Consider the following 144,179-nt stretch of genomic DNA (forward strand, 5'->3'; position numbering starts at 1 on the left):
TAGAGGCAGTACAACACAATATGGACATAGAAACAGATACTGTTGGTTAATAGAGAAGAGCAAGGGTCTAGAAGTAAGCCAGGAGGAGACATAAGCTTCCTATGCGGCCTTTGTCAGCACAAAGAACTGACATTTCTGTGAAAGAAACGTGGCTCTGCTTCCTCCCCATGGTGCTACTGCACACCCTCCTCCTTGCCTTGTGTGTCAAGTTCATCTATCTTTATCTGCTTACAGCATGTAATGTACCTCCTGCATTAGCACAATAGCTTCATATAAGCCCTTGTGGTCTTTCTTGCTCTTCTCTAACCTACAATTCCTTTTTCTACCAGTTCACGTACTAGACCTTCCCAAGTGGGACCCTGATGCTGTTGCCATATTCTTCCATTACATACTTCTTGACTATACACAAGGACAGACACTGCCCCTCCGACTACCTTTTATATCACACACGTGTGCTTGTTTATACTGTGGTTGTGGTCTTGTCAGTGCCTAGTCTTTTCATGTTGCTCGGAGAAGGATGTATTGTCCAGGGGCTTTTCGTGGGGACACAGGAAAACTGACTGTGCTGCTTCATAACACTTTCATCTGGTTGGCCTACTGCAGTTTTTGGCAGGTTGTTAAACATAAATTGAAATTAGACTGTTTGGAAGGGCTAGTTACTGGTATTCAAGACTTACCAGCTTCCAAATTTGATCTGTACTAGATTACAAAGATGTGGCATTTTTGAAGAATGTGATTGTAAAATGCCCGGGTAATCTGAACAGCATGTTGCAACTTGTGTGCACTAGTGTTTTTAATAAAATATGTATCTTTTACTTTATTTAAGATTCTGTTTGACTATCACTGAATAGGGATGAAATATACTAACAACAACTGTTGACATTTCAGAACTTTTAGCCAAGTTGCATTAGTGATCCCATTGCAAATTTTAATGAACTTATGGATTTTGCTCTTTTAAGTTATAGATGGAATTAGGAGTAATATCTCTGTTGTCTTAAGTGTTGCTATGTCACTTGCCAGAGTGTGATATATATATTTGTAAAATTTAGATTTTACATTCAAATGATTGTTTTTGCTTATACTTTCCAGTTCCTTCTAGTTTAGCTAGAGTGTGTAAGCTTTTTGTCTTTATTGGTTAGGATTTTAACATACATAGAATGGGCAGAAGAAATATGGTCTCAAGTTGAAGTTGTTTGTTCAGATGTTGGAAACTGGCAGCTAGCTGATAAATCAGAAAAGCTTTCCCTTCTTTTGCTCTCCTTAAATAAAGCAGGGCTGAGCAGCTGAGACCTACTGATATAAGAAGTGCAGGAAAGATTTTTAAGTGGTGTCTAGAGATAAAAAATATGCAAATGTGGGATTTTTAAGAGTATTTTGGTGTTTTTAAAAAATACAGCTGAGTACACATCTGTATGATTTGCACTTAAGTACTTCTTGATAAGGCAATCAATGGAAACCACCAGAAATGGGCATAATACACTCACCATAGATTCTTGGTTTGTCTAAGAAACTTTTAAAATAATAGATGTCTAAGTCAACTTGTCTACCTTGGTTTACCTGAGTAAATAAGTGAGACAAAAATAATTTAACTCTCCTTGATCATCCCTCCATTTTTGAGTGCATAATTCATATTATTATTATTTTATTAGTTATGAAAAATTACATTTGGATAGATCATTCATATGAGTGTGTATACTTAATACAAATAAATATAGTTCCATAAGTACTTTTTATACAGATGTAATGATTCTTTCTAACTTAGAAAAAATTAATAATATAAGTGTAAAGAAGGATTTATTTGTAAATAACTCCTTACATGTGTTTCTACCAAACACTGGGTATAAATATTTTTTGAAAACTAAAAAGATAAACCAGGTAAAAATCATTATTTAAAGTAGGATTTTCTGAGTGCTGATGTAAACTGTTGTTAAACCAGGATCTAATAACTTCACTTAAATTTGTCCATGCTGTTTCGTACAGTAGAGAAAGAAATACGATCTTCTCTCTTAGCAGTTTTAAGTAATGATAGCTTCATATATTTTTGCTATTGCTCTTAAAGTACAAGAACCTTTCAATATGAACTGCTTATATAAAAATTCCAAATTTAGTGTACACTATGAAATGAGGGGGAACTTACAGGTATTTTGGAGTTATCTTTCATATATGTATATATCTGTCTTACTAAAAGACATTTTTTGTTTTTATTATGTATGACTTCCATATAGTTTTCTTTTAAACATTAAGAATTATATCACAGACAGATTTCTCTTTTGAGAAAGCTAACTTATAAGCAGAGAAGGTATTGTATGTTTTCATACACTTTTCCTCCAATGGTTGGCCGGGCAAATAGTACACAGGGGTATGTCTGCTTATATTGGACAGCACTGGGAGTCATCCAGGTCCCTTGGAGAACCTAGCTAATAGGTGGAAGTTATTTTTTAATATGTAGATGTAATTTTTAATAGATGTACATTGCTTGCTGAGAGAGTGTTCTGAAATAATGTGGAGATGACTCCCAGGAAAAATTATGACATTGAGTTTAGTGTTATGTGAATGATTATTCTTTCTTAGTGTATCTGCTACTTTTTTGACGCCATGCAGTTACTGGAATTTTATTATTATTATTATTGTTTCTACTCATACTTGCTGATGAATGTGATGATGAATTTTTATTTTTATTCTTTTACAAATAGATTTTTCAAACAAATGTTTTTTGAAAAAGATTTAGGAAACCACACCTATATGTAGGTGCTTTAGGAAGAATGAACCATGATTAAATGCTTCAGATGAAGATGTAACAGGTATTTTTAAATACATAAAAATAATCGGGTTTTCTGTATGACTAACAATATTTGTGAGAATGGTTACCTGTATGGCAGTCTTGTCTGAACATTTTGTTGGTGTGTTTTTTTTTCTTTTCTTTACGGTTGGGTTGGTGGAGCTCTGCAGAGTTCAAATGGAGCCTGATTATTCCTGTTTGCCTTGGTTAGGGAAGTTCATCCCACCTAAAATTCTGTGACCAGTGGTTTAAATATTGTGGAATGTGTAAGACTGGGAAGATTTGTCTGAAATTATTTTTGCCAGGAGATTCTTGGGGTGGGTTGGGGAAGGGAGAGGATATAATTCTCAGCTGGAAATCAAATATTTTTCAATTTCTGTTTTGTTACATTGAATAGGTTCTTTATCTGTCTGTAGTTTGGTCACTGATTAATACATTGGGAAAACGTCTCACATCTCACTGCAGTATTAAGAATCCTAAGAATTTGTTTTAGGGATGCCCTGGTACTACAGTAATGGCATATTAGAGCAAAATTGACTCAAACAAGAAGTCAAGGAATGTGGTTTTAGTATATATTACTGCAATACGTAGTTTCCTTTTGTAAACCTTTTATGCTTTTTGTGTAGCAGTTCTTTCTTCATCTTTTTTTCCTATTTAAGAAATAGAACAACTGCGTGGATGTCATCTGCATGACAGACCTCTTATTTTTCTGGAGGGTGAGGCAGAAGTAGTAGATCTGTGACTTGATACAACGCTGCTGAGAAGAATCAACTCGTCTGATTTCTTTCCAAGGATTATCTCTTTGTAGGAAAAAATATTAAATGTGATTTACTGTTAATTGGAACTTCCTTCTGGATGCATCAATATTAGTGCTTGAGCAACAGTCTTTGGGCTGTGTTAAGGAGAAGAAAAAACCAAAAGTAATTACAAAACCATTGAAAAGAAACTGCTTCTGAGAAAAACTGTTCTTTAGTTAGCAAATAAAGTCTAGGATGATAGCATCTCTACTTTGTTCAAACATTGGATTTGCAATGTGTGCCTTAGAGTGTAAAATCAAATTCAAGTGTATTTTTGTTGCTTTAACTGAGGTGCTGCTTTTGCCAAATCTACTTGTGTTGAACATATAGAATATTTGAATTTGGAGTAATCCTCCTGAAGAATAAATTGTGACAGTAGAAGAAAAGTGCTGTAGTCAGAAACACTACTTGAATGTTGTCCCGTTTGGTTAACAAAATATAAACAGATTCCTTTGTAAGTGCTGAATAAGGACCCTTGCAGGAGATCAGATGAATGCTTCCAACCGTGGGATGAACAGGTGGGAATTCAGGTTTACAGAACACTAGAGTGAAAGTCATTTGGGTTAGCCAGGTTCCTCTCCTCTTTTAGGATGTATATGTACGTAGCAATTGATTGTACCCTGGAGGCAAGCAACCAGCATATGTGTTCAGTTACTTAGGTTTAACCTTTGTTATTTGAATCTTGGGAACGGTAGCTTGGTTTCAAATTGGTACCTGCAGAAGGAGCAGGAGCTCTCTCTAATCTTCTCTTGTGTGCATGCATGGGTATATACACGCAGGAGGAGGAGGAAGGGGAGTGGGCTCAAGCGCTGATAAGTCCGTTGTTTGAGAGGAGAGGTTTCCATGAAATAAAAGAAGTAGTATGCACTGAGATTTCAAAAACAGGCACCCTGTGGAGGCTATGAGCGCTGGATTACATATAGATTATACGTGCAAAACTGAGTGGTGAACTAGTAAATACCTGGTAAATACTGAGTTTCTGGAGTATTTTTTCGTCTTGTAGATTGATGGCCATACTGTGGGCATTTTTATTTGAGGTAGAGCTCCCTTGTTGTCTTTCATTCCTGGTCTCTGTCTTGGTCCTTTGTCTTTCTCCACCACCCTTGCATTCTCCAAGTAAAAAAAAAAAAGTCCTGATTGATAAGACCTTACCCAGACTAGAGCAATTTAATAGGACTGTGAGCTGGTGTTTAGAATTCAGGGAATTGTAGTGTATGCAGGAAGTAATTGTCTAAAAGATAGCTATAGGCTTGGTGAACTTAGACCTACTTCCAAGATAAACTTCTCGGAATTTTCCTGTTTGATAATCATGCCTGTTAAGCGAGAGGTGTGAAACGACAACAAAGAAATGTTTTTTCTGCTGCAACATTCAGCCAATTCTCATGTAATCAGTCAGTGAGACAACTGATCTCTAACTGGACTCAGAGAGCTGTGAAAGTCTGATTGGAGCTGCGGACCAAGTATTGAATGGGGTTTTTGTGTCTTGGGGGAGAATTTTTATATGAATTTTTTTCTTTTTTTTTTCTTTTTTTAAATAAAAGTTCAGTTTTCTTGTTGATAGCATTCTTTCTGTGTTTTAACTTCCTTTTACCTGTTGCTAGTCCTAGCTCTGGTAGCACTTCTTGCTTTCAGAAATTTTTGAAAGCAGGCTGTATAAATATGGAAACATATGCTTTACAATTAAGTATCTTTCCTGATTGCATGTCAGTACTTCACACATAAACATGAAATTAGTGCATGCAATTGTGTAATTATACATTCAGCTCTATTTCCATGTGAAGGTGTTAGGACCATATTTTTGTTCTTAAAATAAATGTCATTTTTGTTGAACATGAAATGTTTAACATTGGAAAATGTAAGTCAATTTATTTTCTTTCAAAAACTCAGTAGTTAAGTGATTACATTAGCATTTTTTTTGCAGTCCTCAATGGTACTTTTTCTATAATTTCAAAATAATAATTTACATAGATAATATATATTTTAGTCCATTGTAACAATGATACAATTTTTTTTCCCCTCCAGGAATTGTGGTGCTTGGATTGAACAGATCTCATGCCAAGAATGCACTTAACAAAAATCTTATAAAAATGGTAAGTGAAAAGAATAGTTTTTAGTATAAATGTGAAGTGTTGGAATTAAGTACTTTAAAAAGTGTTTGGTTATTGCCTTTCCTCCATTTCTTTGTAGATGTCAAAAGCTATGGATGCTTTGAAATCTGATAAGAAAGTACGAACTGTTATATTCCGGAGTGAAGTCCCAGGGATATTCTGTGCTGGTATGCAAACTTAATTTTCCTCAGAAGCTGGAAATCTGTGTCTTAGGTTGCACAAAAATAGCCCAGATTCCAAGGAACCGTGCCTTTTGTATATATTCATCTCAGTAGCAATCAAAACATTTTTGTATTATTTTCCTCATTTGCTAACAAGAGTTGAATATAATTTGTATTCTATCTGTGTCATAAAGTATTTCGAAATACATAATAGATTATTCATGGCAGTAGAAAATTATTTAATTGAGTTCCTAGAAAGTCTTGCATGTACTTCAGAATGGAGGACCAACAAATGCTAAAGGCGATATTAAAAGGTTGTGTAGAATGCTATTTTAAACACATTAAAATTAACTTTTAATTAAAGAAACATGCTTAAAATTAAAATTCATTGTGAACGTGACTGTTACTGCAGACTGAATGTATTCTCAAATTGAAAGGAAAAGAAAACAAAAAGCATGCACCCCAGCCCATGTATCAGGCAGTACACGTGTCTTGCCAAAGTGCTTAGGGAAATGAATTCTCTGAACTACCAAACACTGGGAAACAGAATTTGTCAACGTAAAAATAAATTGAAGCATAACTGTGTCTTTTGTGGATATCAAGTGGATAGCCTCCTTATTTTCAGATGTCCCATCCGGTTCTTACTTTATCCAAATTTAATTTAAATTCCATTTGAAACTGAAAACAGAAGTCACTTTCTTCTTTCTAATATACAAGTAGAACTGTCAGGAAAGAGGAGGAGATCAGTTCTAAAATCTTGTATTTGCCTGTCATTTATGCAATCCTTAAGGTTGCTAGCCACACATAATGTGAAATTAATTCACTTTTAAATGCAAAACAGTTTTTCTAGTTCTTACATATGTAACATGCCTAAGTACTTTTAGTTGAGTTTAAAATTCTTTTTTGTTCCTTTTAGTCTGTTTTCATCCAGATACGGTTTGTTACTTATAAGACTTGTGAAAAAAATTATCTTGAAAAAAGGGAGTAATCAATTCAGCATTTAGTAATACATAGAAATAAGTTAAATATGCATGTATTAACCAGCATATTTAATTCTAAGGTTGTATCTTGTTTTAAAACAACAAAGTTTAAAGATAAGCTACTATTAATAATCTCCAGGAAAAAGTAGTTTAAAAGCTTTAGTTTTTAATCTGATGAAGAATACAGCATCAGAGTGACACATGCAAATAGGTTCACTTAGGTGTTATGTACTTCGTATAAAAAGGTGGCCATTAGTTGAGATGTGTTATCACCTGGTTAGTTTTGGCGTTTTTTTAAACTAATTTTTTTTATTTAACATCCATTAATTTTATGGTATTGTTATACAGGAAACATGAGATCAGAAATGCTGATTTTGAGAGAAAGGATCCCTGGTATACTATTAATATTGTATTTATGAGCCCCAAGTACTGCTCCAGTATTCATTGTTGGCTGAATTTGCACAGATGCGGAGCTATTTTGGTATTAGACTTTAATGTAGGCATTGTTGCCTGTCTGTCTGGATAAAAAAAGGTGACAGAGTATGTATACACAGCTGACTGTAGACAAGATGCAGTGGCATTTATGTGTGGACGTTAGGAAGGGAAACTAGCCCTGAAAAGATGAGTTTGAAAGACTAGCTGGTTAGCTATATCAGGATCTTAAACGAGGGAGTAGAGATAGGGTGTGGCCTAGGTGTTTGTGATTTTTTAAAAAAGTGACAGGTAAAAGGAGAGTCCTAATAAAGGAAGATTCTGCAGCTGAACCAGTGAAATAAAGGGTGTTCCACAGTGGTAACTGAAATTCAGGGTGAACTAGAACGCTTGAAGCAAGTTTGTCCATGAAAACAGGCAGAAGGAGCTCAGTAAGCTGGATAGATTGCTTCTATAGATGACTTTAAGGGGTGTCTGTAAACAGAATAAAACTAGAGAAAGCAGAGTGGGACATGGAGAAAACAGGTAACAGCTTAGGGAAGTAGGATGAAGGGTGGAACATCGGGTATAACACGGTGTTTTCTGGAGGGGACTTACTCAGGAAATTCAGTAGAAAAGAAGAAAATATTTTCAAACTTAAATGTTAAAGGACAATGTGTTGTTTCAAAAATACTTAATTTCCTTTAAAATGCAAGGATCGTCTTGTGAAATGTCACATTTTCTTATGCATTGTAGTGCAATTCAATCAGGCTAAACTTTGAATGTTTGTTTAATTTTTTGTATTTCCTCAATTATGTTTTCTTGCTTGCATGTGTTGGAATGTATGTTTTTAAAAATAAATTTTTAATTAGGATTTTTTTGGACCACCATCTAATGTTTTACAGACTGCAGGTTGAGCAACTTTGTCCTAGAATGTAATTCCCTTTTATGTGTGGAATGAAATTCAAGATCCTTAAATCTTGCCATTCTTCAGCTATCAACAAAAATCTGTGAAAGCCAGAAGCCAAGTGTCTTGTTTCCTTCTAAGGGCTAGTCCACAAAACATGACATCCAGCTGTTTTTCACAAAATGACAGTGTGAGTGATTAAAACATTTAAACTCTGTTGATGACTAATGTGGATTTGAGTGTGATTCCAAATTACGGAATTTTCATATGGTGAAATGGGAGGAAACAGCAATCTTATCCTTTCTTTTCTGCATAAAAATTCACTTTGAATCTTTACCACTGTTTTCTTTGTATCTTCTTCCTTATGCTGTATACATCTGCAAGTGCAGAAAGTTCCTCATTAACGCTCTAGCAGTGATCAAAAGGGACACCTAGAAGTCAAAGAAGAGCTTGGCTGGGGTTAAGATTGCATTATGTCTATGAGGTTTTCTTGTGCTTCCATCAAAAGTGCTTTGTTTCTGAGTCACTTATTGTCCCTTTCTTTCTGTGTCTAAAACCAAATAAATAAGATTTTGGCCTTTCTGGAGCGAATGTGTATGAACAGCCCTGGCCTGTGTAAGCCTGTGCTGTGTGCTTGCCCAGTTTTGCAGCCAAGGCACTCTGTCTTCGTTTCCTGGCAGTATTCCACCCTTGAAGGAGGCACAGTCTCTGCATAGGGTAGGAGAGGTGTTCCATGCGTAAAAAGTTTGTGATCAAGTAGTTAAGAGCCATGCTGTGTTCACACAAGGGGATGAATTACATTTATATAGGCAGTTTGAATAGCTTAATTTTTCATTATAAATGTGATTTTTAGCATATGCATATTAGTGATACTGCTCAGGTAGATTTGGAAGCAGATTTGCAGGATTTTTCATCTTCACAAAATTTCTTGAAGCGCGTGTGCTGCATAGTACTGTTGGGGCATACAGTACTGTGAGGAAGGGGGGAAGGACTGTCTGCAAGTTGTTGCAATACTTATTTTGAAGTGCCAGTGTATTCTGGAGACAATCTCGCAGCTTCTTCTGCTCTTAACTCTGTAAGGCCTGAAAGAAGATACAAATAGAATATATTCCCCAAGAGCTACTTTCTGAGTTTTCAGATAGTGTTCAATGAAGTTTGTGGTCCAAAGAGTTGAAACACTTCATATTGCACCTTAAAGCTTTTGTTCTTCAGTTTCCTAGGGCTTTGAATAAAAGGGAAAATAATATTTATAGAACTTATTATAGAATTTTGCTGTTGGAAGTTTTGTTTTGGCAAGGTGAAGCCTTCGGCATGATTCCAAGTCTTCTCTTTTCTCCTTGTCTGTGTGTTTGGAGATGCGAAATGGGGGTTATGTTATATTTTGAGATTACAAACTTTGGATATTTCAGATCAGTTAATATTCTTTTCTTTTTAAACAGTTTTATTTATTGATGGTTACAGTCATTAAAGAAACAGATTCCTTTTATATTATTTTCTTTCCCTCTTTCCACCTGGTGTTCACAGAATGATATGGAGTTGGAAGGGACCTCTGGAGGTCATCTAGTCCAACCCCCCTGCCAGAGCAGGTCCACCTAGAGCAGGATGCACAGGAATGTGTCCAGGCGAATTTTGAATGTCTCCAGAGACAGAAAGTCCTCGACCTCTCTGGGCATCCTGTTCCAGTGCTCTGCCACCCTCAAAGTGAAGGAGTTCCTCCTCGTGTTTAGATGGAACTTCTTATGTTCAAGTTTGTGCCCATTTCCTCTTGTCCTGTCACTGGACATTACATAATAGTTCTCAAATACTTGACCTACTCTTATATTTGTATAACTAGCAAGAGTAGTAGGGAAGTATTACTGTGGGTGTAGTCTTCTTTTTCCCCTCAGTCTTTGCTAACCAAGCAAGAAGAGAGAGCGTATTTTCTCAGAGCATATTTTCGTTCTCCAGATTCCAGCTCCTGCACATGAACTGGAAAAAGAGGTCATGTATTATTCCACTGTTCACTTCTGAGAATTCAGAACACACATGAAAATATTTTAGTGTCTTCTGAACATGTTTTGTTGCTGTACGTACATTTCATTTCCCAAAATAAATACCTTCAGAGGTAGATGGTAACTAAGTTCTTCCCTCTTTTTTTTCATTCCAGACTTTTACCAACTTTCAGATGCAGATTGATGCTAGCCGCTTGTAGACTACTAGGCTCAATGATAGTTGCATTTCCCCTAGAGCAACATGACAATGTGAAATCTGACAGGTTGGTCAGCTATATGACAGCTATATCTTGTGAGTGTGTGCATAGTAATCTGTTGAGTTTGGAGTCTACAGCTTGCATTTGTCTTACATTGGTTGTTTTAATTCTTAATTTTGTTTCTGGTGTTGTTTTTTAGAAAAAACTAATAGCTGTCATGATTTTCTAGAGCACATATTGAACAACTGAGGCCCTAAAAAGTACAGTTAGGGGTGTGGTTTGATCTCCTAATGTATACAGAAAAAAATCCCAATAAGAAAAACTGGTTTAAATGGCTTTCTTTTGGAAGTGTCTCAGTCAGATAACTCCAAATGCTCCTCTGCCTTCTACCCTGAGGAGCATACTGAATTTCAGAAGAAATTGGAATAACTCTGGATTTTTGAGAGTGAGGAAAGTTTATCTTAGACGAAAGTGATTGGTCACAGTCAACATAGCTTCACCAATCATGTCATGCCTGACAAATCTGGTGGCCTTCTACAGTGGTGCTACAGCATTGGTAGACAAGGGGAGAGCAACAGACATCATCTACCTGGACTTGTACAGAGCATTTGACATTGTCGCGCATGACATTCTGGTCTCTAAACTGGAGAGACTCAGATTTGATGGATGGACCACTCAGTGGATCAGGAGCTGGCTAGATGGCACTCAAAGGGTTGCGGTCAATAGCTCAATGTCCAAGTGGAAGCTAGTGATGAGTGGTGTTCCTCAGGGGTCAGTACTGGGACCAGTGCTGTGTAACATCTTTACCAGAGACATGGACAGTGGGATAGAGCGCACCCTCAGCAAGTTTGATGATGACACCAAGTTGTGTGGCGCGGTCACCACGTTGGAGGGAAGGGATGCCATCCAGAGGGACCTGGGCAGGCTTGAGAGATGGACCCGTGCAAACCTCATGAAGTTCAGCCAGGCCAAGAGCAAGGTCCAGCCCCTGGGTCACAGTAATCCCAAGCACAAATACAGGTTGGGTGGAGAATGGCTGGAGAGCAACCCTGAGGAGAAGGACTTGGGGGTGTTGGTGAATGAGAAGCTCAACAGGAGTTGGCAATGTGTGCTGGCTTCCCACAAAGCCAGCTGCATCCTGGGCTGCATCAAAAGAAGCATGGCCAGCAGGTTGAGGGAGGTGATTCTACCCCTCTACAGTGCTCTGGTGAGATCCCACCTGGAGTACTGCATCCAGCTCTGGAGTCCTCAACACAGGAAGGACATGGATCTGTTGGAACAGGTCCAGAGGAGGGCTATGTGAAGATGGTCAGAGGGCTGGAGCAATCCCAGCCAGGATTGTTTAACCTAGAGAAAAGGAGCTGAGGGGAGACCTTACTGATCTCCACAACTACGTGAAAGTAGGATGTAGAGGCGGGGGTTGGTCTCTTCTCCCAAGTCACAGGCAATAGAACAAGAGGAAATGGCCTCAAGTTGTGCCAGGGGAGGTTCAGATTGGATATAAGGAAAAATTTTTACACCAAAAGGGTTATTAAGCATTGGAATGGGCTGCCCAGGGAGGTGGTTGAGGTGCCATCCCTGGAGGTATTTGAAAGACAGGTTGATAAGTGCTTAGAGACATGGTTTAGTAACGTGGGTTTTTTGGGGTGGGTTTTTTTTTTTTTTCTTTATCAGAATTAAGTTGATGTTTAGACTAGATGATCTTAAAGGTCCCTTCCAACCTAGACAATTCTATGATTCTGTGATTTATGCTGCAGGTAAGTAGATAAATATAGATAAATAGATAAATATCCCTTTTAGCTGCAGAAAAAATACAAATGGGAGGTTTCCAGGAAGTTTTTCAGTGAGAGTATGAGAAATATTACCATGTTCATTTTCTTTATTTCCAAGTGAATGATCCATTCCTGTTGAGAATGCAGGCACAAGGAACTGGGTAGGAAGTTGGGTGGGACTGTCAACAACAGTGCAGTCTTCAAATCAGCTCTAATCAGCTAAGGGTCACTTATCTGCCTTCTCATTGGTGATTGCAATGCCTGACTAGAAAATTATAGGAAAGTTGGTTTTTTTTCCTCATATATTCAGCTCTCTTAAAGTTATTCTGTAGTTGCCAATGAAGTTTTTAAACCACTGTACTGGGTTTACATGGCAAGGTTTTGATAGCGGGGGGGTAGCCTCTATGGGAAGAGACCAGGAGCTGTTGCTTTATTGGCTAGCTCCAAAACGGACCTCTGGCTGCCCAAAGCTGAGCCCGTGAGCGGTGCTGGTGGCATCTCTGTGATAACATATTTAAGAAATGGTAAAAAAGCATGTGCAGTAGCTCTGAGAGAGACCAGTGAGAAAAATGTGAGAGAAATAGCCCTGTAGAAACCATGGTCAGTAAGAAGGAAGGGGAAGAGGTGCTTCGAGTGCCATGCCCTCGCAGCTCATGGAGGAGAACGTGGTGAAGCAGGTTGTCCCCCTGCGGGTCGTGGATGATGACTCTGGAGCAGATATCCACACTGCAGCCTATGGAGAACCCCATGCTGGAGCAGGTGGATGTGCCCTGAAGGAAGCAGCAGCCCATGAAAGCCCTTCAGAAGCAGGTTCCTGGCAAGAGCTGTGGCCTGTGAAGTGTTGCCTATGCAGGAGCAGATTTTCTAGCAACATGTGGGGGATCCACACTGGAGCAGTGTGTTTTTGAAGGACCATACCCCATGGAAAGGACCCATGCTGAAGCAGTTCTTGAAGAACTGCAGCCCGTGGGAAAGACGCGTGTTAGAGCAGTTTGTGAAGACTGTGTCCCCTGGGAGGGACACTGTACTGAAGCAGCAGAAAACTGTGAGGAAGAAGGAGTGGCAGAGATGAAGTGTTATGGGCTTACTGCAACATCACTCCACATTCCCCCAGTGCTGTTCAGCAGTGGGGAAAGAGGTAGAGGAGTTAGTTAGTAGGGAAGTTGAGCCAGGAAAGAAGGGAGTGTGGGGAAAGGTGTTTTTAGTTTTGTTTTTGTTTCTTGCTAACCAGCTTCATTTTTATCGGCAATAAATTAGATTTATATTGAAAGTTGAGTATGTTTTGCCTATGACGGTAACCAGTGAGTGATCTATTTCCTTGTCCTTATTTCAACCTGTGAGCTTTTCATTGTGTTCTTCCCCATCTTACTGAGGAGGTGAAGAGAGAGAGGGGTTGGTGAGCTCCTGACAGCCAGACAAAGTTAACTCACCACATCCATTCAGTATGGGCTTTCCAAAATAAGACTGAGGCAAGACCTTTATTATTGAGGAGCTATGAAATTGAGGATGGACCAGTCATATAAATTCTCTGAGGAACTTGTGTCAAAATGGGCTAAACAAAGGTAGTAAGGAAGCTTTTTCTCCGGTTGACTGAGTAGTGACCACTGCTGTGTAACTAGGACTGTACAGAAGCTGCAATGGATTATCTTCAACAGAAGAGAATAAATCTGTAGCTGCTGGGTTCTTTCTTCCATCCCTTACTTGAGATGCAAGATTCTTTTCTTCAGGCTTGTGCAGGACATCAGTTCAGATGTTTCTGTCTTCCTACATTGTGTGCTCTAAACACTTGTCTATGAAATGTTGCATCCGTTAGTTTTCAAATTATCTAATGGCAACCTTAGTACTCCTTTAGTGACAGGAGAAATATATTAAAAACATATTTCTAAGAGGGACTCTGTGCTTCCAGTGATTGAAGACTATTTGAATTGAAAGTACTTTCAACCACAGTGTACTTTTCTCTTGTGTCAAAGTTTTTGATAGGTTCTAGTGGAAGTAGAGACAACTTTATTCATATTGCCTCAGCATAAAACTAAAAAAAAATAAATGTTTCTGGTAATTTGTTGTATTCAGCTAGGATGCTAGTTGTTCCATGCAATTTTTCTTCCTTTTTTGGTCTTGAATGAGATGTAAACTGTAGCTTGCTGTGATTTGTGAGAAGAAAGCCCATGAATAACAAATTTAAGATCAGACCATTAGTCAAAGACAAATTATGAAAGGCCGTTAGAAAGCCATCTTTTTAGCAGTGTATTTCCTTGATTGATGTGATTCTGAGATTTGCCTTTTCAGCTGGTGAAACAGAACGTCTAACCGATCCTCCTCTTGTGTGGCTTGATTCAAAAATGGAAATGTAAAAGGTTAATTTATGCTAATAGTATAAACATTCTCCTTTCTCCTTCTCCTTTAGAACTGAAACCATCTTGAAATTCAGATCTATGCTATTACTTAATATTTACTTAAAAAACCAAATCTGCCTGAACTGGTCTTCCAGTTATGTGGTGATTCTTGCCAAGCAGAATCAACATTTTTGGACAGTGACTTAATAGGAACAATCAAGCTAGTGTTTTACTAGTGTAAGACTTACCTAAGGCTGGACTCTGTAATACAATCACATGGAAGTACAAATCAACATCTACTTCAGTGATTTGAAATATGGCTTTATTTTACATGATTGATATCTGTCTTTAGAACTAATTTTGGGCAACAAAGGGCTATACTACTCTTGGTGTCATTCAGCTGGCTTGTGTGTGCTGGGAAGTGTAAAAGCAGAATTAAAGTGTATCTCTGGCTATTGACTAACATAGTGAGGCTGTGGTAAGTTTTAATTGCTAATAAAAAATAATGTGATTTTCTTAATTATTCTGTTTAAATAGTTTAATGAACTGTCTTAGGCTTTTAACCATTAGAACAAATACACACAACAAATGTGATATTTTTTGGAAATAATTTTTTTTCAGTGAAAACTACCTAAAGATACTAAAAATGTTAAATTCTCTGTAAAAGATATATTTCTGAGAAAGTGGAATTTGGTTAGTTCTTCAGCTTAACCAAAGGAGGATAACAGGAAACAGGAATGACTTTCTCAACGCCCTTAAAAAATTGATTGTAATGGGGAAAAATTGATGCCTAAAATTATTAAATTGAAATATTACGTAAAAAATAATTTGTTACGTTCTGGAGAAGTAGTCACAAAGCATAAATATACTGATGAAAAGAGAAATTTATTTGTTTGGATTCTGTGTATGGCAGCCAGAGTTCTTCTCCAGGGTATCCTCTCTTTTGAGTATCTTTACAGAAAACCTAGGGAGACAAACATCTGAAGGATACACTTGACCATTTTGAGTTCCCTTCCTACATCCAGTTTATGCTAAGGAGTGAAAATTTTGGAAGTGCAACTTGCTTTTTTTAATGGAAAATGGAAGGTTTGAGCCTAACTTCAGAGGTAAGGCTTTTATAACCAAGTGATTGAATATAATTTCATTAATGAGAATAAATTTAACCATATAGCTTGTCACATGAGCAAAATAAATAGGATCCTGAACAGCTGGAGAACTTCCTTCTGTACTTTTGTGAGGTGTTTGAAACTGACACAATGCTCAAGCTTTTTTGGATGGTTACAGAAATGATACAAGAGTCTCCTGAGTAGAAATTGGTAGTGACTTGTTGGGCAGACTTCACACAAGCAGGGGCTGTGGAGAAGCATCTTCAAGCATGTTCCAGAATTTAAATGGAAGAGACATCTTGTCAAGATGATTATAAAGCAGTGAAAGTCACCTGTTTGAGTACCTAGAATAGTGAAGACCTTACTTGAAGTGCTATAATGAATTTTCAAATAGTAAAGGTTTTTCTGGGATAGATTTTGTGTGAACAGAAAAAATTAAAATGGAAAAAGGTACCAAATGGATGCGGAACATTTTATACCGGGGAAAACTGTTTTCTGCAGTGGGTGCCCTTAGGTAGTTGGACAATTTGTTTCTCGGTTTCTCTTATAAAGAGAAGTTTTTATTTTAGTGTTTACAGAATAATAATAATAATAATAATAAGTTTTTCTCTGTATTTGTCATCTTTTTTAAACTATGCTTCTCTAAGGTTGATCCACAAATCTCTTTGGTCATGTAACTGGCTAATTTGAGCTTACATTAATTGGAAATTGTCATGGTTTGGCCTCAGCTGGTTCAGGAAGATCCTTAATCATAGAATCATAGAATGGTTTGGGTTGGAAGGGACCTTAAAGATCATCTAGTTCCACCCCCCCTGCCATGGGCAGGGACACCTCCCACTAGACCAGGTTGCTCAAATAGCCGTAATTTGTTGCCTTTAAGGTATAGGCTGTGTAGTTTTCTGCAGGTATATTAGAGCTAGATAACTCTTGATTTAAAATTTGAAGCTACAGGAATATATACACAGTCTTCACTGGTATCTTTAGGCTCTTTGAAGTCATGGGGCTGTTCAGGTGGGTTCTTCTGTATGCTTGTATGTGTCAGCTTTCTGTAGCTCTCTGTAGGTATTCTGAAGTATTTGGATTGTTTCACTTGTGGTTGATCTATGGTGCTAACATGGTGGACTAGTGGTCTGATCTTAAAAACTAGTACTGGGCATGGCTGGGGTGGAGTTAATTCTCGTTATGGCAGCCCTTATAGTGCTGTGTTTTAGATTCGTGACCAGAACAGGTAAGACACCAATGTTTTAGCTGTCACTGAAGAGTGCTTGCACTGCGTCAAGACCCCTTTGCTTCCTACTGTGCCAATGGCGGGCAAAAGGCTGGGAGGGGACACAGTTGGCACAGCTGACTTGAGTTGAGCAAAGGAATATTCCATAACCTGTGAAGTTGTGCTCAGCAGTAAAACTGGGGAGTTGTTTTTCTGAAGTAGACCGTGCTCAGGACTGACAAGGCATTGGTGGCATCATTACCTGGCAGCCAGAGTCAAACCCCGTGCAAAACTATAATTTTGTATGACAACAGCAATGAAATCTGGAGTCATTAGCTGTGGTAGCTCCAAGAATGTCCTGTATGGTAATGAATACCAACATTACCGTAATGTTACCATACTCCTTTTTAATTTTGCTAGTGGGATGCTTGAAGTCACTTTAAGCCTTCTCCAACAGGTGTTGGAGCCCTAGAGGATTATTCTTTTTTCCCATTCTTTTTTCAGACTACGGTGGTGAACTCTTAGCTGAGAACGGAATATTTAGGGAGGTGCTCTTTAGCTATTTTTAATCCAAAAGTATCTTTAGTGCTATTCAGGTAGACACACACGTTTTGGAAAAAGATTCTTTCTGTAATTCTGGCCCTTGATGGTTGCCAGTTTGTGCAGACTTTGAGAGATGCCTTATACGGATTGTTATTCTCACTGCTTTACCTGTGGACAGTTGCAGTTCTTTTTTGGAGTCTGGAATTGCACTGCCTTGGAGTACTGGGTATTAGATTACCAGTTTGAGATATATTCCCAGATTCCAAAATGTTGTTTGTCTGTCTTTATAGGCCTGCATCAGCAATATGCTTTTGCTTTAAGCCTTTCAGTTCAAATCTTGGGATGGAGAAAAAGTTCTCTGTATGTAAGAGTGAAGACATTTAACTTTTATTTTTTTTTTATCTCTTGAAAGCTAGGTTAGTATCCTAACCTGCATTATGACAATTCAGGAACTTCATCTGGCTTTCCCAGCTGCTTGTACATCTCTGTAAAAAGTACATTTTAGATTCCCAAGACAGTGTTGCATATTTTGAAGTGGAATGTTATGTATTGCACAGAAAGCACAGAGGACTTTATTAGACATAAGACTCTCTTTTAGTAATATCAAGTTGTTCATGGTTTGGTGATGGTAACAGGTCTGTAGGAGTGCTGAGCAATTTGGTTGACTCCCAACATGATACCAGACCGACTTGAACATGATTATGATGGAATGTGACTATTTTAGTTCATGTATTTCTCACTCTTTTTCTCATCTTCAAATCCTAGTTAATAGAAAAAGATCAAGTCTTTATTATGTGTATATTCTGTGTCTGTCATAGACTGTCCTACATCTTCTCAAAAGCTGCAGGCTTAGTTTCAGATGTTGCCTAGAGCTTTTGCTATAGTTCCAAGGCATGCATGTGGATCAGTTCTTTGTCAGAAGTTACACTCACTCATCCACGCTCCATATAAAATGGTTAAAAACTGTGTGGTTTTAAAGTGGCTAAAACCAAGTAAAGATCACATTAACAGAAAGATACAGATTATTGATCAGCCCTGTTAATACTAAAATGATAAGGATAACTTTTGGCTAGGCCTCTATTACCCAGGACATCACTGTAAATATGTTTATACTTAGATGAGGAATTTAATTCTTTTTAACTTCTGTTATGTACTTCTGAATATTTGACTTTCCACTGTGGTGTCGAAGGTCCAGTTCTCTTCCGTAAGTTTTAACTCAAATTGAGTAGTCACATCCATTTGAAATACTTGTATCTTGTCTGTGGGCATTTGACATCTTGATTTGTGAAGAAAGGCTGCTGGTTTTCCTTCCAGTTCTCTGAGGCAGGTTATCACAGTGCACTATGAGCTAACTAACACTTTACCCTAGTGTTTTAAGTGCTTATGGCACCTGGTTTCTTTATTGGTGAGGGTACTGAGCCTGCTGTGCCATTTATATCTTTGGCTGAGAAAACCTGCTGGCAAAAATAATATGCTCTCATGTGCTTGGTGGTAATGTGTGCTGGAAATAGAATACATGTGCGCAACACATGGCAAAAATAGTTATTGCATGCTAAAGAATTATTTTCCACTTGCTCCTGAAAAGAATAAAATGATCATGTAGCAGAGGTATTTAAACACATCTGAATCTATGGCATTTTCATCTTAAGACAGTTTGCAACAGTTAATTTCATATCTGCTTCCTTCTATACGTGAAGTAGCACACAAAATCCAACTATGTATATATGTGCTAATTGCCACAAATATGAAGACCTTCAAATAATTAAAAATTTTTACTTTGTTTTGTCTTTGCCTGCTGCTTACACTGGTTTCTTTTAAGGACAGTTGTTATAGGTTTACTGCAGTAAAAGATATTTTTTGCAAGCATGTAGGTTGAATGTGCAGCTCTTGAAAGCTAGAGGAGAACAAAATAACTGAATCCACATAAATGTACCATAGAGTTGCTTATAAATTCAGAGTTATATATTCATGCAGTGATGTAGGAAAAGGTGGAGGCCTGGCCATAGTAAAAATGGTATGAATCTTGTATGTAGTTCAATTCTTTTTTATATGCAGTCTGTGGACATTTGTTTTGTACCTTTCAAAGTGTTTTCCCTTGTAAAAGTAATATAGGTGATATGAAAATTACAATATGAAAATTTCTCTTTAGATTATTTTGTGATACCACATATATATTTTAATAAATAAAAGTGTATGTGTGCTTCTGTTCATACAAATTAGGCAACTCTTTTATTGTCTTACACCAAAAGAAATTTAAAAGATAAGTAAAAGAAATGCTGTGACTCTTAGTCAGATAGGTAGTTGTCTACAATGTCCCTCAGTATTTTCCAACTTAATGTCAGTAGTTTATATTAATAGTGATCATCTTGTTGATAGTCATCTCTTGTTGATACTTTATTTCTTTGTGTGGAGTTCCTGTATTTCTTTGTGTGGAGTTCCTGTCGCCAGCTGGAACTTACTGACTGCATGTGGATGGACATGGTTTTTAACTGATTGAGCACTGGGCTCAAATACCACCAATCTGTATAATTTGTTAAGCCCCTCCAGGTGGCAGGTAACATTCCAGTGTTGGACCTCCTTTAATTTACTTTCTTTCTCTGAAATAGTCTGCTGACAAGTATATTGGGTAGTCTTTTAAAAATAGAAGAGATCAAATATCTCTGAAGTATTTTAAAATAACAAGTCCTTAGAATTGAGTTTGCAACATTGGTGCTGAAAATATATTCAATGCATGAGAAATTCTGCTATTTGCAAACATTTTCATTTCTTTTTCCCGGCCAGTTCACTGGAAATAAGGGGAAGTACTGCTTACGAGCTGCTTAACTTGGTGCTTATGAGAAATAGAATTGCAGCTGCTGGTTTCCTGTCTGACTTCTGTGTGAACAAAGCATAATTAAGATATGTTCCTGCTCCTGGCTCCAATGCTTACTAGTCCTTACTTTCACATAGTACTGTGTGGAATGGCAAGACTTGGGCCTTGAATGCTGTCCCAGTATTAATATGAGCCAGAGATGTTTGTGTAGGAATGCCAGCCATTTTAATGCATCTTTTTTTTTTTTTTTTTTTTTTTTTAAAGTTCAACATTTAAGCTTTCTGAATAGACTTAAAAGTGGCCAAAGCTGAGCTCCATATATTTAACCTTTAAGGCTTCTCTTCTCCTATTTGAGTTTTCCCACAAAAGTACTTGTCTCACCTGCTGTAGCTTGAAAAGATTCCCAGTCAAACTCAATAGTCACCTCATCTAATCTTTCTAAGGCCATTATTTCAAATCTTTCCTCATGTTTGTTTGTGGTCTGCTGTATACAGAGAATTTTCGTGTTAAAATAGGGAGGCAACGAGTCATGATTATTGTTACAGGTATTCTTCACACGGTGTGTTTATTTTCATACACTACAGGTATTATTCACCCGCTTCTTTAAGTGTTCCGATGGAAGTCTCATTTGCTGCATAGCTGCACAGAAACCAGTGTCATTGAATCTTGAGCTGCTGAAATTTTATAGCTAGTGTACCAATATGACTAAAACTTACCACTGGGTTGCAGGGGAGAGCAGGTAAAGAGGTGCTGGGTGATGTCTTTCAAATCAAGGGATGGGACAGAGGGTGATGAAAAAGAAGAAAAAGGCTTTCACTCATGCTTTCATTTACAGTCAGGTAATACAACAGTTCAACCCGTGTTTTTTCTCAGGAAGAACTCTTCCTTTCTTTAATAGGATTTGTGCCTGAATACTGACTCCAGGACTTCTTTAGAAGAGATTCTGACTTTCTCTTTTTTACCACATAACACACTTCCTCCTTTTCTATTTACATCTCATAAAACTGGGTGTGTGCTCTTAGTTAACTATTTTTGTGATTATTACTAATCAAAATAGGTAAACCCAGCAGTATCAATTCCTTTTAACATTAAAAAAACCCCATTGTGTGCGCAGTGGTCAGAGACATGGTATATGTAAAAGATTTGAGTCGCTCATCTGTCATAGTGCAATGAAAAATGTCTGGTTTTTTCTGATTACTTAATTTACTAGAAATCAGTGTGGAACAAACAGCATGTTGCTCAAAATTTCAGGTGAGAAAAATTTCATATTTCTTTGAGTTGAAAGGCTTAGTGCTACTTACTAAAAATGTTCAGTCTGAAAATCACTATTAATTTAAGGCTAAGGAAGAAAGTTGAAGAATCTCACCACTAGCAAGTTTTAGAAATGCCTGCTCATTAATCAGAAGACAAAAAACTGTGTGTCACTTGTCATTATAGGGATTAGACATTAGTGAACTCACTGCAAAACTATTGCAGTCAATGCAAATGAGATGTGGTGCTATGTTAATGCTATTTTTTTTCAGGAGTAGTGGTGTTAAAGTATCCATTGTTCATACTCTGTTGAGTAAATTACTTTTACTCAACTCTGGTGCTGATCTCTTCAGAGGATTTTCTTTTGGATTTTTTTTTTTTAAATAGGAATCAAAAGTAATGATTCTACTGTTAGTTTGCAGCTAAATAGTGGGGTAAAAAAATCCAGCTTTTATGGTTGTCTAATTTGAATTATGTTATTCTGTATAAGAATTCATTTATGTTTCATTACCAGAAAGTAAATGCACATCTTATAGGCATGACATAGAAATTCTCTTAGTGAAGTCTGAATCTGAAAAGGAAAAGTGGTTTGAGGAAGTTGGGTATTCAGACTACCAGAATGACTGGATTAAAGAAGTACTTCTGTAATTCTTATTGTGAAAATAACATAGAAATACAAGTGGTGTAGGAAGTAGCTTCACTCTTTTTGTTGGTAAAAAGAAAAAAGAAAATTTCTGTATTGAAAAATAATTGTAACATACATAGCTTTTTATTAAATGCTGGTATTTGTCATTTCCGTGATGTGAGGTATAAACTTGTAGTCTTGCCGTGTTTAAGTTACTGGGCTGTTGTATGAGGGAACATTTGAAGATTGGGACAATCTCTAGAGGTGGTATTTAAGTTTCCTAGCCACTTACTAGGCGACCTTCACTGCTACCACCACTGTCTTCTCCTCCTCGATCTTCTCCACTGATTGTGTATATATCTGAGAGTCAAGGGTGATGCAGCCTTCTTGCCTGTCTTCTGCTAGTCCTGATTTGTTAGCCTGACAGAGGTCACTAGAAGTGAGGCGTAGCACAGAATCAAACTTAATATTGTCTTAACTTACTGTTTGGAAACAGGTAATTGTCCTATTCTTGTATCTTTCCACCAGCACTGGTCTCTTTCATGTACCATGGAGGAAAGTGTTTTGGTAGTTGTACAGTATCTGTAAGTGCATATTAGGGACTAGGGAGTGACTGAGGCAGTTGTTCAATGATAGAAGTGTCACAAAGAAAACAGGTTGGTGTTTGAGAAAAAAATGGCGTTGCGTTTAATAGGTGAGAGTAGGATTATTATAATGATTCCTTTTTTTTCCCCCTCTGTATGTGAAGATGAATTCAGGAAAGGCATGAGAGATATAAGCTACATTTTGTGGCAGAGAAGTTTAAGAGGAGGAATATTGTTGGGTGCTTCTAAATTTAGAGTTGGACAGAGAGGTTGGAAAAAGAGCCAGCTGATTTTAATCTATATCTGGTCTGAATTTACATAGGCATTGAAAAGGGATTGTAGAACTTTTGCATATGGAGTTAGAGTCGTTTTTATTCAGGATTCCTGGATTTGTGGAAGAAACCTGTGTGAATTAGCACCTTGGCCTTGAAGAAAGGTTTAGGATTGAAAAGCTTAACAGAAAAAAAACCCAAGGTAAGCCCCCCTCCAAAAAGCTGTACTTTCTGAAATATCCCATTTATGGGAACTAATTTAGCAGTTAGTGCTTTAAATATGCTGGTCTGGGTGTAAATTATTGCAAGGTATGAGAGAACCTATAGCAGTGGAGCAACAAGACTGCCATTTTACCAGAGGGAATGCTCAGGACTAACATCCTGCCAAAGGCTCAAGTGTACAGAAATTGTGGACATTTTCTTTGTTCTTCACAGTTTGATGATTCTCAGGAACTTCTCTGTGCCACAGAGGGGATATATGCAAAAAAGTCAGCTATCCAAGTTGTGCTAATAAATTATGACAGAAGATCTTATATGGAAGAATATGAATATCAGTTTTGACTTAAAAATCAAATATCCATGTTTAAAGAACTTCAGGAATATAAAGTCCTGCATAAAAAAAAAATAATATTCATTTAAATTACTTCCTTGTTAAGGAAAAATATAGAGCATCCTTCATGCCAAACTGGTTTTCCCTTGACTAAAATGACTGCAGCCAGCATGCTTCTCATACTGTTTTGAAATTTAGAATACATCTTGCTTTTTATCAAAGGTACAGGTAAATGCATTTTTCTTTGTACTCAGTTCAGGTGGTGTGTGCAAAAATTTGTGTCCACACCTGTGCACAATAGGATTCATGGTTGCTGTCAATAAAGTGAATGATTACTAGAGAAAGTAGGTGGTTACTCTTAAGTTATGAAAGGTGAATTAGGAAGTCTGCTGCTTTAAAAACCTTGTGATAACTATATGTCGTGAACTAGTTTTTTAAATGCAATGTTATTTAACAGGCAATTATGAAAAATGTATTATAACTTCCTAAATATGTTTGTGTAGTCAGTTTGTAAGACTGAGAGACAACCCGGTTAGATAGGCATATGGCCAAGGTCTGTGTTTTTAGCTGACTGTTTGTTTATAGTTCTTTGGGGCTTCAGAGACAGCTTTTAAATATATTCATTTACTCTTGCAATTGGGTCCCATGGTAATGTACTGATTTTACTTTTTTGGTTCCTTATATGTAACATACTAAAATTTCTTCCTAGTAATAATGGGCATATGTAACCTTATGTATATTAATTTCAAATCATTCTGGATCTTTATAGTATGCTGACTGAATTTTGTGCATCTGAAAAATTGAGTCCTGAATACTTTCACATATGACTTTTTGACTTCTCTGTTCCTTTTTATATGTAAAAATTTTTGGCACTTGTGTATTATTTTGTGATTTCTTACTGACTTCTTTACCATTGTGTTTTTTGTTTCCTGCCTGGTTTGTTTAAATTGCTAAATTCTGATATTTTTTTTCTTGTATATCCCAGTATGAAATGAACTAAAATACAGAGCTCCAAGAGATACTTGCCATGTAGAAGTGGTGATGATATCTGTTAAATTTAAAATAAAAAAATAAGTATCAAGGAAAAATTTGGATATGAGAAGATATGAGAGTTTGGATAAAACTGTGTGGACCCTGAGGCTAAATGTCATGGGATTCCTTCCTCATTGAAAAGTTTTGAGATACTCTACAGCATAGGCAAAGTTAATGTGAATCTTGGATTTTTATCTTTCTTTAAGGAATAAGAAAAAAAAAAGGGTTATGCAAAGCCATGTTTTGCCAACAATGCTTGTTCTCTTAGAGATCAATCTTTGAAGTAATGATCTTTAAATTTTACCTTTTACATGCGCATGTTTGATTTAAAGTTTAAAATATGAAAAGTCAACAGAAGAGGCAGACAATAAGTTGTACCGCTTTGTGAGTAAGATCTTTCTTTTCAGTAGTACTCATAAAAGATGATCTTCAGAAGCAAATTGCTAACAGTTCTTTGTTTAATGGGTATTTCAGTAAGATTTTTTCTCTTTATCCTTAACTTTCAGATCTCTCATACCTCGCAGCTAAAACCCATGATTCATGATAAAATGATGTTTCATTTCATAATGTTCTGAATTAGTCACTGAGTTATAAGAATTGATAGAGTCAATTTGAATATAAAATCTTGAAAATATTTAGGAATACAGTGGAGCCTATTCAATATGTTGTAAATTTATTTTGTATGTTCTGTAGCTTTTAAACATTTAAATTTGAATATTCCTTTTTACTCTTAAAACAATAATAATAAGAAAGCCTTCTTCCTGTCTTTTAATCTCTCAAATACTCATTCTGTGTTTTTTGGAGGAGTTGTTTATTCACCCTACCTTTGGAAAATGGGTCAGACTCACAGGACGTAGTACAGAAATATTGCTCAGGTGTGCAGAGATATGTTTAGGGTGGAAGAAGCTCAGCTGGAGCTTGAACTAGGAAAAGGTGTCAAGAATAACAAGCAAACCTCCTGTAGTCATGTTACTAAAAGCAGAAGTTCAAGGAAAATGTAGGTCCATTGCTTTATGGCACTGGCAGCTTAGTTATGAATGACACCAAAAAGGCAGAAGTACTCCATTTTCTCTTTGCCTTGGTCTGCATGGGAGAGCTCAGCTCCCAAGCCTCTGCGCCAAGACGGGACAGCAAAGTAAACAGCAGCCACTGGCAGTAGAGGAGCACTGAGTTAAGGTCCAGCTGTACCAGCTGGAAACATATACATGATGGTCCAGAGTAGTTAATTAATATTTATGAAGCATTCTGTCTGTTCTTAATTGATCAGACTGGACGCACTTTTATCCCAAAATACATTCAGTACTAGCTCTAATGGTAGAGATTGATGATCCAAGTATCCTGGGTCTGCCCGGGCTGGGAGGCTCAAGGGAATTTTTACAGAAATGCAAGCATATTTTGTCTGCAAAGCATAAGATGCTTTCTTTTTCACAGAGGGAAGAAATTTCAGTAGTGGTTGACTTCATTTTGTACTGCGATTTGTCAAATGTGTAGCTTTATTAACAGAAAAATGGTATTTGAAAGCAAAATAAAAATCATTACATGGTGGTATTATTCTCATCAAATTTAAATAATACTTTTGTGATTCTTTTAAGAGATTTTTAAGGATATTTACTTGAATTATATATCTATTGGCAGAATAATATTCATCATTTATTACTGTGGTGTATATATTTAACAAATACTAATTTTATTTAAACAAAGTTTTGCTCACCTTAGACTTTACACTATCTCTAAATAAATACATTTGCTTCATAAGGTATTGCAGTTTCCATTCAAAATTGGAAATTAAGTTGTCCTGAATAGATGTCAGGATGTAAAAGCTTTATTTCTGAAATTATTAGAAATTTGGAGAAGAAATTGTTGGTAAGTCTTTCTTGAACTTGGCAGTTGGCTATAGTGTTGTCCTCAAATACGTATGTACCCTTTTGGGGTATACAAAACCTCATAAAAGTTTATTGGGGTAGTGCTAATGATCTTAGCTAAACTTGGATTTCTTGCAGTGGTTTCTCTAGGAAATGCACACATCTGACTTTGAGGAAAGATATTTGCATGTACTATAATGGGTGGGGTTTTTGTAGTAGTTGTAAGTTAGTCTATAGTATGTGTCAAAGTTGGCCGTTTGCCTCAGTATTTTAGTTCAGCTTAAGTGTCTGTTTGTCTGTGTGAAGAAGGAAGGATATTAATTCACAGTGTGCTTAATTACTTTGTGTGGGAATAAGCTGTGGGTACATAGCAGTTCTTAACCTTTTAGTGGTGAGATAGTACATGTTTTGTACTCCTGGTTGAAAGCATTGTTAAGTTTCCTTCATAAATCCCATAACCTGTTTCATTGGGTTATTAACATCATGCTGCCGCTGTGCTTTGCAGTTTTCAGTGCTCCTAGTTCTTGCCAACAAGATACAGATGAATTGGACAGTGTATGTGAAAGAGTATCTTCTGATCCTCTGGGATATTACTTCCTTATTGAAATTTTGGTGTGCTGACAGAATTGGTCAATCTATGTTTAGCAAGATCAGAGGGCAAGCTCAAAATAACATTGCTATGGTAAGAATTTAATACATTATTCTACCTCAAATGCCTGTGCATGTGTCACTTCCTTTCCTTTTTTCAGAGAAAAAGGCACTTTGGGCACCTTTTGACACTTGGTAGAATAACTTCACTGTTTAATTTTGGTGTGCCAGATTTCTAAAAGACTTATTTTGTAATAAAAATATTTATTGACTAAGGTTAAAATTTTGGCTTATAAAACATTAAATTTTATGCCTTTTTAGCTATAGCTTTTGTGTTGTGTTTTGGAAGTATGTGTTAAAGCATATTATAGCACAGTACTGTACAAGAAAATTTCTAGGCATTTATGGTATTTGGAAAGTGAGGGTTATACAAAGATGTTGGAACAGATGTTTTCAAGCACACCACTTAGGTTTTCAACAGGATATAAATTCTGTTTAGAAAGTGTATGAAAATATCCAAATTGGGCAAGAGGCATGGGGTCAGAATAATCACTGTAAAACTTGCTTTTGTTAGGTGTGTTCTCTAAGTTAAATAGCCATCCTTGTCGTGTAGAAGTGTAAGTGGAAAAATTCTGGTGAATAACAGCAATATGCCTATCTTGCTGGACTGCTGTTGGCATTCTCAAACAAACATTTTCTGTGGCATCATTGTGAAATGCACATCAAGCACATGCTGCAAAAACTCTCTAGACTGACAGTGTACAGCAGCCAATTATTGAGTAGCCAGATGTTTAAAAGACATGCGAAGAAAGTTAATTGATTACATCAGGTTTCTTATGGGTAGTAAGGCTAAAAATTACTAACTTTTCTAGGTATTTCCAGTATTGGAGGGGGGAAATAAGAAATCAGAAAGAAATAGGAAATAAGAAAATCAAACAGATTTTCTTTTGGATTGACAAACCTCAGTAGAAGTGTAGGTAGTATTTAAAACATCATGCATCTTCCTCACAGTAGTTTCAAGTGTTGATCTGTGAATACTAGTTTATGTAATTGCCACTCGCCGGACCTTCAAAAGACTGCTCTTTGTACTGGTATTTTGCAAGCAGGACTGTTCGTTGGAAGCCTACAGGGAAGTATCTCCTACTGGTTTACTTTCTAAGTTTGAAAGTGGTGCTTCTGAGAATTCTGTTGATTCGAGAGGAGATTTTTCACAAGTGGAGAGTACCTGTCTTAATCTTAATATAGCTGTAGGAGGTAGTGACTGATTGCATTGTCAATGTAGTCTTTCACTGTTGCATTTTTGTCCTGTACTAAGAACTGGTAATCTGAAAATGGCACTGCATAGTGCTGGGAGCAGAGAGGTGAGAACTGGGGAGCATGATCCCTAGAATCACAGTTAGTTTTAACTAGCTTTTGCTATATTTCTGAGCAGGTAAGAATCAATTAGTGGGACAAAGCATGGGGGTGCCAGAAAGCCTGATACGGAGAAAACAATGATTCATGCTTTAGCACACACCGGATGTATGTGAGGACATAATTACAGTGTACAATCAAATCTGCAGCTCACTGGTTGCTGAGGTTCCACCTTTCTTACATCTTTGGGTAGAGGGGCTTAGGAACCCCTGCCTTCAGCGTGGCGTGGAGTCACAGATCCAGTTGCTGGAGTCTGTTGGGAGTGGTGGTGGGGAAGCGGATCAGCCAAATCTGTCCACAGAATTCAGCTGTGGCTCATGGGAAAGTTGCAGAGGATAGTTCTGTGAGAGTTTTTGTGGTTTGAAAAGCTTAGCTACTTGCAGTTGAGCAAATACTATTTTCAGATACTTTAAAGAAGTAAACTTGGGGTGAGAGAAGGGATCTTTGATTTCGGTAGCTGAGAGAGCAGAAGTCTCTGGTTGAACCTGAACTCTCCTTTATGACTGTCTTCAGAAACTTGACCTTTCCTTCTTCTGACTAGAGAGCAGATTTCGAAGAAATGCGAATAGTTCTCTGCTATGTGGGTCAAGGTATTATTCAAAAATTCTTTGATCAGTGGTTGAGTCTTATAACAGGAACAAAAGTATTGTCAGTGGCACTTCATCTCCTGTGAACCACAGTGTTGTGTTGGAGTGCAGTGAATGGTTTCTGCCCAAAAGTCTCCTTTCTGAAAAAGCTTCAGTTACTATTATTATGCTATGGAGGGCTAAAATAGGAAAGGGTTAAGAAAAGAACTTTTTCCCTTCCCTTGATAGTTATGAGGGAGAAGTATTTAAAAAAAGAAATGTAAGATTGCAGAAGTTGGTTAAGGCACTAAGATTGGCTATTGTGCTAGAAGTTTTTTTATGGTACTCAAAATCTTTAATTTGGCAGCTACCTTTTAATCCATTCTCACAAAATTTTCCATTGAAAATTTAATAGATTTCTGTAGATATCTTCCAGGAAATGTATATTCTAAATGATGGAAGAAATCCACAGTTTGTGTATTTTTTGTATTAGAAGGGTTGGGGTTTTCTGGGTTGAGTCCATTTTCCAATGAGACTCAGGCATTAGCTGATATCAGAGAAGTGATATTTTTTCATTTGCATATTTGCTGATATAACTTTTAAGGCAGGTTTTGTCATGAAGTTTTATAAAGCTCCTTTTAGCTACAAAATCCTTACATAAATGCTTTTGTGACAGTTGCTTGCATTTTTTTACGATTTAGAGTTCTATCCAGATTTATGAGTGCAAATATTGTTTGCTTTTTAGGTTCCTGGCAAGATTTCTTTATATATTGCTTGTGAATTACAAAGTTAGCAATTGCAATTTTTCTGCAGTGCAGACCTGACCACAGTAATTCCTGGTCTATACTGCCTGCTCAACAGGCCTGTCATACTGTCTTCAGTGGGGGCATATCCTAGAAGGTTGTTTGGAAGCTTTTGGCAAGGTGTCTGACAGTGTAAATTAAACTTGACATTATTTAGTGGGAAACATGCAAATGCTGTCAGGACTGATGCTTCATTGGTTTTATATTGACATGCATAGAAGAACGACAGAAGTCTTAGTGAAATGAGGAGCTTTGCTAAGAAGTAAGTAGGAGAGATGTAGAACTGCTGCTTTATTGGGCATGTTACCTTAAAACAGCAACTGGATATCTATCAGAAAATGTCATATTGAGATACTGATTTTCACAGAGCTGGGCTAAAGTTGTTAATTTCAACTAATGCTGTCAACAAAAGCATATCTAAAACTATGATGAAGAGGGTCACCAGGGTCTAGCATGACTTAAGTCCAGAAAGGTAAATGGGGGAGCCTATGACTGCTTAATTTAAAATCTGGAGTTAAAATTTTAACTTAGTCTGAGTCAGATGCATTTTCCTGAATAAATAGTATTTTGATTCTCAAAGCAGAGAATTATAAAACTTTTTTTTTTTTTTCCATTGGTTGTATGCTTTGTTTAGCCTTTTCAGATATACGCCAAGAGATAACTTAATAGGTTTGTTTTTATCAAATGGAAAAAATACAAAGTTGCGGTGCAAATGTAGCACTTCCGTGGAGAATAAATATGTACGTGCAGGTTTTGTCTTTTTCATGTATTCTTCCTCTATAAGAAAGATGGACTTCTTGTCTTACTCTGTATTTAGCTATTGTTATTACTCTCTCTTTTTCTTTAGACATTCATGAGAGAAAATGTTGGGTTTGCATATCAGTAACACATTTTTGTAACCATCTCTCCTTACAGTGTACCTTTAAAACAGAATTATTTTCATAAATCCATGAAAAAAAGATTAAAATATCAAGTTTTAGCATTTTTAGGAAGAACAAAAGTGTAGTATTTAACTTATTCAAAAATACATTTCAATCAAGTGAGTTGAAAAATGGTACTAGGTCCACTGTAGAATTATTTTTTGAACTAAATAGCGTCTGTTAATCACAGAATCATAGAACCTTTTGGGCTGGAAGAGACCTTCAAGGTCATCAAGTCCAACACTTAACCTAACACTGCCAAGTACACCACTAAACTGTGCCCCTCAGCACCACGTCTGCACATCTTTTAAATACCTCCAGGGACAGCGACTCAACCACTTCCCTGGGCAGCCAGTTCCAATGCTTTCAGTGAACCTTTCAACCCTTTCAGTGAACATGCACCCTAGGTATTTTATGATCTACCAGTAAAAGAATAACAAGAGAACGATATGAAAAACACATACTTTGTGACACAGTTGGGAAAAAAGTAAATGTCAGGTGAAATATTAGCATAAATGCTATTGTTCGTAAACTATTTTAATATGAGAAGAATAAATGTCACTGGGAAGAATATACTTAGTGAAAATCTTGTGATGGATAATTTGGAATTTTTTTGTTGTTGTTTTGTTTTTTTTCCTTGAGAAATAGTCCATGTTTTCCTTGAAATCTGTGCAAAATGAATGTGACCAATTTGAACTGTCCTTGTGTCAAAGTAGATTTCATGTTTTTTGGAATACAGGAATATTTTAATTTTGAAAACAGGATTTACAGTACTATATACTGCTTGTTAACATGTATGTGAAATGTCGCTTACAGGTGCTGACCTTAAAGAAAGAGCGAAAATGCACTCGAGTGAAGTTAGTTCGTTTGTCTCAAAGGCAAGAGCAACTATTAATGAAATGGGTATGTACCCTCTCCCTTGAACAATGTTATTTTAACTTAACCTGGGAAGTGTTAGATCAGAGGAATGGCATAAATGTGCATGGTTAATTGATGACAGGTAGTAGGATATTCACAATTATTTATATTCATAAATAAGAATCGTGATGCATTACTTCTTCTAAAACGTTCCTAATCAAGTTGCACTTTTTTTTTTAGAATACTAGAAAAAGCTGATTTCTAAATGAAATAAAGGTGATTTGCCCTTCTGTTTTAATAAAAAATAGATTGTTCTGTGACACCCAAGTACTTCAGAATTGTGGTTGGTATAATTAATACAGCCTTTAACACATTTTAGAAGCATGTTATATATCAGCTGTTGATAGAAAGTTAGCTGCTAAGGCCTTCTAAAATTTTGTTTTATATGCACTTGTTCTGGTGTAGTAAAACCTACTAATAGTTTGGTATTTTAATTGATTTGTACCGTTTTTTAAGGATGGTAATTTCTCTGTAAATTTTACATTATGAATTCACCACCAAATCATTATGTTCCTACATCTCTGCTGATCAGTTTTAATATAATTTTTTTTCAACAGAGCATTGCCGATACGTTACTTAGGGAATGCTTTTAGATGTGTTTCCTTAAAAACATTGGGTCAGATCTTGGTTTGGCAGAATGTTATGAATGGAAGCCAGTATGTTTTTGCACGGAAATGATGGACTACTGAAGAATGAGTCTCTGATTAGGTGCTTCATGGAGATACTTGTGTCCCTGAATTAATATCTTGTCTTTGAAGTGAAGCAGATCCTCAAGGCTCTTTAAATAAATAAAATTGGTAAAATATCTAGAAGCAAATAGACCATTAATTTCCTTCAGCTGATACTGTATTTCATGCTAGTATTTGTGCTTTTATTGGAACAGGGAGTAAGAGGCAGCAAGGTGTTCTATTTAGCGACTTTGTAAGTTTTGTGAAAGGCTTCCTTAAGCTCTCAGTTTTTCAGGTTTTCTTAGACTGAAGTTACTGGAAATACTTTCTGACCTGTTGACATTTAAATAGGGGCAACTGGTTTTAAGATTTTCCTATGAGCAGAAAATAGGTGTTTTTAAAGTTTTATTATTTTTAACTTTTTAAGTGAGAAATTTCCTAAAATCTAAAGAAGTATTGGATTTGGCATTCTGCAGTGAATGACTGGAAAATACACACAGTGATTTGATGCTTTGTTTTGCTTCAGAATTGAGAAGACTTTAAGACAGATGTTTGATTGCATTCAACTTCATTAAGGTTCCTGTGAGAGTGTTTAACTGCTGAATATGTAAGCAAATTTTCAGTGTTATCTAAAAGGTTTACAGTGGATCATTATGCTAACAGTGAATTACTTGAAGTTGAGCAAACCAGTATGAGTGCTTTCATTGACTGATCTCTAGTCTCTTTCTCAAGAACAAGGCATGAAATTGTAAGTGGAATTAATATTTGAGAACATAGATCACTGAGGTACCTAGATAGGAAGGTTTGTGAGGGGATGTAGTAAAAGCAATTAGACATGCTGCAGGTTGGAAGCAAAATTTTTGCTTATGTTGGCTGAGTATCTCTTTCTTTCCTTCCCTTCCCTCCCTCCCCCACCTCTATTTTGCCACTTCTGCTTTAAAACACTAAACAAAACAGTCACTGGAAGGTTCTTTGATGGGTACATGATAAACGATCATCTGGCAGGTCATTTTTTAAAGGTTTTTTTTACAGAATTAGAGAAGAATGTTGAGATACTGCTTTTAATGTTATTTGCCAATTTTTGTATCATGTATGTTTGAACATGCATACTATGTAAGTAGTTTTTCATTTTCAGTCACATGATGTAGTCCTACTGTATACATATTTGAGGCATTATTGGTTTTGAACAGATTATGACAACAGTAAATTGTAGGATGGATCTAACATTTTTCTGAAGGGTCTTTGCAGAGCAATTTAAATTGTGGTTCCATGCATCAGGAACAAGTAGTATAAATGAAATTAGATTAGATGGGTGCACAAGGCATCATGTTGCATGAGACCTTCATGAGTAGAAGTGAATGCTAATTTTGTATCAAGTCAGAGGTTCTCAGTTCTTCTTTTTTTCTTCTGAAGAAGTGATCTGGCATTACAGAATGCAAATTTTTTAGAACTAGTGGGACATTGTATTTGCGATTTGATTACTGCAGTGAATCTCTGTATTGAACATAATATTTTTCCTGCCCAGCAACAACCATAATGTTGTGAGATGGTTAACTGCAGAATACTGTATAGCCAGGGAACAATATTTCCAGTCTCCCAGTTTGTTCTTTTTCTATCCAAGTTTAATGCTGTAATCTCATTTCAGATTTGTTCTACTTTTCGCTTTTCAAAAAAAGGTCACGTTTTGATAATTGTGTTTGTGTTCAGATGTGTGACCTAGTAAGGAGATGCTTCTTTTTAACAATATTTTCAGAAAGAAACCATAAAGATGCCTCTGTAGACAGAATACACAAAAGGTTAATTAAATCTTGAATAACTGGATAAACGTAGCTTTTTAGAATTGACATGCTTTGGCTTTCTTTAGTTCCTGTCAGGTTCATTACATTTAAAATCTGTAAGTTAGTATTTTTGAGAAAAGCTGTTGTATCATTTTGGAATACAGCTACAGAAGAGCATTTTCTGGAAATTAAAAGCATACAACATTTCTTTTTATGGGATTAATTTGTAACTTCTTGCTAAATTTGGGTGAAGTATTAAGAATGCAGTAAATATCACTTGGTGTAAAAATAAGCACTTAAAAAAAAAAGAGCTGAAAAAATTGTACTGAGCCATTAGTTGCAGTTCTTAGACCTTTAAGTTGAAGGCGGGGGAGAAGTCAAAACAGCCTCTATTTTGTAGCAGTGGTTGCTTTTGCTAAAATTATACCAAAATTGCGGGGTTTTTTGGTTTTGTGTTTTGTTGGGGGTTTTTTGTTGGCTTTTTTTTTTAATAGTAGGAATTGTAAGCCTACTTTTCCATTACTATATTCTGCCTTGAGGCTTTTTGTTACTGATGCAAGGCTGGCTTTGCCCTCAAAAAAATAGAAGAGAAAAGCATTAATAGATCTCTTGCAATCAGGCACAACAAAACGGGCCTGACTAAATGAAAACAAATGTTGCTGACTCCCAGAAACCTTGTTTTATGATGCATTGTTGGGGGAAAAAGCCATCATTGTGGGTCAGATCTTCCACATATATTTTATGGTGTGGCTTCCATTAAGTCCCTGTTGTTCTTGACCCTGGCTGGGGCTCTAGGCTGTGATACTACCATTGGTTATACATTATATGTTGGGATTTCAGTTGCAAAACAAACTGAGGCTGTGTATGGAGCTGAGTGCAATAACCACCCTCCTCCAGAAAAACACCATGTTTAACACACAAAGAAAAGAAGGTGCCAAAAGAATTTCAACTCAGCAAATACTTGTAATTACTCAGAGCAATGTTTGGTGCCAACCTGTAGTAAGCGAGAAACACCGTTGGTTAGCAAAGCTCTTGCAAAGAATACAGGCATAAGTATCTTAAGTCCCACAACTTGGGCGGGGGGGGGGGGAATTACAGACTGACCTTTTGGTTACTTTTTTAAAATGAAAGTTATAGTGTGGCCAACTTACTCATAAACTGGTGGAACCTATAGCTGAACTAAGCTAAGGAAAAGATTTTTAATAAAATACTAATTTTACTTGGTTTCTGTTAGACATCCTCCATTATAACAAACCCTGTAGTGCTTCTTTTAAGACAGCTGATTAGTTTTGATGCATAAGTTGTGATATAACTTTAATATGTAGTGATATTTAGTAGCTTTGTTTAGACATAATTTTTGCTGAGTGGGTTAGTTTTGACATAGTGCAACTTAAATTAGATCATCCTGAATGAAACCACCTTGTAGTCAGTTACTTGGATTTCCTTTTTTCATTGTGTGCTTTTTATTTTATTCAGAGCAGATACAACTCTATATTTGCAGATTATAATTTTTTTCCTCCTCAGCAATTTTTCTGTCATTCTGGCTTCTCTCAGTCATCTCCAAACTTTTAATTTACTTTAAGAAGTGCTTTTGTTCATCCTTCAGGAGAACAGTCTTCTCCGAAAAGTTCCTTTTTTGACTATTGAAGATCATGCATCCTGGGAAATTCTTAGGTTATGCCACATTATAAGTTACAGTTTGGTATTGGATGCACACTCTCAAAACTTGATCTCAGTGGCCCGAAGAGTGGGATTGGGATTATGTAAATTTTGCTTGGTTTCTAGTCTGCTAACTGCCACCCTACCTTCCCATTGTAAAGTCTCAAAAATAGGCAAGAATGATCATTGAAGAGGTCAGTGCAGTGCCTTATTCTATTATTTGAGTTTCTAGGTCTTCTGTAGAGCTTTGGTTAACATTTAAAATCCTGATCTAGTAATGAACGCTCCAAATCTGATTACTACTCTGAGAGGTGACCACTTATTTAACATTGACCAAATCCATTTGTTTGCTGGAGATAAACCTGGAAAGCAAAGTCGGAGTGCTCCAGTTTGGAAATCTAGTGAAAACTGTGGGTTTCTCTCTTTGCAAAGAGCAGATACAGGCTATAACATGAAAAAGCATTCACTGGGAAGCTGAATGAAATGCAGGTAGCTATCAGATTTGTAAAAGGACCAGTTTACAGCTAGTTGTGCCATGCTTAGCAACCATTACTGCTGCCACTGTGAAAGGGAGATTTTGGCACAGTATTTCTGTTACTGTCTTATGTTGTTGCCTGCTCAGGTAAGTGTAGAGCATACCTAATACAGTCCAAGACTGCTAGCATTCTGAATACGTTGCTGAGCTCTTGTTTTTTCCCATTAGATTTACTGCTTCTCTTAACATTGAATTAATTTAAGATACCCTTTGACTAAGTATTGTCTGTTTCCTAAATAGACAGTACTGTCCTTGCAAAGCTGAATTTACGAGCTTTGTCAAATTGCATTGGATTGTTTTTAATTAAAAAACACACTGCTGTACCATTATAGACGCAATGAATGCAATGTTAAACTTTTCTACCAAGATGTTTATTAGCTATTTCTGTGATAGCTTTGCTTCCACAATTGCTAATACACTTTTTTGCCCATAATAATAATTTTCTAAAAACTGTTACAAAAAAAGATGCAGAAACGGAGGACCTCAATATTAGGATGAGCTGGTTGTCCTTCGTTATAGATCTGAATATTAGGGAAGAAGATGGCTTTGCATTGCTCTTTCATTGCTTTGATCCCTGGCACTGCTGTACAGCCTTGACAAAAATTAGCACAGCCTCAGCTATAGTTTAGTTTTCCTTCTGGTAGTAATTCCAAATAGCATTCTGTGAGGAAGAGGCTGTGCTCTGGACATGGCTATTTAATTTTCCTCCCACAAAAAGTAACTGTACCAAAAGGAAGGGTGCTACTTGCTCAAATGATTCAACACAGCAGGTTTGCACGTTGACTGTTAAAGCAGGCCTGCAGTATGACTTGCTGTCCAAGGCTTATGTTCCCTCTCTAGGTAGCCACATTGTCTATGTTTGATGCGTTGGGAAATGCTGCCCTTTCCTCATCCTGTCAGGTTTGAAATTGCATGTTTCAATCCCTGAATGAGAAGGAATAGTTTGTTAGCTCTTTTGTTTGGGCTGTCTCAGTCTCTGGCTCTGTTCCTAGAATAAATCGGTATTCAACGGGCAACAACTCCTGGCATGGCACTGAAAGTATTACGCTCTTCTTCTATCAAAGAAATCCTAATCTCATTGCTTGTGCCCAGCATTAGGCTTTGACTTCAGAATAGCATGTTCAAGTCTTGTATAGAACATGGTTTTTGCCTAGGTATGCACTGCTTACATGATATTACCAAGCTAGTTTATAAAAAAAAAAAATTTAAAAAAAAATGCTTACTGTGAAACATTGCAGAGTTTTTCCTCTGTAGTGTTCAGTGAATGAGTTGACAGAAACTATTACTTAATGCATTAACTTAATTTAGAAATAAAGATATTTTAGCACTAGAATGGGGAATGTAGGTATATTGAATACTGCTGAAATTAGATACAGGAGGAAGATTCTAGAAATGTTCATCTAAAAGGTCACAGTCTGTGGGATTTTTTGTATTGTGTCAAACAAGAATGCTACTGGTGCTAGGGTATGGGTTATCTTCATACTCTAAGTCAAACAAGTAGACGATAAAAAAGTGAAAAACTTGCCTCGTTGGATTCTCTTAACTATTGGACCTTATAGTTTTGCTGTTTGAATTTATTTTGTGTGCTCTTTAAGAAAGAAAAAAGATTTGCATAGAAGTGGAATTTTAAAACATAACTGAAATAATTTATCTTTGGAATTGTCAATTTATTTCATAAATTCAGTGCTTGAATATGTGCTGTGCTATTTGTGTGAGTAGTAAGTTTTTAAATGTACTTAGTAAGGATAAGAAATAAAAGAAATAATTTTCATTTTTCATTTATGTTATCAAGAATATAAAACACACTGTCTCTGTTACTTGTCAATCATAAAATACAAAATAAAAAATTTAGAAATTAAGAACAAAATATTCCTATACTAAGTATTTTTTATTGTAAATTCAAAAATATTTTTTCTATGTCATTTATAGGAGTTTGGCAACCAGGAAATTAATGGGGTTGAGGGACACATCTTAAGAAAACCCTTTAGCTACTGTCATAATAACGGGAAGATAAACTTTACTAATATCTTTCGCTTAATAATCAAATGTAAGCAATGTAAAAATGTAACCATTTTCATTAAAAAGCAAAATTTTTTCACAACTACTAGAAAATAATTTTTAACAGCTCTCTCTTGCTACTGATTGTCTGCCTGAACTTTGAAGGTGCTAAAGCAAAGATAATAATGTTCAAGTAAATCTATTAACGTTAGCAGTCTAATAAGCTTCTTGTCTGAAGCACAGAAAAGCCTTTCACAATTGTAACAAGCAAATGTATGGAAAGGAGTAGTGTGTATCCAAATATACAAGTAGACCTTTCAGATTTAGAAGGGTGGACATGCTTTTGCAGATGACGATATTTTTGAAACGTGTAAATATGTAAGTTACTTTGAATAACCACTTTCTCATTCTTTTTGCAATTGTGACAGGCAAAGCTTTGTAGCGTTTCGTTACTTGCCTTGCACAAAAATGGTGACCAATCATCTTTGCCTTCAAGTTCATATAGTAAGATTTGACAGTCTCTCTTAGCTGCTTTCATACATTGCTACATATATCACTTGGTTTTCATAGTATTACAGAGTGGATGAAAGTGCTTGTTGTAGTATTTTGTTTCTATTAGCTTTTTTCCCCATAAAAGGCCCTTTTTTTTATGGCAGTAGTTGCAATTGAAAATGCAAGCAAACTGTTGCAAACACTGACTTGATAACAGATTTTACAAGGCAAGATGAATGCCTGAAACACAATTGACATTGCTCTCCAAGTGCAAAGTTCATATGCCATCTTAATGTTATTGTTGTTCTTCAGAAAAAGATTGCAAAAGATGAAATCAAGATATGGCATTATGTTGCAATTATTTTTCTTGTTTTCCTGTGACATAAATTATGTGAAAGTATAATTTTGCGATTAAAATGTTCCTAATATAAAGAATATTTCAGTTATCATAATTGTCCAGGGACTGCCTCTACATGCCACTCAAGGTGCATAGTTCATGGGCTTTTTTTTTTTGAAGGGAAAAATCAGAATTTGATGCTCAAGAGCAACATTACCAAGAGAGATCAAAAGTCTGGATAGCGAACAGGTGGAAGAGAAGTCCATTCTGAGTTACAAGACATGAATATATAAGTATAAACATAGTTATTTAAAAATAAAATTAAATATCCACTCCCAGTTATTATAGCAAGCTAGCATGTATTTTAAAATAATCACTAATGCTGATTCAGAATTCCTATTTAGATCTGTGGCCTTTTGAAAACTCTTTCCTAACATGTAACCAGAAAACTTGGAGATTTGGAGTTAGTAAAGAAACTCTGTAAAGTAACAGATCTCAAACCTTTCTTTCAATATTGTTGGTATGGGAATCAGTCCATAGACTTGTGATATCATGTGGGTTTTAGCTACTGCTGAAATCGTCACTAAAGATAAATAGGATGTAAATAAGTACATTGTTATGTGACTTATGTTTCTTCTTACTTGCATTCCTGGTGGCTGACTCATCAATTATGGAATCTACAAATGTATGTTTAGACATTTTTGGGGCATATGACCATTCTTTTTATTAATTTGAAGGCTCCATTATTGTTACTATTTTTAAATAAATGTACTAAGAAACAGAGAGGGAGCTTTCTTATCTATAAATTAAAATTTGTCATTTTGAAGGTACTGGAACAACTAATCCTGGAAACTACTAGGCACATGAAGGACAAGAAAGTCATTAGGTGTAGTCAGCATGGATTCACAAAAGTGAAATCATGCTTAACCAGCTTGATAACCTATGATGAAATGACTATTTTGGTGGATGAGAGAAGAGCAGTGGATATTGTCTACCTTGATTTCAGTAAGACTTTTCACACTATCTCTTATAAGATTATAACAGGGTAACTGATGAGTATGGACTGGATGAACATAGAGTAAACTGGATTGAAAATTGGCTAAGCAGATGGGTCCAGAGGCTGGTCATCAGCAGCATGAAGTCTACTTGGAGGGCACTAGCCAGCGGTGTATACTCCATGGGCCAATACTGGGTTCAGTCCTGTTCAACGTCATTAATGATCTGGATAATGGCAGGAGGAGTGGCTGATGCACCCGAGGGCTGTGCCATCATTTAGGCATTTAGGCACAGACCTCCGTAGACTAGAGGAATAGGCTGACAGTAACCTCATTAAGTAAACAAAGGAAAGGGCAAAGTCTTGCACCTGGGGAGAAACAATCCCGTGCACAAGTACATGCTGAGGGCTAAAGATCTGGAAGGCAGCTTTGCAGAAAAAGCACTCTGGATCTTGGTGAACACCAAGTTGAACATGAAACAGCACTGTGCCCTTGAGGCAGAGAAGGCTAATGGTATTGTGGACTGCATTAGGAGTGTTGCCAGTAAGTAGAGCAAGGTGATCCTTCCCTTCTCCTCAGCACTGGTCAGGCCGCTGCTGCAGTACTGTGCTCAGTTCTGGGCTCCCCAGTATGAGAGAGATGGACCTACTGGAGAGTCCAGTGAAGGGCCATGAAGATGATGAATGGAAAGGGTCATCTCTCCTATGAGGAAATTCTGAGCAAGCTAGGACTGTTCAGCCTGGAGAAGGGAAGGCTCAGGAGGTGATCTCATAATATATAAATACCTAAAAGGGAGATATTATTAAGAAGATGAAGCTAGGTTCTTTCCAGTGCTGTCCAGTGGCATAATCAGAGGCAGTGGGCACAAACTGGAACACGGCAGGTTCCTCTTGAACATCAGGAAACATCTACTGTGAGGGTGACCGAGCACTGGTACAGGTTGCCCAAGGAGGTTGTGGAGTCTCTCTCCTTGGAGATCTTTAAAAACCATCTGGATATGAGTTTGAGCTGCTTGCTACAAGTGACACTGCTTGAGAAGGGGAGAGGGGTTTGACAAGGTGGTCTCTAGAGGTCTCTTCCAGCCTCAACTGTTCTGTGATTTAAAGGTTTCTCATGTGCTGCAGGCATATATACACAGATATTTGCCATGCTTTCTTAGTCTGCTTGAGTTAGATAATGAATTGTGGAACTTTTTATATATCCCACAATTTATAGCATACTTTCCTCCAGTCATCTGTGTAATACTGACAGTATGCAGGATATTTTTAGACAGTTCTCCTCCTTGCTTTACATTTTGTGAAATCCATTATTCAAAAGGAAAAATGAGCTGCTAGAAATGCCCTCTGAAGTTGCCTGTCCTAGTAAGCTGTGCACTAATCAGCATTATTTGTAAAATAATCAAAAATGCACATGTGGATAAATAGCTTGGACAATCTTTTTCTCCATTCTGGGGGAACTCAGTTGTGCTGTTGTGTAAATTTCAGTTTTCTTGCTACTTCTATCTTAGTTGCAAACTCACAGTTTTTGAGGAGAGTACTGTCACTACTTTTTTCAGTCAGTACTAGGAAACGAGAATTCTTCTTAGACCATTGGCTATGTGTTGATACTTACAGACAAGTCAGGCTTATGAATCTGCTTCAGTAGTTGTTAGAGGTAATGACCAGGTTCTGATTTATGTGTGAATAACTGTTCTTTCTGAAGATCAATTGCCCGAGATCACTGAAGTAACAAAAGGGAGGAACAATAGACTTTTTTCAACGTTGTACAGGTATAGGAGGACAACAGAGGAATAGTAATGGGAGTTGATTACTGTCTTTCATTTTAGTGTTTCATATCAAATGCTTGAAAAGGCATGTTTTAACGTGCAGCTTCATTTGAATGTTCCTAAATACCAAATTCTGACTGCTGTGGTTAATTGAAGTGAAAATATTTGTCTTAATCTGTAGAAGAGTACTTCAAAAACAGGAGTTAGTTATATGTAAGGGACCATATGTAATGCATTGTTAGGGATTGAATGGGCTTCCGTGGAGTTTTATGTTCTGATTCATGAACTGCAACTGCTGTTGCATTAACAGTGCAGTCCTTTTACTTTAAGAGAAACCGAGTTCTGAGGGACTTCCAGTTCTTTATCTTAGTTATAGCAACAGCTACAGCTGTTCTTCAGTTTGATTGTTTGAAACTGCTGTCAAGCTACAAATACATGATTCTTATAGAAAGCTCATTGGCACGTGAACAGTCTTGATCTCAAAATCTTGTGCCTAGCTCGAGAACATTTCTTCTTTTTCACAGAATCACAGAATTGTGGTGGTTGGAAGGGACCTCAGAGATCATCGAGTCCAACCACAAAAAAAAAACAAAAAACAAAACAAAAAAAACCCCACACCACCCACCACCTAAACACACAACAACAACCAAACCAAAAAACCATCACCCACCCACTCAGCAGCCCACAACAAACCAATAATCTTGGGCACTAGAGCATGCCCTGAAGAACCATGTCTACACGTTTCTTAAATACCTCCAGGGATGGTGACTCCACCACCTCCCTGGGCAGCCCATTCCAATGCTGGATAACCCTTTCAGTAAAGAAATGTTTCCTAATATCCAACCTGAACTTCCCCTGGCGCAACTTGAAGCCATTACCCCTTGTCCTATCATCTGTAACTTGGGAGAAGAGACCGACCCCCGTCTCTCTACAGCTTCCTTTCAGGTACTTGTACAGAGCGATAAGGTCGCCCCTCAGTCTTCTCTTCCCCAGACTGAACAACCCCAGCTCCCTCAGCCTCTCCTCGTAAGACTTGTGCTCCAGACCCCTCACCAGCTTCGTTGCCCTTCTCTGGACCTGCTCCAGCACCTCAATGTCCCTCTTGTGGTAGGGGGCCCAAAAATGGACACAGTACTCGAGGTGGGGTCTCACCAGTGCCGAGTACAGGGGGACGATCACTTCTCGGGCCCTACTCGCCACCCTGTTCCTGGTACAGGCCAGGATGCTGTTGGCCTTCTTGGCCACCTGGGCACACTGCTGGCTCATGTTCAGCCAACAGTCGACCAACACCTCCAGGTCCTTTTCTGCCCGGCAGCTCTCCAGCCACTCTGCCCCCAGCCTGTAGCGCTGCATGGGGTTGTTGTGACCAAAGTGCAAGACCCTGCACTTGGCCTTATTGAACCTCATCCCGTTGGTCTCAGCCCATCCATCCAGCCTGTCAAGATCCCTCTGCAGAGCCTCTCTACCCTCCAGCAGATCAACACTCCCACCCAATGTATCAAATGCAAAAAGACCAACCTCATAAGAGTGGACTCCTTGCTTGCTAAGCAAATTTGTACCTGTAGTATCTTCTGTTAGCAACTGTACCACATATTCGCTGGTTTGACTAGAGCACTTGCTGGTAAAGACTGAGGCAAAAAGTCATTCAGTACCCTAGCTTTCTCCATATACCAGGTAACCAGGTCTCCTGTTTTCTTCCTTAGAGGGACCATATTTTCCCTAGTCTTCCTTTTATCACTGACAAACCTGTAGAAAATTTTCTTGTTGCCCTTGACATGGCAATCCCTGGCCAGATTTAACTCTGTCTGGTCTTTTGCTTTCTTCTTCCTTCTTCCTCAGTATCTGCAGAAAGTAGATTTTTCCTGGTTGATCAGACCATTTTATCGTCTGTCAATAGTGAAAAAATGGGGTTGTGCAGGAGTGGAAAAAGGCTGGTTGATAGTTACTAAAAAGGTATGAAGTGTAAGTCAGTTTCCTCTCAGATATGATCTTACATATCCGTAATTTTGTAAGAACTTTTAAAATGAATTAGTCAGAGGACTAAGTAGTCACATAAGATTCAGGTCAATGGAATCCAGGCAGCTTCTACTTTCTATTTGGGGAATGTCAGTGTCTGCAATATATGAATCAGCTGTGTGGGCTTTGTGACATACATCTGAGAAACTATTTCTTGGTCGAATCCTGTTGCCTGTATTCATAACCTGATCTTTCATTGATCATATAGTCATCTCTAAGCAGAAAGGAAATCCCTTATTAGTCCCTAGCAGTGAACATCATGTGGAAAGTCACTTAAACATGAAATAACAATTGCCTGCTTCAAAACAGTTGTGATTCTTTGAGATTGCTTCCCACACATTATATGTGTTTTTATATGCTTAAATGCAAAGTCCTCCTCCTGTGACATTCTGTACTGGTGGCAAAATTATGGGAGGGTTTACTCTACATGTCTTTCAATAATGGAGAGTCTCAGGAAAGCAGGAGGCATCCCAAGACTACAGGATGCTGCTGGTCAGTCTAATCTAAAACTACGTATAACATACATATTTACCAGAAATGCATTCCTGAAATTGAGCTGAAGATGTTACTACAGAGTAGGAAACAGACTAATTTGTTTATATTGCTGTATATCGTCTTTCCTTTGTTTGAGCTTTTTATGGTTTATTGGACTTAAATAGCTGTATCGTGGTATTATGTTTAGTTTCTCTTACTGTAGTTTTTTGCATGACATTAATTTCTTAGTTCTTCAGTTTACCTGTTGGTCATTCCACTTGTATCATGTCTTGAATGGCCAATAACATCCTTTTATACAGGTTTTATCACCTTCTGTCCTAACAGATTATTCCTCAAGTAATACATCAAAATTATTTTGATCTTCTTGTTCATGTTTGTCTGCTCTTCAGCTAGTCCAAACTCTGTTTCTACTCTTGAGATCTCAAATATAGAAATGTGGTTTTGTTCTGTGTCTGTCTCTGTTGCTGATTTAGGACTAGCATAGACTGAAATGGGTCATTCTTTTCTGTACTTAAAACCTTCCTTTTCTGTGATATCATTGATGTTATATTAGGACATCAGCTTTTGTGTGGGACACCTGTTTTATATGCAGAATGGAAGTGTATATACAGAATATGAAGCATGTCTTACAATACAATAGACATGTGAAGTAATCTTTTATGAATTCATGGTATGAACTGGCTTATTATTGTGTCCTTCATATTTCACACTTTCTTGTGCTACATTAGTTCAGTGCAATTCTCTCACTGCATTTTAGTACTGCTTATTCCTTAATCATTTTTTTAACGACTTCTAACAACATTACTATATGTATATTCATGGTCTGCTCTTGTTTGTGTGTTGTACACTCTAATTTAGTTTAAATGTTTTGTTTCTTTGGTATGTATTTCCAATTCCTGTTGTGGGTGTTACTATGGACCTCATGATTGTGCATTGATAAACCTGTATCAAATCCAAAATCTAGCACTAATGGTTTGTAGTACAACTGCCTGAAATTTTTATCTGCTATTTATATATGTAGAATCATAGTGGAGATTGACCTATCTATTTACGTCACTTATTGTTCTTAAAATTTGAGTGCATACAACTCAGTTAAGTCTACAGGGCATGATTTGTCAAACATCATTGTTTTCATTATGAGCTGAACAGCTTTTGCAGTTGTATATTAAAATTATGCAGATAAACATGAACAAGTGCCTCTTGTGCAACAGTATATGAATATTCCAAGAGGTTTTACACTTGGTAGTAAGTTGTAGTGATTTAGAAACTCAGATTACGATCCACAGCAATTGTTAATTTATTTGTGTATTGCTTTTTCTGGTGCTTCACAAGAATGTGTTAATGGAGCTAATTTCTTTAGTTCTTTTGATACATATGCACATAGCTATTGTAAAGAATTTATATTTTGCCTTTTGTTCATTGTCAACTTCCATCTCAGATAATCATTTAAATTGAATATCTTCGTGAAGTGACGATTCTAACATATGCTATCAAACTGCTTTTTCTGCCTTTGAATTATGAATTTTAGTATTTCTTGATAGGGATGCTGGCTGTTATTATTGAAACCAAGCTATTTTGTGATACTCTTTCTGTGAATTTAATTTCTCTGTGTAGTAGTCTACGTGAATTGTACGTAGCTAAATCAGGAAGTTACTTATCATAGAGAAAGTATGCCTTAGAGTAGAATCATAGAATGGTTTGGGTTAGAAGGGACATTAAAGATCATCTAGTTCCAACCCTCCCTGTAGATACCTTCCTCTAGACAAGGTTGCTCAAAGCCCCACCCAGCCTGGCCTTGAACATGTCCAGTGATGAGGCATCCACAATTTCTCTGCGCAACCTCTTCCAGCATCTCACCACCCTCACGATAAAGACTTTCTTTCCAGTATTTAATCTAAATCTCCCTTTTTTCAATTTAAAACCATTAACCCTTGTCCTACCACTACATTCCCCCATGAAGAGTCCCTCCCCATCTCTCCTGTAGGCCCTTTTTAGGTACTGGAAGGCTGCTGTAGTGTCTCCCCAGAGCCTTATCTTCTCCAGGCCGAACAACTCTCTCAGCCCGTCTTCATAGGAGAGGTGCTCCAGCCCTCTGATCGTCTTTGTGGCCCTCCTCTGGACTCGCTCCAACAGTTCCATGTCCTTCTTATGGTGGGGGTTCCAGAGTTGGATGCAGTACTTGAGGTGGGGTCTCAGGAGAAGAGAGTAGAGGGGCAGAATCATGTCCCTTGACCTGCTGGCTGCACTTCGTTTGTTGCAGCCCAGGATACAGTTGGCTTTCTGGGCTGTGAGTGCATGTTGCCACGTCATGTTGAGCTTCTCATTCACCAGCCCCCTCAAGACCTTTTCCTCAGGGTTGCTCTCCAGCCACTCTCTGCCCAACCTGTATTTGTGCTTGGGATTGCCTTCAGCCACATGCAGGACCTTGCACTTGGTCTTGTTGAACTTCATGAGGTTTGCACAGGCCCATCTCTCAAGCCTGTCCATGTCCCTCTGGATGGCATCCCGTCCCTCCAGTGTGTTGTCTGCTCCGCACCGTACTGTGAGCGCTCCAAGTGTTATGTAAATAATGCTCCAGATACTGTTAGCTCGTCTCTGAGAAGTGGAACATACATGCAGGCAATAACTGCTGGAAACTACAGTATTAACAATCATGCCTTCCTGTTCAGGCAAATTATTTTTCATTTACCTATGGCAAAGGCAGATTCCTTTTAGAGAAATGCTATCTGTATCAGGCATGAATTTGGATTGCAAGACTGTTTGGCAAAGTAGTTACGGTGATGGGGTGTTGAGTTTTGGTCAGTAACCTGGCCCTGCTAGAAATGAGGGTTGCATCCTTTTCTTGCCTTCCGATGTATCTAAGAAAAAGTAAATAGAGAGAGAACAGATTTTACTTGTAACAGATTTCTCCTATGCCTTCTGTGGTAGATGGCTAATGCAGTGGATACCTTGACTCTTCTACGTGACTGCAAGTGCTCATTGATGATGCAGATGGTAATCAGTAGTCTCTTGACATTGGAGTTGATTCAGATAATCACTTTTAATCATGATCTAAACCAGCAGCCAAGGGACTTTGATACTAAAACATGTTTTAATCTTGAAAAACATTGGTAAATTTTTGTTCTTTTCTCAATGACAATTGGCCTATAATTATTTGTTAATCTTAAACGGATGTCGATTTGCGGCTAAAAATAGCCTTTCATTTAAGTTGTTATTTTGTTTTGTCACCCAGTGGGAAACAACCTGTTTGTATACAGATTTATTCATGCTGCTATACATTAACATTAAGTGATTTTGTTTTAAATTGCAAAGTTATCTGAAGTGTATCTGTCAGAAAGAAAAAAGGTAAGCTAGGTAGCACAACTTCTAAATTTAGAACGAACTCATTCACTAAAGAAAGGAAGTATTATATGTAATTAATTCATTAAATTAATCATTTTTAGTCATATTAACCTTCTGTATTTTGAAAGGAGAGAACCTCCTTTTCACACCTCATTTTCATTTATATTTTGGCAGCAGGTTTTTTCTTTTTCAATTTTCAACTAAGACTGAACGAACTGGTTATTGAATTCAAGTAGCTGAAACATTAAAACAAAGAAAATACTTTTTTAATGTATGCAGCAACATATTGCTGTCAAGAGCAGGTTTAATGTTTCAACAAGCTGTACACCCAAGTGTTCAGCTAATGAATTGCTTTTGACTATCTTTGAAACTTTAGTAGCAAAAATGTACCATTCAAATATTATTTGAGTATAGTTTCAAATTATTGATAGCTTGTGGTAAATGTTACGTTAAAAATAATTAAAGCTGTAATGTGTTAGTTTATATCTCAAGTAAAAAATACGTTTTTTGTCAAACTTTGAGTTTCTCGTGAAGACAGAAGTGATCTTAAACTTGTTGAGGTGAGGAGCAGTACTTTAAGCTGAATGTTTAAATGACTTCCTTGTGTCAGAACACTGATGATAAATTAAATGCAAACCATGCCATGGTCACATAGGCCTCTCTGGAGCCCTGCTGCCTGTTATGTGTGCCGGTAGCATGTGCAACTGTTTATCAGGGTGAAAACTTTCCTACATTCCACTAAGCTGTTAGCTGCTGCTTTACAGTGGAGTAGGGTCAATACTGATGGCCACACCATGTCTGTGGTGGGAGTATTAAGACACAGAGAGCTTCCAGCTGTGCTAGCATCACATGATAAGACATCTATATTTCAACTGGGACTGTTGGTGTATTTACCTATATTCATGCTCTATTGTTTGCCTAGCTCTGCTATGTATGTTTTTGGAGTTTGCTATTCAGATTTTTGTCAAAAGTAAGCAGAAGTGAGAGAAAAAGGCTTGCAAATCTATTCAGCCACATAGCAATTAGAGGGAGGGTCAGGTTGCTGAGTGTTGCTGAGCAATCAGTTTTTAGACCCACTATGTTTTGTGAAACTTTTTGCCTATAGCATGACTGTAGTTTGAACAAAATGTAACGAAATGGTGTTTCAGAGATGTTCTTTATGAAGCTGTGTTAATTCATACTTTCTTTTTCAGCTAATCTGCCTGTACCTACTATTGCTGCAATAGATGGAACTGCATTAGGTGGCGGCCTAGAACTTGCGTTAGCCTGTGATATAAGAGTGGCAGGTAGGTGTGAATTCTGTTTATAGAACGTAAGATTGCTGGTTTTGCAGATGGCTTCACTAATCCTTGTTTTGGCAACAATCTTATAAAACTCCTTTTGTACTTGATGTTGTTTCTAACCAAATATTTTAAAGAGTTTTACAGAAACCTGTTTAAGTACTTGCTAATGTTTAATTTCAGACAAATTACCACTGATACCTGGATTGTTTTTGTTACATGTATTTGTTTGTTACATGTAACATGTTTGTTTCATGTATTTTATTCCTATGACCTTCATTTTATCAGTATTGCTGAAAGGCTGACGTAGTTGTTTTGATATTTTATTTAGTAATTAACGTATTCTCCTCTTCTGTATTTGAAGTGTTCTAAATGGAGATTTAATTCTATCTAAACAGGTTGCAGGGAAAAAGCAAAATTGTTAGTAAGAGTACTATTACACAAGCAATTAAGCTGTTATAAAAGTGACAACAACACTTGGAAAGAGGAGCCGTGACCTATCCAGCTGTCAGAACTGTAAAGCCATTTGTTGGAAAGTAAATGGAAACTTGGTCCTGAACAGTTGCCAGTAACATGGGGTATATAAACCTGTTTTACCCTTAGAGAATTCATAATAATCAGATACAGAATTCTATCCCATTTTAGGATAGTATTTTGAATTTTGGGAATAAGTCTCTGGTACTCACTGTAATTGCTTACTTGCTATGTGAAAATTAGTAAGGTACAGAACTTTCCTTGACAGGAGTAGTTGAATCTTTTACTAATGGCAGATCATTTGATTCTATTTAAATCTATTAATAAGTAATTTTTTTTTTCTAAGTCATATTCTTGATGAAGGAAATGTAATAAAGGAACAACCTTGTAGGTCATTATTTCATATTTTGCGAAGTTTTTTCCTATAGTTTATAGTAAGAACTCATTTATATTCTGTGTTTTAGCCTCTTCTGCTAAAATGGGCCTAGTTGAAACAAAGTTGGCAATCATTCCAGGTGCAGGTATGAATGTTTTGCTTTTCTTATCACAGATAACTAAGTGACACATGCTCTTGATATTTGATTTTGGATTGTTGTTTATGAATTCCTGCTTATTTTTATATTTCTATCAAGGATCTTGTTTTAAAGATTATGACCCATATTACTTACTAAAAATTAATTAAAAAGTGTATTTCTCATTTTTAGGGAGTGGCACTTGTATATTGTACTTTTAATCAAAGTCTTCATTAACTAAGTCAGTATTGAGTTATTCTGAAAATGACATTTGGTGTCTTGATCTGAAAGATGAATAAATTTATTAAGGATCAGACTAGGAAAAAAGATCAAGTTACCTATAAGTTTACAAAAATGGTAACTTAAATAATGATCCACTCTTACATAAAATCTGGTACTTTAGGATTTGAATTCTGTTTTAATGCTGCTTGTAAATTGGTTGTAAAGAGTTTAAAAACTGAAAACAGAGCTGTGAATAGATCTTTTGTCTTAGCAACATTTTTGGGGAGTTTTGGAGTCATAAACCTCTTTTCTGTTTGGAAGGCCAGTGAACTCGCTTTTCCTGAATTGGAGGTGAATGAAAGTTACATAATGAATAATGTTTGAGGAGCTCTTTTTGTTATGAAACCTTTTGTTTTTATTTTATGGATTAATCATTGTCATTGGAATTAAGATATCTGTCTTTCTGGGGAAAGGGCAATAACTTGAAAACAAGTGCATCCCTGTGACTCCCCCCACCTAGCTTTGGCCTTCATTTCTGGAAGTTCTGGGGAAATTAATGCCCTTTCTTTGCCCCTGTTTTCTTTCTGTTGGGTGAAACTTATGTTGGAAGCACTGTATCCAATTTTAATTGATACCATTGCAGCTCACGTAGAGAGCAATATGAACTGGTATGAACTTTGTGTAAGAAACTATCCTATCCCATCACTAATCTACAATTAGTGTGCAATTTCAAATGCTCTATTATTGTGGTTATTGTTGAGTTCTGGTTTCAGCCAATACTCTCTCCCTCTCTCTTTTTCTCTGTGGTCAGAGCTACATTTTACATAAAGAAAACTGAGTTATGATGACCAGTTTCTTTTTAGCAGTGCATAAAGATAATAATGTAGATGATTTTAAGGATACATTTCCTTCTGGTGGTGTTGTCATGAAATAATGTGCCTGGACAATAAGTCCTAGTGAAGAAAAAGACTGAAAATGGTGGTGTTTATCTTTGTTGGCAATTTTTTCCCTGTTCTCCTCCCATTGTACCCTCTCCTAAGGAATTCTATAGGAAACTTTTGGAGAAATGCTCTCCAGTTCAATACATTCAGGTCAAATTCTCTATATATTCTCAGTATTCAGCTTGCTTAGGTTGTCTTATGTTTCTTCAGTTAATTATAGATATTTCTAACTTCTAATGCTTTCACCTTAAAATGTTAGGTGACTGACTCATTATGAGTTTCATTCAGAATGTTTTATTGCTATTCAAAGACTGAGGTTTGAAAATTTTTTTTTTATTTCTCTCATCCTAAAATAATTATTTGAGCATATGTCTTCAGCTTCTTGAAAATATGGCAGATTTCACTATGTTACAATGCCTTTTAAAATTTAAATGTTTGGGGGCATATTCAGTGATGAATTTTTTCCCTATTCCTGTCAGCCTTTCTGAGAATTATTTTTGCTGAATGTATTTGAGTTCATCACAACTTTTGTCTGATCGGCCTGTACTTGCACCAATCCTGTTGAGCAATGACACTGTTTCAGCTCTTTTTGGCTCCTGTCACCCAAATAGTAACTGATCATGCCTTGTGTCATCAGAGAGTAAAGAATGAGTGAGGGAATTTTGCTCCTGTCGTTTAGGTAGAGAAGCCCACTTGAACCACAGGCTTCATGGGATAATGGAATATTTTCCCACTGTTTAGCTCAAGTTGTTCTGAGCCAAAGCAGGACTGGGCAGTGGAGCTGAAAAGAGCTGTAGCCATTAAGAGGCCTCAATAGGTTTTTGCTGCCATCTAGTACATCTGAAACACACTGACAAAATGTGTTGCTTCTACGAAGTAGGTCCCTACAGCATGGCAAGCTACTACCATTTTTATTCCGCTCCATCAACTGCCATGAGTGTGTGATAGATGTAAAGATCCTACCTTGGGTGATAATTACTGTGGGGTTTGGAGGCTGTATTTTCTTTTTGCTGTTTATAAAACCCCAGGTAGTTACACTCAAAAAGCTATGTTAGAAGAAGGTTACTAGAATTTAATAGTATTAAAATATCGGTTCAGGGCAGATCAGCCTGAATGTTATGTCTTATTCCATCCTATTTTGAAATGGGGTCATCAAAACATGCAGTCAGTGACCAGCCAGTTTTAACATGCGTTTCCTGTCTGTGAGAAATTTTGCTTTTGAATATGCAAACAAGGACTGCAACGTTCTCTAGGATAAGGTTGAGCAGCAGCTAGTTGAATCCCCATTAATATGCCAAAATGAATAGTTTCTTCCACATCTGCTGAGAGTCTCAACCAAGTACGTATTTGTAGAGAATGCCTTATCTGTGGTAGCAGGTGAATCTCCCTCAGAAAATTCATCCATGCAGACAGTAGAGCACGACCAAGTGGGGTGACAACAGTGCTTCCTTCTATACAACAGCTTTGTGCACAACCTGCTGCTCAGGTTGAGAGGGAGAAAGATTGATTTTTTCAGCCTTTGGAAATTTAAATGCAATTCTCTCCGCTATGAAAAAACCCTGAGGTGCCAGACTGTAAGCTAGGGAAAGTAGAAAATCTTTCCATTTTTCCTTGTCAGTACATCCCACTTCTAGCAAGGAAGTCAAGATTCAGAGAACTAGAGGAAGGGTGTAACAGAGAGGAGATAGCTTGGGGGATGCTGGGGAAGTTACCTGAGAATGAATATGAATGATTTTTGTTTTCTAAAAAAGTGTGCCAATCACTATTAATTGCACAACCAGTCTTATGTCACCACAGCAGACATAGATACCAGGTTGTCTATTTGTCTGTTCATCCCCTCTCTTCCTCACTTTTCTTCCCTATGAACTTGGAGTCTGTTGGCCAGTTGTCGTCTAATTTGACTGCATTGAATTACAGGACATTGTTTGCGAAAAAAGATGGTCCCTATAATTTTATTTAGAAGTAGGCGGTGAGATGAAGGGAAAATTTATTGTCCTCAGACGAAAAGTTTCAGCACAAACTAACCTATTACTGGGCGTGAAAGAATGGGCACAGGAGGGAGGTGTTGTGGGTGTCCTAGCTGTGGAAAATGTATCAGGCAGAATACTCCTCTCTCTGGACAGCAGTGAGTTCATATGAGACAGCATTTCATGGGAAACCAGACTTTTTTAACTCTGTGCTTCAAGGAGATGCTTGTTATCAGCCAGGAGCCTTTCTCAAGGCTGTTCATTGCTAAAAGGAGTTCATTTTGTGGATCTCTGAGTAAAAAAGCTTATGTTTTGTGTAACACTGTGTAGTCTGTACAGAACTCAATGTAGGAAGAGTGTTTTTTACACAAAAGTCATGTTCCTTTTCTTTGTTGTTATTTCCCAGACTGAAGGAAAAAGAAAGCAAACCTCTTTCATTAAGTGAATGTGATTTCTGCTGTTTTTCAGCTTGCAAGGGAAGTGTTTCGCAGTGACGAGTTTCTCCTTAGCTAAAAATTGTGTTTTGGAGCATTTGTATCTGAAGTCCTTTGGTTTTGTGCTTTGTAGTATTTTAGAGCTATCTACAGCCATTGTTTATTTCTGCTGTTTATCTTTAGACTTACAGTGGATATCATACTGGACCTGCAATTGATAGATGATGCCTTGCTGGCAGATCTGTTTTTTTGTTAGTATCTTACTTATATACCACTCAGTAATAGATCTTTTATGAGAAAATAAAAATTCTTGTAAACAACGTACATAGACTTTCTTAGTCTGTTACTAGAATAAGATATGATTGGTTGGATATTCTGTGATAATAAGAATTAGGAAAGATAGGTGTATATATAAAAATAACTTGGGTTTTCTTTATGCAATTTTTTTCCATGGAAGTTTCATCTGTAAAGCTGAGGTATTGTTACATATATACAATTATGTTTCCTCAAAAAAAGACAAAGTAAAAAAGTGGAACTTGATTGAAATTAATATGCTTGTGTCAGTAGATAATCTGACCTGGCTAGATTAAAACTGTGGCTACTGGCCTGCATGCTTACAGCTGTCACTCCTTTTTGTTTGTTTAAGACATTTTAATTAGCAAGGCTTCATTCAGCTCATCAAAATGAAATTTGTCTTTGTTCTTCCCTGCTCCTCCCAAAACCCCCACTACTTTATTACAGAGCTGTCTTCCACTGTTTAAAGGTAACATAAAAACCCAACACATAATTCCTAGGATCATGCTTTCCTCGACAGCACCAGTTTAAATGCATATTTTATCAAGAAGTCTTAAAAACCAAAAAAAACTCTGTTCAATCTCTTTAAAAGTCTTTGCAAATAAGCTATCTTCTTTGTGCATCTTAAAGCTACTTTGAATCCTTTTTTCCAAGGGTGAAACTGAAGCTTTGTTATGTAGCAAGCTGGACTGTTTTTTGTCTTTAAAATATATAGCAAGGGAGAGATTTAATGGCAGCATTTCTGTGTTCTCCTTTTTCTCATTTTGGTGACAGTATTGTATTGGCTGTTTTCTAAACTTTAAAATGCATTTGGGGAAGTTATAGTACTTGTAGATTATAAGATTATAAAAGATGACAGAGGAGCACACTCTGCATAGGAAGAAAGGATTGTAAGATTGAAAACTGAATTTATGTAATCATTGTGTATTTTCCTTTTCTCATAAAGTATCAGGCCCAGCCAACATGGGTTCATGAGAGGCAGGTCCTGCTTGACAAACCTGATCTCCTTCTATGACAAGGTGACCTGCCTGGTGGATGAAGGAAAGGCTGTAGATGTTGTTTACCGGGACTTTAGCAAGGCCTTTGATACCGTCTCCCACAGTATCCTCCTGGAGAAACTGGCTGCTCATGGCTTAGATGGGAATACTCTTTGCTGGTAAAAAACTGGCTGGAGGGCCGGGCCCAGAGAGTGGTGGTGAATGGAGTTAAATCCATTTGGCGGCCGGTCACGAGTGGTGTCCCACAGGGCTCAGTATTGGGGCCGGTTTTGTTTAACATCTTTATCAATGATCTGGATGAGGGGATCGAGTGCACCCTCAGTAAGTTCGCAGACGACACCAAGCTGGGTGGCAGTGTTGATCTGCTGGAGGGTAGAGAGGCTCTGCAGAGGGATCTGGACAGGCTGGATCGATGGGCCGAGACCAACAGGATGAGTTTCAACAAGGCCAAGTGCCGGGTCCTGCACTTGGGTCACAACAACCCCAGGCAGCGCTACAGGCTGGGGGCAGAGTGGCTGGAGCTGCCTGGCAGAAAAGGACCTGGGGGTGTTGGTCGACAGCAGGCTGAACATGAGCCAGCAGTGTGCCCAGGTGGCCAAGAAGGCCAACAGCATCCTGGCCTGTATCAGGAACAGTAGGACTTGGGAGGTCATCATGCCCCTGTACTGGGCACTGGTGAGGCCCCACCTCGAGTACTATGTCCAGTTTTGGATACATTGAAGACATTACCACGAAAAAGACATTGAGGTGCTGGAGCAGGTCCAGAGAAGGGCAATGAAGCTGGTGAGGGATCTGGAGAGTAGGTGCTATGAGGAGAGGCTGAGGGAGCTGGGATTGTTTAGCCTGGGGAAAAGGAGGCTGAGGGGAGACCGATAAGGAGGTCTGAAAGGAGGGTGTAGAGAGGTGAGGGTTGGTCTCTTCTCCCAAGTCACAGGCGATAGGACAAGAGGAAATGGCCTTGAGTTGCCCCAGGGGAGGTTCAGATTGGATATTAGGAAAAATTTTTACACTGAAAGGGTGGTTAAGCGTTGGAATGGGCTGCCAGGGAAGTGATTGAGGCACTTTCCCTGGAGGTATTTGAAAGATGGATTGATATAGTGCTTAGAGGCATAGATTTGTAACATGGGGGGTTTTGGGTAGATTTTTTTTTTTTTTTCTTTGCATCATCAGAGTTAGGTTGATGGTTGGACTAGATGATCTTCAAGGTCCCTTCCAACCTAGACAATTCTATGATTCTATGATTCATAGTTCGTTTTTAATATCAACTTGAACGTCTCTGTTACAAGACTTATTTTAAAGCTGAAAAAAATATTCTATTTGGGATGGGAAAGATGTCAAGGGAATTTCCAGATGTGAATAACTCGTACAGAATGTGATCTTGCTAACTGCAGTAGTTGTACAATTCAGCCAAGTGTAAAGGTTAAAATTTAAATCAGACATTTCAAGTTGAAATCTGGCACACCTTGGCATATTCCTTAGATTTCTGTACTTTCGTTTCAACAGTAATAGGAATATTTTCATTTGACAAATGCTGAAAAAATTAAATTGTCACCGTTTGTGGTAGTGTCTGAAGTAGGACTTCTGCACATTTAGTGTAAATTTTCTGTATATAGGTGCTACTTGGTAGTACAGTATTATAGAGATACGTAGAGAGAAAAGACTGCTTATTTTGTGTAACTTCATGCATTTTACGTGAGTAATCCTATACCTCTCCATTTGATCTTTATTCCTACCCTCACTCCCCTACTCCTGTCTTCTCCTTTTTATATAAAGTCTCCTTAACTGAGACTTAATGGACAAGATTTTTTCTAATTACATGAGACTAAATGAGTCCTCTTACCTTTTCAAAATTCAACTCTTAGTCCTGTGAACCTATCTCACTGACTGGGAGAGAAGCCCAAAGCAAAATAGTTAGATTTGAGCTGTTTTCTCTTTTTTCAGTTAATTCATAAACTCTTTTGTGAGTTCTCCTACTTTTCCTGTGCCTTAGCCCAACCTTTTGTCAGATTTTTAATATTGTAAAATTTCCAGATTAAATACTGGTAGAATATACTTTCAAATAAGCTCCTGAATCAAAATCTTCAGCATTTCATCAGTATTGTTATTAAAAATTTATTTACTGTGAAGCAACCAAGAAGATGCATTTTCTTCTTCTCCTTCCCTTACGATTAAGAAAAACTATTAATTTATATTTTTTTTACTGAGGTCTAACATGAGCATTTACAATCCTAATATGATTTGATACGGTAAAAACCTTAAATTAGTTACTGTAAGAACATTTATCTACTTTTTCTTCAATTATCTGAAGCCTAGATAGCTTTATTTGCATTTAAATACTTTATAATGTTTATTTTATGCGTTGTGTTAAATAAATGGCCTGAAGTAAAAAATTACTAGTAGTGTAGAAAACAGATGTTTGAACATCCACTCATTTCTCAAAGTAATTAAACACAATATATAGAATGTTACTAGAGGGAGGTAAATTGTTTCTGCTTCTGTAAGTTGGGGAGAATTGTGTTTCTTATATTTTCCTTTCCTTAAATAAAAATAAGCTGATTTTCATCAAATGACTCATTATCTCCCTAGCTTTATGATCAGTTGTAATGCTGATGATGTTGAGGCAAAACTTCAAAATGTCATGCAGTACTAGCTTTGCAAAAGCTCCATGCATAAAATTAGTATTTTGCAAATTTTATTTGCATTCTCCATATAAACAGCATACTTTGCAAGTAGTGGTAATGTACAGCAGAAGAGAAGATCATAGGAGAATTCCATGTCATCAGAACTGTCCCCTATACCTACATGAAGCATACAGTGGTTACCTTTGCAGGCTGATCCACAGAACAATCTGTGCTTTTCCCCTTGCATGCCAGCCATAGAACACTTTTCAAAACCATGTTAATGGTTTTGAAATAAACACAACTAATAATTCTTGCAGAAAAGGGAGGTATCCAAGGGTATCGTCATTGTTCCAAGTGATTGCAATTGTATAGAAAGTTATTTGAAATGTCAAGTGCAATGTAAGAAATCGACCATTTCTGACATTCTAGTCGTTTCTGGTAGCAGAGATTGTAGAGTATTTCTTCCTGACCTAAATTTGGAGATGTCTTGTTTACAAATCAGAATTAACAGGCACTTTAGAAATTTCAGTATAAGGAGCAGCACTGCATCCCCTACATACTGTATCTAGTTAAAGTTAGTCCTGTGATGCTGCAGAGGAAAGAGGAAAGAAAACAAGGATGAAAGAAGGCCGCAGAAGCCGAGTTGAATATTAGAGGAAGTGTAAGAGGAGAGAAAGTGAATTTTCTTGGTCTTGGAAAGCAAAGTGTAGAAGGTCTGAGATTAGTAGACCTATGGAGAAATTAAACCTTAACAACAAACAATGATTGAATGTTCTTCAGACCTTTGTCATGTCTTGGGTGTATAAAAACATTATTCTTTATATTAATATTCAATTTTTGAATATTGTTTTATTAAAATTCATTCTTAGAACCTAAGCAATGTTTATCTAATGTTTTCCTCATTCTTATACGTATATAAGTACATTTGCTTTTATTGGTTTGAAAATTGTTTTGTAAGATTGATGGATTACTCATTTTTGAATGAAAGAAAAATGAAAAAATGTAGCAAATGGTTTGGTTTCTTCCATCCTCCTTAAATCATGCAGATTGAAGCCTTATTTGGGTACTATTTCAGTGAGCATGGTTGTATTATCACATTTGTATCTTTTTCAGGCCATTTCTGTGCCGTTGGTAACCAAGGAGTGAAGCTTTGAAAAGGAAGGAAACCCAAACTTTACTTTTGCAGTTATATTTTCTCACCATATATAGATCAGTATGACACTGAATAGAAACTGCAGTTTAGGCAGACTGTTAACAAAATCAATGGAATTCCCAATAGGTTTCATGGCATAGGTGCAAAGTAGGATATATTTACTTAGGGTACTCAACTGAAGAGGACATGGAGAGAATAAAGTAAATGGAGAAAAGAATGATCTAAAATGCTGCTATGTAAAGAATCCTTTTATTTTTCCAAAGCCAGTTAAAATTTAAAATTATCTGTATAAACACTTGCAACTAATCAGGTAAATGAGTTTTGTATTCACTTATACAGATCCATCAGAGTTTATGAATGCCTTTGATGAAATGATTTTCCCCTTGCTCAAAGTTTGGAATTAATTTTGGAAGTTTTACGAAGCCTTATGTACTTTGTATAAAAGCACCTTTTTTGACTTTGTAAAAGACCACCCTTTTCATCCCCAAACATGTCCTGAAACCAGCTTGAGATGTCTATCTCAAGCCCTCATGTCCACTCAAAGTCATTGTAAACACTTTCAATTGCACACTTTAATGTAAAGTTCCTGTAATATTTTCTTTCAACTCCTTTTTTTTAAGCTTATGCAAAAACAAAAGGAAGACTAAATAATAATAACCAATGTTTCTGGGCTTGAGGAAAATAAAAATTTGCTGGATATGGAAAATAGAGTTGCATAAAATTGTCTTTTAAAAATTGTCTTACTGAAGTGTTGTTTTTTTAAATTAAAAACAAATTGGATTTTGGAATTTAGTATTAGATAAATTAAACTCAGGAGGTGTTGACATGTCTTACCTCTTCTGGTGGACTCGGAGCTAAAACAAAAGTCCTGAGCTTCAAAGTTCTAGGCTCAGCTTCTTCCATAGTCAGCAGCTCTGAATTTTAAGGTTCTCCACCTTCTTGTCTAATTACCTTTTCATGTTCTGCTATTGAGGAGACTCATTGCTACTTCAGCTCATTTTCTAAGCGTTGTCTCAATAGTGTCCTTCCTTCTTGTAGCATCACTTATGCTCTATTTGGCAAACTAATACAACTTACTCTCTACTCTTCCTATCTCTATGGTAACACAACTGGTAAGGAGAAAGAACTCCTTAGGGACTGTTATCAAAGGCAGAGAAAATAAGCAGGTGAAAGTAAGTGTCTAGTACAGAAGATTGTTAAAGAATCAGCAGTAAATGAAGATGTAAATGCATGAGCCAGTCAATCTAGGTTGAGAATTTATTTTCTGATTTCTTGAGGTGGTGAAGGAAAAATCTTTTAGTGGCACAATCAAGTAGAAATGTGTCATTACCAACTGTCAGTATGTGTGCGTGAAAAACATATCAGGACAGTGGAAGACAGGAAAATAAAAGGAGTGAAGAAGTTTGTTCATATCGTATAGGCAATTTTGAAAGTCTCAATTGCTGTGCAGCACTCCTGTCTCTGTGCATTGATATCCCAGGAAACATATACTTCTTATGTTAGTTCTTGGTTTGTCCCGAAATAAGATGTGTTAAAAGGGCGATGAAAATATTCCGTGTAGTATTAAGGAGTTTGTTAATCTGCATAGTGATAGACACAATTTAATAGAAGATGATGAAGATGAGACATTGGACAGTAGCATATGTAGCTGATCATATTACATATCACTTGGCTGTTTTCTATAGTTCTTTAGAAGTGATGACCAAATGAATTTTTTAGCTTCAGAAGCTGAGATTAAAAGTGTGTGTAGAAGACCTGCAAGGTTCTCATAGGTGAGAAGAGCAAATTTGTGCGTAGGAGTCAAACAACTCATAAACCACTCTAAAAGGTTTTAAGTGACTCAGCTTCTGTTACGCCCTTCCCTCCTCCCCCCACCCTTTATTTTTTTTAAGTCTACAGTTTGACAGAACCTAGCTATAATGCTGCCACAGTCTGCAAATATGTTTGGGATAGAGTCCTCAAGAAACCTTGTATCTGTACAAAGACATCATGCAAAGAAGTAGAGACAGAAAGTGCAAGAGGGAACACACACTGATCTGGAGGCTACTGACAGAGAAACAAGACAGTTGAAGGTGCAAACCTGAGGACTTAAGAAGTTTGTAATAAATGAGGAGAAAGAAATAAGATGCTAGGACTTCCCTATTGATTCTATTAAAAAATGGGGGGTTTGTTCTATTTTTTTCCCCCCTGATACTCCCACAGCATTTTTGAAATTTAAATGATGGGTATGTTCTTCCAAAACTTAGTTACAAGTCTTTATGTCATAATTTGGTCAAAATTTCCATTGACATCAGTGTTTGCTACAGTAAAGACTGCAAAACCTATGATCATCCTTTAGGATTTGTTTCAGTAGTAATGAATCCAGAGGGAATCTGGAGGGAAATAGAAAAAACAAAGTTTTGAGAAGCTTAATTGAGCAGTATGATTCTGTCTTTTAAATTCTACACCTTTTATGTAAGTCATTGTGCAAGTGATCCTTACTGTGTATAGCACATAGAGAAGAGTTGCAGTTTAGTCATTGGCATATGTTAATAAGGACTTGTGTAAGCAGGAATTGCTGGAAGAAACTAATACATTGCCTTACTTATGACATGTTCAAGTGTGGCTATTAAAGGAATGCTGTGGGATTTTTAGCTGTGCAAGAATAGTTTTCTAACAGTATTTCAGTTTATCTTCTGCACTTTACTTGGTTAGTGAATGGAAAGCAATTTACAGGAAGCAACTGGCTTTGGAAAGATGAAAAGAAGACGATGAAATATCTTGTACTGGGCATTGTTATTATGATTCCCCTCTTCAATATGTTTTCAACTCAATATAGATGTTACTGGGGGCGAAGAATTGGGAGTGGGGCTCTGGAGTACCAGCTGGAGCATATAAATGGGGGCTAGTATAGACACAACAATGTAAGTTCCTAAAAATTATGTCAACAGCTGTTGAGCTCATCCATACTTAGTGTGTTTTTTGAAGAGAAGCCAAGGAATTTTTAATCAAAGAAGATTACTGAGCAGATTACTGTGTGCTGAATATTTAAAAATAGATTTACTTTTATTAGTAAAAACTCTTTGTGACGCCTGAAGTGTTACATTTTTCACTGAAAATGCAAAAGCTGTTTTGATATAAAACAGTGTTAAATTATTATGAATGAGATGAAAAACATAATGAGATGGAAAGAAGATAATATTTATTCTGGTTAATCAGAATGTTCTATAGAAATGTCAGCGTGAGTAATGTAAATGCTTTTTAACTTTAAACTTTAATGGATCTCAGACTGTGGCATTTTGTGGGGAGAGAGGATTTTCAGTGACCTGTTAGATTGCAAAATGTCTGATTTAAAGAAAATATTCTATGGAATGTTTTTTGTGTGAAGTTGCTTTGGTAATCTACTCTCATAGGACCAATCGCTAGTCTTTTCCCACCCTAATGAAACTAGGTCACTAGTTTTTGGCATTCATCCAAGTTGTGAGATTTATTTGGTGTTCAAGCACACTGTCTAGAAATAGTGATGCAATGTCAGCAAGGCCACTTTTCATTTCATGAACATAATTTCCAGTGCCCTGGAATTAATTTATTCACTGACCTGTTAATAACTGCAATCTGTCACAGGCTTACAGAGGCAGAGGAAGTATCTGGAAATAGTCATGGTCACCCTACCAGGTGATTAGTTACAGGATTTCTGTTCAATGTAACATTTTTTGGATTTGATCATGTCATAACAGTCATCTGACTGTTCATGAAGACTAACCAGCAACTTAATCAAAAGGAAAATATTTGTAATTAGTAAGTACTGGAGAGAGAGAAAGGATTTGAAGCAGTTGTTTTACACTATAGATTATTATTATAGATTATATAATATCTATATATAATCTATATATATTTATATATAATTATAGATAATTATAGATTACATTATAAGAGAATATATCTGACAAAAATTCTTTTTACCTTTGAAAAAGTATAGGAATTCAGCATGTGTAGATGACATATAGTTGTTTGAAAAAGCACAGTATTGTATTACTGTTGTGCTTGTTAAATAAAGGAAAACTAATAATTTGAATTTACTGGTGGTTGAGGTTTATTCTCACCAACCCCACACTCGCCCCCAGTATTTGTCTTAAAATTAGGATTGTCTTGTCACAAGGCATGGCAGGCTCTCAAGGCAATGTATTGCTCTGGGTAGCAAAATAGTTGTTAGCCGTTTTCTACTTTGCATGTGCCAGAGCCCTGGAGAGTCAAGCTTGCTCCTGCCACTGAGGGAGAAAGGATCAAGGGTCAGAAAATAGTTCTTTTCGCGCAGTGTCACAGCTGGCTCTTTCTAGCAATGCTGCTGCTGTTTTCAGTGTTTCTGCTGTAGAGAAGCAGGAAAACTAGTTCTGAAGGGGTCCCTCCCTGTTCTGCATCCTAGCTATGACCCCCTTTTACCTTTCTTTAGATCTGAATGTTTCTTTTTTTCCTCATTTGTCTTTCCCTGTGGTACAAGCTGCACAGCGTCCTGGCCCTTAATCCACTGTCTAGAAAAATTAAGTTTTGGCTATAGCAGTAAGCTGGCTCTCATTTTGAAGTGTCAGGCACCATCACTGCATGTAGTAAACCACACTCTTGGGTATATATGGGAAAAGGCTTTTCTAGACTTGTACAAAACAGATATTTGGTTACACATTAAAGCTTAATAATAAGAAAGGGGGGGGGGTTGGTTTGGTTGTTATGGGTTTTTTGGAGGTCTAAATTAATACAGTTCAGGACCTTCTGAGTTAGGGTACTTCATGCGATGCTAGAGATACTAAAATTTCTTATGGAACTTTCAGCAGAGCTCAGTGCTGATTTACTATCATTTCCATTGCAGTCATGGAATTGCAATATTTTTTGGTCTCATGTTTCATCATCAGTATTTTTTTTCTTGAAGCTGTAGTTTCAGAAGACAACTTGTGGCCTAGACTTCCACGGCTGAGCAGTGGTAGTTGAAAATAAGCCTCTTACTTCATAATGGTTCAGAAAGTCAGTGTAAGTGAATGGCTACATTTGTTTCTAATCTGATTTTTGGGGAGTCTTTCTTAAATGTTTTCCAGTATTTGCGAGTGGAAAGCCACTGGAAATCATTGGAGGTTGAAAGTGAATATTTTTGAAAAGTCCAGCTGTATACACAGTGTCTGAACTCTAGAGGGGCCAGACGCTATTTTGGGGTGAAGTGATATCCAAAGAAGTATGCTTCTTTAGTGCTTACACGGCTTTAGTGCTAGAAGAGAATTTATGAAATTCAATTCTAAGGTTTTTTGGTTTGTTTGGTTTAAAATATAATAAGAAAATGCATTTTTTGAATCAAAAAAGGACAAAATAGGACAGAAAGTAGCTGTTTTCTCATGTACTCTTGCTAAAACAAATATTTTCTAATGGGGACTTGTATAAAAGGCAGTAGCCACTGTACACTCCTCTGTTTAGTGATATTTATCTTATCAGACTGCTAGCTATATGATTCCCTTGTATGGAACAAGAAAAGATCTGGCTTCTTTGTATATTATCCAGTATTTCAATGTACGGCATGCTAGCAAATTTTGTTGACTTGGCCGATTGCATCTTTTGATGTCTGCTTTGTTTTCAAATTCTTTCAAGTGACACAGTAATTACTATTAAGCTGTTCACTGTTCACTACATCTGCTGACTGTCCCCCGAAGTCTTTGTAATAAAAAAGAGAATAAAACCAAAGTAAATTCCTGGTGAGTCATTTTCTAATATGTGATAAAACAGAAAATGAAAACTGAGGATGAACAACGAAGAACAACATTCTGATCTACTAAATTGCATAGAAGCAGAACATACATACTTGGTTTTTCATGCTAAGCAAACAAAAACTTTTTTCGATACATCTTTCAGTGTTTCAAAAACACAAGTGGCTTTTCCTTAAAACATGCCGTTGGAGTCTTTTTAGTTGTATTCATTTCTAAATTAATTATAAGGAAATTCCTTGAATATTTTATGGTGTTGTTAAGCTTTTTGTAGGACATAGAGTGATCAAGATTCAGATGTTTGGGTTTTTGATTCGTTCCCATTTTTATGTCAGCATAACAAAGAAATGTGTTAATGTTTGGTGGATTTCTAAACTTATAGTTGTTTTGGAACATGGAAAATTACATGTTTGGAAAAATGCCTCAACCTGAATCACTAGTTCACCTACATTGTAGGAAGCATAAAATAGAGCACTTTATTGATCTAAACTGTCATATCATAGAATCATAGAACAGTTTGGGTTGGAAGGGACCTTAAAGATCATCTAGATCCAATCCCTCTGCCCTGGGCAGGGATGCCTCCCACTAAACAAGGTTGCTTAAAGTCCCATCCAACTTGGCCTTCAACATTTCCAGGGAAGGGGCATCCACAGCTTCTCTGAGGAACCCGTTCCAATGTCTCACCACTCTCACAGTAAAGAATTTCTTCCTAATACCTAATCTAATTCTCCCCTCTTTCAGTTCAAGGCTGTTACTATTTGTCCTATTGCTACATTCCCCCATGAAGAGTCCCTCCCCATCTCTCCTGTAGGCCCTTTTTAGGTACTGGAAGGCTGCTGTAGTGTCTCCCCAGAGCCTTATCTTCTCCAGGCCGAACAACTCTCTCAGCCCGTCTTCATAGGAGAGGTGCTCCAGCCCTCTGATCGTCTTTGTGGCCCTCCTCTGGACTCGCTCCAACAGTTCCATGTCCTTCTTATGGTGGGGGTTCCAGAGTTGGATGCAGTACTTGAGGTGGGGTCTCAGGAGAAGAGAGTAGAGGGGCAGAATCATGTCCCTTGACCTGCTGGCTGCACTTCGTTTGTTGCAGCCCAGGATACAGTTGGCTTTCTGGGCTGTGAGTGCATGTTGCCACGTCATGTTGAGCTTCTCATTCACCAGCCCCCCCAAGTCCTTTTCCTCAGGGTTGCTCTCCAGCCACTCTCTGCCCAACCTGTATTTGTGCTTGGGATTGCCTTGAGCCACATGCAGGACCTTGCACTTGGTCTTGTTGAACTTCATGAGGTTTGCACAGGCCCATCTCTCAAGCCTGTCCATGTCCCTCTGGATGGCATTCGTTCTCTCCAGCGTATCAACCGCTCCACACAGCTTGGTTCTGTCGACAAACTTGCTGAGGGTGCACTCGATCCCAACAAAGATGTTATACTGTGCTGGTCCTGATAATGACCCTTAAGGAACACCAGTCTTCACTGGTCTCCACTTGGACATCGAGTCACTGACCATAACTCTTTGAGTGCAACCATCCAGCCAATTCCTTATCCACTAAGTGGTCCATCCATCAAATTCATGTCTCTCCAGTTCAAAGACAAGAATGTTGTGCAGAACAATGTCAGATGCTTTGTGCAGGTCCAAGTAGATGTTGTCAATTGCTTCTCCCTTATCCACCAACATTGTATCCCAGTTGCAGAAGGGCAAAAAATTTGTCAGACATAATTTACCTTTAGTGAAGCTATGTTGGCTGTTGTGAGTCACCTCTCTATTTTCCATAAGCCTTAGCAGAGTTTCCAGGAGTATCTGCTCCATGATCTTGCTGGGCACAGAGGTGAGACTGACCAGCTTGTAGTTCCCCATGTCTTCCTTTTCTTCCTTTATAAAAATGGGGATTGTGTCTCCCCTTTTCCAGTCAGCGGCAACTTCACCAGTCTGCCACAGCTTCTCAAACATGCTGGATAGTGACTTAGCAACATCATCTGCCAGTTCCCTCAGGACCTGTGGATGTACCTCATGGGGTCCCATGGATTTGTGCACCTTTAGGTTCCTAAGATGGTCTGGAACCTGATCTTCTCTCCCACTGGCGGGTAGTCAGTCATTCTCCTGGTCCCTGCCTCTGCCTTCTGTGACTTGGGTGATGTAGCTAGAGCACTTACCAGTGAAGACTGAGGCATAAAAGTTATTGAGCACCTCAGGCTTCTCCATATCGTGACAGTCTGGGTCTCCTGTTTCCTTGCAGAGAGGGCCCATATATTTCCCAGTCTTCCTTTTATCTCTGTATTGCTCCCAGTCTGTCGGTCCTTGGTTCCACCCTTTGTAAGCTTCCTTTCTGTGTTTGTCTGAGAGCTACTTATTTACCCATGCAGGCCTCATGACTTTTTTGCCTGAGTTCCTCTTTGTTGGGATGCATTGCTCCTGAGCTGGGAGGAGGTGATCCTTGAATATTAACCAGCTTTCTTGGTCCCTTCTTCCCTCTGAGACTTTATCACATGGTACTCTACCAAGCAGATCCCTGAAGAGGCCAAGGTCTGCTCTTCTGAAGTCCAGGGTAGCAAGCTTTCCATGCATCATCCTCGCTGCCCTAAGGATCTTGAACTCCACCATTTTGTGGTCACTGCAGCCAAGGCTGCCCTTGAGCTTCACATTCCTCACATTCCAGCCCCTCCTCGTTGGTGAGAACAAGGTCCAGCATAGCACCTCTGCCCACCTCTCCTCTGTCCCGTGGAGAAGGAAGTTACCATCCATGCATTCTGGGAATCTCCTGGATTGTTTATGCCCTGCTGTGTTGTCCCTCCAACAGCTATTGGGGTGGTTAAAGTCACCCATCAAGGACCAGGGCTTGTGTACGTGAGGCTGCTCCTATCTGTCTATAGAGGGCCTCATCTGCTTGATCTTCCTGATTGGGTGGCCTGTAGCAGATGTCCACTGTAACATCACCTGTCCCTGCCCTCCCTTTGATCCTGACCCAAGGCTCTCAGTTGGCTCCTCATCTATCCCCAGGCAGCGCTCCATGCACTCCAGCTGGTCATTGACATAGAGGGCAACACCCTCTCCTTGTTCTCCCTTGCCTCTGCTTCCTGAAGAGTCTGCAATGTGAATGTTGTTTTTGAAGATTTCAGTATTCTGTGGTTTACTGGCTTTTGGCAGGTTTTTTCATTTTGTTGAGCTTAACATCTGCTTTATTGACAGTTTCAAATTAATTTCTGTGACAGTTTTGCCAAAGATTTGCAGTTACCAAGAATATAAGCTAAGTGCAGTTTTCCTCTTCTGTCATTAAGTCAAGTTTTCCCTTGGTTTTTACTGGGGACAGTTCTTTGGAAAATACCTCTCTTGGCTCTCTCTTTTCTTATAAAGGGTCAACAGCTGATACTTCTCCCAGCAGAGCTGGAATAGAAGTAGGTCTTGTAGAAAGAAAGTAGGTGAACGATAACCAATTAAAAATCTTGAAAGTGTTTATAGCTTTGAACATTTTATGTGTGGAATTTTCAGTGTACGCTGCAGGACTTTATTTTTATATGTGTCACCTCCAAAATCATCTAGCCATTTGGCGGTGCCTTAATCTCAAATACACCTAAAATTTCAGTGAATTCACGTGTCTGCTAAAGAAAAAGTAAAATTAAAGCATCTGTTAAGTCACTTCTTCTAGTATGTGAGTGAAGTGCTAGGTGGATATTAGCTGAGTCAGATGAAAAGTTTTCATGGTAAATTCATCTTACAGTACAGACTTCCCCACCATTTTTCTTCCAGTGGAAGCCTCAGTATAGCAATAAACATGGGAACAGTTATTGTCCTCTTAGAAAAGATCAATGAAGGGTAGCTGCTTTAATTAGAAAGCTGATATTTTCTGTATATTTTCTGCCACCCTCTTCTGAAAGAGCTTTACAAGTGCTACCACACATGGATTCAAACGTAGGCAAGCTTAAACTCTGGCTTCTGCCTGTGTACCCTGTAAACAGGTAGGACAGTTCTGAATTCAGACTTCCAGGCACTAGGTATTTATCTTAATTGTCAAAACAGGGGCACACAGTAGCGACAAGGACACAAACGTTTCTGACTTGTCATATCTTGAAGCCAGATCAACCTTTCTCTTCAGACAGTTCCTAGAAGGCTGTTCTTGGAAGCAGAAGACAGCATGTGGGATTCTCTTCCCTAAACATGGTGTCCTGAACCGTGGAGTGTGTGGCTGGGGCTCTGTTTGCTTCTGTGTTCTCGCTATCATTGCAGGAGTTGTAGATACACCATGTTGTCCAAAATGCTTTTGATACTTAGGTGCGGTAAGTTGAATTCCACGCATAATATCAGTGTTATGAGGCTTCAAGAACAGAAGGATTTAAGGGCAATTCTTTTGTAAAGTGCAGAATGTAAGAGCAAAGTACAAGTTGCTGGTTTTATGTTATTTCTGCTTTCTGCCTTTTTTGGGGGGTTGGGTTTTTGTTTTGTGGGTTTTTTTTTTGTTGTTTTGAACCAGAATTTTTTTATTTTTTACTTAGAAGGGACAGCCAGTTTACAATTATATCCATCCCACTTCCTCATGTCCTCTCTGTGGTCATGCAGGTAGACTACAGGGTCCCTTGAGGTGTGTACCCTTTGTACTGTGTCTCTGGAATGGAGAAACACCTGCTCCTAATCGCTGAGATACTGGCCCATACAGTTGGAGAGTAGGACATATTCTTTTGTCTTGCTGGACCTTTTGGGGCAGTTTCTCCACAGCTGAGAGGAGAGGGGAGGGGAAGAGAGACTTTATTCATATTGCCGGAGTCGTGCAGCCACCTCTTCCAGCATTGGTCCCTCTTCACCTTTCCATTCCACCACTGCCAATGAGTTGGCACATGACGATGGTGTGCTCTGTACAAACTTCTGCCACGTGGGCCTTGTGCACTGGGCCTCATCGGGATCTGTGGGTAACTGTGCACTCTCCAGGTCATAATAAATCATCTCCTGCACGGCTAAGTCTCTCATGTACTGGATGCCTTTCTCTGCAGTGGTCCACTTGCTCAGATGACATACAGCATCTTCACTGAAGGGGTACCTTCCCCTCATGCCTGACAGGAGTCACCTCTAATAGCCTTGTCAATGTACCCTTCCCTAGACAGGGATCCCAGCTGCCCGACTTCCCTACCCTCTAATTCCAGGCTACTGGCACTTTCCCAGCATCGGAGCAGATAGGTGACAACGTGCTCACCTGGAAGTCAGCTGAAATCTGTTCGCATATCCAGCAGCTCCCTCAGGAATTCTGCCTCTTTCTCCTGTTCTCATGATGGCCCTGGTTCATCATCATCCCTCACTAAGTGAACTGATTTCTTGGTGTATTTCTTCTTCTGTATAGGGGCAACTGATAACGGGCATGGGTTAGTTTCCTGGTTCAGCTGCAGTGCCTGCCACTGGGGCTGGAGTAGCTGCAGTGTCTGTCTATCTGGTTTCCCTATGTATCCCCTGAGGGTGCTGCATAATATTGCACAGTGTTTGGCTGGCACTTTCCCAGCATCGGAGCAGATAGGTGACAACGTGCTCACCTGGAAGTCAGCTGAAATCTGTTCGCATATCCAGCAGCTCCCTCAGGAATTCTGCCTCTTTCTCCTGTTCTCATGATGGCCCTGGTTCATCATCATCCCTCACTAAGTGAACTGATTTCTTGGTGTATTTCTTCTTCTGTATAGGGGCAACTGATAACGGGCATGGGTTAGTTTCCTGGTTCAGCTGCAGTGCCTGCCACTGGGGCTGGAGTAGCTGCAGTGTCTGTCTATCTGGTTTCCCTATGTATCCCCTGAGGGTGCTGCATAATATTGCACAGTGTTTGGTAGATACTGGCCAGGACCCAGCACAGTGCAGTGAGTTGTGTCTCTCTGGAATAGCAACAGCATTTTCCTTCCAAATATTCTAGCCCTTTTCAGGGTCCTGTAATTGTTCAAGGGTGAAGTCTCAGACCATTGGAGGTAAGAAGCTCTCTAGATACCTGCCCGTATTCTGCCAGAAGCCATGCCACCCATGACTATCCAGCCTCGGGACAGATCTCTGCGTGCTAGTCTTAAATAGTTGCTTAACCTTAAACAAGAACTGAAACACATTCAGGAGACCTAGCAGTAGGACCAGATTGTTTTGCATGTCCCAAGAGTATTCAAAATTCTTTAAAGCTGTTGTACCTGGCCCAAAGGAGAAAAGGTAGGCAAAAGAGCTGGGGAAAGTATTTCCCCAATCTCTACCCCATAGATTGAGTGTGATTATTAATAAATTATAAGAGATGGTGCCCAAGGTATGGGAAGGACAGCAATGCCACATAAACACCCCAACATAACTGCTTGAACAGTGATGTTATCATATCATAAATTGATATCACACAGGACAGCAAAATTATGATCCTGATCCCTCTCCCGGAGGTGATAAGCATCATCATGAGGAGTACATAGAGCATATAAGAAATTATGTAGCACAGCTGGGAGAACAAACGAAGCAACATGGTGACCAGCAAATATTTAACTAATATAATAAATGCATATAAAAAATTCCTTTTAGCACTCTCTGGTCAGATCTGTCATTATCTCAACCCCCACGTTGGGTGCCAAAAAGGACTGTCGTGGTTTGGCCTCAGATGGCAACAAAGAACTATGCAGCCACTCTCCCAACGTTCCCACCACAGTGAGGAGAAAAAGGGCAAAACTTGTGTGTCGAGACAAAGGCAGTTTAACAGAACAGCAAAGGGACCAAGAAAACAACAGTAACACTGATAGAGGAATGTACAAACACGATTACCATACCACCGCTCGCCTGCCAGACCCAGACCTGGGACAGGACACCCCCTCCCAAGAAGCGAGGCCACCTCCCCGGCTATAGACTGGGCACGGCTCACATGGGAAGGGATACCTGTGTCCTTGCCAGAGCCCGGGGAGAATTAACCCTGTCCCCGCTGGAACCAAGATAGTATCGAAGAGAAATGTGATAAACTGAAGGCCAAACGCTCTTTCCTATAATAATTCTTTCTGAATAGTAGCTGGTAGCAATTGGTCTTTTATTGAAGTTCCTGAAGTTTCACACTACATTCATGTACTTCATGCCATGAGGTTTACAATGAGCAAGGCGATATATAGCTTGTGCATTAAATATCTTTCAACTGAAGGAATTAATAGACAGTTTTAACCCAGATATTTCGGGCTGTCAGTTCCTACGGGACTGGACCTATAGCAGTGAAAGACTTTTCATTGCTTCTCCAAGATTTGCTATTAAAGGCAGAAGTAATGACTGAATTTTGATATTTCAGTTGTTCATAAGGATTTTATGTATAGCCACCTTTATAATTACTGTAGTTAATCAAAAGTTTGCATGCTGAACACTTAGAAGTGCCAGGTATCTTTCTGGATATGATGTCTTCAAAAGAATAGGTCACCCAGAGCATAGCACTCCGACCATAAAAAAATTTACTCTCTTCGACCTTGAAGTGAGAAACGCAGAGGAAGAAAGTAACTTCTCTTTTTTGTACTGGGAGTACAAAAATAATAATCCATGCAGCATAGGAAGCAACTATTGTCCTTGCTAATTGTTCATATGGAAGAAAATAAGCCCCTGTGAATTAAGAAGTACTTACTGTAGCCTTATAAGTGTCAAAGCTCAAAATAGTGGAAATGGCTGGCATGCTGTCTGTTGTGAGCTCATCACACTTCTCCATTTCAAAATTAGTTGAAAGCCAAGTAAATTCTTTCTACATTCTGTAAAAGATGTGTCCTAAATTAGAGTATGGAATGTAACATATTGTAACTATGTTTTTTCTGATTCTCTTGAATTCCCTGAGATACATATGTAATGTGTGTAGGCAAGACAGTTCTTTTGTTCCTGGTGAGATGGCTCTACTCGTTACTTTGGCCTTTACTGTAAGTTTATCTTTACAATACTTTTATTATTAGAAACCTAAATTTAGTTTTTATATGCTTCAGTGTCTGCAAAGACAACTTTTTATATGCTTGTCTACTGCTAGAGATGATTATAGCTAATGGAACCAATGATAGTCACAAAAAATCATCTATTGTTTCCTTTTTAAAAAAACCCACCCCAACACCCCCCTCTCCCCTCAAAAAAAAAAAAAAAACCAACCCAAAATATCTTTCCCCAGGAAAATATGTATTTGTTTAAAAGCTAGAAGGAAGAAAAATCATTGAAAGCTGTGTTTGAAAACCCAGGTTTGTTAGTTTTTTTAGGTGACATACATTTTAGGAGGTTTGTATAGATATCCATTCACTCATCCTGTCATCCTGAAGCCAGGTACTGCATAAGAAAAATCTGGTCTTCAGAAATCTTTGATCTGACAATGGTCATGGGTAAGCTTTTCTAAGTGCCTCTTCTTGAATAGTGGAGTTGGACAGGATGAACTCCAGAGGTCCCTTCCAACTTCAATCATTCAGTGAGTCTGTGTTTTGGCAGTTGTATGAAGTATCAAAGGACAGCCAAAACCATTTTTTTAAATTTTATGGTTTTTTACTTCTCAGAATGAGGGTAAAATGAGCTTGCGTGTTGTAAGCACAAGTACTAGCGCAACACTAAAAAACATGTTAAATGTGTAGGTAAGCCTAAATCTGGTTTGTAGTTTTTCTTTTCTTTCCCCCCAGTATAGAAAAAGGAAGTAGTACTTTCAAAGTAGACCACCAAAATGACAGTTAGGAAGTATGATGGGTCAATGGAAAAATCATTGACTTTCCTGAAAACACTTTGTAGAACAAAATATTATTGCAGTCTCATGCTATTTTTCTAATTTGTTATCTTTTTCATTCTCTTGTTTCCTGATGTCATGGGACTTTAGATTATCACCTCTGACAAAACCTCTACTTCATAAGTTTCATTACATGTATGAATTGTAGCTTAGTCTTTTAAAGAAAGGTAGTTTAGTCTTTTAAATAACGGTGGTTTATGATTTCTACCTTCTTTCTTCTTTCTTTGTGCGGTGTGGATAGTAAACTCACTTTCATATTCTTTTATTGATGGTAATAGGCTTGGTTCAGAACTAGTTGTACTACTGCTTAGCCAAGCGTAAGGTACGTAAGATAAATGTGGAGTTACTGAACTGGTGCCAAAGGGAGTTTGCTTTAGGTTGTCACAACAGGAAGCCAGCCTGACTAACAGAAAGAAAAGTGGTGTTATCTTTACAAATAATTGTAGAATAATCCTGCAATGTTAGTACTGCTATGGTTAAGGTTGAGATGAATGTGCCTATTGAGTTGCAGATTTTTTCCATGCGCTAAAACCAAAATGTGTTTTGAGATTATCTTAAAAGTAGTTGTTTCTTACTGAAAATGGGATCATTGTGAACAGTCACGTTTAGGGAGCAAGAGATTTGCGAGGTACAGTGATTCTTGGCCCAGAGGGTCAGAGGGCAGCAGGACAGACAATATAAAAGGAACTGTGAGACAGTTCTGATAGACACAACAGTTATGATTTGGGAGTGTGTGAGAATATACATTTAAGGTTCAAACTGTTCTAGTAGTTAATTTCAAAGTGTTTCACCAAACTGTAGGGAGACTTAGGTAATGCTGAGAAACGTTCTGAGAACGGTGGTGTTTTTCTAGAGTGATACCTTTTATCTGTGCCTGAGGAAGTCTTTGACTGAGCTGAGCATTAGTATACTCTAGCATGTCTGGCGTAGGTGACTGGGTTGCACTGGGGTGCATTGCATTGCTCCAGGCTTTGCTCCTAAGACAGAGTGAACGTGGAGCAGGAATCTTGCTTTCAGCAGCCTGAGGCATGTAGCTAGTGTCTGTCCACATGCAAAGAATATATGGAATGATCTTGACTAAAAAGTTAGCTTTTGAAAATAATATTGAGATAATTGCTTTGTTTGGAGATTCAGGGAAAAAAAAAAGGAGGCTTTTTTTTTATTATTTGTTTATTCTTTTAGAGGGTGTAGTTCACCTGTTGCAGAATTTTCATTGTTCTCTGAAGCATCTGTTGACAGAGGTGAGGCTTTGCATTGCTGAACAATTATAACTGAAGTCCAACCAGAATGCATAGGTAAACAAATATGAAAAAAAAAACAGTAACACAACTAGCAATTTTTCTTTGCTTAAACAAATTGTGTTCTCTTACTTGTATGCACACAGCTTAAGGGAAGTGCATTTGCAAAATCATAGATTCATCATTTATCTCTTTGGTTATGTGGGGTTCTTCTCACAGAAAGAAATGAATGCTTGTTCTTATAATAAGCATTTCTAGTATTCCTATAGCATCTTTATCAGATTACAGGTTTCTGACAGGGTAGATATAGATGACATTTTACGGGGAATCTTTAGTGCACAGATCAACAGATTGGTAAATTTGACCCTAATGATATGTTTTTAATAGATTAGATAATAGAATAATCTATTATCTAATAGATAATATTAGATGATTATCTAATCACCTAATGATTAGACAATTAGTGCAGACTAAGTGTAGAGTCTGGTTGACTCTACATGACCAAATGTGACTTCTCACTTTTATTGAAAGAGTTCCCTCTGCTGTATACATGATCCTTACTGTCCCTTTCATCTGCAAAATAGTGATGGCCACTATAATTGAAGTAATCTCTGGGAAAAAGTAGAGATGATGTTGATTTTTCTTCCCTATACTTTCTTGATATTTGTAGGATTAAGTAGGTGAACATAGTATCTTTCAATGATTTCAGCCATGAAAAAAGTATAGCGACATAGTTATTTTTTGAAATAATTATAGGTTGGGAAAAGTGAGTTGAATCAAATATTTTCAGCACTTGTCAGTTATTTTCATGGTCAGTCTGGCAATTATCTATGTTGTCTTACACTGTGATTTACTAAGAGATTTTAATGGTAAAAAGGGCTGGTTTGCACATTCCTTCACCCCCCAATCAACTATGTGCCTGATTTAATATAACAGCTAAGTCAAAAAGCACAACCTTAAAATTTACTACTTCTAAATAGAAATCAGAATTAAGCCAGGAAGTCTTTTCTACAAAATAATTTTTCTAAGGTGTTAGGAAGATATTTTTTTTTAAATCTATTGTATTAAAGACTTGGAATAATTTGAAGAGACAAACCTCTCTGCTTTATTAAGTCAATCTCATACTCCGTGTGGTTAAGGAACATCCAGATTGCTTCAGTAATGCATCACACTCTCCTCTGTGTATCTTTTGTGGGGAAATCACATGTTGAATGTGAAACTAGGTGAAATCTGGCTTGATACAGTCAGTATACTTAATGTAGTATTGTTGCAAAGGCTATTTCATAACGCTCTGCCATCGTACCTGTTGTTTAACATTATAGAAGCAGAAAATAGACAATTAACTAGTACATCACTTTGAAAGTCTTACACCTTGGGGAAAATGCAGAAGCTTTTTAGAGGGGCTTGTTAAATTATTTAATTATCCTAGCTCAAGTTCATGTTTACAATATTAAAAAATAAATAACAGAAATGTACTTTTAGCCTTCTACTTTCAGTCTTCTTAGAAAACAGACATCTTAAGGTTCATTATAATTTTTCAACAGAACTTTGCAGATAGGGCTACAAAGATGATTAGGGGCCTAGAACATCTCTCTTACAAGGAAAGGCTGAGGTACTTGGGTCTTTTTAGTTTGGAGAAGAGAAGACTGAGGGGGAATCTGATCAATGCCTATAGATACTTAAAGGGTAGATGTCAAGAGAAGGGGCCAGTCTTTTTTAGTGGTGCCCAGTGAGCAGACACGAACTTGAACATAAGAAGTTCCATCTAAACATGAGGAGGAACTTTTTCACTTTGAGGGTGGCAGAGCACTGGAACAGGCTGCCCAGAGAAGTCATGGTGTCTCCGTCTCTGGAGACATTCCAAACCCACCTGGACATGTTCCTGTGCAACCTGCTCTAGGTGGACCTGCTTTGGCAATGGGGTTGGAGTAGATGATCTCCAGAGGTCCCTTCCAACCCCGTATCATTCTGTGATTCTGTGATTCTGCGATTCTGTGAAGATAATAGAGGATAAATTTCCTTCATATAAAGTCCCTATTGTTTGTCTCTGCTTGTTATTACTGAAATTTTGATTGCTTAAACCTGACCTTTGATGGTAGGCAAATATGAATGATTCCAAATAATTTGAATGGAATTTCACACAAGTAAGGACTCTACCATTTACCTGGAATGGAGTTTTTAATGAACTATGTAACCTAGCTTAAATTCATGGAAACTGATACTATAGTTGTCGTTATGAATATTTTAATGAGTCCAACCAAATCTACATTTATGAGATAACTTAGTAAAGAAAACAATACTATGGTGAATCTAAGTAATCGTAATGGTTTGATACTTTTGTATACTGTAACTTCAACTGTTCCTTATTTGGGGTCATGCCCTAAGAAGCATGGTTCTTTCTACAGACTGTATTTGCTCTTTTGAATTACTTTAAGTAGAGAAGATGAACAGTACTTCAGTGAATACTTAGTGAAAGCATAGGAAAGAATTACTTGAACAGTATAAAGGTGTTCTGTGCAGAAAAGAAAATGTAATATATAGTGATTTAGTTAGAGATAGTATTCACTTTGAAGGACAGATAACTGAAGTATGTTGCAAAATCTTAGGTATTTTTCTTTGATATGTAAAAGTTTAAATTTATCATTCCTCTGGACAAAATGAGGTCTTGTTACTCCCTGGGAATTGGTATTCTGCAGCAACTCACCTAGTATCTAAATGTGAAAAAAGGATGGGGTTAAGGGGATTGGTACTGTGCCCAAAACATTTTTATTAATTGTAAATGTAATAATTAACACTTTACAATAACTTTTATTTTCAGTTTATGCAGAGTGCTATATACATGTGCATGCACACATACACTCATGTTTTTAGTTGACAGGTAATTCACTAAGTGCTCTAAGAGTGATTTTGTTTTTCTGTTTCATGTTTTAACTTGTATTTTTTCTGGATTAATTTAACATAATTCCAACTTGTTTATTTTATTTTATTTTAGAAACAGTTTATGAAACTGTGTTTTGAAAAATCTAAAACATCTAAAATTCTTATTAAGTGTTTGGGAAAACAGTGTTACATAAAGTATCTGATTGCTAAGAAAAAAAGTAGAAATTAGTGAACAAAAACCTGTAGCCAACCAGAGCCAGCTTCCATTTGCCAAAGAAGGTGATGAAATATTGTTTTTTTCCCAATTCTTGACAATGAAATATTCTAAAAGATTAGAAAAATGTCTATGTTTTGAGTAGTACTGAATGATATTTGTATTTCTTCAAACATTTACCTGTTAAAATTTCAAAACACAAATAGATGCAGAAATGTTACTGATGTTTGTTAAATATCCTTTATCTTTTTTCCTTTTCTTTTTCTTAGGGCTACCAGTTATAGTAAAAGTATTTGCTCTCATTACATGCAGGATGTTAGTAATGGTATTTCCCATTGGAATGACATGTGTGTTCTTAATTTTCATTTGACCTTTAATAGATGTTCATGGTGCTCATCACTACTCTAAGCCGGTGATGTTTCTATTTCACACTAACTTCAGGATTGAGAAGTTTTATTCAATGTTTGAGGATATGAGGGAGAAACAGTTGACTGGTCTCAACAGCACCAAAGTTAGCTCACAACAGTTGCCACATTAAAAAGATAAAATATGTATTCTCAAAGACCATCAGTGAAGAAGCTCAAATGAATTTGTAGTCATCTGAGAAACAAGAGAAAGTGTTTTCTCACACTCCAGAAGATCTAACAGGTGAAACTTTGTTTATTGATGTAGAGGAGCTGAAAAATTACTGTAAAGCTTCTGAAAAATGAAACGTCAGTGTTGTGGTCATCAGTGGAACACAGTAAATGTGATTGTGTAACCCGAGTAACTCTTATGTGGAGCCCATTTTCTTTTTATCTTCACTTTCAAAAAAAGGCAAAGGTTTAGTGACTCTAGTAGAATGAGAAGTGAAAACACACACTGTAGTTGGTAAAAGAAACTTCTCATATGATAGTGAAATGCTCTTCAGCATTGTATGCGTTAAAGCAGTATGAAGATGTGATTAATTACCATGCTGGGATATCCTCCCAGGTACATTTAGTTTTGTATATATGGCTATTAACTCAAAACTAAAGAGCTGTAGGAAAGTTCAAGGAAGAAAATACCATGTGCATGGATTGTGTGGGGTTGTTTGCAATTTTCAAGGATTAATTGTTATTATAATATAAATAATTAAGAATTGGTATAAATGAGAGAGAATACATATATATTAAAATATTTTAAACGTTGCAATTAGTTTTGCATTCACTTATGCACAACATTACTCAACCATAGCATGAGTTTTGCCTGCAGAAAAAGCCAGACTATGATATCCGAAGCCATGTGCACCCCAATATAAAGAGATGAATGTGAAAGGAACCTTTCTTCTTTTGGGTTTGGTGTCTCCATGCAGGATGCAGCCATTCTGACAGTCTTCCATCCACTGTGGATTTTACACAAAGCATGAGCAATTTTTAGGTTGTAATGGGATGATATGTTAATTTTGAACGTCTGACATTCCTTAGGACCAATAGAATCTTTTTTGAAAGCTGGGGTAGGGTATATCTTGCCAAATTGGTTTTGTTTTGCACCATGAAATGTAGAATTTAATCAGAAATACAGAAGCAAAGTGCACTGTGGCTAGAAACAGCTCAGTTAAGAAATAAACTGTGAAATGACAATGTATCATACCAATATAATTCATCAAAATAGCACATCTTTTAGGAAACTACTTAAGCACTTAAGTGTACAGGTAAGTTGGTCAATTCAGGACTTTTGTTCAGATTTCTACTAAATACCTTTTGTGCTGGAGCACTTCTGCTTTGACCCTAACATACCTCTGATTGTCAAGCCTTCTGGCCAGTTAAGGATTTGTATCATAGTTTAATCCTTCTTATATGGAGGAGTTCATGTGGAATAGTTTCTCAGAAGTTTAGAAAATGTTTATTATATGAATCACGTTCTCAGTGGAATACAATCTGTTTTAACTGTGGTCCACAGCAGTCTCTTTTTTTATAGTCATATGGATCAGTGTTTGGGTATTATGTTATACATACCATGAAGGTAGTGCGGTAGAATTAGGCTGCTATGTTACATGTTGGGAAAAATTTACATATTTGTACCTGGACAGTTGGTCTGCTATGTAATGGAAGGCAGTCTGTTAATTTGTCATTTACTTTTAAGTTCATTAACTCACTCTAGTTTTGAATGTGATTTTCAGTTAAAAAAGCCCAAACCCTAATTATTTGTATGTCCTACTTCACCTCTGATCTTTAAAGAAGTGATTTAAAGGATATTTCCAATTGCTTTTACATTTTAAAAAAAGGCTTTCTTCTGATAACTACAAAGGTAACATGTTAAGAATAGAACTAAGTAATTTGACTAAGGATTAACTAAACTAAGGATTTACTAGAATCTGTAACAACAAAAAGGTCCTTTTAAAAAGATTCGGTATAATTCATTTGTACTGTTGTAGCACATAAATACTCTGGTTACAGACAAGAAGCGTGTTGTTTAAGGCAAGGTGCAAATACGAGCAAAGTGATTGTCCCTGATGGGAAAGGCTTACAATATAATTGTAAGTCTAAATGTAGAAAAGATGCAATACATGGTTTCAAAATATAAGAAAACCATGAGGCCACGTGATTTAATGTGATAGGTAATGGGTTTAGTGTACTCGTTGATCTAGTCTCTTCAGGTTTTTTTAGGTGTCAGAGTAAAGAAAAATTCAGGGTTAGATTTGAAGAGGACAGAGAGGTGTATCAGGGAAGAAGGCACAACGGTGACTAATTCACAACATGAGAAGTATATGGGAAAGCCTGGTGCTACTGCTGTAGTTCAAAGACCAGATCCAAACTTTCAGTACTGAATGACATTTCATGGATAGGATGAAATGAGAACCTAAAAACATTACACTGATAATTTTATGCAATAGAAACAAGGTGGAGTCAACAAAAGATGCAGAGGGAGGGATGGAAGATCAGAAACACAGAGTAGAGACACTGTCTGTTGTGTTTAGAGAATGAATTCTTTGCTGAAGTTTCATCCTTATACTCTGATCAACAAAGATGTGAAGGGTAATCATATACGCCATAATCTAAACCAGTTGTGTCTTTCAGCAGGACTAACAAAGATTGCCGTTGGAATTCCCAACACAGAAAAAATAACATTTCTTCAGTATTCTTACACTTTGCTTCAGATCTTTATGACAAACAGTATTTGATTTGAAGAACAGTTGATTAATGCTGCAAACGAAGCTGAGGGGGAATACATTATGGCAATAAACAAGGTTTTGGACTGGAAAAGGAACTGTAGGAAGCTCATAGAGGAAGTACGGGTACACTTGATTGAGTAAATGCAACTTGAACTGTGGCTCTCTCATCTATAGTTTCCATGGACTGAGATGATTGTACAAACCATTTCATGGCTTCCTTGTTTTTCTCTCTGATCCCTTAATGATTCCATTAAGTCACAGATGGAGGTGTTACTAGAATTCTTTTGTTCCTGACACAGTCTTAGGTTCACAATTTTATAGGCTGGTGTTGTTTTCTCCTATTCAAACAAGAGGAAAATTTTACACTGAGCAAAATAAAAAAGGAATTGTTACTGAATCTTAAATAGGCTAAATTAATTATTTCATCTCCTGATGATCACATAATCTAAAAATCCTCAACAATTGGTTGGAATTGGTTTAAGACTACAAGGTCAAATTTAGACTAAAGTACAAGGGTGAATAGAGGCTATAGTTTTCCACATACACATGTAGTGATAGCATAAGGAGTAACAGCTTTAAACTGAAAGAGGGTAGATTTATATTAGATGTAAGGAGGAAATTCTTCACTATGAGGGTGGTGAGGCACTGGAACAGGTTGCCCAAAGAAATTCCATCACTGGAAGTACCCAAGGCCAGGTTGGATGGGGCTTTGAGCAAGTGATCTGGTGGAAGGCGTCCCTGCCCATGGCAGAGGTGTTGGAAATAGATAATCTTTAAGGTCCCTTCCAACCCAAACCATTCTATGATTCTATGATTCTCCAGCTAACTGGTGGGGCTTATTTGAGCAAGTGAGGCTTTAGAACCAAAGAGCTTGTATGGCAATACAAGCCAAAGCCCTACCCCAAAGCCCTACCCCAAAGGTCTGTCCATCCCTATGTCTTGCCCCCACAGGGTAAATGTATATAAATGATACCTCACTATATTACTTTCCCAGTCTCTGGTTTTTTGATCAGGGATTTTCTGAGCTGAATGTAGTTTATATTTTTTTAATAACTCTCAGTGGTTTTTCCTTCCATGAATGTGTCTGATCTTTCCTCCCCTTAAGGCCCTGCTTTGTTACAAGCTTTGTTCAGTATTTGTACCGCTGAGTTGATTTTGCACAGGGCATCTGTAGATTCTAATGCAATAGTGACCTGATAGTCAAGTGGTGTTCGTGTGATCTAAGCACCATTTTTTAAAAATTACCATTACATCATTACCGATGTCTGCGACTGTGGATTCTCTCAGCAGTACGGGAAGTGGAAATGCTGACAAAACTAATGCATTTTCTTGATTTTCTGCTCCCTTAGTCCTTGCTCCTTACCTCACTCACACTAGCTAATTTGAGTCTCTCTGTTTCCTGAGAAAGAACAGTTGCTTTGTTGAATGCAAGTTCTGGTCTCCTAGCCACGATGCACTTTTTCCTGATGTGGTTGATTAAACAACTTAAATAGTTACTTGGAAGGGTGTCAGCATATTATAAGCAGCTGTGCTGAGAGAAGAGATTACTGGTTACTAGCCTACCCTCAGCTGCCTGCTTTGCCCTCCTGCCAGAAGTCATCACTCATTTAGATTTGCTTGCAGAACAGCTTGTGCAAACTCTGCGTTATTTTAGTTAAAATAAGAGGGCTAGCAAAGGCCTACAATTTAAGCTATCCAGGCTGATTTTGACTAAAGCAGACTTGGAGTCTGATTCTGAGTCCAGGAATCAGTTGTAGGAGCAACCTCACTGGTGTTTAAAGAGAAGAAATGACCACTTTTGTTGGAACAGCTGGACCCATCCAATTGACTAAAGCTAATATCATACATGATGAACTTCCCTTGTGTGTTCTAGAATGAGAGAAGAACTTAGGTTGGACAGGCGCTTTTGTGGCCATATGCTCCAATACCCTGTTGCTCAGAGCTTTGTCTGCCAAGTTTTGTATGTCTTCAAGGTTAGTTATTCCTCAGCCTGTTCTGTGGTTTGACCACCCTCCTTGTGAAGGGTGATCAAACCCTTGTGAAGATTGTTTCCTTCGATTTCATTAGAATTTCACTTGCTGAAACGTGTGCCTTTTGCTTCTGAGTCTTTTGCCCTGCATCTCCAAGATAAATTGCTCCCTGTCTTTTCTGTAACTACCCTTTAACTAGTTGAGGATAACAGCAAGGATGCTGTGGTAGACTGTCAAAAACGTTCTAAATTTGTGGTAAATTACAGTCTTTGCTCTCCCCTTATCTGTTAAGTCAACTGTCTCACCATCAGAATGGCCTCTCATGTGGAATGCTGGAAGATTTGCATTGTAGTCTTCCCATAGTCTTAGTTAGGCTGGGTCGCTTGTAGTTCCCTAGATCCTCTTTCTTAAAGAGGAATGTGATATACAACTTTTTCTAATCTTCCTATCAGGTACTTTATTTGGTTGCTATGACCTTCCAAAGAAGAGACTTGTAGCACAGTGACATTAGCCAGCTTCCTTAGCGCTTACAGATGCAAAAAGCGCATCATATTCCCCTTCAGCTCCAACTCCTACTTCCATTTGTGCTTATGTGGGTGATGTTTCTGTATTCTTCTTAAGTAGCCTGTCCTCACTTCCTCCTTACATATACTTTCTAATATTTGGGGTGTTGTATTTACTGCGTTCATATTTGCAGAGGGAATTTATCATGAGGCTTTGTGCATGCCCAGTTTTTTTCCTCAATGACTGCTGCAGAAATTTCACCTGCTTTCAGTTGGAGAAACACTTGGCTTGAAGCTAAGAGTTCAATAACTGAAGACTTTGCTCAAGAGTGATTGAATATGGTCTATAATTGCAGCTCCTGCTATCTCAAGTGGGAATGTAGTACTAGAAATATGTTTTACCTGTTAAGTCGCAAAATTATAGAGCAAAGTCCAAAACCTTATAATAATTAACAATTTATATAGAAGAGTGTACAGTATAATGAGATTAACCTTTTTCTGATTTAAGAGTGATTATTTCTGTTTAGTCTCTTCATAAAATGCACAAAGGCAATTGTTAAGACAAGTCTTATTGTTCAAACGAGTGGCATTCAAGTGTTTCAAGTGTGTTTTGAAGCAGTTTTCCTTCTGTTGTTTCTTTTTTTTTTTTTTATTTGAGACACTGCATTAAAAATAGGCAGCTCTGAATACTTGGTTTATAACAAACTTTTTTAAAAAAATCAGTCAATCATTCTGTGATGAGTAAATTTATTTTAACAGCAGTTTACAGAATTATGGTTACAGTCAATATCCTTGTTATAGTAGCTTTATTAGCAAATGTATATTTAATTTTATTCCATTGAAAGAAATTTATGAAATGTTGCACTATTCGTGAAGAGTTATTTTATAGCAATAAAATGCAAAGAGCTTAATTACAGCAGTCTATAGATGTAATGGGTATGTGTCTAACACAGTTCAGGCCTCACTAACCAGTTTAATGGACTGATCAAAATTCTTTCACAATTTTACTGTGTTGGCAGCACTTACGTACAACAATTCTGTATTTTTTATTTTGTTGGTGTATGAAAAGTACAGAGCTTTTTTTTTTTTGCCAGTGTCTTAAATTAGGCAACTCTAGTGGTTTTTAAATGAGGAGTTTAACTGCATCCAAAGCCATTTAATACCCTTCCTAAAAATAATTCTTTTCCTGATATTGTCTTGTGAGTTGATGACTTGTCTGAAAAGGCAAATTGCGCTCTTGGTGTAAAGCAGTTTAGAAGGCACAGATATTAGCTTTCAAACAATTTTATGTAGTAGTTCACAGACATGTAGAATGTCCAGTGACAGTTTCAGGCTTTCTGTGTTGAAGTAAAATTAATTTTAAACTCCAGTGGCTTCATGCTGAACAAAAAGAAATTTTAGCTTTGAACTTCATAGATGGAACTTAAGACGTGTGTGATGACTCAGTTGTGGTTCAGAGTATGATGGTTATAGTAACTTGTTGGATGGTGCTACATATTGAGAAGTCTGTAGGAGTAAGAGAAATAGCTTTTGTGTTATAGCTGCAGTTCAGGTAATTCATGTTTTAATTACTATCCTTACCCTTACAATCAGCCCAAAATTACAAATACTGTATTTTTTATTAAAAGCATCTGCATTATGTCTTGAAGCATTTAAAATATACATACTTTCTGTAGTCTAGTTAAAGCATATTTGTGTTAGTCAAATTATTGAAATCCTTCCTGATGATCTTTAGGTGGTAAAGGAACAAAACATAGTTACAGTGTAATTAATGTAGCAAATTACATTTGACATGTAACAAGAAAAAAAGAACAACTTCAGTATGCTGTTGTATTTCTGCGGCTTCTGGTTGAATATGAAATGTAATTATTCATATGCCAGTCAAAAGCTGCTTTTACTAGATTTTTTTGGAAGTACTGCAACAGTCTCTTTTTGGCAAGTTAACTGTAGGGATGAATAACAGAGACATGGGTGTCCAAAATTTTACTGTTCAATTACCCTGTCAGTGACTTCTGAGTTAGGAAGTAAATGAATGATAAAATACTGACATCTGCCTTTATGAAATTATGAAATTCCAGTTGGTGTTTCAGTAGTATTGGCAGGCCTGACACTTTTGAAAACCCTTCCATTTCTAATTCAGTTTCATCTGTGAGTTATAGGAATAATTTTAGAAATCACATTCAGAGGTAAAAATACACTGCAGCAACAACTATAATGACCAGGAGAAAAATCTTGAACAGATAGAGGATGCAAATAATACGCAGCTATCTAAAACATCCTTACAAGTTGTTGATTTTCTGTAGAAACTACTTATATATATGTAGTAGATGAATATATGCACTATGCCTATTGTAAAATTTTGACTTATGTGCAGTATCTCTGACAAAATTGATACTGGTGTTACTGAAAAGAAGTCATGGCAGTTATATAATATAAATTATTGCAAGTTCTTAAATGAGTTTGAGATATTTTAATTAAAATTACCGAATTTAATATACTGTGAAATAGCATTATTAAAAGTAGAAAGTGCTATAAAACCAACTAGTAGGAAAACTGAATTCTTAAGTAGCACAAGTCAGAAGAATATTTCTTTAGTGAAAGGATTTCAAAGTTGGGCCATTGTGGGGAGAGTCATGATGTTTGAGAATTAAAATTAGGATTTCAGAAGTTATCTCTGGGAATGGAAAAACAGCAGCAAGTTTATCAGAGAATTGAAAATTGGTACTGGATCAGATGCATCAAGCTTTTAGACTTCTCAGCAAAACTCTGAGTTCTGGATCCTCAAGGCTCCTAACACACACATCGGTCCAAATAGGGCCTCAGTATTGCAGCTAGAGCAGCCTGACCTACTCTGTGCCTCTAAGGGACTCCCTCCTGTGCAACCAGCACTGAGCTCTGGGATGATCAATAACATACAAGGCTGCTGTGTTTAAAAGTTCTCAATCACTTTATTCCCCATGCTGTATTGACACCAGGGCTTGCCATGACCCAGGTGCAGAACCCTGCACTTGGCTTGGTTGAACTCCATGAGGTTTGCATGGGCCCATCTCTCAAGCCTGTCCAGGTTCCTCTGGATGGCATCCCTTCCCTCCAACGTGGTGACCACACCACACAGCTTGGTGTCATCAGCAAACTTGCTGATGGTGCGCTCCATCCCACTGTCCATGTCTCTGATAAAGATATTAAGCAGCACAGGTCCCAGTACTGACCCCTGAGGAACACCATTCATCACTGGCTTCCACTTACATTGACCACAACTCTTTGAGTGTGGCCAACCAGCCAGTTCCTGATCCACCAAGTGGTCCATCCATCAAATCCATACCTTTCCAATTTTGAGGCCAGGATGTCATGTGGGACAGTGCCAAATGCTTTGCTTAAGTCCAGGTAAATGAAGTCTGTTGCTCTGCCCTTATCTACCAACTATCTAACACCATTGTAGAAGGCTACCGGATTTGTCAGGCATGACTTGCCCTTGGTGAAGCCATGTTGATTGTCACCAATCACTGCCTTATTTTGCATGTGCCGTAGCAGAGATTCCAGGAGGATCTGCTCCGTGATCTTGCGAGGCACAGAGGTGAGACTGACCGGCCTGTAGTTCCCTGGGTCTTCCTTTCTTGCACTTTTTGAAAATGTGGGTTATGTTTCCCCTTTTCTAGTCAGTGGGAGCTTCATCAGATTGCCAGGACTTTTCAAATATAATGGAAAGTGGCTTAGCAACTTCGCCAGCTCCTTCAGGACCTGTGGATGGATTTCATCAGGTCCCATGGACTTACGTACCTTCAGGTTCCTTAGATGGTCTCAAACCTAATCTTCTCCTGCAGTGGGCAGTTCTGCATTCTCATAGTCCCTTTTTTTGCCGTCTGCAACTTGGGCAGTATGAAGTGAAGACCGAGGCAAAAAAGTCATGCAGTACCTGAGCTTGTTCCATATCCTGGGTGACCAGGTCTCCTGTTTCATTCTGGAGAGGGTCCACATCTTCCCTAGTCTTGCCTTTGTCCCTGACATGCTGTCGCTGGGGGCTTTTGTGTTACTCGGGTGAACTAAATTGACTTAGAAGATGCGAGTTAAACTTCATATCCAAAACCAGGAGAGAATTGTGAAAAATGTTCCAGAGACTTGTACAGAGGAATTTTCAAAATGTTCTCTAATGAAGTGGCAACAGAAGCTAAAAGTTTGAAGAGAAGGTTTTTGCCATGCGCGGAGTGGGTAACGGAGCTGTTAGAAGCATGCAGGTGGGTGACATTTTATCATCAAACTGTGTTACTGCAGATTGTACTGAATAGGAAAACGCATTTTGTTTAACTTGTTCTGGAAGATATTTAGTATCTCCTGTTAACATGTATTACTCTGCCCAAAGTTATCTTGAGTTTGCCCTTTTAAGTTTCCATTTCCATTCACTTTAATAATAAATTAACTGGAAAGCCCCCAATGCTGACAAATTCTGTGACACATGCGGAATTTTAGCCTGAAAGGTCATCATAACCAGTAGATACATGTTTTTGACATCAATATATGGCAAGATTGTACTAACGGCTTGATATATTTAAGTATGACATTAACATATGTTATTTTTGTCTTCAGTCAGAGTGCAAAGTTTTGGAGCATATCGTTACTTCTTAGCTTCAGAAATGAAAGTGAAACACTTAGACACATCTTTATATGTTAAAGTGCGAACTTTTATACATTAAGGTTTTTGAGGAAGCTCTCTAAGGAATACTCCAGCAAGGAGAAGGGGTTGTCTATTACAGTCAGGATTTGTTGACAGATTTTCAGTTTTCCAGCTGGAATTTCCTTATTTTCCATTTGAGGACTTCCATGTTATTAGTGACATAGAAACTTTACATTTTGAAGCAGACTGTCGGTATTTGAAGAATCCATGGTGCTGTCAAGGAGAGGGCATGATAAAAAGCCTTTATTGTTTTAATGTAAAGCTTCAATTCAGCAAATTGCTAAGGCAAGTAATTGTTTTGAATGTAAGGTACCAACTAATTTCCTTGAGATGTAGATCCATCTCTTACATCTCATGTCATACACTGATGTACTTTGCAGATTCAAGGGATAGTAGCCGTTAACAAGTACAAACATGATGTTTTATTTCTCTGTGTAATGCTCACTAATTTTCTTTAAACATAAACCATTGTTTTTGTATGAATAACAACAAAAATGATGATTTAATCTTGGCACAAAGAACTTCAGAAAGCCAGAAAGAGCTCTGTACAGACCTAATCATTAATGCTATGTTAAGGTCACTTAAATATGTGTATATGCATAATGTGTATCTATATTATGTATTTGTTGCAGCTGTGGTTTTCTAAGTTTGGAAGTACAACCTCATCTAGTTAGAAAACAAATTAGGTTTTCTAATGTGCTGGTGTTTCCAAATACGAGTGAAATAATCTGTTTCACTTTTAATGAATTAAAGAAATAGTTATTTTTCATTCTGTTTTAATTTTCTGTAGCTGAAAGTATTAAAATGATGCAATGCAATAACTAATTGCATTGTTAATCACAGAGTAGGCCATGACACTGGTTCTGGATGCAGTGCTGTGTGTGATGAACAGAGAATCGTGTGGTTCCGTTTCTTCCCTATGAAAAAGAACGCAGATTATTGCAAGAAGCAATACTGTGAGTAACCACTACATATGATAGAGGACCACTATATAAGGAAGAAAAAACACAATGAGCAGCTTGAGTGGACTTTGCTTCTCTCTGGATGCTTTAAGATACTCAGAAAAGGACATGAGATTCCTTGGGAAGCTTTGCATTTGCTTGCCCCAAGATTTGTTGAAACTACAAATTAATTCTGAGGCTTTTGAGGTACTTTCTGTCCTCCAGAATTTTCCCGTCCTGCAGTTTCTTTTCCTAAAAGAGAAGAGGCCTCAGTTATTTTTTCACCCAAAAATCTAAAAAGTGATAAAACATGTTATGGACCAATGACTTTTCAGATTTCATTTTTGAGAAATAAGCTTAAGTATTTTCCATTCCAATGTATATTGAGAAAATTAGCTATATTAATAACCAAAAAAGTCTGCACTAGATTTAGAAATTGGTTTTAAGGTTTTACATCAAAATGCAGTAAAAGTAAATATTTACTGCTTATTTCATATACCCTTGAAGACACCAGATTGTAATGGAAATTATGACAAAATATCTTCCAGATGATGAGGCTGATAACGTCACTGTAGAGGCTTTTAATCAGTGTAAGCCCATCTACTGGGAATTAATGCCATTCTTGTAAATATTTAATATAGCTTCTATTATGAGCTAAGCATTTTTAGGTTAGGGCTTATGCCTAAGTGGTTTGGTTTTTTAAACTAAAAATAAGTATGAAATAATCTTATGATAAATCTGTGATCACTTAGCAGTTTAACTAAAAAGTTCCAGAAGAAAGTGGCAATCTGATAGACAGTGTTTTAAGAATTTGGGTAATAAACCTAAAAAATCGTCTTCAGGCAGGACTTATTCAAAATGATATCTTGCCTTGGTGTAACATGCAGCAAATAAGAGGCTAAAAAAACCACATGGAAAAAAATCTTAAATAATTATTTGAAAGAAAGCAATAACCAACAAACAGGATAAAATGCCAAGAAGAATTGCTAAGTTTCTTCAGAGTTCTCTGAGTTAATAAGCTTTCAGTTCATTTCATTTAGATTTCATTGATGAGGTTTCATAGAAATAAAGTCTCTTTTTGGCTATTTGTTTTGAGACGCAAGATACATGAAATGGAGGCATTGTTTTACTGATTATTGTTTTAAAATGTAATGTGATTACCATCTATTTAGGAATAAAAACATTCGGGAGTTATTCTGAGTTAGAAGGAATATATATGGTCATATTTCACACACCATTTAATGTAAATATTATATTTCTTTTATACAGTTTGGGGCTTATGTTCTAGCATTTCAAATAGATTTTAGTTAAGTAAAAATAAACTCCAGCAAAAAATGAGTTTTTCAAGGTAAGCTTGCATTGCAGTTCATGCAATGCAGTAATCAATGACGTAAGTGTAAAAATCTTCACTTTTAAAGATCATGTTAGAATTTTGTTTATGACAGATTTCTTTTGTGATGTGTTTTGTGTCTCTGTGGCCATACAGATTAGCATGTGTAAGTTGATTTGAGGAATAAAAAATTAAAATTTAGTCCAGGTGAGACAGTGAGCTGTTCAGAAAACCTCTTTGACTAACAGGTGTAGTGAAATTCAGGTGGAGTGAGCTTTGCTTCAGCACAAACTATGGTGTGAGTGTTTTGGCATTGCTTGAAGCTCTGGAGTGGCTTTCATTGTAGTACAGATAGGGTTAGCAGGTATTTTCTGTAGATAATGTTGTATATTACAGGATGTAGAATCTGACCTTATGCAAAAATGTGTGAAACATGACTTTTCCCATGTTTGTCTGGCATCTGAATAGTTTTCAGGTTGTTCAACTTCTAGAAGAGTGGCTATTGGGCACATGTTGCTCAACTCTACATGAATATTCGGTCCAGCACCAGCTGTGCTGGATTCATTGGGCATGACCAAACTAACTTTACTGTGAAAGTGCACTGATTCTGAGACACTGGCTTTGCGGCAGATATGCAAAACTGTGCATGTATGATTAATCTGACTAGGATTGTCATAGTTTGCAGCATTTAAAATCTACCAGAGCTATACGTATCTGGGGCTTCTTTTAATATGGTGCTTAAAAATGGCTTAAAGGCTTAAGTGTAGTTAAATGGGAAAAAAGTCCCTGCAGCAGGTCCTCTGCAGTGAGGAAGATTTCACGTTGCCTGCTGAAGTGCTAGGTAACTATTTTTTATTCTGAATGAAAGATATGCACTTAAATCATTGTCTGGTTCTACCCCTTCTGTTCATCTTAAAGTTATACTTGTGTGCCATGTTTAGAACATTGATTTAATAGTATTAAAGAAAAAAACTGTACTGAATTACTCGTCTTGTATTCAATCACTTTAACACTGTGTATGGTTTAACTGCAGCTGGCAGCTAGGACCACACAACCACTTGCTCGCTTCTCCCTCTCCCCAGTGGGATGGGGAGAACTGGAAAAATAAGAATATCTCATGGGTTGAGATAAAGACAGCTTAATAAGTAAAGCTTGCTCATGCAAGCAAAGCAAAACAAGGAATTTGTTCACTGCTTCCTATTGGCAGGCAGGTGTTCAGCCATCTCCAGGAAAGCAGGGCTCCATCATGCGTAACAGTTACTTGGGAAGGCAAATGCTGTAATTCTGAACATCCCACCTCTTTCTTCTTCCCCCAGCTTTATATACTGAGCATGACATTGTATGGCGTGGGATATTCCTTTGGTCAGTTGGGGTCAGCTGTCCCAGCTGTGTCTCCTTCCAACCTTTTGTGCAGTCCCAGCCTGATCGCTGCTGGGGCAGTGTGAGGAGCAGAAAAGGCCTTGACTGTTTAGCCATAACTAAAAACACCAGTGTGCTATCAACACTATTCTCATCACAAATCCAAAACACAGCACTACACCAGCTGCCAGCAAGACAGCGAACTCGATCTCGTCCAAAACCGTGACACACTTTTAAACACATAGAGTGGTATTGCTAAGGAGCTGATATTGTGCAGGCTGTTACACGTTCAGGCCTGGAAAGATACAAGTAGCATTAGGGGAAACCTTGTGATGATTAGTATTTCTGTGAAGTAAACACAGAAGTCCAGTGCTGCAAGTGTCTATACATACTTTAACATCTGTATACAGTAATATATATATATATACATGACTGTCTCCATTCAGTGTGTAGTGCCAGTATCTGCTTGTGAAAGCTCTTGTTTCTCTGAGGCTTCCAAAGAAGATGCACATTGCATAAGAATTCCTTTGTCAACAGTCTTGGGATGGGTTTATACAACTGACAAATTTCAGTCATTTGGGCTGAAATTTTTAATAGTCACTTTCTCGGGATAATTCCAATGGGAATTTAATTGGAAATGTAGACTATTTAAAAAAAAAACAACCCACCAACTTTTTGGTCTGGGAGCATTGTAGGACTCTACAGAGAACCTTATGTTTAAGGGGATATACATTGGTATCCAAAATTTGACTAAACATTACCCTTGGAATCATAGAATCATAAAATAGTTTGGGCTGGAAGGGACCAGCCTAACTCCCCTGCAGGGAGCAGGGACATTGTCAACTAGATCAGGTTGCTCAGAGCCCTCTCCAGCCTGACCTTGAACACTTGCAATGATGGAGTACCGACAGCTGGTCTGGGCAACATGTTCCAGTGTCTTACCACCCTCTGCATAAAAAATTTCTTTCTTAGATCTAGTCTAAATCTACCCTCTTCTAGCTTAAAACCATTAACCTTTGTCCTGTTGCAACAGGCCTTGCTAAAATATTTGTCCTCATCTTTCATATAAGCCCCCTTTAAGTACTGAGATGCCTTAATAAGATCTTCCCAGAGCCTTCTCTTCCTCAGGCTGAACAACCCCAAATCCCTCAGCCTCTTCTGAGAGGAGATGTGTTCCATCCTTCTGACCATTTTTGTGGCCATTCTCTAGACCCGCTCCAACAGGTCCATGTCTTTCCTGTGCTGAGGGCTCCAGAGCTGGACACAGTACTCCAGGTGGGGTCTCACCAGAGAGGAGTAGAGGGGCAGAATCACCTCCCTTTACTTTCTGGCCACGCTTCTTTTTATGCAGCTCAGGATATGGTTGACCTTCTGGGCTGTGAGCATATATCGCCAGCTCAGGTCCAGCTTTTCTTCCACCAGTACCCCAAAGTCTTTCTCTGCAGGGCTGCCCTAAATCCATTCTTCCCCAGGCCTGGGGGTTGTCCAAACCCAGGTGCAAGAACTTGCACTTGACCTTGTTGAAACTTATGATGTTCACCTAGGTCCACTTCTTGAGCTTGTCCAGGTCCCCCTGGATAGCATCCCATTCCTCAGGCACGTCAACCACACTATTCAGCTTGGTGTCATTGGCAAACTTGCAGAGGGTGCACTCGATACCACTGTCTATGAAGATATTAAGCAATACTGGTCCCAGTACAGACACCCAAAGAACACTACTTGTCACTGATCTCCATTTGGCCATTGAACTGTTGACCGCTGGCCTCTGGATGCAACCACCCACAGAATCACAGAATGATATGGCGTTGGAAGGGATGTTTGGAGATCATCTACTCCAACCACCCTGCCAGACCAGATCTACCTAGAGAAGGTTGCACAGGAACATATCCGGGCAGGTTTTGAATGTCTCCAGAGATGGAGACTCGACCACCTCTCTAGGCAGACTGCTACAGTGCTCTGCCACTCTCAAAGTAATGAAGTTCCTCCTCATGTTTAGATGGAACTTTCCTTGCTCAAATTTGTCCTCATTACCTCTTGTCCTGTCACTGGGCACCACTGAGAAAAGACTTGCCCCATTCTCCTGACACCTACCCTTTAAGTATTTATAGGCATTGATCAGATCCCACCTCAGCCGTCTCCAGACTAAAAGACCCAAGACCCTTTCCTCAAAAGAGAAATGTTCTAATCATTTTAGTAGCCCTCTGCTGTATCCTCTCCAGCAGTTGCCTGTCCTTCTTGAATTGGGAAGCCCAGAACTGGACACCGTACTCCAGATGGGGCCTCACCAGGGCAGAGTAGAGGGGAAGGAAAACCTCTCTTGACATGCTGGTCACCCTCTTCTTGATGCACCCCAGGATGCCGTTGGTCTTGGCCACAAGGGCACATTGCTGGCTCATGGCCATCCTGTTGTCCACCAGGAATCCCAGGTCTTTTTCCACAAAGCTGCTCTCCAGCAGGTCAGCCCCCAACCTGTACTGGTGCAGGGGGTTATTCCTCTCCAGTTGCAGCACCCTACATTTGCCGTTGTTGAATTTCATCAGGTTCTTCTCTGCCCAGCTATCCAGCCTGTCTAGGTGTCGCTGCATGGCAGCACAGCCTTCTGGTGTGTCAGCCACCCCTCCTAGTTTGGTATCATCAGCAACTTGCTGAGAGTACACCCTATCCCTTTATCCAGGTCATTGATGAATATATTGAACAGGAATGGACCTAGTCCTGACCCTTGGGGAACACCACTTGTTATGAACCTCCAACTAGACTCTGTGCCACTAATCACAATCCTCTGAGCTCTGTCTTTTGGTCAGTTTTCAGTCCACCCCACTGTCTATTCATCTAACCCATACTTGCTAAACTTTCCTATGAGGGTGCTATGGGAGATGGTGTCGAAAGCCTTGCTGAAGTCACGGTAGACAACATCCACCGCCCTTCCCTCATCTATCCGTCCAGTCATGCCATTGTAGAAGGCTGTCACATTAGTCATACATGATTTCCCCTTGGTGAACCCGTGTTGACTACTTCTGATAACTTTCTTTTCCTCCATTTGCTTTGAGAATGACAACCAGAACGAGCCCTTCCATCATCTTTCCAGGGATGGAGGTGAGGCTGACTGGCCTGTAGTTTCCTGGGTCCTCCTTCTTACCCTTTTTGAAGACTGGAGTGACATTGGCTTTCCTCCAGTCCTCTGGCACCTTGCCTGTTCCACAGGACCTTTCAAAGATGATGGAGGGTGGCCCAGTGATGACTTCTGCCAGCTCCCTCAGCACTCATGGGTGCATCCCATCAGGACCCATGGACCTGCACATATCCAGTTTACTTAATTGATCTCCAACTTGATCGTCCTCAACCAAAAGGGAGTCTTCCTTTATCCAGACCTTCTCTGTTACCTCCAAAGTCTGGGACTCCTGAGGGTTCTGCATCAGGGACTTCTGCTTCAGTAAGTCTGAAGCAAAGAAGGCATTTAGCAACTTCTCCACACTCCGCCTTCTCTGAATCATCTGCTGCCACGGCACCTGTCTCATTCAATAGCAGGCCCACATTTTCTCCAGTTTTTCTTTTGCCTCCAATATACTTGAAGAAACCCTTCCTGTTCACCTTGACATCCCTCGCCAGGTTTAATTCCAAGGAGGCCTTGGCTTTCCTCATTTCATCCCTGAATACTCTGATGGCATTCTTTGATCTTCCCAGGTGGTCAGTCCCTCCTTCCATGCACTATAAGCTTGCTTCTTCCACTTGGGCTCAGCCATGCAGGTCTCCTGCTTCCCTTGCCTCATTTCTTCTTCTTAGGGATGCACCAATCCTGAACTTGACAAAAGCAGTATTTGAGTATCAACCAGCTCTCTTGAGCCACCCTACTACGTTCCAAAGCCCTAACCCATGGGATTTCTCCAAGCAGTTTCTTGAAGACATCAAAGATCCAACCAATTCCTTGTCCACAGTCTGTCCATCAAATCCATATATCTCCAAGTGAGAAGTGAAGGATGTTGTGGGGATGATGTTAAAGGCCTTAGAGAGGTCCAGATAGACAACATCCATAGCTCTTCCCTTGTCCACTGATGCAGTCACTACAGCATAGAAAGCCACTATATTGGTGAGGCAGGACTTGGTGAAGCCATGCTGGCTGTCTCAAATCACCTCCCTGTCCTTCATATGCCTTAGTATAGCTTCTAGGAGGATCTGTTCTATGATCTTCCCAGGCACGCAGGTAAGGGTGACAGGTTGGTACTTCTCAGGGTCTTCCATTCTACTCTTTTTAAAAATGGTTGCAATGTTTCCCTTTTTCCAGTCACCAGGGACTTCACCTGACTGCCACAACTTTTCAGATATCATGGAGAGTGGCTTTGCAAAGACATCAGCCAATTCCCTCAGGACTGCAGGATGCATCTTGTCAGGTTCCACACACTTCTCCATGTTCAAGTTCCTCAGGTGGTCACGAACCTCATCTTCTCTTACAGTGAGAGGGACTTTGCTCCCAAAGTCCCCATCTCATTCACTTGAGAGACATAGGAAGAAAGTTTGCCATTGAAGACTGAGGCAAAAAAGTTGTCGAGTCTTCCACATGCTGTTTATAGATTTTTCTGGAGCTGCCTAATGACATTCATTTGTTTCTGTTCAGGGCTGAGCAACATTTTCCTTGTATTGAAAGGCTGAAGTCAGGATCCAGGACAGAAATCTTAGGCCTTTTCTTGTGCTCTTCATGACCCTGCTGCAGTGCCTACCGTATCACAGCGTAAGGCCAGCTGTGGAGCACCCCAGCACCTTGTGGAGATTCATGGCTGATAGGGACTGTGAGGAAAGAAGACACAACTCAACTTGGTTAGGAAACTGGACTTTCTTAATTCAATATGAGTCAGTCTGATATTTCAGAATGCTCTCATACAGGCATCCTGCAAGTCACATTACGCTGTCAGCATGTGCTGCACTCTACATGGTATTCAGTGTTACTGTAGGAAAATTTTACTGCTGTCTTTTAGAAAAATTAGAAAAAAAAGAAATCCAGGACCTTGCAGCTGAAGGTTATATTCTTTACATAGTTCCTCAAAAAGTATACCTTATATGGTTCCTTATAAAAAAAGGAGCAGGGGCAACACCTAGGAGAGTATACACACACACATGAAATTTATTTTGGAAGAACATGATTGAAAAGTAGCTCTTAAGTTAGCTACTACTATATGCAGTCTAGCACAAAACTGCATAGTATAGCTTGCAAAGTTTTAAGCGAGCTCTTTATGCATTATTATGTATAGTCTTTCATTCCATGGGCATGTCTACTGGTGCTGTTCATAATGAGATTTTTTTAAATACTGAAACTTGCCCAAATACGTTGTGCGGATTGCAAATGAAATGTTCCTCAGACATTGCTACCAATGTCAAGCCAAATTTAACTTTGTATTCCAAAGCAGAGATGTTAGAGGGTCTCAAAGTAAGGCCTTTATTTTATTATATGAGCAAAACAAGTTTTTCCATAGGTTTAATTCTTAGGTACAGCTGAACTGTTTTGGCTGAATTGAAAAACCACCACTTGAACAACCTAGCAGTGTGAACTGCTTGCTGGGCAGTACAGAGAAGAGCAATTAAAAAACTTGAGTGATTATACTCAATTAAAAATAACACTCGATATTGGGAAATTTTATGTGATATTATTAAAGGTGATTCTACCAGCACTGACTGTAAATAAAAGTATAAATATTGCTAATCTTCTTTAAATTAAGGATTAGTTTTTAGATGGATTTTAACTTTTGTAGCATTTGATTTGGGAAAAAACAGGCCTGTGATAATCTGCTTACCTTACCATATTATACAGAGGAAATTAATGTGGATGTGAAATAGTAGTGTAAAATACAAGATCGTTAGATGATGCAATGGAAAATGAAAAATAGAACACCATAATTCAGAGAATTAGTGAAATATTTGGGCTTGAATCCCTAATTTACATAAAAATATTACTTTATACTTGAAGTAGCTAAACTAGATGAACAGTCCATCTTCTTGACCAGGGGAATGTGAGTGGTCAGGATAACCTGATACGGATGTGAGGAAGCGTGAAAACAAGGAAGACTATTAAGTATAATCCCAACAATAATAGTAGGTACTATTGGTAATGTGAACAAGATACTAGCATTTCCTGAAACTGAGAGATGGGTGAAATACAGTCAGTCCCTTTGGTATTCACTTCACACAGAAGCTTAGAAATATTTTATTAAATATTAATAACAACATAAAAGACCTTTGGTCTTATTTTCATTTTAATTAGGCAGGATATATATGCCATTCACTTTGAAGCCAAATGCTACTCCTTTGTATTAACCTGCAGGGGGTACTAGAAAATTGAACCAAGTAGCATTTAGCCATTTCTCCTCCCGCCATGAGATAATTAACATCTCCTCTTTTTGCAGTCTCTTACTGTTACCTGATCCCCGTATACAGGTTTCGTATTGACTTCTAGTGTTTGGGCAGCATGGTGTGAAATGCTGCCTCAGCCTGTTTTTCATAATCGCCAGAACTCAGGAAAGTTATTAACCTTCAACTTAAACTGCTGAACCTACAAGGCAAGCTTAATCTTATAGTGCGGTGAGACTGGAGAGACAAAATTGACAATAATTTCAGGAGGGAAATAAAGCTGTATATAATATACTGAATAAATTTCTGTGCTGTGTGATATAGGCAACTGAAAAACCTAAGAACTTAACACTAGCTGGTATGGCTAAAAGGAATAGGAAGTTTTTTGATATATAAAGCCGAGACAGGAATTGGTAAGAAGGGAATGAAAGAAAAATAAAATAAATCAATTGTGTGAAGTCAGTGGGTTTCTGGACTCCTAGGCAGCTATTTTCCCAACTTGTCCACCTCTTACATAGGTTTCCCACTCCTCATCTAAAGCCTAATTTGGCTTTAGATGGCTCCCAGCCATTTAGAGGCCTGGGAGCTTCTGACCTAGCTGCCAGGGATCCTGGGACCTCTGTTGGGAGAATCTTGAAGATCTACCAAGCTCCTTGTCCAGCTTTTTCCTCTGGCTAATGGCCTTGGGCATCCACTTGGGCCAGAGCTTCTTAAGTCTAGAGCTAACATATTTTGCTAGGTCAGTCTACCACAGAGCTATAAACTTGCCAGTCCTGCTGTCTGTGGGACTGGACACTTCTGATGGCTGAGCTTTCCACAGACTGGTGGACGTGCATGAGTTACGCATGTTAACTGACTGGAAACAGAGCTGCTTTCAGAGGAAACACACCTGTGTTCCACTCAACAAAAACAAGTATGTTTGTATTGAATACTTCACTTACTTATGAATACACATTTTCCAATGATTATCATAAAAGCAAGTTTGACTGTCACTATAATGCTCCATGAAATTGTATCCTCTGATGAAGCATGGTATGTTGCATCATCACCTTTTTTTCCTGGATACCCTCCTCCATAGAATAGATGATTCTTTAATTAGCTAGTACTCAACATTTTGTGTATTTTGTTTTCCCATTGTGTAAAATTAATATAATTCTTTATTTCCTATACATTTCAGCCGCCTTCTGGGGACATGATTATGCATTTTTCCCTATAAAAGCACATGATATTGGTAATACTTCATCTTACAGGAGTTACAGAAATAAGTTGCAGTAGTATCTATGAGGCACCTATGTTGCGGTGATGTTAAAAAGTTTGTTGTTTTCCAAAACTCCTGTGAAGTGAAGGAGTATGAATAGTTTTGGTTTATCAACAAGGTAGAAATCCAGCAAATAACAGCTTTCTTCATTTCCTAATTGTCTGTAAGTTTTAGAGAAAACATTAAGTGGTTAACAAAAATGTTCATCCTATCTTTCCGTTTTTTCCTTTTTTACCCAGAATCACATTAGTCTGGTTGTGATATACTGATATACTGAGATACTTTTCCTGTGCAGTTTGTAAATTATAACGTGTAATCAGGTTTGCAAATTTAGAAATTTCCACATCTGCTGTAACACACAGAGGTTCCATCCCTCTGCAATTAGAAAAGCCAGTTCAGCCTGTTACATAGTCGTTACCAAACTTGGAGTAGTAATGACCACAGAAGGTGCAAAACATTTTCTGATGTATCTCACTTCCCATGTTCTCAGATATATATATGTAATGTGTTAGAGCTAGCTGAAAATATTAAACCTATTTTGTACTGCTAGAATGGGTTTGAATTTGAAAATGGTCATGTTCAATCAAAGGAAATCCCTGACTTTGCATGTGGGAAGCTCTCAGAGTATTAGCTGTAATAAGGGAGAGGAAACAGGTAAAAGGAATGCTTTTGTTAGTGCGTCCAAGTCTTTGCCTTTTTTTGTGTAACTAAATAAATTAAAATAGCCAACTCCTCCTCTCCCTCAACCACTCAGTTACAAGTATAACAAGGACACACTTTCTGTGTTTAAAAAGTATTATTACTCAAGAATTTTGAGGCACAGAAGATCAAAAATATTATACCTAGCTTTAGTTTCTACTAAATTATTAAATTTAATTACTCAAGGGTTTTGAGGCATAAAAGATCAAAAATATTAGTCTTTTGTTTCTACTAAAAAGAACAAACCCAATTGATTATGCCAAAAAGATAATCAAGGTTATTTCTTCCAGAGGTTCAGTAACTGAATTTAAGATACTCCTGTAAAATATAGTCATGGATCATTTGTACTGAAATGTCTAAAAGGTAAACTATTGTATGGTTGCCATCACGACACTGTAGAACACTGATGGGTTTCTTGAAAAACACAACTAACCCAACTCCTGAGCTCTTAATAAGGATAGTGTAAAGGATGAGTGAAACATCTGACACTTCTCTGAAACTGAAGCACAGCTTTCTAAGTTACTTTTACCCCATTCTCAGCTGTCATAGGGTTGAAGACCTTGAAGTAAGTAGGATCGCTGTATCAGGCCAAGGTAATACAAAAACCTAAATCCATTCTACTTAGGGTCAGCATTAAATTTGAAGCAAATAAAAATATGTTCTTCATGTCGGTGTAAATAATATAACTCACTTTTAATTGACTAGTTTATCTATTTTGAGATCCATCATTACTGAATAATAGTACAGAGTCTGATTATTTCCATTCCATATTCATTTATGACTGTATTATGTAAGAAGCTAAAATAGCTTTGAAACTCATAATGAATTCACTGTATGTCTGGTATTTTTCTTCAATTTCCAGAAAATTCAACAAATGAAATGGCAATTGTGCAGTCTGCCTTAAAAGAACAGCTGCACAAGTTAGTTCAATACAAAACAAGTTGGACAAAATGATTTATGAAGTACTGTTTCTTAATTATTTCACAGAACCTCTCTGTCTCTGGAGACTTATTTGAACCAACTATTACAAGTTTCTTAATTTCAGAAGTAATAGATTCCTGTCCTTCCTTCTTTACCTCTATTTTTCATCATGTATTTTCAGTTTCTGACCAAGACTTATTTTTTCCCCTCTGATTCTCAGACATAACTGAAAAAAAGCTTACAGGAAAAATTGCCCCAAAAGCTATTAATCCTTTGTAACTTTATACTAACAACTCTATATTAATTATCTTTATATTTTAATATGAATTTGAGATCTGAGAAACCAGGGTTAATTGGATGACTTGAGTTAATCTGAGTTTTCTCTTGATAGCTAATTCTCACTGTAGAAGTTTTGTGAAATTGTAAAGAAATTAATAACACAGAGTGCAATGTACTTGACATGGACATATTAAGTGTTTTAAGCAAAAAAATACAGACTTCGGTCTCTCAGAGGCCCACCCTGATGCATTTTTTTAAATATTATTTTGCGCCTCGGCATCAGAAAATATGGATAACTACATGAAATATCCAAACTAAAAGAGGAAGAAGGAAGTTAGTTTAATTTTTACCTTTTAGCTTAATATGCTAATATTATTATCTGCCAGAAGAAATGGCTATTTTTTAGTTCATAATGAATGGAGTGATATTCTCCTTCTAGCTTGAGACTATGAGGTCCTTCTTGCCTTTCTTGATTATGTAGAATGATAAACCTATTTATTGGCCTGACAGAGTGTGGATGGTCCTAAGAATTCTTTCTAGGTGTTTCTAGAAAAGAACCAAGCTAAAGGAAACCCTCATTTGCCCCTTTTCTAGGAAATATAGTGATGATCTTGCCACAAAATGGAAGAAATTCAGAAGCTTTATGCAGGATCACTGGAAGTACTTCTAGTTAGTCATCTGTTCCAGCTTCCTGGTTTACTTCCTACACCAAACATCCCAGTGTTCGTTCTTTAAAAGAGTTCTTTCTTCCCATATCCTTTCTTCCTTTATGTGTGCCTTGATCATCAGCTATACGTAGTTCATACTTGCAGAAAATGTTTCTAAATTCTTGGGGGGGGGAAGTAAGTATTTTTCTCTTTTCTATCCTATACGTTAGCACAAAACCATCATTGGTCTCATATTTAGGGAGCCAAAATGATCTAACATAGAATATTGTGGGGAGTTATGACTGTGTTTGGTATACTAAGCAGGGGGAGGTTGTCTGTGGGGGTGGAATGTACCAGCTTGAGCTCTGTCCCAATATGAACTAGTAAGGAGAGGATGTGTGTATTAGGGCCATGCAGGTTGCTGCTGCTCAAGGATATTCCACATGTACAGTACAGTAGCATATAAGATTACCATTACATTAATGGTCTAGTTTTTATTGATTGTATTGTATTTTTCTCAGTTCAAACAACCAGAGGTTTCTTTGCCACAAATTCTCACGGTTACGGATTAGTATATGGCATGAGTACAAGCAGCAGACTGGAGAAGCAGAATAAATTCTTTTCTTTAATAAGACATTTTTAGCTGTAGGTGGGACTATAAAAAAAATTGAATATTTGGTTCAGTTCAGTGGCTGGCTTTTTAATAATAGTGTAACTCTAAACAATGTGCTAGTCCTACCTACTTCTCTTAGTTGATCCTGAGCAGCAATATATGAGTCAAAGGGTCAGTCAAAAGCAGTAAGGAGATGTGATTGCCTGATAAGGACATGAACAATAAGCAATTTGAGTCTTCTTCCAATTGCTTTTGTTTATGTTGAATTTGTAACCTTTCAGTCTTTGAATACTTCATCTTTTGTATGGTCTGGAGGGTATCTGCTGCTCTCAGTGTAGCTAAGTAGTGATCAAATCATATTTGTGCAAGTTTTCTGTAGAGCTTGTAAAGGATGATCCTGGCTTTGGAAAAGTAGCTTCTCTCCCAGTTCATGTCATAAGCTTCTGACATAGGCTGGTATGTTCAAATCATTTAAACTGCAGTTTCTTAGGTGTCAGTTTGCTGATTTTAGTATTTTGATAGCTAGTCCGGAGGTACTGACCATGAAAACCTGAAGCTGAAGTCACTAAGGCTGCCAGTGTCTCTGAAAAGGACAGGTCTTTCGTTGTTTCAAGCATTGTGATCAAAATTAGCGCATAGAGACGGTATTGTAACACAGACTGAAAACATATTTATATTTACACTTGTTAGGAATTTATTTTAATTGTTAATTGGTAATATATGTTTTAATTATTCTCACAGATAGGTAATATACTTGCAAGGAATAGCAAATAATGTAACATTCAGAATATAAATTAACATGCACACATAAAAATAGCATTTAAATTATGTCACTTACAGAATTTTTATTAACAGCAGTGATAATTTCTTCACATATCAGCTATTACTGTAAAGTAACAAATAGAAGGATCAAGCTGGGAAAAAAAACAGAATGCCATTCTGGCACTCCTAGATAGTGTTACAAAATCTAACAAATCAAGCTGAAAAACTTAGGAATTTTTCTGTGTATCAGACTTGGTATCTCAAAATTTAGTTCCAGGTTACTAAAGAGTTTGCTTTTTGTGTTGCAGATTGTTATTAATGCATGCCAGCTTTGAACAACTTGGCCAGTTTTTTGGTAGAGTCCGTGTTTTCAAAGCACTGTAAAATGTTATAGACATTATGTTATATGTTATAAAAAAAGTTACAGCCTCAGTACTAGGATAGGTGCAGTGTAGCTGTAGTGTATGGGAGGACATCCTACCCAATATGAAAAATATGCTTCATATGTATGAGTTCATTTTAAATATATTTATCAGTATACAGATCCCTCTGCTTTCTTGGGATTTGGCAACTGAACCAGGCAGGATTCTGTCCTACAGTCTTGTTGGCTTTGCTGTTTTCCCTGGGCTCCCATTTCTGTTAGCCACTAATTCTCATTTCCTTATTGCTGTTCAAGTCAGAGAATTTCAAGGATGAATAATTTCAGAGGTAAATTCTTAAAAACCCATTACTTTGAAAGCAGATTAATTTGACAGTAGTCAGGATCTGAGAAAGAATAGGAATTGGTTTGGGGCATTTGCAGAGTGATGGATTTCGTTGCTGTGTAGAAGAATGAAATGGCAGATTTCCATGCAGAGAGCACTGAAGTGAGGAAAACATTCAAGTCACTTGCTCATAAGCAGTGAAGGCTTCAGTTTTAATAGTCTGGTTTTTGCTTTCCTTGTTGCTCAGTTCTGTCCATTAAAAACTTAAGTAATTGCCCCAGTTTGGGACTGTGATCTCATTCAAAACGTAAATAAAAATAGGATACTACTCTGGTAATTAATTTTTCTGTATTTCACTTGTAATGATGGTAGTTTTTCCTCATGTCTGGTTTTTCTTGTTCTGATTTTCACAAGTTAAATTTTAGATGTCATGGTCAATCCAAAACTGTAAGAACATTGACTATAAGATTATTTATTTACAGTACAAATTAAATAAAGGTTTTTACCTAATATTACTCATAAAGCCCATATGATTTGTAAAGTAGGATCATACAGAGCAGAACTGGTCTAAACCTCCTACCTGTTGTTACAGCTGAGTAATGACTTCATAAATGTATGGGTGTAATTTTGAAACTGGAAAATGCCTTCTTCTTGGGCCATTAATTTCTATCTACAGCAAGATGAGTTATGTTTTAATGTGTATGTACTTTTGAATTCATTTAAGTTCACTTTCCGTCATTGCATTCCCAAATGATAGTAAGACCAAGTTCCTATCTGGAGTCGTAGGAAAGCATGTGGCCTTACTGAATATCTGTGTGTGCTCATGCTTGTTGCATTTATTTACATTTAAGTAAAAGCTAATAAGTAGATTAACAGCCTTAGACATTTTTCTTCCTTTCAGTTAAAAAAAAAAAAAAAGAGGAGGCAGGTTGTCAGTGTGTGCGTTGCTAGTACCATGAGTCCTGGGAGCCCATGGGTGGTAATGCAGATCTGTGCTTTTCAAGGGGTGTTTAGTCTGATGGTGGAGTCCATGCAGTTGGCTGTACCATGCTTGTGAGGGAAATGTGGAGTAAGGTCCTTATACCAGATGCAGAATCTTTTGAAGTGGGCTCCATTTTATAAAAATCAGATTCCATTTTCGTTCCATTCATTTCACATAAGCTGGGAAACCATCTTCTCTCTTTCTCAATCTGCAAGAGGATTGCTTATTTTGAAAATTTTTCTAGATTACCTAACAATGTCATCATCCTTTACAAAAGCTGTGATTTTTTTAACTCTTAGTGAATTTTGAAAGTGTATTTACACTATCTCTGATGGACACTAAGCATACATCTTCAAGCCAAATACTATTTTCTTCTACTTCAAGCTGCTGCCTTCAAGGCACCTATACACAGTTGTTTGATATATTCTAGGTGGTTCTCAGATAGGTTTTTAAATAAACAAATCCACAGACACAGGTGACTGAAATGGATTATGAAATTTAAGAACTGATTTGCAAATTAAGTTGGCAGTTTTGGAGCTGAGCTTTGCCATGACCAGGCTGGCGTATATAGCAGGTCATCCTGCCTCTTCGACCTCGAGTTGGGTTGTGTCTGATGTTCTTATGGGGCTTTCTTCGGTTTGACTGGCCAGCCAGACTTCCAAAAGCACTTTTGGCAGCCTACTATGAAATCTCAGACAACTTCTCTGTCATCATAGACCCCAGGCACCCTCTGAGTCAGCCTCAGGCTCCTGTCTCGGGCTTTGCTCAGGTCTCCATTCTTCTTCCAAACAATGCCTTTTATGGCTAGACATGAGAGCAGCCTCTCCTGCTGCCTGTTCCTCCTCAGCTCAGTGCTCCTTGAAGAGATAATGTTTTATTTCTTCTCCATCCTGTTTTCACCCCATGACTAGCATCTTTGTTGACGTCTTTCCCAGTCTAAGCTGTTTCCAGTTGTTAGTTAGTGATGTGCCAGTGAAGTGTCAGTGAAGGGCTTTCTTCTGTGAAAGGATTTAGGATGTCTGAGCCCATGAAGATCCATACATAGATTTAAGTTATCTAAAAAATGTACAACTTTGGAGGATCCAGTACTGATTTGGGAAACAATCTGTTGGAAACTTGGTGTTAAATATTTTCTTGGTAGAATGTTTAGGCTTTTAGAGTGTTTAACATTTTGAAAATTGCTTAACTTAGCAATGGATGGCACATGATTTAAAAGTGGAAAATATGTTTTTTACACAGACTTTGGAAATACGGCTTACATGACCGAAAAATATGATATTAAAATAATAATTTTATCCATGTTAGCTTGCTTACCTGGTCTAATGGGTGGTGTCCTTGCCCATGGCAGGGGAATTGAAACAAGATGATCTTTAAGGTCTCTCCCAACCAAAACCATTCTGTGATTCTATGATTTATGAGCTCATATTGTTAAAGATTTGGTGTTAGGAACAGCAGGTTTCTGTGTTCCATATTTCTATAAGTGTCAATGGAAAGGAGAAAAATCTACTCTTTACATCTTTCTGCAAAAGAATCACAAGGATACATTAGAGCCATTTCTTGACTGACTTGAATAATTAGAAAGTTTATGGCTGACTTTGGTTTCACCATTGATTATTAATAAAACATCAGAAATGCACAGTAGTCTTAGAAAACAAATCTAGAAATCTGTCAGTTAAATCAATATAACATGAATCAAATAAAGCTCAGGATAGAAAGGATAGGATAGAAAGACTCATTTTTACTTGACTTAATAAACAGGATTATTACCAAAGTAAAGTTTGGAATTTTTGTCAGAACAGGATTTTTTTCAATATGTTTTGACAGAGCCATGAGCTATGAAAAACTACTGACTGTAGATATTTTCTGCCAGAATGATGAATCTATTTCCAGTAAGCTACTTGCTTCATCTTGTTGGACATACTCTTGGGAATTTATCACGTAATTCCCTTAATCCAAACCAGTTGCGTACATATTTTATAATTGATGAATTACTGACAGTAAATAGATATTCATACATTATCAACTATTTGTTAAAGAAAAAAAGTACTGTTTAACAATTTTCATGCCAGCCTTTTTCATACTAGACACAATTTACTGTGTCTTTTCATATGAACTAGTGTCGTCTAAAACTGCTGTTTACAATTATTACAACATTGAATATATACCATCTCAGATAAGAACACATTACATTGCAACTGTATGTCAAATAATTTTATCAACACAGTGAGTAATACCAGATCACTAGTCCTTGAAATAACATGTCATTAAATTTGTGAAGATGAAACAACTATTCTTCCATCAAATTCTGCTCTACATTTAGATGAAATGCCTTGGTTAAGTAATGTTTTTGAAGACTGGATGTTACTTCCTTTAGCTCTGATTGTAGTTGGCAAGTATAATCTGTTCTTTGTGTATTACCAAACCAGAACGTCTAATTGCAGTATACTCTCTGTCTTCTCTTCTTAAATGGGTGCACCTTTGGTGTGTTGGACATATTTTGGTGTGATTTTTACATTTGATTAATGGGGTCTTATAGCTTTTTTGTGTGCATATATCTCATTCTTACTACTGAATATGTATGATTGATGCACTGAACTGTTGGCTTCTGTTCTGTGAATATTAATCAAAGAATGTGCTTCTCTGCTTAATGGCTTTGCAGTGTAGGAGGCAGCCAAACAACATAGACTACAGTCTGCTTTTTTTGCTCTTTAATCATTATTGTGTAAGACACTGGCAAGAACACTTTTTTCATCTATAAACACTATTTCATGCTTAAACATATCCATTGTTTGGTCAAAGTTATGAAATGCTGTTGCTCAATTAAATTTTATTTTCAACATTTCCTGGTAAAAGTAGTAATAGAAGAGATAAAACAGTAAAGGAAGGGGTGACAATTAAGTAGAAAGAAATAGTAGGCATAGCAAACAAGGAAGAAGAAGAAGATGAGGAGTCAGTAAATTCAGCCTCATACGATTTCGTGTCTTATGATTTCGACAAATGATTTGCTTTAATCAAAAGCCAAATCTGGTGCTTTTCTAGATTCCATTACTGTGCTGAAAGGGATAATTTATGACTAAACTATTCTTAAAGAGAATCAGGGTAGATATTTGCTGTGTTCTGATGTACACTTAAAATCTGTACAAGGATAGACATTGACTAGGATGTGACGGCTTCTTTGGGTGAGAAATCAAGAGACATGTTCAGTATTTAAAACAAAAAAGACAGTAAATGTTTGTTTGTGATGATGGTGGTACAGCTCAGTATCAGAAGCAGCAAGCTTCTTGAAAACACAGCTCATATTTTTATAGCATCTAGTGCTGATATAAAGGTTGACAGCTGCAGCTTTAGTCATTCTCTGTGAATCTCACCAGTGCAGCAGCCAAGGCTAACAGGAAGGCTTAGGCTTCAGGGTTTATAGTATTTTGGAAGGGGTTTTGTTTTAGTCTCCCCTAGCCCCTTTCATCAAAATTCCCTAGAGCTTTCTGGAAATCTTGCTGTTAGCAGAATTTTCCCCTTAGTACTATCCCTGGCTGAGCTGTACAACTAACAGAATTAGCAGAATTTATTGAACGGGAGTTCCTCTTGCTGTTGCCTGTTGCCCTTGACCACTAGGACAGTCTTGCTGAAATCCTCTCAGTGTGGTAGGACCATACAGAATATCACATTGCTTGTATTTACTAATGTTGTTGTTCTACAAATTTTATTTTCACTGTTATGAGTGTAAGCAATTTTTTAATTCCTCTAGTTTCAGCCCAGAAAATACATTTCAGGTTTTGTTATATATCGTGATTTTTTAATATTCTAATAGGCATAAGGCAGAAATCTCCCAAACCTTCTGCATTTTTGTATGATGTAATGTATTCAAAGGCAGGTCTGTTTTTATCGAAGGGAATATAGTACTGAAGCTTGTGATTCATAAAAAACAATAGTTGAAAGCTGAATCATTGAGTCAGAAAAACTTTTTGTTTGCTTCCCGTCAGATTTTTGTCTCAGACATGTATTTAAAGTATTTTCAGGAAACATCAGTAAGAGAATGGAATGACTTCAATAAAATACTGGCTTAGTCCAACATTATCTAGTGGAAATTAATCTATTTTACATTAGTTGAACACGTACTTATCCCGTATTGTACAATCTCCCTTCAAACATCTCTGACATATACTCCTCTTGCATAAATACATATATTTATATTTTAATATATTACCATGCTCTTGCAGAAATACCTGTTTGGAAAGAAATTTTTACTTACAGAATGGCTATATAAATTGAATATTTGGTTTTTTAATAGTGAATCCATGTCAAAATAGGGGACTTTATATATTTTCAAAATAATTTCTCCTGGGTAAACTCCATTTCCGCTGTTTTAATACATACAAACATCTGCTTCTGTGATTTGACTCTACTTCTTTAGTTTTGATAATGAATATTGCCACATTCTCGTTGTTTGTCAGTTCTGGAAAGTTAATTGTTACTCTAACTAAGCAATCTTTGCGTGTCTGGTTAATGTAGTTACTGCTTATTGACCTTCTGAAAATGCTGATCTCCCAAGAAGTTTTTAACGTATTAAGAAAAGCTAACTAAAGTTAAGCGCCTTTCTCTGCAGTTCCACACCTGTCATTATCCTTCCCTAGTTTTTGTAATCAAGCCTTAAGGTTTCAACAGTAATATGGAAATTGGAGGAGACAAAACCATGGCTTTTTAAAGACCTTGTCTAGTAGTTTTACTATAAATTTTTATGGTTCCTAGCATATGCAAATTTGAGCATGGACTACAGTATTGTTAGAGTATATAGTCTCTTTGAGTATAGTTCTTCAAAAGTGTTCATACAGTGATGATTAATACCATAAAAATAGATTGTTAGAAAGAAGAGTTTGGGATATGGTATTTACTGGCAAATAGTTTTGCTTCAGCTTTTGGCTGATATGAATAAGGTAACATAATGTCCATTAATATTACCTCTTTTCAGTTACTTACATGTCTTTCTAAGAAACAGAGCAATTGATTTCGTTTTAGAGTGCTAAAACTGAAGAAGGCATTTAGGAATGCCTTTACATGATAGTTTGATTTCTGTATGCTCATATAATTGTTTATGGAATTAAAAATGAAAAGTATTTGAACTGAAGAAGGCATCTACATTTGTGGTATAAATGGATGGGAAACTAATAGTTGCATTTTCTCTTTTTCCAAACTTTAGGGGGCACGCAGAGATTACCTCGCACAATTGGAGTGTCTTTGGCAAAAGAACTAATCTTCTCTGCACGTATTGTAGATGGTGAGGAAGCAAAATCAATAGGACTGATTAGCCATGTGGTAGAACAGAATGAAACAGGGGACGCTGCTTACAGAAGAGCATTAGCTCTGGCAAGAGAATTTTTACCTCAGGTAAAAAAAAAAATAATTTTATTTCAGCTTTTAGTTTTTACCAAACATTAAAACTCCAAAAGAACCAGCTGTGTTAAGAAAAACAATTAATTTATGTATTAAAAAGCCATTTTAGTTATGTGGAGTGCAGTCAGAAGTTTTCTTCCTCATGTATTGAGTGCTGTTATTTGGCAATTTATAGTGAATCTGTCAATTCTTGTATAGTTGTGATATGGTCTGTGCTTGTATTGCATATTTTGGCTTTCAAGTTTTAAACAAAAAAATAGTCTAAGTATTGGTTGTTTTTTTAGTAAAGCAATTATCTCAATAGATTAGACTGTTGTTGAATATTTCAAAAGAGAAGTAAACAGGTCAATATGAAAGTGAACGTATCTCAGTGTAAGTCCTATTTTGAAAACATAAAGCTAAATGCAATTTCAGTATTAAAGCAAAACCCACTTACTAGTGGAAAGTTTGCTTTCTATTCTTTGTGGATAAGCTTAGTGAAAGAATCATGCTCTTACTGTCATTCATTCTAAGTGACGTGCTATCTCTGTCTTTCATAAAATAATTGAAATGAGATTTGCTGAACTCCTGTGCTTTAGAACTTGAAAATTTTAGTAAGAAGTTTAAGTATGACCCTTACAGGAGTCTTTGTGTTAGGTGACTGCTACCTGTTCCCCTGTTGCCGTAGACTGCAAGCTGTTTGTTTAGAGAATGTGAGTTTGGAGCTTTTAGTAAACCTGTTTTTCAAGTGAAGGGTCCCACGTAACAAATTAATAGGAGGTAGAAGAAGAAAATACTTAGTAAACCACTTTATTAGACCACAAGTATAACAACTAAAATTTGCCATTGAAATGGGAAAATGTTACAGATTAAATATTGCATATAACTGGTTATTTGTCTCTTGAACACCCTCATAGGAAGACAAACATGAAAAATACAGTATAAACTTTAACGTACAGAGATTCTGAAAGGTTGATTTATAGTTATGACTTTGAATTGGAACCAGCTCAAAAGGATTTGGCTTTTCCCAAAGCAGCAGGTCACTTCTCTAAAGCAATCTTTGAACACTGAACATTCAGATGCTGATGCTGATGCATAGGCATAGGACTGAGATGATTCACAAAGATATCTTGCTGTTCTCCAGCCCATTGGAGGAGGGTCCTCCAATAAAAGTCCAAAGTCTAGAAGGTCCCAATATAAAAACATTGATGTGCAGACTCATCACTGCATAAACTTACAGATTTTGATGATACCTAAATAAGCTTTTTCTTTCATTTTAGGGACCAGTAGCAATGAGAGTTGCAAAACTGGCCATCAATCAGGGTATGGAGGTAAGTATCTGTACTTTCCATAAACATAAGCAGAACTCAGGCTGGCAACCTGGTCTACTGTAGTGATTTTTTTTCTAGAACTGTTTTTAGTTTCCCATTGTATAGTCTTTCAAAATCTATTAGGTAAAAAACTTTTTAAAATACGTAATGCAGTTTTTTTATATCTCAGACTCCTGAGACTAGAGTTGATGCTAATTTCCATAATGAGGCTTAGTAGCATCATGTCTGCCTGGGAATAACGCACTCTGCTAATTATTAATACCAGAAAGTAAACATAAGCTACTATGAACAGATTGTATTTCAAATGCTTGGGCAAAAAAAACCTGCGAAGTTTTACTCTATCAAGTCTGTCAATGCTCTCAGTGTTTAGTAACTACTGAAGTTAAAGGCCAAAATGCATGTCATTTATTTTTAATAGTTTCATAGAGGTTAGTGTTAAAATTATATCTGGAATCTGATTTCATATTTGTTTCTGATTGCCACACTTTCTTGAACGCTATTGACGTCTCGTTAAAATCCAGCCCTGGACACGTCTGGACATGTATTTTACTTACATGTTTACTTACATGTTCTTGCTGAGCTCAGCAGGACTATATTCAAAGTTAAGCACATGCATAAGCTCTGCACCAGGGCACCTTATAGCTCAACCTAGCACAAGGGAAAGGGAATCACACCAATTTAAGAATAGTCCTTTTTTTCTTAAAGTCTCAAAAACAACCAGCGATATAATTGAGTTCAACAAACCAGTAAGCTTTGGCCTGAGAACCAAATTCATAAGCTATTGTGCACAGAGTACATGGGTTAGGTTTCCATAACAAGTAACGGTAGAATTCAAGATCTATTTCGGTGGGACCCAAGGTTCAAAATGCTGCAAGCTAAATTATCTAGCTATGAGGTATAGTGGACTGAAAGGTCAAACCCATGATGTTTATAGAATTAGTGACAGTAGGGTTAGAAGGACTCTGAATGATCTTCCCGTTCAATCTTGGGGCCCCAAGATCTGCAAGATCTACTGTAGCAAAACTGATCAACCCAAATATTCGTTCAACTGTTTTTACAAGCATTCCATGGCAGAGATTTCATGACTTCCTTTGGTAATCTATCCTATAGCTTATCTCCCCTTGCAAATTTCTTGGCCTTTCAGTGGCCATGCAGAATGCTGGTATGTTCTACAGCAGCTGATGCGTAAGACAGGTGGAGAAGTGGAGAAGTAGTGAGTGGAATTTCAGCTCTTCAGACCAGTTCATAAAGAAAAAATGTTATTAAAACATGATGCAGGATGGCCATTGATGTCTTTTTTTTTTTTTTAAATCCCTTTAAAGTTGAATTTATGTTTATTTTGTGGCATGGCATCATGTTCATATATGACATTTTGAAGATAACTTTTTTCAGCACAATTTTTAATTAAGCATGCAGTATGCTAAATCTTTTCCACTATAGTAAATGAAATGATTACAAATGTGCAAGTAGCTAATGGTTTTTAGTCCAGATGATTTGTAGTGAAGAACATACATTGTTTTGACAGTGTATTACATACTAATTGTGTTGCTAGGTAAGGAAGTTGCTACAGAAATACTAACCGCTATCACCACATGGCAGTGTAGCATTTCTATGTTAAGGTAGTGTAGAAAAACTTTGCAGAAGTGTTTTAGTATGTGGCATATAGAAATACAATATTCAAGTTAGCTGTCACAAAATAACGTATAACAAAACCATAGAAATATGCTTGAAAAAAACCACTATATTCTTTTCTTCAGGTCGACTTAGTAACAGGTTTAGCAATTGAAGAAGCTTGTTACGCTCAGGTACGTAAGTATGATTACACGAAACCCCCAGAAAACAGGCTTTGCTGGTGCCTGTTATGAAACATGCAGAAATTCAACTAGAAATTGCTCTATGATTTCTTCTCCAAATATTTTGACATTGTATTTAGACCTTCCTTCTACTTACTATGTTTTTGTAAGGAATTTAAGGAAGCAGGTGTAGTTTAGCACAAGAACATCTCCCTGCCAAGACTGTTAGGGTGAAGGTAGTGAAGCACTTCCAGCCATATGCCTAGCCAGTCATACATTGCCATGCATCTAGTCCAAGAACTGCCTTGCTTTTGCTTTTTGGTTTAGCATCAGATAATATGATGGGCACTTTAGTAACATGTGCCACTGATGGCATACGTGCTAACCAACAGAAAACCAAGACAAACCACTTTGCCAGTGAAACATGGGAATGATGTATTTGAGTTTGTATATTCTTGGACTTGTTTTTGATCACGGAAATAGAAGCATCAGCATTAAATGCTTATTTAAAACATATGTTGATCTGATTAATAACCTACCTTCCGCCCTATAATAAAAATAAAAAAACAAAAAAACCACAAAAAACTCAAAACCAAAGTATAGAGAGTTTCTCACAGTCATCTGTTTGGAGAAAAGATACTCTTCCTTCTCCCAAATTGTTTCCCAGCCTTATATTGTGCCTTGGAAGTGTCTGGTACATTCCTCTATCTGCCTAGACATTTTAGTTTTATTTTTCTGTTGCATTCTGGATGCATTAAAGAACTAGGATTTGTATGAAAATATTTTTCTTGTTTTGTTTTTGGTGTCAGTAATGAATTGTTACTCTGCTCATTGCAGACTATTCCAACAAAAGATAGAATTGAAGGTCTTCTTGCATTTAAGGAGAAGAGACCTCCTCGCTACAAGGGAGAATAAAAGAAGCTGATGCCTTTAAAATACAGGGGGATAAAAATTCTGCTATGAGGACCATTAAGGTGCACTTCATATCTGCACCTGGAATATCACAACCACCAAAGTAAAAGCAAATCATACTGATGTTACAACATTTTGAATGTGTCCATACTTGTACAGGGCCCGGGTAGAAATGTGTGTCAATTCATGCTCATCACAGTTCCTGAAGGTTGATCTGTATATTGGCAAGGTCACAAGTTCATGCAGCATTTTTAAAATTTCACATGTTTGAAACATACCATTCCACAACTGAAAAAGCTCTGGAAATTCTTTATATAGACAAAACCTGTATGTGATGTTAAGTATAAATCTGCTGTATCATTTTATCAAAACAAATGTGACTACTGAACACCAAAAATAAGGAATTGTACCAAATATGCATTAAGATGATTCTGTATATCAGTAAAAATTGTATTTGAGTATTTACATGAATATGTACATTGCTAATAAAGTTAAGGAAAATTAAGAGGATTATTGTTTGAAAAATGTTAAGCTTTATTTATCTTACTTACATTAATCTAAGCAACATGAACTTAACTTTAGTATATAATGGCATTCTTTTGATTGCCATTATATTCATTTAATTGTATTAAATGAAGACATTTTCAGGGCCACCGTTTAGTTATGCATTCTTGTATGTTGAACCTGTCTTTGCCTTGTATTCTTCCAACATAGCATCTGATCAGCACTGACTGCTGTGAAGGAACTTAATTTCACTTGCCTCAGTTATTTTAAATTTTTTATGATTGTATTAAAGATTGTTGTGCAGCGATGCGACTAATGCACTATTAAAGAAACTAGAATTCTCTTCATCTCGAGAATATTCCTTTTGCAGGTCCTAATAATGTGTATTTATATACAACAGGGATGATGTTTAAATGTGCTTTATTCTGTGGCAGCCTTACGGTTCTTTTCATACAGTAAAAGAGAAATCCAGTAGGTTACAAGGTGAGAAAACTGTTGTGATTCATGTTGTATATTTGCTGTGGACGTGGCATATACAGCAAATGCCTGGAAATAACCTCTTAGCAAGTATTTTTGTTAACTTGACTGGAAAATAAACATGACTTAGCAGTCAGAGGCTGTCTTTTTATATGAAAACAAATTTTGTTATGTTTGGTTACCATTGCCTCACGGAACTCGTGCATGCTCTGCTGTTTCTGCAGCATTTACTGTGGTCAGTATCCATATCTATGATGATAAAGCAGCTGATCAACATGAAATGAAAAGAACTCATTTAAATTCATATTTAGACATATCATTACATGTAAATTGATTATAACTGGTAGAGCACAAACTTTGTTGACTGGTAAACTTGCTGAGTTTGACCATTTCATGCACGATAATTTGCAAATAAAGTACTGGCGCTTGTTTTGATAGTCATATAAAGCCTAGAGGGTCATTTTCTCATGTTTTGGAAATGCTAACATGTCATTTTCATTTTTACTGAGTAGGAAATAATTATGTTAATAGGAGAAAAAATATTAAGTCTATGCTGACAGGTTTCTCTTTGATAACTTTGATATACAGTCTGGTTATTGAGCCGCCTCTGTTTTCCTAACAAGCGCTGATTAAGTAGCTTCTGTGAATGTCTATTGAAAAAAAAATCTTATAACTTTAAATACTCTGGTATAAGACTGTGTAGATTTGTGCCTTTAACTAGTAGTTTTGATGTCAGAAAATAATTTTGTTGTCACAGTGGTCTCTCCATTCCTTTTCTCAGGAGAAGATACTGTTGTATCATAGCAATTTGAGTCTCTTCTTTGAAGTCAACAGTTTGAATATTGTTACAAAGTGAGTACCAGTAGGATGATTTTTAAAGGTACTTTCTAGTTATGTTGAAATAGTTCTAAAGGAGTAATATTTTAGCAAAAGATGTGTTAATCACTTACTATCTCTCTTGTTAAGTGACATGTTATGATGGCTGCAGTGCTCATCATTAGTAGCAATATTGGAATTCTGCTTCCACAAGAGGGTGATTTATAACAGAAATGCTCTTATGAAGGCTGACTTTTCCTTACAAAAGTAAATCCTCCATCAAGTGCTTAGGCTCAGCTCTTTCAGTTCCTGGTAAAGCCATGCTTTTCTCCACAATACCTTATGGGTGGGTGAGCCCCAGTCCCCGCTGGTTTCTCATGGTTCCTAGGCATGAGCAGCTTTTCTCCTGCTCCAGCTGAGCTTAAGTGGAAAGTGAGCTCCTCTGCACTTCTGCACTGAGTTGGATATTGAAAAGTTGTAATACAGGTAGGTCCATTACCTTTAGCTGATTACCTCTCAGTGGTGTAAGTGCAAGTTCAGCTTGCTGACAAGAAATTCTCACATTCATGCAGAAATTAATGTGTGACTTTATATAACACACACCATTTTAGCCTTTAGCCTATGAAAGCATTTGTGTTTTCTTTTTAACATTAATAAATAACTCACATTCTTACCAGTTCTACTAAATTTCTGGATAAATTTTCAGAATTGTCTGAATAGCTTAAGTCAGTTCATTGCTTTTGAGTATCTCACCTGCTATGAAGAAATAATCTGTTTTATTTATTTTAAGGTTGTGTAATGATACAGTTAAGAGCACTTGGAGGATGTTGTTCTATGGAATATTTCTATGAGATCTGCAGTCATTTGTGAAATTCTCTCAGTCTACATGCAATTACTCATAGTCCTATACCAAGGTTCATGTCAGTGCTTTTCTAGAACTCCTTTTAACCAGCTGCATTCAGAATAGTAATTATCAGGATGTGTCATTTGCAGCTGTTTCATATTTTCGTCAGTCATTGCTCTGATGCATTTAACCAGAATCATAGAATCATAGAATCATCTAGGTTGGAAGGGACCTTTGAGATCATCTAGTCCAACCGTCAACCTAACTCTGGTTAAAAAAACAAAAGAAAACCATACCAAAAAAAAAACAATGCCACATTACTAAACTATGTCTCTGAGCAATATGTCAGCCCATCTTTTGAAAACCTCCAGGGATGGTGCCTCAACCTTCTCCCTAGGCAGCCCGTTCCAATGCTTAACCACCCTTTCAGTGTAAAGATTTTTCCTAATATCCAATCTGAACCTCCCCTGGCGCCACTTGAGGCCATTTCCTCTTGTCCTATCACCTGTAACTTGGGAGAAGAGACCGACCCCCGCCTCTCTACACCCTCCTTTCAGGTAGTTGTCGAGAGCAATAAGGTCTCCCCTCAGCCTCCTTTTCCCCAGGCTAAACACCTGATACAGGCCAGGACACCATTGGCCTTCTTGGCCACCTGGGCACACTGCTGGCTAATGTTCAGCCGACTGTCGACCAACACCTCCAGGTCCTTTTCTGCCCGGCAGCTCTCCAGCCACTCTGCCCCCAGCCTGTAGCACTGCATGGGGTTGTTGTGACCCAAGTGCAGGACCTGGCACTTGACCTTATTGAAACTCATCCCGTTGGTCTCAGCCCATCGATCCAGCCTGTCCAGATCCCTCTGCAAGGCCTCTCTACCCTCCAGCAGGTCGACACTGCCACCCAGCTTGGTGTCATCTGTGAACTTACTGAGGGTGCACTCGATCCCCTCATCCAGATAATTGATAAAGATGTTAAACAAAACCGGCCCCAGTACTGAGCCCTGTGGGACACCACTCGTGACTGGACACCAGCTGGATTTAACTCCATTCACCACCACACTCTGGGCCTGGCCCTCCAGCCAGTTTTTAACCCAGCGGAGGGTATTCCCATCCAAGCCATGGGCAGCCAGTTTCTCCAGGAGGATACTGGGGGAGACAGTATCAAAGGCCTTGCTAAAGTCCAGGTAAACAACATCCACAGCCTTTCCTTCATCCAGCAAGCGGGTCACTTTGTCATAGAAGGAGATCAGGTTTGTCAAGCAGGACCTGCCCCTCGTGAACCCGTGCTGGCTGGGCCTGATCACCTGGGCGTCCTTCATGGGCTGCATAAGGGCACTCAGGATGATGTGTTCCATGACCTTCCCAGGCACCAAGGTCAGACTGACAGGCTTCTAGTTCCCTGGATCATCTTGCCAGTCCTCTTTGTGGATGGGTGTCACATTTGCTAGACGCCAGTCAGCTGGGCACCTGCCCAGTTTGCCAGGACTGCTGGTAAATGATGGAAAGTGGCTCACTGAGCACTTCCGCCAGCTCCCTCAGTACCCTCCAGTGAATCCTGTCTGGGCCCAAAGACTTGTTTATACCCCGGTGTTGGAGCACGTCCCTCACCACCTCCCTTTGGATTGCGGGGGCTTCAGTCTGTTCCCCACCCCTGACTACGAGCTCAATCAGGTTTGATGAACAGAAAAAAAAAAAAAAAGCAGAATATCATACTACCGGGAATCTGTATTTGGGAGACTTAGGGAGTAAAGTAAGGGGTTTGGCACTAGTGTCACTTCACATACCAAAACCAACTCCGATTAAAAGTGAAAAGAGTAATTGAAACATCTTAATTTATCACAAACTTAGTTTTTGTTTCATTGCTTTTTCCATGCAAGCAAATCTCTGAAAAGGCACCTACTGAGATTAGACAAAAGGTTTATTTAAAATTTTCAAAAATATCTTTGAAAACCATTGGTAGTGTGTGTGGTGTGCATTGAACAAGATGGACTTTCATGTCTCATTTGTGGGATTTTATCTTTGTTCTAATGACACTACTGAAAAGCCATAGGGCTTCATTGTCTAGTGAGGCTGATACAGTCAATGTACTCAAGGTGTGATAGTGATCATGATTATGTGGTTATTTTAAAGTGTTCTGTTTTCTGCACACTTTTAGAAAGACAACTATCTCCAAAAAAGAGAAAAAGGAGAATAATCACAAACAGATAAACCAAAGGGAGAGGTGTGTTCAGCTAAAGGTAATGAATTCCTCATACATATTTTGAGGGATTACAGAGACTAGTACTTCTGGTTTTGCCTTTTTTTTACTGTTGGCTTTTTTTTTTCCTTTGAGTCTGGGAGCTCAGACACTAGGGTGCAGGGAACACTTTAAGAATTTGGATTTTTAGAATATGGATTGTTTTCACTTCAAGAACATTGATATTTTACAAGCAAAGTTAGGAAAGTTTTAAAAAGTTTCCTAGTTCTAAAAATTTGAAAGGTGTAATCAGAAATGATCATGTTATCACCAAAGATTAGGTAACATACCTTTTCTATTATAGATTTAAATCATGTTCAGTTTCAACCTTGGAACAGAGTTGAATAGAAGTTTTCTTGGTTATGCAGAATGTACTCTGTTTATGCAGTTTATTCAGTATGCATCACAATATATATGTGTGTATACTGACATGTCATATGCATGCATATGTATGTGTATGTGCATTTGCATATGTGTATATATTAATAAAATTCTTCAGACTGGCAGATGAGACCAAACCCCCTCAGGATGTTACAGTATTATTTTACTTCAGGAAATTTTGAATTTTTTTGTGCAAGAGTACTACTAGAAAAAACTTTGAAACCCACGCAGCATGTGACTGCTACAAGTGGTCATACTTAAAATGTTGAAGTTGTGTAACAGAAATTCTGTTGCAGAAGCAGCAGTCAAGTAGTGAGCAGACACTCACTGTATATCTGCTTGTGGACATCTGGTAGTTCAAGGCTAGAATAAATGTAGCTGAAGTCAAAGTGAGTTCTAAGTTCCAACAAAGGTATGGCATCCAGATAGCACATTCCTCCCAGTCCTATAGTATCATTTACTTCTGCAGTTTGGACAGGCCTACAGCAATCATGAGCAGCTCATTAATCAACAATTGTTGTAGATTATAAGATCAGTCTCCATCCCCCTTAAATAAGTCTAGACTTAGATTTCATCTTCAAATTTTATCTAGTAGATATTCTTCCAAGGACACTCATTCACATGGGAAGAAATATGAAGTATGTTAAAAGAATTTATCACAGAGGGTGTGAACATTCTATGTCAAAGCTAAGTCCTATTGCAATACTTGAGTTCAAAATATGACATTAACCCACTAAGGCACAGTCTGTACATGTATGTTTATAAACTCTTCAAAGTTCTGGCTAGTGACTATTACTCTTTGATTATAATTTCAGAAGCATATGCTAATAAAGCTTTTGTAACATTAAAGAGATGAGATTATGTTGCAGTTTTCTTCTTGCATAATATAACCACTTTCAGAGGAACATGAAGAGTTTGTTATTTTTTTAAGGAACATACATCAAATTGTTGCTTCTTTATTCTAGCAGCTGCTAATTGATTTAACATTTTCCCTTAAGCATAAGGGACTTTGTGATATCATCTTTGGCTCAGTTCTTTCTAGCATGTTAAAAAATCTGATGCCAGTTGTACAAATTCTTAAAAAACATGTCTCTTCCATGCAGCTTAGAAAGACAAAGTTTAAAAATTTAATTGTAAGGAGAGAGTAGTGAAGGTTGTGTTTTCATTACATATAAATGTTAATTATATGTCTGTATGCTTGCATGAAAGGAGTTTGACTCTGCATCTTTTGTGTAATAAGTCTATCCTTCTGGAACTATGCCTCTACCTGAACTGTTTTTGTAAATATATGTGAGTATCCGCACTCGGTATAACCACTCATGGTTCAGTCTGTGGTCCATGTTGTCCTGTACTTGTCATCTTTTAGCCAGCCTCCTTGTCCAAGTAGTTGTGAGAGGAGGAGACAGCCAGGGAGTATGCTTCTAAGAAGCAGAGGGTCTAGGGAGGATGGATAGGAGAGATGGTTTGTAGGGTGTGTCAGGCTGCATGTTTAAGTCGCAGTCCACTTCAGCACAGACATTTCTAATATCTTCATGAGCAGCTCCACAAAGTGGATTTTTCTGTATTGGTTGGTTGCAGCACATGAGTTCAGTACTCTGATGACTAGCAGAGATCATAACATCCAGACATGATTCCTAGACTACCCATATAACATAGCAAAGGAGGTAGGAGTTGCAGCAACAGCATAATGAGAAGGGTTCTGCCCAAGTTACCAGTTTGTAAATGACCACATGGATGTGTTTTTTCCACTTTGTGTGGAATAAAATTCCTTTCTTCATTTTGGGTTCTTACCCATGAGTTGAAGGACTCATGAAACACCAGAGCAACTAACTCAATTTGCTCTCTCAATTAACCTGGACCAAACCCTCCTACAGGAATGACCTGGTCACTGGATGCTCTCAGTCACTCTGGATGAAACTTTCCTACTTTAACCACTTATTCTACAAGTTAATTTAGTGAGATTTAAAGATAATGACCATTCATTTAGAGAGGGAAGGCCTGTCTTGCAGTCCCCCAGTTCTTTCTGCCAAATGTGAAGATGCCTACTCAGACTCCTTAGGTGTGGAAGGCTTAATTTATAAATCCTGAAAGGCTTTAGATACAGCACTGTCTAATTACTGGTGGCTTATATCATCAGGACTGTGACATCCTGAAGAAAAAATCTCAGCAGGAATTTTGAGAATTTAAGTTTTAGACTTGGGCACCTAAGTGCCTGCATACTTGTAGTCTTAGTTGTATGTGTTTGTGACTGTGCTTCTAGGCTGCTTTACTTTTTAGGATTATTAGTTAAGCTTGAAAATACTTCCTTAAAGTAAGGAAGGGATATCAGAAATCAGTTTAGCCACTGGTGACATATCATAGATCCTATGATGGAATTTAGTTGCTCTTAATAACTGGGAATACTTATGGACCCTGGCTACGCCTTCCTGTATCAGCTTCCCAAAGTAGTCAGGCTGTCATCAGTGAGGTAGAAGGAAACCCTAGCAAGTCAGGGAGGAGGTGGTGTAGGAGCAGACGTGGCATAGCTACACTATGAAGATGGTTGGCTGTGCTAAAGCAGTTGTATGAAGCAGGTTATTCCAGCTCTGCAGCCTGATTTTGCCAACAGAGAAGCACAAAGTAGCTGTGTACAGGACAAACTTTTGATCATACTCTGTGTCTGTGTGTATGCATAATGCGGAAAATACATGTCCATATGTCCACTCTGCTTCCAGCACATAGTTTTAACATTGTTCATGGAAGCTTCTAAAGCATTGTTTCCATTGTTAAAAAAGCTCATTTGAACCACATCTCCACAGGTATGTGTGTTTAGAGTTACAAAACATTTTGTCCTATATGTGCTTTTATATTTCATATAATTACAGCATATTTATCTGAAGTATTTCGCAAGTATGCTTTTGTGTAATACTGGTAGGAGATTAAGTAATAGCTGCTTACTAGCACTATTGCACAAGAACATGAAATGTTATTGTGATGTTCTGAGATTTGAGGTACCAAGCATGCTTTTGGCTGCTTTGTTCCTGTTGACCTTTATGCTCTTCTGGATAATACAGCAGTCCTGTAACTATGCACATGTTTTCCTTTACACAAATGCCAGTAACCACTTGAGCAGGGCACTTGATTCCAGTTTTGATAGGCGGTGCCTATAATGGATAACGGTAGTGTATCCAAGCCAAGTTGGCCATCTTTGTGCTCTACGGTGCCAAAAACTTCAAAGCTTCTTCCTTTTAGAACTCTAAAGCAATACAAGTTTGTGTTTCTTCATATCATCAAACTTAATTATTGGCAATAAGCAACTACTGGCAGAAGCAGCGCATCACATGGCTCCATTTCTGCTTTAGAAAAGGTCAGCATATGGCATAAACACTTTGCTGTATTATGCAGCCTTGTACTCTGATCACATAACACATGCTTCAGAAAGCATTATGCAATGTTATACTCACTGATTAATGACTGCTTGCACAAGAAGTTTTTCATTACCCTGAATGCTAGCATCCTGGGAATGATTAACTTTGTGACATAACTCTCATCACATAAATATGGAAGATTCAAATATAGCCTCAAAATAACGTGTTTCAGAAATAACTGAACACTTTCCTGCTTAGTACTGTGTACAGTACATGATTAACAACTGCTATAAACCTTCAGAGTTGAATAGAAAAGCCTATTTGTGAGAACTGAAAACCAGATTTATTTTTAGGGTTTAATGTTTTACCCAAGATGAATTTTTGCACACAGCAGCATCTCATTGGAAATGTTTTTCCTCTGCTTGTGTAAGTTTGAATTTCCTGAGAAAAATCTGTACTTTTTTCAGTGTTCAGCCAGTGAGTTAAACAGAACAAGTCAAATCTAGCCCTTATTTAGACCAGCAACTGCATGTGTGTGAAGTGTGTTAAGTATTATAGTTCATACAGTTGTGTGTTTAAATCAATGTGGTAGTCAATGTGGTTATAGCAGAGTAAACTCCCAATAACTGACAATTTTTCTGCAGGCAAAGAAAGCAAAATGTCCCGAATGAAGCAGCTTGCAAACTTACAGTCTGAACATTGCTACACAATCACATTTAACATTTTTGTATTCTATTGATTAATCATTCTATGTTCAAATTTTGCAGATTACTATGTTAAAAGCATTATGACAGTGCATCACTGATGTAATCATTTTAAGGACGTACAAAATAAGAAAAGCCTATAAAAAGAAATGTTCCTCACCATATTCCTCCACATATGAAGATTCATCCTTGGTTTTGAAGTAATGTCAATTGCTACCAGTTATCTAAGTTTTAACATCTTTCTTAAGGAGAAAGTTGTTTTGCCTGTTTGGAAATTCAAGATCAGTTTTCACAAGGAAATAACTATGTTAAAGTTCTGCTTATTAATTTGCCTTTAAATGTCAGACTAAAAAAAAATTACATCTGCTTTTTATGATTCTCTCTCCTGTAAGTCATTCTGCTCACAAACAGTCACATTAAATATAACAACTTAAAATCTGTATAACAGGGGGGGATGTGTGCCATTTCTTCAGAAATAATCTTCACTGAGAACAACTAGAGGAGGTAAACATTGACCTTCATTATGTTCGCTTTAATTTTTGCCTTTTCCTGCATTCCGACTCCTACAAGCAGTAGCAAAGGCTAAAGGAAACGGCCTCTGACTAAGCATTAGCTACCAGCATGCCCTCATTATAGCTGAGGGCTCTTATTCTTAGCCTACGTGCAGAGCCAGCTAGTCTTTCAGCTGTGATGACGAAATGCCATGCATTTCTTCCTGGAATAGTACGCAGATAAGAGGCCACTTGTTATGCTGAGGTTTCAGATGAACTCCACTAAGGGTTTCAAAACACTCTGTCACAATTATATCGGGTTTCTTTAGCAACCAATTCATTTCAGACACTTCTGAGATAAAAAGGGAAGAGATGATAGTTTATTTTCCTTTGTGGTTTAACTGTTTAAACCTTTACAGGATATGACTGGATAGTTTATACATGGCCTGGATTTATTAATTTTAAATAAAATTATTAGATCAAAATGGATCTGTGCCTCTCTTGGAATCTGCATTACTTGTAGTCTCCTATGTGTACCTATAATTTGAGAGAAGAAACAAAAATCTCATGTCTGTGATATGCTGCTAGAAAGGTCCTGCTGTGCAAACTCAGTTGCTGAATGCCTTGAACTCATTACGAGTCCAGTAAAAGCTGAGAGTTTTCAGAACCTTGCAGCACAAAAAGTTTGTGCTTTGTCGTGGGGTTGAGTTCAGGTGCTAGGACATGTGCGCAGAGTACGAGCCCAGTTGACCTAAGTACTGCTTAGCAGTGGTGGGAAAACCTGTTTGTGAGGTCATTTTGCAGATTTGGGGCCTGTTTGGGTGATTCCATACACTAACAAAAGCAATTTTAGTGAGATCAAACAAATCACAGAAGCATCCAGTTTGTAAAAAAAAAAAGAGAGGAATCTATGAAGTGTTTGTTTCAAATGAAGCGATATCCTAAGTGACAGCAATAATCATATGTTATTGCAAGAAAATTAATCACAGAATCACAGAATCACGTGGGGTTGGAAGGGGCCTCTGGAGATCATCTAATCCAACCCCCCTGCCAAAGCAGGTCCACCTAGACTAGGTTGCACAGGAACATATCCAGGTGGGTTTTGAATGTCTCCAGAGATGGAGACTCCACCACTTCCCTTGGCAGCCTGTTCCAGTGCTCTGCCACCCTCAAAGTGAAGAAGTTCCTCCTCATCTTTAGGTGGAACTTCTTACATTCAAGTTTGTGCCCATCTCCTCTTCTCCTGTCACTGGGCACCACTGGAAAAAGACTGGCCCCATCCTCTTGACACCCTCCCTCTAAGTATTTATAGGTCTTGATCAAATCCCCCCTCAGTCTTCTCAAGACTAAAAAGACCCAAGTCCCTCAGCCTCTCCTCATAAGAGAGAAGCTTCAGGCCCCTAATCATCTTAGTAGCCCACTGCTGTACCCTCTCCAGCAGTTGCCTGTCCTTCTTGAACTGCGGAGCCCAGAACGGGACACTCCAGATGGGGCCTCACCAGGGCAGAGTAGAGGGGGAGGATAAACTTTCTCGACCTGCTGGTCACACTCTTCTTGATGCACCCCAGGATGCCATTGGCCTATCCTATTGTCCACCAGGTCTCCCAGGTCTTTCCCCTCAGAGCTGCTCTCCAGCAGGTCAGCCCCCAACCTGAACTGGTGCATGGGGTTATTTCTCCCCAGGTGCAGCACCCTACACTTGCCTTTATTGAAGTGCATCAGGTTCCTCTCTGCCCAACCCTCCAGCCCGTCCAGGTCTCACCGTATGGCAGCACAGCCTTCTGGTGTGTCACTCCTCCCAGTTTTGTATCGTCAGCAAACTTGCTGAGGGTACATTCCATCCCTTCATCCAGTTCACTGACGAATATATTGAAGGGGACTGGACCCAGGACTGACCCCTGAGGGACTTCACTTGTTACAGACCTCCAACTAGATTCTGTGTCCTTAATAACAACCCTCTGAGCTCTGTCATTCAGTCAGTTTTCAATCCACCCCACTGTCCATTCTTCTAATCCAAGTTCTTCTAAACCTAATCTTACCTGACGAATATATTGAAGGGGACTGGACCCAGGACTGACCCCTGAGGGACTTCACTTGTTACAGACCTCCAACTAGATTCTGTGTCCTTAATAACAACCCTCTGAGCTCTGTCATTCAGTCAGTTTTCAATCCACCCCACTGTCCATTCTTCTAATCCAAGTTCTTCTAAACCTAATCTTACCTATGAGGATGCTGCGCGACACTGGGTAAAAAACCTTGCTGAAGACAAGGTAGACGACATTCACTGCCCTCCCTTCATCTATCCATTCAGTCATGCCATCTTAGAAGGCCATCAGGTTCGTCAGACATGACTTCCTCTTGCTGAATTCATGTTGACTGCTTCTGACAGCTTGCTTTCCCTCCATTTGCTTTGAGATGACACCCAGAACAAGTTGCTTGTATATATAGCCTGGAATAACAATGGATCATGTGCAGGTTACGTTGCTCTCTTTGCTCACCCTTAGACACAATATACATTTAGAATCTGTGATATGCCCCATTTCCGTTCATTCATTAAGGATGACATTAAGTCACTTGCAACTAGCCTTTCCATTGGAACTGAATGCCACTTTAGACAGATGTAGCCAGAAGGATGGAGAGTCTTACAATGATAAATCTGAGTAAATCACAGCCCAGGTAAGTATTTAATATGAAGAAAAAACCAAAACAACCCAAAATGGCATCTCTTCTTGAATCACTTCCCCTGCAGTTCTCTACATTTACTAGTATCTCATTAACTGGGAACTAAAAGCTAAATTCAATTTCCTTTTAACATAACAATTTTTTTTTCCATTTATATAATGGAATTTGGATCAGGTCTTAAGTCTGTAACCGTATTCCTTTAATGCCTTCCAAATAAATATGTAATTCCCAATGAGATCACTAGGAATCTTGGCTATTCATAGTCTGTTCTTTCTTTCTTTCTGCAACTGCTCTTCCATGAAGACCCCTTTGAAAAGGTCCATGGAATTTTTTTTCCCCTTCCTGGGCTAGTTATTGACTACTGATTCAGAAAAAAAAAAAAAAAAAAGAAAGAAAAAATTTCCCTTATGAGTGAATTATGTCATGATTTTTTTACTAGAGGCAGAAGATTCTTGTATATGACTTTGAAGTCTTGTCCTTCCAGAACACGATAGACCAACAGGCCTCTGTTTCTCCATGATTTTTCTGCTCTTTTTTTGTCAAAATTTGAAAACCACCTAAATGCTGTTGCTGCAGTTGTCACTAGCAGGTTTTTTAAATGTTAGACAACTAGTTTTCACAAAAATTCGGATCCACCAAGTATAAATGTGAATTATGCGCATCTCCTTGTTAAATACTGCTACTTCCAGAGCTTCTTCATTCTGTGAAATTGGTTGTTTATGAGTCTTACATACTGTTTGAAGGATCTTGCTGTGGTTTATCTCACTTTCTATCTTTAGAATATTTGATCTTAATGTTTGAAAAAGACTTTTTTTTCATAGAGTATCATGGGATTAAAAAAAAAAACCACCTTCGTAGTGTCTTTCTTGAAAATCTTAAAGATAACTGCTGTTCTGTGTTCAAAACCTTGAAATGTTTTGAACTGAAATTGCTACAATTCAGAATGTCGCCTCTACTGAAATCACAGAACCAGCAAACACAGTCCTGCCAGCACTCATCCTAGCTAAACCTGTTTTCTCCCCCTCTTTGGCCTTTGCCACCTTCTGCCCATCCTTCCATGCAGTCCCTGCTCCTGCTGCCCACGCATCCCCTGCTGAGGCGAGGAGGGGTGTGCCATCTAACCACGGGGATGTGCCCTCGAAGAGAAAGTGTGCTAACCAAGTTAGGCAACTGCTTCTCTAGGAGGAAGGTGGGAATGGGACATTAGCTTGACCCTTTGTCTTCCATCAAGCCACTTAGAGAAAGCAAATGGATCCGCTCCTCTGCCTCTTTCAAGCGCAATTTACATCTTTTAAGGGTTCAGAAGATACAAGTGTAGGGACTGACTGATAGTAAAAGTATCACTGTGTTTCCTAAGGCTATTGATGCATGGGTAGAGCATAGGGCATATCTGCAGGGCCGGGTTGTCTCTGCAGTCTGTCATTCTGCTGTCAGAGGCGTAAACTCTGCTGAGGATTGAGAAATTGTGGTGACAGGCTTCAGCCACCAAGCAAGCGTCCAGGTCCTGGACTGTCTTGAACTGACATAGTGATTCATTGTTAGTAGTATCCAAACTAGCTGGACACAAACCAGCTCAGATTTCTTCACGTGCATTTGCAAATCCTAATTGCGGAATAGCTCCAATGGGCATTTGAAAAAAAACAAAAAACAAAAAAAACCCCACCATAATTCCCAACAAATCAGAATTCTTTCCCACATTAACTAAACCCAAGTTGAAGTAAGAAAGGGGGAGTCTGCATTGTGCTCTAAATGTCACCAGCTTTAGGCTATCCTCAGTCACAAAAGCAATAGCAATAGCACTTGCCAGTTTGTCATTCTCAACTGAAATGGGAACAGTTTACACTGGTGATTTAATAACTGATAAATAGGTATACTAAACACTTACAGGGGTATTATGACCCTGCAGTATTGTTTTATGAAATAAACAGTGCTTACAAGAAATACATAATTGTGACTTTCAGTCTTGCCGTGGAGGATGTAACAGTTGAGGGTGGGCTTTTTATACCTATTATCTACTCAGAGAATTATTTCATTGCTAGAAGCAGATGGTGATTTTTAAGCCCACTGCTATTTTGGTGTACTTCAAAAAAAAAAAAAAAGAAAAAGTCCTAAAAATAGACCCAAGTTACCATATCCAGCAAAAATATATTGTCAGCTCTTTACTCTGCTGGGCTGAAAACAAATCTGTCAGCAATTTCTTCGGGTTAAAGTATCTGAACACTTGTGGGGGTTGGGGTGTTGCTTTGGGTTTTTTTTTTTATTTGTTAAAGAAAGCATTTTAAGTGGGTTTGTAACAGAGTCCATTTAAAGCTTTATGTATCAACAAATTACCATCTGTTGTTATAAAGACACTCTATGAAATTGATGAGACCTGCACTCTGGTTAATGTTACGGATCAACTTCATGAATTAGACTTTAAAGTCTGAATGAGTCTGAAATCATCTTCAGCTCTGATAGAACAGATATTAAAACCCAGTCTGCTTTCTGTAATTATGAAAACGAATATAAGAGTGAGAGTCATTCATGCAGGAAAAAAAAAAAAAGAACGGTAATGCATCTTAGTCAAATAGGATTCTTATGTTTGCTTTAAAATAAATTTTTGCATTAAAGTGTGGTTTGACAGAATTACTGAATGAGAAAGGAAGAATTCCCTGTGCACCTACAGGTGATTGACATAACAGACTGACAGACAGTATTTCCAGAAGTATTTACATTATTTGATGATTCTGGCATAACTGTTGGCACAAGGACTAAATGTAAGGGTTCAAGTAAAAGAAGGTGGAATTTGTTATCTCCGTAGCATGTGGGCATATCCTAAAATGATGGATGCAGAAGGCCAAACCAAAACCAGATCTTTAAGGCGGGGATTTTGTTTTAATGATCTCGGTGCAAAACATTTTGTCTGTCAGTGTTTGTGTATCTGAGCTACAGCTCCTTAGGGTCAAATCCTGTGAAGTATTAAGAATCCTCATTGTTTGTTGGAGATTTACAAGATCAATAATTCCCCAAATCAAGACTTTATTTTACTAATTAAGTGGAGTAAATACTTACTTCCTAGCTGGAGGTGCCCAGATAGATTTAAGTGTGCTAAGTCATGCCTGCTGGCAGCATCAACTCCTTTCCATTGATGCTAGAGGTAAATTAGGTTCCGCAGCTTGGTATTTCAATTCATGCTTAAGTTACACACTTACAGCAATCAGCATGGCACTTCTCACCAGTGAGTTCAGTGTATGCTCCAGAGCGGACCTTCCTTCAACCCCCCTGAACTTCATTTGCAATGCTCAGTTTGAAAAACTATCTCTTTCTTTATAAATACATTTTCAGTAATGTTGGCAACTGTTGCACTGCAAGGTAGAATCAGTGGAGCTTGAAACCAAATTGGCTGAAGTATGCCTGGAGACAAGCTCTAGAGAATGCAAGCTGTCATGTAAAGGAAAAGTGGTAGAGGAAGCTTGGATACATCTTCTGCTGTAGTGTGCTGAAGAGTACACTTAGCTCCTGTGAGCCAAAGACTAGACTGTGTGCCTAGACTTGCAGGTTTTAGCTGTCAGGTCCACCTTATAACGATTAGCACTGATGTGTAATGTTGTGTGAGATCCTTCCAACATGTGCCTCATGTTGCTTGCTACAAGGACAGGTAGATTTTATGCGTGTGATATGGGTAAAGTGTGCCAGGGTCAAGAAAGTCCTGTAGATTACAGACCATTTCAAGGAATGGTCGTATCTGGTATGGTGTACCTACAGATACTTTTCTGTCAGTTTGTCATTCTATGTTGCAGATGTACAACTGTGCCAGCCACATCTGTGTGTTTGTTCATACAGTGGAACCACACTCTGGCTTGTCCTGGGTCTGGCCCTGTACAGCATCCCAGGACTGGGGAGACAGACTAAGAGTTCAAGTGAAAAAAGGAAACCACACTGAAACAGTCTAATTTCTGAAGCTTTTAGAGTGGTGAAATAATACAATTTTGTTTTAGCAGAACCTGTCTCCTCCTCTAACATTTAGCCTTGCACAGGCTTGACTATTTTCACCGCAGTTCCCGTCATCCCAGTATTATCTTGTAAGTAAGACTGATCCTAAACCTTCTTGTCATCTTCCTTATCACTCAAACATTGATTTTCTGTTGTCTTTTCCCTGCAATAACAGATTACTTCCCTTCTCACACCACCTATTTGGTGATTATGAGAAGCCTACCTTTCCTACACTATGTTTTGCTATCCCACAGTCCTGAAATGAAAGAATCTGTGGGACAATGGAAAGTGTGGAAAAATGCCTGCTCCATGCCAGGACATGCATGTCATTTACTGTGATGCTTGTGCTGAAGCAGCCAGCAGCCTGATGTTTAACTCCACTGATAGTTAACTTCCCTAGGCAGAACGACATGGTACATGGTGATTTTGAGATAAACTTTTGGTTGGTCGAAGTCAGCCACTGTATTTGTTGGAATTAAAGAAAGAGGAAGATGAAGTGAGAAACTGTTTTTTATGCAAATATTATGTCATTCACAACACCTTAACCCAATGATGATCTTAAAGGAGAAGAAGGAAAAAAGTCAGAAAACAAACAAACTCTTATGTTCTTGGAAGATTTGCTTTGCAAACATAAACATTTGACAAGATTCTATATTTTCCTCATCAAAACTGAATTGAAAGCTGAGGAAAAGAATCAAAATCAAAGTTGAGACTACTGAGTTGCACTGACCCAAACACTCACAAACTGAAGTTAGCAGGGTTTACATGTCTTAGCAGAAGAGAAGGCAGGAGATCAGATATACCTCCCTAAAAGGAGGCACAAATTTTTTTTTTTTTTAGATTTACAAATGGATCTTCATTTGAAGAGAACAGGAAATGAGCAGAAATTAAACTACACAGACTTACTGTACCTAATATTTTGTGTAAAGGGATGTAGGCAGATTATAGGTGTGGCATTCTATTTGTGTATTTAAGCGCATGTGTATATATATGCATAGGGACATGCAAGTGCTTTTCAACAGCTCCAGGTCTCCAGCATGTGTTAGTATCTCCAGGTGCATGTAAGCCATCTGAACCCTACAGCCTTAATTGCATACATAGCCGTATTACAAAATATTACCACACCAAGATCGTTTACATTATTTCATAACAAAAAGAAATACTATTACAGAACATTTTTACCCTTAAGGGAAAATTACTAATTATTTAAAACATTGTCTCTGTGTGTGTTTGTATATGGTGTATGAGCCTCATTATGAAAAAATGTAGGGGTGGATTAAACAGGATCTGTGGGATACAGCCCCAAGGTCAGAGGAGTTTCAACAGACAAAAATATCAGAAGCTAAGCAGAAAATACTAGTATGGTTGATTATAATGAGCTTATTGAGGCGATGTGGAGGGGAAAGTGGCTCTGTTGAATGGGAAGCAACTGTGTGAAAGACTGTTTGGTCAGAGGACAGGTCACATTTAGAAGATGGCTTTGGTAGACTGCAGATGTTTGGGTCTCCAAGTGGAACCCAGACACTGGGGTTAAACTTCTGCATTCTCTAGACAGCAACTGGATTGCATAATTCTGAGACAAATTAATTCAGTTATCTATCCCCTATGTTCAAATCCACATTTGTTTCTTGCTGAGAGGCAATAGTACAATTGTTGTGCTACTGCTTACACCCTTCTGCGTTAGAGATTTTTTTCAGTGTGTAAAGTTGGTTTTTTTTGTTTGTTTTTTTTTTTTTCACAACTGGAAAGAGAAAGACTTGTGTTCTTGTTCCTGCTCATGCTATTGCTTCCATACTTCATCTGGTGACCAAAATGGAGGTCTCCCCACCCTCAGATGGGTGCCCCAGTTTCCTGCCTTTGAAGGCTCACTCTTTTCTATGTGCATTCATGCATGCCCTGCATCCACCTCAGGAACTTCATGGTCAGTAGTGCAATTCCAGCATTTTTGAAGATTCACCCCTGTAGGCTGAGGTAGCCAGGATGCTTTCCTGTGAAATGAAGAGTTATGTCTCTTCAGGAAAAGAGGGGGTGACTTCTGATTGTCCCACATCCAGGGTAAAAGCCGTATCAGCTCCAGCTATGCTGAAAAAGAAAGTGGTGGCTATTATTTTTTATATCAGCCTGACCCAATGAGTGGAGTAGATGTACACTGACACACATGTGTTAGACTTAGCCCCTTCAAGTGAAACACCTGGTTTCTATGTTTTAAGACTGGCGCCTGGGCTTGAGCAGGGTGCCTAACCAGCTAGACCAGGAAAGTTTTATGTTATTCTGGAGTGCAGCATTCAACACAATCTTGTAAGGGTTCAGATGCCTTCATGGACGGACAAGGGCTGAGTGGCTTTATTATTCTGAGGATTGTAATGTGAGTGCATAGTTCTTTTTTGTCTCTGAGAGTCAGAATTTGTTTGAGTTTAGGATTTTAAAAGCACTGTGCTTGAGACATACTTAGGCCTAATTCTTTTATAGAATAGGGCTTATTTCTCAGTACCCTAATGGATGATGAAATATGAGATACAAAAGGCTGTATGTCTGGTATAAGAGTGGGAGATGTAGCACATTGTGGCAATGGGCCCTCAAGACTTTTAAGTTAAAACATGCGTCTGGTGTGAAATCCAATTTTCTAAAGTGCATTTTAGGGCTTTTTATTAATCTTTCCAGAATTCTAGATTAATACAGTGAAACTGAAAAAAAAATAATAAAATGCCCACAAGCAGTATCTGGGATCACAGCACCTTCTCTCCCTCTCCTGGAGCGCCACCAGGAGACAGTGTTTTCAGAGGACAAAGCAGGCTCCAGGTGATGGGCAAAGGAAGACTGTCCATCATCTCCTTTTCATAGTTCTACTGTCTTTAATTGTCACCCACAGAGCTGGAACAGGGGTGCTAGCTTGGTGGAGTGGAAACTTTGGTATTAGTCAGAGGAATTCCCCTCACAGGACAGGAAATCCCTTCTTGGGCAGATGTAATAAGGGGGCTTGGGAGCAAATGGGCTCTGCTGCCATCTTTCTCCTCCAGCTGAACTACATCTGTTGAGAAGGTTATGGTACATAGAATGGCCTACATCTTAGCAAGTGACACTAGCAATCAGGATACACAAGATGCTTCTGAGCTTGCTGTTGTGTTGCATATGCAAAGAAGGCTAATGCTTCATCCCAGTGTGATGACAGGACTTAATTCCTGTATGTCATCTTGAGGCTTTCTAATGCAAAGAAAAGTACTAAATACTGCTTTTGCAGGGCAGTGCTGGGAAACAGTCTGTGCTTGTTCTCATTCACCTGTTTCCACATAATACAGGCTTCTTGTGAAATATATTAGAAGAGATATTGTTATAGAAGCGCACAACTGAAATTTCTCCATGATTGAATTAACACCATCCAAGTATTTACCATGTCTCTGATCCACCTCCTGCAAGTGTTGCTAGCTTGTAAGCCCCCACGTTCCCTTCTTCCTGCAGGCCCTCCATGTCTCAGCTACCAGTAAGACAATATATGAGTAACCACTCATATATTCCAGTTTTTTGACCATTTAGAACATATTTTCATTTGGCAGTGGTGGATCTTGGAATATCATGCCTGACCTATTAGCTTTTCAGGTCTGGTGTACCACATCTTTCTTCTCTTCCCCTAAACACAAGCATACCTCTGCAGGCAGGAAAGAAGGCAGAGCCCCAAGGTTGGTCAGTTTACCCATAACTACTAATAAAGAAGTTGTTATAAAGAACTTACTTGCAATTGCAGCTGACAATCAGCTGGATTTAATTTGTGAATGAAAGAAGGGAGTTAGACATGCAGTAGTTGAGAGAGGTCTTGCTTTTACAGCACATATGATGTGCCAGCACATGCCTCCTTCATTACCATTTCTCTGAGTAGGCTTCTCTTGCTTACGAAGTATTCTTCAAACTAGCTCGTAGGGATGCACTCATTGATTATTTCAATGGCCAAAATAGATGACACCTTCTGCATCAACTATTTGTATTATCAGATTTTTCATCCTTGAAAATAAGAATAAAAAAGGTGTACATACTAAAAATTGTCACGTATTTATATATAGCAGCTATGTGCAGAGGCAATGTACATATGCCTGTGTCAATTTAGTAAGTGGAAAATTGTACAGACTGTTGCCATTCTCTTGATCTCCAAGTCATTTTATACTGAAATTACAATGAACTCACAGATAAAGTTGAATCCAAAGACTATAAAATGGGTCAGATTTTTCATGTACCAGTTTGTAGCTGTATGCTACTAGATTTCTATTACTCGTTTACCCTAGTGCAGTAAAAAGTAGACCAATCATGTTATATGCTAATGCATGTGCTCATGTTATATGCTAAAATTAACAAATGCTCATTCTTTGGAGTCCAAGCAAAGCAAGCACTGTTTCATGGAAAAGTTTTATTAAACTACAGATCGATTCTCTGTTGTCATCATTGCTCCAGTCAGCACACAAAGTCTCCCCACCAGAAGCAACTCCAGGTGGCATAAAATTACTTGTGCTGTTAGCAATACTCTGAAGAATATCCTGTACAGAGTGCTTGGGCCACTTTTATACCTCTTACCTGTCAGATAACAGGTCTGTTTAATCAGTAAATATTGTCTGGGACACAGTGTTTGGTAGTTCTAGCAGACATTTGTGGCTTTACTGTCTGGAATGGCATAACTAACATTAAAAAAATGCAGTATAACTTGAATTCAGCACAATTTAGAAGTAAATTTAGAAGAACAAGTACTCCTCAGGTGAGCAGTAACTGTGTGTGTAGCTGAAGTGATGATTTCAGGAAGCAATGATGTGTAATTCTGTGAAATACACATGAAGGTACTACATATGTTTATGTATATTTAATATGTCCCTATTAAATATAGACACTAATATATTCATTAATATATAATTTAAATAGTCACATATCTGCCAGTATGCTGATCATACCCTCATACATGAAGCAATTTCTGAATAGTCTGTATGGAAAGAAAACAGCTTCTGTATCTGGCTTTTCAGCTATCTCCTCAGTACCAGGAAGTGAATTTGGACATCATGTGTGACTTGTCTAGTGTAATCTCTGAGCCTTGTATCTTCCATCAATGCCAAGTGTGGCAGCACAGCAGTCAGTCTGGATCTCCTGAGCAGCTCTGCCAGCGTGGCACAGCCCTGCCTCTGGGGCTGAAAGAATGGTTTAATTCCCATCATTATTCTCTTGGGCTTTTCTGCTGGAGAAGGATGCCCAGCAGTGATGCTTTTTGGTCAGGGACTGATTTGCCTAATGTGACTAGATTAGAGCAGCAGTGTGACACACAGGTTCTTGGTCAGAAACCTTGTGTCCATGAGTTACCAAGTTGCAGCTATTCAGCTTCACTCAGTCAGACTGGCATTTCACAGAGCTAGGCTATCTGTCTTCTGACTTTGGCCGACCAGGCAACATCTAGCACTTGTTTCTACGGTGCCAGTCTGTAAATACAGCCTCAGCAATCTGGCAGCCGGACTGTCATTTTCAGAGAAAGCATGCTTTTGTCCACTGTAAATATGTAACACAAAATTTTGGAGTCATTCTCTGTTTCCTTTTTCAGTCATCACTGCTTCTTAGCACTTCTGTAGTCTCGCAATGAATGAACAAATACTCTTGTTCTTTATCCTGCTGCTCGGAAGGAAGGAGGATCAGGAAGTTGTGGAGAATCAGTGCAGACCATAGAGTAAAAAACCCTACCTTCTCCTTAAATCAGTGATGCAACTAATCAGGCTTGAATTTGTAGATTCTTGCCTCTCCCTCAAAATAGAAGCTGGGTGTGGTGATGGTACTTTCTGAAAGTAGAGTCTGTACTGTCTAAAAATAAAGTTAATTTATCAGTATAAGCAGTACAGAGTATCAGCATGTAATCTTCTCCATCTTCAGTGCAATTCAGAGCTCCTTGTAGTTGTTCAGGAGGAGGCCATGAAACCCAAGGCGATATTTTTGGCAGCTTTCAATAAAAGGAGTCCTTATAAAACTGAATTTTGCCCTGTCCGACAGGGCATTTTGTCTTTGACCTCTGTCATGTCCTTTGAAGGACGGAATAAATTAGTTCATTTGTTTTGCCATTGAATGACAAAAGTCAAATGGAAATCCAAATATACTCTAATAGTATTAACTGTACATGCACAATATACTGGCTTGTGTTAGTCATTCAAAATGATTCCTCTTCTGAAAAGGCTGACAAGGAAAAGTTTGCATTATGTGAAGATTGATACACCATTTGACTTTGTATTACTTGACTAAATGGAAACTTAGTTAACTACCCACATAAAATTTGGTAGGACTGGGACTTTGTTCTGCAGAATAAAAAAGAATAAAAAGATCTTCAAGTTAATTTATATGACTTTTAACTGGACAGAATTGATAGAGTTAAGATTAAAGAATGGGTCTTAGATTTGTGTCACATGGTTTCTTTTAGCTTCTCCTATGTCTTTCTCAACTATATCTTCATCATATAATTTCTTCATACCAGTCAAACCAAATTTATCTGTGCTTATGCACTCAAGTTTCATTAATGCACAGATGTTTGCTTGTTTCTTTGTTTGTTTTAGCTGACAAAGTTATATTGCTTCTGGACCCAGTCTATGTGGCACAGTGTAGCACAAAGGACTCATGCAGAGCTCTATGTTGTGGTGCTAGATATTTCTGGTACCTGGAGCAACTTGCTTCTAAAGCATGCTAAAGCAGTCAGCAGTATTAACTGTCCTTCATCAGGTTTTCCAGAATGGAACATTTTGCAGTGTTTTCATTATTGAAAGTTCTGTTTCATCAGTGTTTTACCGATAGATCTTTAGCAAAGATTCCTCTCTAGCATGGTGTACCTTTCTCCCGTCTCAGCCCTGCCTTGTGCACTGACCTGAAGTGTCATGAAGCAGAAGGGAGAGTCATGCAACAGCTGGCTGTATGTAATACCTGGAGGTCTTTTCTGAAACCAAACCTATGTGAGTTTTCAGTTTTAAAGGACTTCTCACCATCATACCAGAAGCAACTTATGAAAAGCGAAGACTGTAGCTTGGAGTCCATGAATGTAGTTCTTCTTTGTGTCATTAGCACTAACTGAGATGAACTTGATGGTGTTGGGAGTGCTAATTCTGCAGTGGGCTCTCTGCCAGAGCAGAACTGATTCCTGAATGCTGTCTGTAGGTCAAAAATCAATATTTTATTAAAAATGGCTTTCTCTGCCATTCTGTTCTACCCCATCACAGCTAGAGTCCTCCTGGCTGCCCTGGCAGTACTGCTCTGCTCAGCATCAGAGACATAGGCATGGGCAGTGATACAGTCAGGTGTGCCACCTTCCTTCTCACTGAGTAGCACTGCAGCCTGTGAGCAGTCCCCTGGACTCGACATTCAGGCTCTCATAGGATCCAGTTCCTAATCGAACTCATGCTGCTTGTGTGCTATTTGCCTGCGTGCCTGTGAATGAAAGAGAGAGAACAGGATCCTGTGAGAGTAGGTTAGCTGACTCATACCATTTTCTGGCCTGATACTATCTCATCAGCAGCAGATTTGAATAATTCACCAAAGTAACACTACTACTGCAATTAAAAGGATTATTTGCAAGTGCTCTCTTAAATTATTGTGGATCACACTTCCGAGAATACATTAGAAGGTTCATTTCATGTTAGACCTTCCTGAATTCAAGGCTTAATTTATCTAAATTTTGTGGCCTATCTGTTCAAAGGCATGGTTTGGCAGCTCTCAAGATTGATGTGCCAAACCATTGATGTCTTTTCCAAATCCAAAGTCCAACAGATACTGCTGATTGGCTGGCTGATCAGTGATGCCTTGTGTCTGGGACTAATGATGGTGCTTGACCACCCGAATGGTGATATATGGAGTTCCCTATCTGCTCATGTCCCAACTCTAGCGTGCATGCTGTCAACTTCTGGCTCTGGCAGATAAGAAAATACCCCTGCTCTTTTGCAAGAAAGATAGATTTTGTGCATGTCTAAAGAAACGAACTCATATGATGTCATCTGCCAACAATTAATATGTCATTAATGTAGTCGTTTAGGGGAAATTCCACAATTTAAAAAAAAATATTAAATTCTTTTCAGGTTGCATTATTATGGTTACCTACCTCTTGAATTGAAGAAGTACAGTTGATTATTTTCTTTCTAGCCTGGCCTTGCTAAGTACACAGAGGGTAGTGTTTCAATGAGGATTAACTAAATTCCATTCAAAACATAGCTGTTGATCTCTCTGTTTTCAGGGTTATTTTATCCAAAGTGAATTCCACTTCCCTGATGTTATCCATTTTGATTCTTAAATACTGTGATAAATGTTAGGGTCTATTAAGTTTCAAATTTCTATTTTTATCCATTGGTAAACACTACATCAGATATGGGTGTGAAGGACCCTGAGAAGCTGAGGGAGTTCTGTTTTTATTCAACAATTTTAGCTTTTATAACTGAGAATTCAGCTCATTTTTTAGGGTTGTGTATGTGCTGTTTTCAGTTTTTTTAAGAGCTGAGAAAAACAGGCTTACGCAACTTAGTTTGCATAAGTGCAGTGAGTCATTCACATTTCTTTTTTGCATGTGTCTCTGTGTGTGTGTTGTATTGCTTTATATAACCTTTATTTGAAAAAGTACTACTGTGAATGCTAAGAATATATTTTCCCTGTAAAACAAAAAAGAAATGTGCTTGTTAGGCAGATAGCTGCATCTCATGTCTTCTCATAAATGCTGTTTTCCAGGAAGACATTTTGGTGATTCTTAAGTCTCTGGTTCTTCAGTGGCAAAGTTTATGCTGCTATATGAAGGTGTAAGGAGAAAACCAGGTAGATCTGTCCTTTCCCCTTTGTTGACAGAGCTGTGGGTAACTCCATGTCATAACATTGATTATACATATATATATATACACACACATAGGGGGTTCAAATGTCTGTAGTCCTTTCAGCATACTGTAGCGTCTGCTTTATCACATTGCTTCCTACATCTAGGGAAGAGTGGAGCTTTTAGAGAAGAGTACTTCTATGAATTGTTGAAGAAATTTGGGCCTTAAATCTTTCACATAGCTGTCAGACACAGGTGGCAAGCATCCTGGGTCAGGCGCACTTACAAAGTCTCATCTTTTTTGATGCTACTTCATAATTCTGTATGATCAAATGTACCATGAACATGCAGCTGCTTAGAGTTTATTGTTCTGAATGCAATTACAGGTATTATGTGTCAGTACAGTTTAACTGCTAGAATTGCTGTTTTGTTTTATGTTTATATGTTTCAGATGTGTTTTCCTTGACATCTGGATGGTGCTACATAAGTGTGGCAGGGAACTCACTGTTGGTTTTCCCAGAAAGGGGGAGTGTGGCTCATGTTGCCAAGATATGTGCACAGGCCATGTTTTTTCCCCCGTGTCTGTTCTGAGGTTTGCTACTTCATTTCAAAAAGAGAAAAAAGGAAGACCCGGGAAACTACAGGCCAGTCAGTCTCACCTCTGTGCCCAGCAAGATCACGGAGCAGATCCTCCTGGAATCTCTGCTACGGCACATGCAAAATAAGGCAGTGATTGGTGACAATCAACATGGCTTCACCAAGGGCAAGTCATGCCTGACAAATCTGGCAGCCTTCTACAATGGTGTTAGATAGTTGGTAGATAAGGGGAGAGCAACAGACTTCATTTACCTGGACTTAAGCAAAGCGTTTGACACTGTCCCACATGACATCCTGGTCTCAAAACTGAAAAGGTATGGATTTGATGGATGGACCACTCGTTGGATCAGGAAGTGGCTGGATGACCACTCTCAAAGAGTTGTGGTCAATTGCTTGATGTCTATGTGGAAGCCGAATGAAGAACACGAATGGTGTTCCTCAGGGGCCAGTACTGAGACCAGTCCTGTTTAACATCTTTGTTGGAGACATGGACAGTGGGATTGAGTGCACCCTCAGCAAGTTTGTTGAGCTGTGTGGTGTGGTCACCACACTGGAGAGAAGGGATGCCATCCAGAGGGACCTGGACAGGCTTGAGAGGCGAGCCCATTCAAACCTCATGAAGTTCAACCAGGCCAAGTGCAAGGTCCTGCACCTGGGTCACGGCAATCCCAGGCTTAAATACAGGTTGGGCAGAGAATGGCTGAGAGCAGGCCTGAGGAGAAGGACTTGGGCATGCTCGTGGATGAGAGGCTCAACATGAGCTGGCAATGTGCGCTAGCAGCCCAGAAAGCCAACCAAATCCTGGGCTGCATCAGAAGAAGCATGGCGAGCAGGTTGAGGGAGGTGATTCTACCCCTCTACTCTGCTCTGGGGAGACCCCACCTGGAATACTGTGTCCAGCTTTGGAGTTCTCAGCACAGGAAGGACATGGACCTGCTGGAACAGGTCCAGTGGAGAGCCACTAAAATGGTCAGAGCTGGAGCACCTCTCCTATGAGAACAGGCTGAGAGAGCTGGGGTTGCTCACTCTGGAGAAGAGAAGGCTCTGTGGAGACCTTATAGCAGCTTTCCAGTACTAAAAAGGGGCCTACAGGAGAGATGGGGAGGGACTCTTTATGAGGGAGTGTAGCAATAGGGCGAGGGGTAATGGTTTTAAACTGAAAGACGGGAGATTTAGTTTAGATATTAGGAAGAAATTCTTTACTGTCAGGTTGGTGAGGCACTGGAACAGGTTGCCCAGGGAAGTTATGGATGTCTCATTCCTGGAAGTGTTCAAGGCCAGGCTGGATGGGACTTTGAGCAACCTGGTCCAATGGTTGCTGCCATAGAATCATAGAATCATCTAGGTTGGAAGGGACCTTAAAGATCATCTAGTCCAACCATCAACCTAACTCTGACAAAAAATAAATAAGAAATAAGCACTAAAAAATCATTAAACCATATTCCTGAGGACCATGTCAACCCGTCTTTTGAACACCTCCAGGGATGTTGCCTCAACCACTTCCCTGGGCAGCCCATTCCAATGCTTAACCACCCTTTCAGTGTAAAGATTTTTCCTAATATCCAGCCTGAACCTACCCTGGAGCAACTTGAGGCCATTTCCCCTTGTCCTATCTCCTGTGACTTGGGATGGTACCTCAACCTTCTCCCTAGACAGCCCATTCCAACGCTTAACCACCCTTTCAGTGTAAAGATTTTTCCTAATATCCAATCTGAACCTCCCCTGGCGCCACTTGAGGCCATTTCCTCTTGTCCTATCACCTGTAACTTGGGAGAAGAGACCGACCCCCGCCTCTCTACACCCTCCTTTCAGGTAGTTGTCGAGAGCAATAAGGTCTCCCCTCAGCCTCCTTTTCCCCAGGCTAAACAACCCCAGCTCCTTCAGCCTCTCCTCATAGCACCTACTCTCCAGACCCCTCACCAGCTTCATTGCCCTTCTCTGGACCCGCTCCAGCACCTCGATATCTTTTTTGTGGTAAGGGACCCCAAACTGGACACAGTACTTGAGGTGAGGCCTCACCAGTGCCGAGTACAGGGGCATGATGACCTCCCGAGTCCTACTCACCACGCTGTTCCTGATACAGGCCAGGACACCATTGGCCTTCTTGGCCACCTGGGCACACTGCTGGCTAATGTTCAGCCGACTGTCGACCAACACCTCCAGGTCCTTTTCTGCCCGGCAGCTCTCCAGCCACTCTGCCCCCAGCCTGTAGCACTGCATGGGGTTGTTGTGACCCAAGTGCAGAACCTGGCACTTGACCTTATTGAAACTCATCCCGTTGGTCTCAGCCCGTCGATCCAGCCTGTCCAGATCCCTCTGCAGAGCCTCTCTACCCTCCAGCAGGTCGACACTGCCACCCAGCTTGGTGTCATCTGCAAACTTACTGAGGGTCGTCCAGATCATTGATAAAGATATTAAAGAGATAAAGATATTAAAGAGAACGGGTATCTTTAAAGATATTAAAGAGAATGTCCCTGCCCATGGCAGGGGGATTGGAATTCCATGATCTTTAAGATCTCTTGCAACCCAAACCATTCTATGATTCTGTGATTTCTCTCCAGCTCTCTAGTGTATCATCATGTTTTCTGATCTGATGTACATCATCGCTGGACATGCTACAAATCTCTCCCAGCATAGAAAGTTCCCCACAACAGTTTCATAGCAATTACTTTTGTGCATACTTGGAAATCCCTCCACTCTGCTCTACAGGCCTGTCTTTAACCAGATCAGATTCAGGGCTCCTTCCTTTCTATAACCAAATTTTTATTTCCATTAAAATACATCACAGTTTTAATTTGATTTCAGTGGTGTTCTATGTTTTATGCAAGTAGCACTGTCCATCCTCTTTCTTGTTTATTCTCATGGCAATATTTTGATGGCTGCCATAATCACTAAAATAGAGATACTGTATTTTCTGTCAGATGCAGAGCAGATGTTTGCAGTCACAAGATAATGCAGTGTTTATCCACTGCCTAATTAGCAGATTAGCAGTATCTCTGGTCTGCAGAAGTTCCATGAAATATTCAGGTACTGTTTTCAATTGTCTATGGTATGTCCATGTCTATGGGCATTAGACATGATAATAAGACCTTTTAGCTCATCATTAAGAAACTGGATTGACATAAGGAATTGTAGTACTGGTCTAGCTTCAAAAATATAAGCAATTTCGATGAGTGTACTTGCATGTGTAAAATGAGGCATACACTTAGATTCCTTGCTGGCTTGATGTTCAGAAGAGCGGCTCTACTGGTTTGGGTTCTAAATGCAATTAACATACCCAGAGACAAAAATACTGAGTAGAAGTCACATAGATATAACTGTTCTCTCTAGCAACTCTTGACAATAAGGCACCTTCTTCACTCAGCACATAATAATTCACATGATATCTGGAGATAAGAAATATCTCTGAACTTGTGGAACTCTGTGGGAATAAGAAAAATTTCCTAGTCACACACACAAAAACTCCAAGTGAGAGTAACTTCATATTTAATCCCCTTAAAGAAGCGTTTTCCCTTTGCACACAGTTGTGGCCAATATCTGCATGCATGTAGTGGTTATTCTCACCACTGTTTGATTGTGTCAAATGGCCCCTTGTATGAGTGGGTAAGCAACGAAGTTGCCTACACCTTTGTATTAATCATGGCCTCAAATGTGGGATGTGAGAAATGCAAGCCTCTTAACAATAAAATCACACAGCAAATCTTTTAACATTCATTCTTGTGCTTTGAACACGATGACTTAAATTTGCTGATCCTTGAGATAGTCCTTGAAGCGTTCTTTTTCTAGTCAGTCCTCTGTCCCTAGTGAGCATTACTCTTCTGCCCATTTTTATGCCCACACTGCAGAAGTCTACTACATATATTGCCCATAGAAGTCAATAATGCAAACCAACTACCTCAATATACCACATACAGTAAGTGTATCAGGAGTTAAAAAAGGTCTTACTAGAAGGTGAGTGTTCACTAGCATAAAAGGATGGCCCTGTAATGGTACACTTGTGTGCACTCCGGACACAGACGTCAGAGTCGAGAGAAATGGGATGGGCGAAGCACATCAGATATCATATGGTTTATTCAGGGAAATGTATCCTCTGTTCTTAAAAGTCTTTGAATCTTGAGTTTAAATGGAAGTTTCTCTTCCTGCTATTGCCATTTTGCAGAATTTTTTTCACATAATTTAGTGCAGAATCAAAGATTTTATTACTTACAGAAAGAGAAAAATAATTACCAGACAGGACATTAAGGCAAGAACAAAAGCTTCACAAGGCTCAAATTAATCTTTCTCTGGTTTTGTGTTGCATCCTCATGTGACTGCTTGAGCACCACTCACAAGCTAAATTTTTAGCATTTGGGTTTTAGAAATTTCACAGGAGTTCAGCACAAAGCAAGTTAAGTTTCTTTAACCATAATAATGTAGGAATAATTACACTTTAAGTGACCCTTTTGAGACATTTTCAGCTTCCTGGAGTAGAAATCTGGGTCACTACTCTACTGAGCAATAATGTAAGACATCAGGACATTGCTGTATTCCAGAAAAAGTAAATTACTCTCTTCCTACTGAAGTAAAACAAGTGATCCAGCTCATGGCCACAAGTTTGTTCTGAGCTTGTCTGAACTGTGTCAGTGATAAGTTTTCTATGCATAAACTAGGAGGC

General features: G+C 38.2%; 1 protein-coding gene across 1 annotated transcript; it reads left to right on the forward strand.

The window, feature by feature from the left end:
* Nucleotides 1–4,337: 4,337 nt before the first annotated feature.
* AUH (AU RNA binding protein/enoyl-CoA hydratase) lies at nt 4,338–115,121 on the forward strand. Its single transcript, XM_014947578.1, has 10 exons — nt 4,338–4,413; nt 5,599–5,666; nt 5,764–5,851; nt 31,387–31,473; nt 48,762–48,854; nt 49,787–49,843; nt 109,491–109,678; nt 110,944–110,994; nt 112,752–112,799; nt 113,625–115,121. The coding sequence occupies exons 1-10, from the start codon at nt 4,338–4,340 to the stop codon at nt 113,700–113,702; spliced, it is 834 nt and encodes a 277-aa protein (XP_014803064.1). The 3' UTR covers nt 113,703–115,121.
* The last annotated feature ends 29,058 nt before the right edge of the window (nt 115,122–144,179 follow it).

This window comes from Calidris pugnax, unplaced genomic scaffold (genome assembly GCF_001431845.1).
Source record: "Calidris pugnax isolate Ruff unplaced genomic scaffold, ASM143184v1 scaffold156, whole genome shotgun sequence".
NCBI lineage: Eukaryota > Metazoa > Chordata > Aves > Charadriiformes > Scolopacidae > Calidris > Calidris pugnax.

Bases quoted from the DNA above. Each gene is read 5' to 3' on its own strand.
- AUH (XM_014947578.1), top strand. From the start codon at position 4,338: ATGGGTATATACACGCAGGAGGAGGAGGAAGGGGAGTGGGCTCAAGCG. The intron at 5,852-31,386 runs GTATGCAAACTT...TGTCGCTTACAG, and splicing joins CCCAGGGATATTCTGTGCTG to GTGCTGACCTTAAAGAAAGA. The intron at 49,844-109,490 runs GTATGAATGTTT...TCCAAACTTTAG, and splicing joins GGCAATCATTCCAGGTGCAG to GGGGCACGCAGAGATTACCT.